We start from the raw sequence: 144179 nt of genomic DNA, 5'->3' as shown, positions 1-144179 counted from the left end.
AGCTGGCCGTCTGGCCAAACTGAGCAACTGGGGGAGAAAGAGCCTTGGTGAGAGAGGTAAAGAAGAACCCAAAGATCACTGTGGCTGAGCTCAGAGATGCAGTCGGGAGATGGAAGAAAATTCTAGAAAGGCAACCATCACTGCACCCCTCCAGCAGTCGAGGATTTATGGCAGAGTGGCCCGACGGAAAAGCCTCTCCTCAGTGCAAGACACATGAAAGCCCACATGGAGTTTGCTAAAAAACATGTAAAGGACTCAAAGATGGTGAGAAATAAGATTATTTGGTCTGATGAGACCAAGATAGAAATTGTTGGCTTTAATTCTAAGTGGCATGTGTGGAGAAAACCAAGCACTGCTCATCACCTGTCCAATACAGTCCCAACAGTGTAGCATGGTGGTGGCAGCATCTTGCTGTGGGAGTGTTTTTCAGCTGCAGGGACAGGACAACTGGTTGCAATCGAAGGAAAGATGAATGTGGCCAAGTACAGGGATATCCTAGATGAAAACCTTCTCCAGAGTACTCAGAACCTCAGACTGGGCCGAAGGTTCACCTTAAAAAAAGACAGTGACCCAAAGCACATCGCTAAAATACCAAAGGAGTGGGTTCAGAAAAACTCTGTGACTGTTTTTGAATGGCCCATCCAGAGCTCTGACTTAAAACCAATTGAGCATCTCTGGAGAGACCTGAAAATGGCTGTACACCAATGTTCACGATCCAACCTGACAGACCTGGAGAGGATCTGCAAGGAGGAATGGCAGAGGATCACCAAATCCAGGTGTGAAGAACTTGTTTAATTCCCGAAAAGACTCTTGGCTGTATTAGCTCAAAAGGGTGCTTCTACTCAATACTGAGCAAAGGGTCTGAATACTGATATTTCAGTTTTTCTTTTTTAATAAATCGCCAAACATTTCAACAATTCCTTTTTTTTTCTGTCAATATGGGGTGCTGTGTTTACAACCCCAATTCCAATGAAGTTAGGACGTTAAACATAAGAAGAGTGCGGGTACGAGACTGGCCTGCCTGCCGTCCAGACCTGTCTCCCATTGAAAATGTGTGGCGCATTATGAAGCGAAAAATACAACAACGGAGACCCCGGACTGTTGAACAGCTGAAGCTGTACATCAAGCAAGAACGGGAAAGAATTCGACCTACAAAGCTACAACAATTAGTGTCCTCAGTTCCCAAACATTTATTGAATGTTGTTAAAAGAAAATGTGATGTAACAAGTGGTAAACAGGACCCTGTCCCAGCTTTTTGGGAACGTATTGCAGCCATAAAATTCTAAGTTCATGATTATTTGCAAAACACAATCAAGTTGATCAGTTTGAACATTAAATATCTTGTCTTTATCGTGTATTCAATTAAATATAGGTTGAACATGATTTGCAAATCTTTGTATTCTATTTTTATTTGTTTAACACAACGTCCCAACTTAATTGGAATTGGGGTTGTACATTAATGTGGAAAAAAAATGAACAAATCATTTTAGCAAATGGCTGCAAGATAAAAAAGAGTGAAAAATTTAAGGGGCTCTGAAAACTTTCTGTACCACTGTATATTTGTGTTTGGCACTAAATAAGCTTGGTACACAGCTCTTAAATTTGCATTTAATGTGTCTACTTTTCACTTTACATTGAAGACACATTATAAAGAAACATTTGTTTTACTTTGTATTTCGGTAATATTTATTTTACCATTTGAGATATTGATTATCCATCCAAAGTCACTGATGGTGTAGTGGTACACTCGCCTGACTTTGGTGCAGGCAGCGTGGGTTCAGTTCCCACTCAGTGACGGCATGAATGGGAGTGCGAATGGTTGTCCGTGTCTATATGTGCCCTGCGACTGACTGGCGACCAGTTCAGGGTGTAGTCCGCCTTTCGCCCGAAGTCAGCTGGGATAGGCTCCAGCGTCCCGCGAGCCTAACCAGGATAAGCGGTGTTGAAAATGGATGAATGGATGGATGGATGGATGGATTATCCATCCATCCTCCTCCGCTTATCCGAGGTAGGGTTGCAGGGGGCAGCAGTTTAAGCAGAGAAGCCAAGACTTCCCTCTCCCCAACCACTTCGTCCAGCTTTTCCAGGGGGATTCCGAGGTGTTCTCAGGCCAGCCGAGAGACGCAGTACTGGGTTGTCCACGGGGCCTCCTCCCGGGTGATGTGCCCAGAACACCTCAACAGGGATAGGTCCGAGAGGAATCCTAACCGGATGCCCGAGCCACCTAATCTGGCTCCTCTAAATGCAGAGGCGGAGTGGCTTGACTTTGAGCCCCCGGATGACCGAGCTTCTCACCCTAATCATCCATCCATCCATTTTCTGAGCCGCTTCTCCTCACTAGGGTCGCTGGCGTGCTGGAGCCTATCCCAGCCATCATCAAGCAGGAGGCGGGGTACACCCTGAACTGGTTGCCAGCCAATCGCAGGGCACATACAAACAAACAACCATTCGCACTCACATTCACACCTTCGGGCAATTTAGGGTCTCCAATTAATGTATGTTTTTGGGATGTGGGAGGAAACCGGAGTGCCCGGAGAAAACCCACGCAGGCACGGGGAGAACATGCAAACGCCACACAGGCGGGGCCGGGGATTGAACCCCAGTCCTCAGAACTGTGAGGCAGCTGCTCTAACCAGTCGTCCACCGTGCCACCTCACCCTAATCAGACAAGATAATTATTAATGGTTAGTAAACAGATGTTACACTACTAAAATCTATATTTGTGGCAGCATTAAAGCTCTTCGGGATATTGAATCGATCCATCCATCCATCCATTTTCTACCGCTTATCCGGGTCGGGTCGCGGGGGCAGTAGCTTTAGCAGGAACGCCAAGACTTCCCTCTCCCCAGCCACTTCATCCAGCTCTTCCGGGGGTATCCCGAGGCGTTCCCAGGCCAGCCGGACGTAGTCTCTCCAGCGTGTCCTGGTTTGTCCCCGGGGTCTCCTCCCGGTGGGACGTGCCCGGAACACCTCACCAGGGAGGCGTCCGGGAGGCATCCGAATCAGATGCCCCAGCCACCAGTATCTGTAACATTTGCACAACCAACATTGTCCCAGATTATCGCACTACTCGTCACTTTAAACCGCATACACTCCTTGAAGTCTCAGCGCCCCTTGCACAATGGTCATTGCACCGGTCTATTGCAATATTAGTCATTCGAACTGCTCTAAGTGCTAGAGGACTCTGCATCTTTTTGCACAATTGATTTTTGTCAATGTCTTTGTCTCCAAAGTGTTCTGTAAATTGACTGTCTGTTGTACTAGAGCGGCTCCAACTACCGGAGACAAATTCCTTGTGTGTTTTGGACATACTTGGCAAATAAAGATGATTCTGATTCTGATCTGGCTCCTCTCGATGTGAAGGACGCTGCAGACGCTGCACCGATCCGGCTGTCGATCTCCCGTTCCATTCTTCCCTCACTCGTGAACAAGACCCCAAGATACTTGAACTCCTCCATTTGGATCTCATCCCCGACCTGAAGAGGGAATGCCACCCTTTTCCGACTGAGGAACATGGTCTCAGATTTGGAGGTGCTGATTCTCATCCCAGCCGCTTCACACTTGGCTGCAAACTGCTCCAGTGAGAGTTGGAGGTTGCGGCTTGATGAAGCCAACAGAACCACATCATCTGTAAAAAGCAGAGATGCAATACTGAGGCCACCAAACCGGCGTCTAGAAATTCTGTCCGTAAAAGTTATGAACAGAATCGGTGACAAAGGGCAGCCTTCGCGGAGTCCAACCCTCACCGGGAACGAGTCCGACTTGCTGCCGGATATGCGGACGAAACTCTGACTCCGGTCGTACAGGGACCGAACAGCCCGTATCAGGGGGTTCGGTACCCCATACTCCCAAAGCATCATCCACATGACTCCCCGAGGGACACGGTCGAACGCCTTCTCAAGTCCACAAAACACATGTAGACTGGTTGGGCGAACTCCCATGCACCCTCAAGGACCCTGCCGAGGGTGTAGAGCTGGTCCACTGTTCCACAGCCAGGGTCTGAATCTGAGATTCAACTTCCCGACGGACCCTCCTCTATAGCACCCCTGAATAGACCTTACCAGGGAGGCTGAGGAGTGTGATCCCCCTGGAGTTGGAACACACCCTACGGTCCCCCTTCTTGAAAAGGGCGACCACCATCCCAGTCTGCCAATCCAGAGGCACTGTCCCCGATGTCCACGCGATGTTGCAGAGACTTGTCAACCAGGACAGCCCCACAACATCCAGAGCCTTTAGGAACTCGGGGCGAATCTCATGTCCGATGACATGACCACAAAGTCGCTCATCGAACTACGACCTAGGGTGTCCTGGTGCCAAGTGCACGTGTGGACACCCTTATGCTTGAACATGGTGTTCGTTATGGACAATCCGTGACGAGCACAGATGTCCAATAACAGAACACTGCTCGGGTTCTGATCAGGGGGGGGGGGGCGTTGCTCCCAATCACGCCCTTCCAGGTCTCACTGTCATTGCCCACGTGAGCATTGAAGTCCCCTAGCAGATCGATGGAGTCCCCAGCGGGAGCGCTCTCCAGCACCCCCTCCAAGGACTCCAAAGAGGGTGGGTACGCTGAACTGCTGTTTGGTGCATAGGCACAAACAACAGTCAGGACCCGTCTCCCCACCCGAAAGCGGAGGGAGGCTACCCTCTCGTACAACGTACAGGCGCCAAGCCGGGGGGCAATAAGTTTACCCACACCTGCTCGGCGCCTCTCACCGTGGACAACTCCAGAGTGGAAGAGAGTCCAACCCCTCTCGAAATGACTGGTACCAGAGCCCAAGCTGTGTGTGGAGGTGAGTCCGACTATATCTAGTCGGAACTTCTCGACCTCACACACCAGCTCGGGCTCCTTCCCTGCCAGAGAAGTGACATTCATCGTCCCTAGAGCCAGCTTCTGTAGCCGGGGATCGCATCGCCAGGCTCCCTGCCTTCGGCCACTGCCCAGCTCGCACTGCACCTGACCCCTCTGGCCCCTCCCACAGGTGGTGAGCCCAGGGGAAGGTGTCACGGACAGCAATGCTGTAAGGGCAGATCCCAAAAAAGAGACTAGGTAAGAGGTCCAAACAATTTTTATTAAATGACAGAGCGTGTGATGGTGAGACATACCAAACCAAAGGGGCTCACAACCAGAGAGAATCAAAAAACAGATAACGCAGGGAGACACGACAAAAGGTCCGTGTGGTATAATCGTATAGAACCTAAATTTGGACAGCGTTCAGAACGGCGGCAAACACGGGGGCAAAAACGAGTGAAAATTCGACGCCCACAAACTGTCACAGTGCCCCTTAAAAAGGCTGATGATTACAATCATGACAGGTGCGTCACCGATGTCAACGCCCACCTTCCCTCACCCAGACACTGCAACACAAAGAAAAACAACTTGAAACACAGTGCCATGACAGTATCCCCCCCTCAAAGCCCCCTGGCGGACCACCCGGCTTCTGCGGGTGGAGATAGTGGAAGGCCCGGAGCAGGGTCGGATCTAAGATCCAAGAGCGGGGAACCCAGGAACGCTCCTCAGGGCAGTAACCCTCCCAGTCGACCAAATACTGCACACCCCTGCCCCTTGGAGAATCTGTCGACGACACTCTGGATGACCGAATTCCCTCCGGACAGCGGTAGGCCCGTGATGAAGTCCAAGGCGACATAGGACCAGGGGCCGGAAGGAATGGGCAGTGGACGAAGAAGATCAGCTGGAGGACGATGGGACATCTTGCTACAGGCACACACCGAGCATGCCGAAACATATTCCTTAACGTCCCTGCGTAGTCCCTGCCACCAGAACCGTTGGGAAATGAGAAAAAATGTCCGACTGACCACAGGATGGCAAGCGACTCCAGAAGTGTGTCCCCACCTCAACACCTCTGGACGTAAAACGACCGGAACAAACAACTTTCCATCAGGAACACCTCCCGGGGCCTGGACGTCCCTCCCCGCCTCCACTACCTTCTTCTCAACCTCCCACCGAAGCGCTCCCACCACCCGGGTCCCAGGTAGAATGGTCTCTACAACAGGCTAAACAGCAGACGGGCCATGCAGCCTAGACAAGGCGTCAGGTTTGCCGTTTTTCAACCCAGGGCGGTAAGTGATGATGAAATCGAAACTGGTAAGGAACAGGGCCCAACGTGCTTGACGGGGGTTGAGTCTCTTAGCAGTCCGGAGGTAAGACAGGTTCTTGTAGTCGATGAAAACTTGAAAAGGTCCCCTAGTACCCTCCAGCCAGTGACTCCACTCCTGCAGCGCCAGGACAACGGCCAGCAGCTCTCTATTTCCCACACCGTAATTGGCCTCTGCTGGGCTCAGGCGCCTAGAGAAGAAGGCGCAGGGGTGCAGCCTCTGGTCAACAGGGGACCTCTGGGACAGGACCGCCCCCACAACTGAATCAGATGCGTCCACCTCGACAACAAAAGGAAGGTCAGGATTAGGATGATTTAACACAGGAGCCTTCACAAACATTGTTTAATGTGATCAAAAGTCACATCTGCCTTAGGGGTACATACAAATGGTATTTTATTGGAAGTAAGTCTAGTCAGAGGTCCCATCTTAAGGCTGTAATCACGTATAAATCGCCTATAAAAATTAGCAAAACCCTAAAACCTCTGCAACTGCTTCCTAGACGTTGGAGTTGGCCAATCAACCACAGCCTGAATCTTGGCTGGATCTGCCCGAAGCTGGCCCTTCTCCATGATGAACCCCAAAAACTGTACCGACTCCGCATGGAACTCACACTTCTCAGAAAAGACGGTTTTCCATCAAGCGCTGCAACACCATGCGGACATGTTGGCGATGTTTACGTAGATCACGGAAAAAGTCCAAGTACACAAAACAGAATACATTTATCATGTCCCGGAGCACATCATTAATAAGACACTGAAACACAGCGGGTGCATTCGTGAGTCCAAAAGGCATGACTAAATACTCAAAATGACCTAATGGAGTGTTGAAGGCAGTCTTCCACTCATCTCCCTCCTTAATCCTCACCAGGTGATAGGCATTGCGCAGATCTAATTTTGTGAACACCTTTGCAGACTGCAAAGGGGCAAACGGCGAGTCCAACAGTGGGAGAGGATACTTATTCTTTATCGTGATGTCGTTGAGACCCCGGAAATCGACACAGGGTCGCAGGTTCCCGTCCTTTTTATCGATCAAGAAAAATCCGGCGCTAACTGGTGACGATGATGGATGAATCAACCCGGCAGCTAGCGAAGTCGAATTATAATTCTTTAATGCCTTTTGCTCTGATTTGGAAATGTGATACAGCCTCGCACATGGTAGTGGAGCCTTAGGAATCAACTCTATGGAACAGTCGTATGGACGATGCGGAGGCAAAGACTGGGCGCGATCCTTACTGAACATGAGTTGCAAATCATGGTACTCAGCCGGTACATTAGCCAAATCGATGTGCTCGTCTTGAACACGGGGGGTAGTAGTCAACATGGTAGACTGCAGACAATGAGAATGACAAAATATGCTCCAATTCACAATCTGTCGTTGATCCCAATTAATATCTGGATTATGAGGTTTTAACCACGTTAATCCCTGCACAACTGGAGCAGATTGACAGGGCATTACAAAAAATTGCCGCGATTCGATGTGGTTACCCGAAAGCTTTAAACACAGTGGAGCCGTAATATGTGTTGTAACCACCAGGAGACGCCCATTCAAATCAAGTACTTTTCTCGGTTTGCTAAGTCTGTACAGTGGACAATTTAGTCTCTATCACATAGGAGTTCACAAAACACTCATCAGCTCCGGAGTCAATTAACGCGGAAACCTTCACACTGCCGCCAAATCCCGATACTTTGCCCGGCAATTGAAGTCTCTTGTTGTTCGATCCAGTTCTCAATTCACTGGGTACCAAGTCTTCATCAAAATACTCACACGATGAGACGTTCTTTCCGGAGGCAGAAGGCGCTGTCACCACCACCTGGCCGCTCTGCTTGGAACGCGTAGCGTCACTTCCCCGTGAAGGTCTCGCCATGCAGGTGGATACCTTGTGTCCTGGTCGGCCGCAGTACAGACACGCCCCCGCTCTCATGCGTCTCCGACGTTCTGTCTCCATCAGTCGCCCCCCGCCGAGTTGCATCGGCTACTCCACGGCCAGGCCCGGCTCCCTCGTCGACGCCGAGGCGGCTGGGGGAACACAGGCGGCTTCTTCCTTGGCAAACAAAGAATGTCCCGGGGAAGCGGACCCAAAAAAATATGCCGTTCAGCCGCCCCCCTCGTGCTGCCGTTCCCTCAGTCGATTGTCCAGTCTAATGGCTCGTCCGAATAACTCCTCCGAATTAGTAGTCTCGTCCCGGGCCGCCAACTCATCTTTGACGGCAGGACAGAATCCCCAACGAAAAAAAAACGATGTCAACGCCCACCCTCGGAGATAGAGGAGAGAGAGAGAGAGAGGAATTTGTTTGTTTTGTTTTAACCTAGTAGCACACACATTTGTTAAGGGCAGTTTATTTGTATTTTTAACTTTTTAAATAAATAATTACCGTTGTTCGTGATGGTGGTACTGTAATCGGATCTTTTTCGAGGTGGTACTTGGTGTCCAAAAGTTTGAGAATCACTGACCACTTGAAGAAATCTATTTCTGTCCGATTTTCCTGTTCTATTGGAATGTCCTTTTCTTCAAATCAAACGATACAATAATCCTTATTTTTTGCAGCGTATCTTTTGCAGTCTCAAGACTTTTGACTCAAATGCTTCAATGCACACATTTTCCCTTAACACAACTTACTCGTTCTCAGAAATGCAGCCATGTCAGATGTTCCTGTTCTTTTTTCTTCAATGAAGTCATATCTTGCTCATTTCATGACTTTTCCACTTTTTGCAAAGTCACTCCACCGCTAAAAGGCACGGCTCTCTGTCTTGTTGCAAAAGTGCATTGGGAGCTGTTCAATGGACTTGATACGTTTCAATAGTTCACCAACCATGTCGAAAGCAAACAAATTGCCATGAGCTGTGCCCTGCAGTTCCCTTGTTGGAGCTCGGGTGGCGCCCCTCTTGCCCTGCCTCTCGTCCCAGTAATCAGCACCACCTCAGCCGCGCACCTCTTGTCAATCAGCCTTCGTCATCACCTGCATTGAAGCCTGCCAGATCCAAGACTCCACTGCCAGAGCATTAACAACGTTCACCCGTGGTACACCAGCTTGCAACTTACATGTAAGCTACCCCGGTCCTCGCAATATTTCTGACCTCCCTCTGTGTTCTTCCTTGTCCTCAGTGCTCCGTCCGTGTTCCCCGCCTTTCCGCCAAGCCATCCACCTGCTCACGCCACCGCGTGCCGCACGCTCCCTGTCTCGACGACCCGCCTGTACGCCTCAAGGATCCCCCTTTGAATCTCTTCTCAATCCACCGTTCGCCACAAACTTCTTCAGCCTCCGCCTGCTTCTGCCTCCAGTTGAAATGAACACCGTCATATCATGACACAAATATACAACCCCAATTCCAATGAAGTTGGGACGTTGTGTTGAACATAAATAAAAACAGTATATAATGATTTGCAAATCATGTTCAACCTATATTTAATTGAATACACTACAAAGACAAGATATTTAATGTTCAAAGTGATAAACTTGATTGTTTTTAGCAAATAATCATTAACTTAATTTTATGGCTGCAACACGTTCAAAAAAGCTGGCACAGGTGGCAAAAAAGACTTGAGAAAGTTGAGGAATGCTCATCAATCCCTGTTTGGAACATCCCACAGGTGAACAGGCTAATTGGGAACAGGTGGGTGCCATGATTGGGTATAAATGGAGCTTCCCTGAATTGTTCAGTCATTCACAAGCAAAGATGGGGCGAGGTTCACCTCTTTGTGAACAAGTCGAACAGTTTAAGAACAATGTTCCTCAACGTACAATTGCAAGGAATTTAGGGATTTCGTCATCTACGGTCCATAATATCATCAAAAGGTTCAGCGAATCTGGAGAAATCACCGTATGTAAGCGGCAACGCCAAAAACCAACATTGAATGCCCGTGACCTTCAATCCCTCAGGCGGCACTGCATCAAAAACCGACATCAATGTGTGAAGGATATCACCACATGGGCTCAGGAACACTTCAGAAAACCAATGTCAGTAAAACAGTTCGGCGCGACATCCGTAAGTGCAACTTAAAACTCTACTATGCAAAGCAAAAGCCATTTCTCAACAACACCCAGAAATGCCGTCGGCTTCTCTAAGCTCATCTAAGATGGACTGATGAAAAGTGGAAAAGTGTTCTGTGGTCCGACGAGTCCACATTTCAAATTGTTTTTGGAAATTGTAGACGTCGTGTCCTCCGGGCCAAAGAGGAAAAGAACCATCCGGACTGTTATAGACGCAAAGTTCAAAAGCCAGCATCTGTGATGGTATGGGGCTGTGTTAGTGCCAATGGCATGGGTAACTTACAGATCTGTGAAGGCACCATTAATGCTGAAAGGTACATACAGGTTTTGGAGAAACATATGCTGCCATCCAAGCAACATCTTTTTCATGGACGTCCCTGCTTATTTCAATAAGACAATGCCAAACCACATTCTGCACATGTTACAACAGTTTGGCTTCCTAGTAAAAGAGTGCGTTACGAGACTGGCCTGCCTGCAGTCCAGACCTGTCTCCCATTGAAATTGTGTGGCGCATTATGAAGCGTAAAATATGACAACGGAGAACCCGGACTGTTGAACAGCTGAAGCTGTACATCAAGCAAGAATGGAAAAGAATTCCACCTACAAAGCTTCAACAATTAGTGTCCTCAGTTTCCAAACATTTATTGAACGTTGTTAAAAGAAAAGGTGATGTACCACAGTGGTAAACATGACCCTGTCCCAGCTGTTTTGGAACATATTGCAGCCATAAAATTCTAAGTTCATGATTATTTGCTAAAAACAATCATGTTTATCAGTTTGAAAATTAAATGTCTTTGTAGTGTATTCAATTAAATATAGGTTGAACATGATTTGCAAATCATTGTATTCTGTTTTTATTTATGTTTAACACAATGTCCCAACTAAGTCACTGATGGTGTAGTGGTACACTCGCCTGACTTTGGTGCGGGCAGCGTGGGTTCAGTTCCCACTCAGTGACGGTGGGAATGTGAGTGTGAATGGTTGTCCGTGTCTATATGTGACCTGCGACTGACTGGGGACCAGTTCAGGGTGTAGTCCGCCTTTCGCCTGAAGTCAGCTGGGATAGGCTCCTGTTGTCACGTTCGTGGTTTGGGCGAAGGCGAGGAACGCAAGGCAAGAACATGGTGGACCCAATTGCAGGGAAGCAGTGAGGCAAGGCAGGAATGCGCGAGTCTCAAAAAAATACTATTTAATCTTTCAAAAAGGGCAAACAAGGATATTGGATAAAGCAAAACTACACAAAGTCCCACAACATATAACAACCAAACCAAAGTAACAAAGAAACACTTGAATATCTAAAACTGGAAATAAACTATGACCTGTGAGTAAGACGTGGAACAGATAGGGACAATGACACCTGACATTGACATACCACAACGACAACTGGCGACTATGACATGGCAAAGACATGTGACAACGACAATGAACCGACAAGAACTGAAAGAAACCAGGGAACTAAATACAAACAGATTGACGAGACAACGAGGAACACCTGGACAAGACACGAATGGCTGGAGAGAGCTGATTGGTCGACACAAGGTAGAGGAGAACAGGTGGACACAACAACCTGATGAGCACACGACAAACATGGAACACAGGAAAACATGGAACAAAACTAAACACAACCCAAACCAAAACACAGACCATGACACCTGTGACACTAACCAGGATAAGCGGTATTGAAAATGGATGGACAATGTCCCAACTTCATTGGAATTTGGGTTGTACACAATCTAGCTCCTTCTGACCTGCTCTGTACTTTTACATCAACGTCCTCAAGGCAAATAATGCATCTGTGGTACTCTTTCTAGGCATGAAACCATACTGTTGCTCGCAAATACTCACTTCTGTCCTGAGACTAACCTCCACTACTCTTTCCCATAACTTCATTGTGTGGCTCATCAACTTTATTCCTCGATAGTTCCCACAGCTCTGCACATCACCCTTGTTCTTAAAAATGGACACCAGCACACTTTTCTTCCATTCCTCAGGTATCTTCTCAGGCGCTAGAATTCTATTGAACAAGCTGGTCAAACACTCCACAGCCACCTCTCCTAGATGCTTCCATACCTCCACAGGAATGTCATCAGGACTAACTGCCTTTCCCTTTTTCATCCTCTGTAATGCCTTTCTAACTTCCCCCTTACTAATCATTGCTACTTCTTGGTCCACCACACTTGCCTCTTCTACTCTCCCTTCTCTCTCATTTTCCTCATTCATCAACTCCTCGGAGTATTCTTTCCATCTATCTAGCACACTACTGGCACCAGTCAGCACATTTACATCTCTATCCTTAATCACCCTAACCTGCTGCGCATCCTTCCCATCTCTATCCCTCTGTCTGGCCAACCTGGTGAGATCATTTTCTCTTTCTTTTGTGTCCAACCTGGCATAAGTTATCATATGACTCTTGTTTGGCCTTTGCAACCTCTACCTTTGCCCTACATTGAATCTCAATGTATTCCTTTTGCCTCTCCTCGGTCCTCTAAGTGTCCCACTTCTTCTTAGCTAATCTCTTTCCTTGTATGATTTCCTGGACTGTGAGGTTCCACCACCAAGTCTCCTCTCCTTTCCTGCCAGAAGATACACCAAGTACTCTCCGGCCTGCCTCTCTGAATACCTTGGTTGCAGTGGTCCAGTCTTCTGGAAGCTCCTCCTGTCCACCGAGAGCCTGTCTCACCTCTTCCCGAAAAGCTGCACAACACTTGTCCTGTCTCATCTTCCACCACATCGTTCTCTGTTCTGCCTTTTTCTTCCTAATTTTACTCCCCACCACCAGAGTCATCTTACACACCACCATCCTATGCTGTCAAGCCACACTCTCCCCTAACACTACCTTACAGAAAGTAAACTCCTTCAGATTACATCATCTGCACAAGATGTAATCCACCTGCGTCCTTCTACCGCCGCTCTTGTTGGTCACCCTATCTTCTACCCTCTTTTGAAAAAAGTGTTCACGACAGCCATTTCCATCCTTTTTACAAAGTCTACCACCATCTGCCCCTCCAAATTCATTTCCTGGATGCTGTACTTACCCATTACTTCTTCATCCCCCCTGTTTCCCTCACCAACATGTCCATTACAATCTGCACCAATCACGACTCTCTCTGTCTGGTATGCTCAGAACTACTTTGTTTCGCTCTGTCCAGAATTTCTCTTTCACCCCGAGGTCACATCCTACCTGTGGGGCATAGCCACTAATCACATTATACATCCATCCATCCATTTTCTGAGCCGCTTCTCACTAGGGTCGCGGGTGTGCTGGAGCCTATCTCAGCTGTCATCGGGCAGGAAGCGGGGTACACCCTGAACTGGTTGCCAGCCAATTGCAGGGCACATAGAAACAAACAACCATATTTTTTTTTTCAATTTCATCTTCCTTTCTTTCTCTTTTTTCTTTTTGTCATACCATAATCATGGCATCATCTTTTGGGTCAATCATCCCCACCGATGCAAGTACATTCATCACTCTACACAGAACTTGTTCTTTTTCAGCGATTTTATAGTTGACTGCGGATTTCTTAAAGACGGCCGTTTTATTTTTTTATTTTATTTTTATTTATTTTTTTTAGAAGTTTTATTTCTACAACTAGTCTGTCTTTTAGAGGGTGTAACTCAGGAAGCAAAGGCTCAATCTTTCTGATTTATCCTTCCTCTTTTTTATCTAATCACTTACTTATTTTCTCTCTTTCTTCTCCCCTACATACCTTAGTCCTGTATAGTTTAACAGTTACTTTGTGAATTGCCACCTTTTCCCCCTTCGTGATCTGAATCTCCCAATACCAATTCATGTTTTTCTACCAATTGACAATGTTTGTCAAAATGTCCTGCCATACATCCATCCATTTTCTGAGCCGCTTCTCCTCACTAAGGTCGCAGACGTGCTGGAGCCTATCCCAGCTATCATCGGGCAGGAGGCGGGGTACACCCTGAACTGGTTGCCAGCCAATTGCAGGGCACATAGAAACAAACAACTAGGGGCAATTTAAAGTTATCAATCAACCTACCACGCATGGTTTTGGGATGTGGAAGGAAACCAGAGTGCCTGGAGAAAACCCACACAGGCACGGGGAGAACATGCAAACTCCAAACAGGCGGGGCCGGGGATTGAACCCTGGTCCTCAGAACTGTGAGGCAGATGCTCTAACCAGTCCTACACCGTGCCGAAAAACTTCCTTCCATCATATAAATATGGGGAGAATTCATAGAAAAGTACGGAGCCCCCCTGGTGCCAAGGTATGAGGAAAAATAAAATTCATTGATAATCTGTTCCCTCAATTTAGTCATCCGTACCCTCAATTTAGTAATCCGTACCCTCAGTTTAGTAATCCGTACCCTCAGTTTAGTAATCCGTTCCCTCAGTTTAGTAATCTGTACCCTCAGTTTAGTAAACTGTACCCACAGTTTAGTAATCCGTACCTTCAGTTTAACAAATGTCTGGGGCTCCGTATACCTTCGTATATCTGTCAAGTGAAGTAAGTTCTATTTGGATGTTATATTCTTACTGGTGTGAATTCTGTGTATAAATTGTCATGTCGTGATATATCCTACGTCCCATTTTTTTCAACTGAAATGCAATATTGCTGTAGTTCGAGGGGGTTGATCATTATATAGCAGTACTAGCAGGACCGGCTACAATTAGCCTGTGTGTTTCCTTTCGCTCGCTGCAATCACGCTATCACGACAACCTTCGTATCCCCGATGTGTTGACGTTAGTGTGGTTTTTTTTCTGGCACATAGCGGCCACCAAAGGGGTCCTAGTTGAGTTCTCGCCGCAGAAGTGGAAATTCGCAGACAGACAAATGCGTCTGTGATGGATCAAGCAATGTAAGTATCTTGTCTGCAGTTATTCACCTTTTTGTTTCATGATAACAATTTTTTGGGGCTATTTACCGCCGTACTGACCTACCAGATTTTCTTTTTCAACTGAAAGACAAAGTTTGAGGGGGTTGATATTGGCAGTGGCCGGCTATAATGAATGCACGTTTATTTATCCGATGTATTTATCCGACTTTTAAGACATTGACTGGAGTCATGCTATCACATAAAGCTCTTCTATACCCTGCATGCTCCGATTTAAGGAGTGTTCAGGAAGAGATTTTGGGCAGCCGTCAAGATATCTTCCTCATTCCTTATCACAGGGGTTCCCAAACATTTAGGAAGGAACCCCCCACTGCCCCCCCCCCCAAAAAAAAATAGCAAACCCGCTAACTGAGGACCCCCCCACACACACACACACACACACACACACACACGTTTGGATAAGTGGTTAAAGCTCAACATAACACTGACATTTTTTCTCTCAGAACTGTCAATATAAATCTATTCTTTTAGCCTATGTAAATAAAGATCCTAAATTATACTCCCATTAATTATTCATTTGATCACATATCCATTCTCCAGTGTCATTGGAAATCTAAACAGAATTCTATTCCCCCCTACAGAACTGATGTGATGTTTGACAAGTACTGGTATCCATTATGGATCAACAAGAGCTCATAGAGCTTTACTTTAATTTGGGACTTAACTATTATGACCACCCAGAGACAGTTGTGGACTTCATCAGGGAGGAGCTACAAGGCTCAGGGGCTTTGCATGGCTACAGGTGGATGCACACAAAATGCAAAGACAGGGGGCTGCATGTACGTAAGGAAGATGTACGCCTGCTCCTATCCGCGATTGACTCAGTGGGCACCGAATTTAGAAGGAGAAGACGACTGCAAAGACGAGCATATTTTGCCAAGGGTCCAAATTTTGTCTGGCATGTTGATTCATATGACAAATTAAAACCATTTGGCATTTGTATCAGTGGAGCCATTGATGGTTTTTCAAGGTGAATTCTGTGGCTGAATGCATACCATACAAGCAGTGATCCAAAAGTCATCGGTGACTACTTTATTGAAACCATTAAGGAATTAGGTGGATGTGCGCGCATCGTGAGATCTGACATGGGGACAGAAAACAGTTCCATCCGAGATATGCAGCGTTTCCTTCGTGGGACCCACAATGATGTTCATGCTGGTGACAAGAGCTTTGTTGTTGGGAGAAGCACATCTAATCAGAGAATCGAGAGTGGGTGGGGCTTTCTCCATCGAGAGTGTGTGGAATTCTGGCTGGACCTCTTCCACAGACAGAAGGATGAAGGACATTTTGATGGCGACCTACTGGACAAGAACCTCATGTTGTTTTGCTTCCTTGGTTTAATACAGGCAAGTAGCAACATTTCACAGGCATTTTGCATGTGTTTACTTCATGTTGGCCATCCTCTGTGCCATATCATGGCAAAGTTACAAATGTGCTCTGATATTTTTCTTCCCAGGATTGGGACTTTGCATTGAAAAAGTTCAATGGCATTGCCCATTTGCAAACATATTAAACCTTTGCCCCGCTCTCCATCAAAATAACATTCAACATTGGTAAGGAGCAATTTCTAGAAGTTTTCTGTGACATTAGAAACAAATTGTATTTACGGTGCAGTCTTACTGGATTTTATTCTTTTGGCATAGTAGGCCTTGGCAGGCACATGCACAAACATTTTTGAGGACAGCTGGTACTCAAGCTAAAAAAGGACACCCATCCGCAAAATTATTCATTCAATTAAGAAAATCGGTATGTACAGTGGGAATGCAGCCCTATGGGGGGCACAAGTCAGTGCAAACTGTAGGCCGGTCCCAAGCCCGGATAAATGCAGAGGGTTGCGTCAGGAAGGGCATCCGGCTTAAAACCTTGCCAAACAAATATGAGCATTCATCCAAAGAATTCCATACCGGATCGGTCATGGCCCGGGTTAACAACGTCCGCCACCGGCGCCGTCAACCTGCAGGGCGCTGTTGGAAATTCAGCTACTGTGGGTCGAAGTCGAAGTCAAAGAAGAAGAAGAAGAGGTGGAAAGCGGGTTCTTCGGCAGAAAGAGAAGAGGAAAACACAGAGCCAAGAACTGAATGTGGGGACTTTGAATGTTGGGACTATGACAGGAAAATCTCGGGAGTTGGTTGACATGATGATTAGGAGAAAGGTTGATATATTGTGTGTCCAGGAGACCAGGTGGAAAGGCAGTAAGGCTAGAAGTTTAGGGGGAGGGTTTAAATTATTTTACCATGGTGTAGATGGGAAGAGAAATGGAGTCGGGGTTATTTTAAAAGAAGAGTTGGCTAAGAATGTCTTGGAGGTGAAAAGAGTATCAGATCGAGTGATGAGGCTGAAATTTGAAATTGAGGGTGTTATGTGTAATGTGATTAGTGGCTATGCCCCACAGGTAGGATGTGACCTAGAGGTGAAAGAGAAATTCTGGAAGGAGCTAGATGATGTAGTTCTGAGCATCCCAGACAGAGAGAGAGTCGTAATTGGTGCAGATTGTAATGGACATGTTGGTGAAGGTAATAAGGGTGATGAAGAAGTGATGGGTAAGTACGGTATCCAGGAAAGGAACTTGGAGGGACAGATGGTGGTAGACTTTGCAACAAGGATGCAAATGGCTGTAGTGAACACTTTTTTCCAGAAGAGGCACGAACATAGGGTGACCTACAAGAGCGGAGGTAGAAGCACACAGGTGGATTACATCTTGTGCAGACGATGTAATCTGAAGGAGGTTACCAACTGTAAGGTAGTGGTAGGGGAGAGTGTGGCTAGACAGCATAGGATGGTGGTGTGTAAGATGACTCTGGTGGTGGGGAGGAAAATTAGGAAGACAAAGGCAGAGAAGAGAACCATGTGGTGGAAGCTGAGACAGGACGAGTGTTGTGCAGCTTTTCGGGAAGAGGTAATACAGGCTCTCGGTGGACGGGAAGAGCTTCCAGAAGACTGGACCACTGCAGCCAAGGTGATCAGAGAAGCAGGCAGGAGAGTACTTGGTGTATCTTCTGGCAGGAAAGGAGAGAAGGAGACTTGGTGGTGGAACCTCACAGTACAGGAAATCATACAAGGAAAACGGTTAGCTAAGAAGAAGTGGGACACTGAGAGGACCGAAAAGAGGCGAAAGGAATACATTGAGATGCGACACAGGGCAAAGGTAGAGGTGGCAAAGGCAAAACAAGAGGCATATGATGACATGTATGGCAGGTTGGACACTAAAGAAGGAGAAAAGGATCTATACAGGCTGGCCAGACAGAGGGAAAGAGATGGGAAGGATGTGCAGCAGGTTAGGGTGATTAAGGATAGAGATGGAAATATGTTGACTGGTGCCAGCAGTGTGCTAGGTAGATGGAAAGAATACTTCGAGGAGTTGATGAATGAGGAAAATGATAGAGAAGGGAGAGTAGAAGAGGCAAGTGTGGTGGACCAGGAAGTGGCAATGATTAGTAAGGGGGAAGTTAGAAAGGCATTAAAGAGAATGAAAAATGGAAAGGCAGTTGGTCCTGATGACATTCCTGTGGAGGTATGGAAGCATCTAGGAGAGGTGGCTGTGGACTTTTTGACCAGCTTGTTCAATAGAATTCTAGTGCGTGAGAAGATGCCTGAGGAATGGAGGAAAAGTGTACTGGTGCCCATTTTTAAGAACAAAGGTGATGTGCAGAGCTGTGGCAACTATAGAGGAATAAAGTTGATGAGCCACACAATGAAGTTATGGGAAAGAGTAGTGGAGGCTAGACTCAGGACAGAAGTGAGAATTTGCGAGCAACAGTATGGTTTCATGCCTAGAAAGAGTACCACAGATGCATTATTTGCCTTGAGGACGTTGATGGAAAAGCACAGAGAAGGTCAGAAGGAGCTACATTGTGTCTTTGTAGATCTAGAGAAAGCCTATGACAGAGTACCCAGAGAGGAACTGTGGTACTGCATGCGGAAGTCTGGAGTGGCAGAGAAGTATGTTAGAATAATACAGGACATGTACGAGGGCAGCAGAACAGCGGTGAGGTGTGCTGTCGGTGTGACAGAAGAATTTAAGGTGGACGTGGGACTGCATCAGGGATCAGCCCTGAGCCCCTTCCTTTTTGCAGTGGTGATGGATAGGCTGACAGATGAGGTTAGACTGGAATCCCCGTGGACCATGATGTTTGCAGATGACATTGTGATCTGCAGTGAAAGCAGGGAGCAGCTGGAGGAACAGTTAGAAAGATGGAGGCATGCACTGGAAAGAAGAGGAATGAAGATTAGCCGAAGTAAAACAGAATATATGTGCATGAATGAGAGGGGTGGTGGGGGAAGAATGAGGCTACAGGGAGAAGAGATGGCAAGGGTAGAGGACTTTAAATACTTGGGGTCAACCGTCCAGAGCAATGGTGAGTGTGGTCAGGAAGTGAAGAAACGGGTCCAAGCAGGTTGGAACGGGTGGAGGAAGGTGTCAGGTGTGTTATGTGACAGAAGAGTCTCTGCTAGGATGAAGGGCAAAGTTTATAAAACAGTGGTGAGGCCAGCCATGATGTATGGATTAGAGACAGTGGCACTGAAGAGAAAACAGGAAGCAGAGCTGGAGGTGGCGGAAATGAAGATGTTGAGGTTCGCTCTCGGAGTGACCAGGTTGGATAAAATTAGAAATGAGCTCATCAGAGGGACAGCCAAGGTTCGATGTTTTGGAGACAAAGTTAGAGAGAGCAGACTTCAATGGTTTGGACACGTCCAGAGGAGAGAGAGTGAGTATATTGGTAGAAGGATGATGAGGATGGAGCTGCCAGGCAAGAGAGCGAGAGGAAGACCAAAGAGAAGGTTGATGGATGTCGTGAGGGAAGACATGATGGCAGTTGGTGTTCGAGAGTAGGATGCAGGAGATAGGCTCTCATGGGAAAGGATGACGCGCTGTGGCGACCCCTAACGGGACAAGCCGAAAGGAAAAGAAGAAGGTATGTACAGTGGGTACGGAAAGTTTTCAGACTCCCTTAAATTTTTCACTCTGTTATATTGCAGCCATTTGTTAAAATAAATGTAGTTTTTTTTCCTCATTAATGTAAACAGAAAAAAACATAATTGTTGAAATTTTTGCTGTTTTATTAAAAAAGAAAAACTGAAATATCACACAGCCATAAGTATTCAGACCCTTTGCTGTGACACTCAGATATTGAACTCGGGTGCTGTCCATTTCTACTGGTCATCCTTAAAATGGTTCTACACCTTCATTGGAGTCCAGCTATTTTTGATTATACTATTGTTATTTTATAATACTATAATATTATATGATTTATTTGTTATTAATTATTATTTATTATTATTATTATTATATTTTTTATCTTTATTATTTATTTATTATTACAATGACCCGAAGCACCCAGCTAAAATACCGAAAGAGTGGCTTCAGAACAACTCCGTGACTGTTTTTGAATGGCCCAGCCAGAGACCTGACTTAAACCCAATTGAGCATCTCTGGAAAGACCTGAAAATGGCTGCCCACCAACGTTCACCATCCAACCTGACAGAACTGGAGAGGATCTGGAAGGAGAAATGGAAGAGAATCCCCAAATCCAGGTGTGAAAAACTTCATTCCCAAAAAGACTCATGGGTGTATTAGCTCAAAAGGGTGCTTCTACTAAATACTGAGTCTGAATACTTATGGCTGTGTGATATTTCAGTTTTTCGTTTTAAAAAGTTAAACAATTCCGTTTTTGTTTTCTGTCAATATGGGGTGCTGTGTGTACATTAATGTGGTACAAAATGAATTTAAATGATTTTAGCAAATGGCTGCAATGTAACAAAGAGTGAAAAATTTAAGGGGGTCTGAAAACTTTCCGTACTCATTGTATGTGGGCAGCACGGTGGACGACTGGTTAGCACATCTGCCTCACAGTTCTGAGAATGGGTGTTCATGTCCCGGCCACGCCTGTGTGGAGTCTGCATGTTCTCCCCGTGCCTGTGTGGGTTTTCTCCGGGTACTCCGGTTTCCTCCCACATCCCAAAAACATGCATGCGAGGGTGATTGAAGACTCTAAATTGCCCGTAGGTGTGAATGGTTGTTTATTTCTATGTGCCTTGTGATTGGCTGGTGACCAGTTCAGGGTGTACCCCGCCTCTCGCCCGAAGATAGCTGGGATAGGCTCCAGCACGCCTACGACCCTTGTGAGTATAAGCGGTACAGAAAAGTGATGGATGGGTATGTATGTATTTAATTTACAGGACATTTTTATTTCTGTTAATACAGTAAAGACAGTCAATAATACAACCATTAAAAAAGAGGTAAGGAGAGTTTACAAAGGATATAAAAAGTCAACACACCCCTGTTCAAATGGCAGATTTTTGAAGAAGAGAGGGGCTGGGGCAAAGTGGGAGCATATGTGGAATTCTCCCAAGGACTCAAATAAATGCCCATCAGATTTCAAAACACTTGATAAAATTGTGCACAGAGAGGGTTATTTATTTATTTTATTATTTGATTGGGGGGGTCTGCAGCAAAAAAGGGCACTTTTTTTGCCCAGGGCAAAAGGGCAGGTGCTTGAGCACCGTCTCGTGGGTATGTGTGCACGCGCCTGTTCCTTGGTGAAAAGTTGAGAAGGATGGAGTTGTCAGTGGAGAACTGTTAAGATGTCAGACATTACTCTACTGGTCTGGATCTGATAGCTATGTAAGTCTCTACTGATTGGAAAGTAAATACATGCTACTTTTTAAAATAGGTTGTTATTACAAAGAGGATTATGTCGAGCCACAAATATGGTCGTGCTCTAACAGTCAATTGTTCGAACAGTCAATTGTTCGAACAGTCATTGTTTCAACTATGATTACGGTATACTTATAAAAATGTACAAGTTTACCTCAATATGGACACGGAAGCTGGTTTGACCTCAGTGAAGTTTTTATGAAAGATGTTGCAACTGCTGTGAGTTTTTTTCCTTCACTCTCACTTTGCCACAAGATATACAGAAGGCATCCATCCACATTAGTAGAGGTGCGATTGTACACTTAAATGAGATGCTACTTTAAAAGGTGTCAATTTTAAGTTTTAATGATATATTGTTCTGTTAACCAATTTGTTGTGACAATTGTTTTTGTAACCCCTGTAGGATGAGTTGGATTCCACCAAGGAAGTATGGAACAGCCATCTGATTCGTCCATCCAAGAACGAGCGGGTGCCTCATGGTCGGCCTCATGCAATGTTCATGGTACCTGAGCTGTATGGCACCCAGGACTTTTTGTGCCAAGTTGGTGAGGAGGACTTTATGAGGTGTGAAGGTGACTGCATCCACCGCAATGATGTTTCTTGTGGTGCTGATGTGTTCACTCTCTGTACACATATAATGGCACAGAACAAACTTCAAGTCCCAGTCGATGGGTATATGGCCATGGACAACTACCTTTACTTGAGAGAGGAGCTCATTTCACTTTTAGCCCTTAGTAGATAAAGGTGTAAAGGGTTTTAAAGTCCTATACAATTTCTAACATGTCATATCATCCAACCAATGTATGTACCTCTTAACTCCAAATGACATGCATGCATCCTCTCTTCTGGATGGTACAACACCTGATTTGCCTCTGTAATCCAGCAACCGGAATGTAAAACCCCTGCCATATTTTGAATCCACCTGATCATTTAAAAAAGCAGGTGGACATCCCAGATCCAGAAAGGAAAAATATAATCGGTCTAACCATTTATTATACCAACTGAATTTAATCACCACAATATCTCAACAGGGCAGATGAGTTCTCAACTGGCATTCTGGGAAATTCTTGAGATGCTCAGATGGATCCAAATTATGGGAGGGTTTTTATTTCCCGAACCTGAATTGTACAGTTCTCTGCCCCACCAAGCCTCTTCCTCATTACTCCACTATTGAGCCGCCACCTCATTTCACCATTTATTAGCCTCCTCTTCATTCAACCTTCGATGGACAAGCTCCTCAATCCTCCGCCAAACAAGTGTTCTTTTCATGCCTCATTTGACCGGCATCCACTGATGGAATTCAGACCCTTTTTTGAATTGTTCAGAAAAAAGGTATCTGGACAGACAGCTGTCTTCAGCTATGACAATTTATTTCAGCTCTTTTGGTTTATGAAATGTTTTGTTGTTGCAGTTAATCTCACAGCATACTTTTCATTGTAAATATTCTATTACATCATTATTACGTGTATTTGCCTTGATATTGCCACCCAAATTGCTGATCTATACACATTTTTGTGATCAAAATATGTAGCTATAAACCTCCATCAGGCATGCAGTGAGTAATTCAGACATGTCACAATCACTAATTGTTAATGAAAGCAACATTTAAGTCTGTTGCTATAAATGTGTGTGGTAATTAAAATAAGTTTAAAGAATAAAACTAACTGTATTCTACTGGTTCAGGTAGATAAACCAGCTTGAGTACAAACTGTATTTTGATCCTGAGGTTATCCTCAGTATACTGTACATTTCTGGGAGGATGGAGCAATGACCAAGTGAAAGGAGGTGGTCAAATTTACGCTAATGCACGTTGGCAAATCAGGCAGTAACAAGGTGATGACCTTAAAGCTGTAGACTGTAGACAATATCTACATAGTCTGTGTGAACTGAGTGAATTTGGCTGTCTCCACACAGAAATTTTTTTCAGATTGGAACATTTGCGGACTTTCTTTTTATACAATCAGTGTACAACAAGGCACCATGGTAGTGCAACAAACAGTATTACGCCGAAACCTGCTTTATGAAAATATGCATAGTACATTGCATAAAAACTTGCAGTAAGAGCAGTAGAGCGGTTTTATAAAGGGAGGAAAAAAAACTACTTAAAAGTTGCATGACAATACCAGTTAAAGTGTGTAACCACACCAAAAGTGCTTCTTTTGTCAAAAACAATGTGCAAATGTAAGCAATGTCAACTCAGTGTAAACAAGTAGTCACTATGGCTGGTATGAATAGAGGTGTTTGACCCAACTTTCAGCGCAAGTGTATATAACAATGTACCACATAAAAGTGCATAATCAGCCAAAAATAATCATCTGATCATACCACAGTACATTATAAAAGACCCAAAAACACATTCTGGACAAGGCAGCTACCAAACTGTCCATCAAATGCAACCATATCTGGGTTTATCAAATGTTTTTAACTATTTAAATTGAAATACAGCTAAAAGAACAGCTGGCTTAACTTGCTATCCTTCAGATAGATAGGGGAACAAAGATGTTGTGTTACAATGAAAACTCAATTATGTCCATCACCCACATCTTTGCATTAAGTATACTATCAAACTCCTCTGCCAACTCAGGGTAGGACCCATAGTTGTTGGGCAACTCCAGAACACAGCCACACGTATGTGACATTGGTCTCCTTGTAAATGGGTTCTCTGGCTCGAAAAATTGCAGATAGATCTTCTGAACCACTAAAAGATCTGCACCTTTGGACAAAAAAAAAAAAAAAAGATATTAGTTCCACACCACATACACCAACCACTCAGCACTCGACAACGCATGTGGCTGTCACTTTCAATTCATGCTCTCTCATTGTTGGTTTTGATAGTTCTGTATCCATCAATTGACTATATGTGCATAAACCCACACTAAAACAAAGTTTTTAAAGGGCCTATAACATGCCATTTTAAGCCTTCCAAAGTCAACTGTTGTCACATATAAACTAATATATTACTTTTGCCACTATAGAGGACTCATTAAATATCAGTTTTCCTGATCAGTTGACACAGTAACCTCACTGGCCAGTAGATGTCGTGTGTCCATCACAACAAGAGTACATCTTGAGGAATCAGACATTTTCAGAAAAAAGTTGACACTTGAAGCATAAATATCTGGATACATACACAAATATAATCACTTGTTCCTCATCATAATACCCACTTTGTCTGAAAATTTAAGACGAATCCATGTTGTACTTTGAGGTGATTTGCATACAGACCAACTGACAAATGCCTGCGAAAACATTATCCTCTTTGGTAATTCAGGTCAACAATATTAAGTATATTTTATGAGTCAAAACTAATTACAGAACTATAATGAATTGAAAAGATTACCTGTACAAAAGCGAAGAAGTTTTTTCAGCTGACGTTCATTGCAACTCCTGATGAATTTTTTCAGATGTTCGAAACTCTGCATTTCCTTCATGTTGAGGCTTTCGTGCTGTAACATGTTGATTACTCTTCTTGGTGTCGGGGTAAGGCCAGCATATACGTCATCCAGTCCTCCCAGTGGTAATTTCATTTCCTTCAGTACACTGGACCAACACTCTGCAATATATGCAGGATCTTGAACAAGTTCTTTATGTGCCACCTCAATTAAAGTTTTCTTCACATTCCCCTTATTGACAACAACTTTAACCTCATGAGTGTCAAGGAAATCTATCCACTCCTCAGATCCAGCGACGGACAGAAAATCATTCATTGCTTGTTCAGCCACTTCCTTTTCTTCAGAGGGAATTGTGTCTAAAAATGCCAAAAGCAGGTCCTTCTCCATCAGTTCAAGGCCGAGACAATACAATATAAAGGGCTTGGCCAATGCTATGGGAATATACTGAATGGTGTTGTATCCCATTACCATGACTTTAGCTATGTTAACCCATTCGTCTTTCATGTCATCGGTATCTTCATTGTGCCTCCATGGGTGCATTTACTGAAGAATGTCTCCCAGTACTCACTTAATGCGTCACGTAACACACCAACCACCATTGTCTTCTCCTTTTTCCATTAAACCATTGGGTTGGACCATTTCGATCTCCACCAGCATCTCATCAACAGATACACTGCCATTTTGAAAGGCCGTATTCAACTCAGTGAAAACATTTCCCCTGTGCAGTTTAAGCTTTGTTACTTTAAGTGGATGAGATTCTTGGGTTGGAGGTGGATTTTCCACTTCTAAGAGCTCCATGGGGACGGTGTCGTCGAGGGGGTCATCAACATCATAAGTGGCATAATCAGCAAAGGTATGTCTGAAGACAGCATCCGTGTCAACAATGATGACTTCTTCATCACCAATTTTGTTCTCTGTTAAGAGTCCACCTACCGCTCCCACAATTTCGCTGTCCAAGGTAAGCACATTGGCTGTTCCCTCCAACGCAGTCAAACTCTCAGAACAGGTGTCATGTGGTTCATGAAGAACATTTCCATGGACATCATTAGTAGAGACCCTTTTGCATGACAAATAAAGTCGTAATGTTTTCACCTTTCGCTTTTCATACTGCTCACCTAAAGTTGTTTGTGGCTCAAGCATTTCTTCGGTGAAGTCTCGCATTGAAAATTCAAAATCACTTTCCCTCCCTAGTTTTTAATTTTCCATCCGGGAAAAATAGTGTTTTGCCTATTTCTATTAATTCTGACGTTGTATTCTTTGGGGCCTTTAAATGTCTTGTCTCCCCCTCTTCTCTGTCTCACCTGCACAAATCTGCCCTGATTCTCTTCAAATTGGCCCATTTGATAATTCTTTTGAGGCATTAGAATTGCCAGAAAGTTTATTCAAACGCTCATCTGTAAGGCCATTGTTGGATCCCCGCTTTTGTTTAATTTTTGAAATCAAAGATTCAGTTGCTTTGGATATGGTTGTGTTGGTTCCTTCAAACAGCCACTTCTCTTCTGCAGTACTGACGAATTGCAATTCGGTCTCCAATTTTGGGAACATATTCTGTCAGCTGCTGATGTGTCATTGCATGGACAGCGTAGCAATCAATCTGAGGAAAAAAGAAGAACGTTGGTAATTCAACAAGAAGATGTAGCAATACCTAAATAGCATGATCATCAATAATTCTGAAACATAATGAGTTAAAAGCCTAGAGAGTAAAACATGTTTGTTACAGCCAGGTAGGTAAATGATTGACAATAACAGAGCTCTTTTTTCTGATCTAACTGCCAGCAGCTACTGTACGAAACAGTTCCCACTGTTCACATTGCAAGATTGCATTGCCTGATAGCACACTGTATATAACCCATACCGAATGTACATTGTAGTTCACATGACTGCCTTGCCACACACTTACATTGATTACAGAGATATTCACAAACGAGGTCATTGGTGCATCCACTCAATTACTACAGTTAGGCTATTTATTTAATGTAAAATAGTTTATGTACTTCTTGATTTACACTGTGTACTAGACTCACCACCTGCCAAAAATAATTTGTGTGCAAACTCACTTCGCCACATAAACCCTGATTACTGAGACTGATATTGCACATTTACAAACTAAAAAAAAAAAAAAAAAATCAACCATATCACACTACACGTATATGAAGCAAAAACATTGCCTTGAATATACATCTCGATGAAATGACAAATGTTTACAAGGGGGTACATACCTTCTCTTCAATAAAGGAGGCAATGACATTATCATCTAACCTTTGCTCTTGAAGGAATTTTCAAAAATTTGAATCCATCCTGTGAAACAAAAATAAGGTTCCTGTCAAGCTCAACAATGTGCAAAATGACTGAATCTGCCCAGTGTTTATATTAGCACGTCTGGAGTTCAATCTCTGCATTCCATATTTGTAGTATAGTTTGCAGTTTAGTCTATCACACATAACATTGGTTTCACAATTCATGTAACTTTGTGTCTTTTCGCTAAATTCAGGAAATGACCACACATTTTTTATGGGTATTGGCATAATCATCATGATCATTATCATCAGACCACTGATGATTGTTCTACCTGCAATTTATGAGAATGAAATGGCTTACACTTAACAACCAGAGGACACTACGCTTCATTGAATAACCATGGCAAACTTTGAAGACACAACAAGATGAAAAGTACTTGAATTTGGCAATCTGATTCTGGTAATTTGTAAAAGGGGCATGTAACGCGGACAACATTCCTCAATCAATCAAATGAATGTTTGAATCTGAATGTGATTCTCTGGGTGTGTATTAGCCATATGTTTTAGCATATACTGGAGCACCGTAGCAGAACCCAGTAGCTCAGTACGGCAGTAAATAGCCCCAACAAATTGTTATCATGAAACAAAAAGGTGAATAACTGCAGACAAGATACTTACATTGCTTGATCCATCACAGACGCATTTGTCTGTGTGCGAATTTCTATTTCTGCGGCGAGAACTCAACTCAACTAGGACCCCTTTGGTGGCTGCTATGTGCCAGAAAAAAACCACACTAATGTCAACACATCGGGGATAAGAAGGTTGTCATGATAGTGTGCTTGCAGCGGGCGAATGCTTAAAAGCACTGAAAGTGAAAGGAAACACGCAGGCTAATTGCAGCCGGTCCTGCTAGTACTGCTATATAATGATCAACCCCGTGGAACTATAGCAATATTGCCTTTCAGTTGAAAAAATGGGACGTAGGATATATCACGACATGACAATTTACACACAGAATTCACACCAGTAAGAATATAACATCCAAATAGAACTTACTTCACTTGACAGATATATGTAGGTATATGGAGCCCCAGACATTTGTGAAACTGAAGGTACAGATTACTAAACTGAGGGTACAGTTTACTAAACTGAGGGTACAGTTTACTAAACTGAGGGAACGGATTACTAAACTGAGGGAACGGATTACAAAACTGAGGGAACAGATTATAAATGAAAATTTTTTCTCATACCTTGGCACCAGGGGGGCTCTGTAGTTTTCTTATCGGTGGTTGACCTAAATTATAATGCAGTCATTCTCTCTCTTTTGATTTACCGTCTCTTTATTAGGAGACAGAATATTCACGTACCTTTTTTTAAACATCCCATTTCTCCTTTTTTCTGACAATAAAAAAAAAATCGATGCACACATATCTATATCTATATATATATATTAGTATCACGTGACACGTCACAATTTTATCACATCAGTGCTTTTAATTGGCTCGAGGATAAGGATACAAAGATATGGATTTTTAAATGATACGTAATTATTGCACATTATTGTGTGGACCCCAAAGCCACGGTTTATGAACCCGAACCACTTCCGAGGAATACATTACAGTGGTGTGAATGGCAGTATTAGTAGGAGTAGATTAGGTAGAGTAAATTCAATCAGAATCATCAGAATCAAAATCAGAATCATCTTTATTTTATTTGTCTCCGGTAGTTGGAATATACTTTGGAGACATAATCACATTAGACCAAAGTACGGAGAGTCACTGAGCAATGAAAGGTTTATGATATTTTTTAAATATAAAATGTTGCTTTTCAGGTAATAATGCGGCTTACGGCCATACTACCCTGAGCACGCCCGTTGTGTGGTAGAGTGGCTGCAGGCGTGGGGGTTTGTCACAGCTGCACTCGTTAGTGGCGCATGAGCAGTACAGGCAGCAGGAGCTCTGTGCTCCTCCGGCTACCTGTTGTGTTTTTTTGATTGTTTTTTTTTTTTTTTTTTGGTTTGTGACCTTTTTCCTCCTCCCAGCTTCCCACTGTGGGGAAGTGTTTTGTCTCATTGTTTTTCTCCCCTTGAGGTTGAATGGTCGGATTGGTTGTTGGTCAGGACAGGCTTAAGGACATGAGGCAGGTGAACAAGATGGATTCGGGGCGAGGAGAAGGTTTGACTGGTTGCAGTGGTGTGGTGAATAAGAATGTCGAGACAAGAAGGTATGAGAAAGATTTAACATTGATTCTTGAAATTGTCAATGGCGATGCCATTACTCCAATGATGTTAATTAGGGGAACGGCTGAAGTATGTGGGAGCATTACAGCATGCAGGGTAATTACAAAGGATAAATATGAAGTGACTGTTAATTCTGTTAATGCGAAGGAGAAACCGCTCGATAGATTTTGTATTGGGAGTGCCAGAATTCATGGCAGGGAAGTTGCCTCTGATGAGCTGGTTATTTCTTTTATGGGGCTGCCAGTTTATATAGAGGATGATGATATCCTGGAGAAATTAGAGGCTTGGGGAGTCTCAGTGGTCTCTGATATGAGGAGGAGAATGTGGCCGGGAACGGACATCGCGGGCAGCACAAGGTTTGGAAAGGTGAAATTCACCACCACTGTACAGTCTATGCCTTACTCGGCTAGGTTTGTCACAGCGGCAGGTCCGGAGTACTTTCGTGTTATTCACGATCGACAGGTTAAAGTTTGTCGAGGGTGTCTCTCTCCCAGCCATGTGTACAGGGACTGTCCCGAGTTTCTGTGTTGGAAGTGTGGGGTCCAGGGGCATTATGCCCGCGAGTGTCAGGTGCCCAATTCGCAAAGGTGTGCTGCATGCAGGCAATATTTTCCTCTCTGTGTTTGTGAAAAGGGGAAATTAGATGGGGGAGATGCCTTGTGCCAGGGCTGCTGATGCCAAGTCCTCCATCCTCCCTGTTTCGTCTGCTGCTGGTCTGGGGAAATCAACTATGACACATTTGCTGGTGGAGGCGCCTGTGACATTGGGGGCTGGAGGTATTGTTCCTCACCCTACTCCTGAACGGGGGCGGGGGGGAGGAAATCCCTATCCCTGATGCCTGGGTGGCAGAGGCTGAACCTGAGATGGGGGTGAGTGCTGGGCCGTCTCCACTCTCTGCCCCTGAACAGGAGGAGGCGACTATTGAATTTAGGCGTACTCCTAGGCCGACGATTAAAAGTCCTAAGCGGAGGAAAGAGCAAATACAGTCTGTGTCTTCTATTCAGAAGGGAGACACCTCACAGAGCAGTGAGGGGAGGCATCAGACTGGGCTCTCAGGAGGGGATGTTTCGATTGAGCGGCTGGCGCGTTTTCCCGTGTCACAGCTATTGCCCCCTCGTATCACCCGTTCGTCTGCCACCCTAGAACTAGTCCTGGACTCAGATGAGGGCATGGAGGTTGATGTGATGGAGCGGAAGAAACGGCAATGTGAAGGCACTGGAAAGGGCGGGCTTAAAAAATGTAAGTAGACTCGACGAGTCCATCTTTTCTTTTTTGCTTATGGTGACTTTTCTTCTGCTGTCAGCAAATGCCTGTGGTCTTCGTAGTGACCATAAAATTCACAACATTACGTGCCACACCAGGTGGGATATTTTGTGCTTGCAAGAAACTTGGTGGGAGGGCGAGCACATTAAGAAAATAGAAAATATGAAGCTTGGTTCGCTTCACGTGGCATTAGGCACATCAAGATCTTGTGGGGTTGCCATTTTGACGAAATGCGGCCCCTTGGGTTATCCCACCCTAGTGCATGCTGACAATCAGGGGAGATTCATTGTGGTAGAATATGATGGACCGTCGAAGTTCCGATTGATAAACATTTACGCTCCCAATGTGGAGTTAGATAGGAGGGACTGTTTCCTGCATGTATTCTCCTTTGTGACTGATAGAACCTTGTTGATTGGTGATTTCAATACATATCTCAGCAAACTGGATGTCAGTGTAAATAATGTTTTTAGAACTGATGTTAGCAGGAATTGTCTTTTAGATCTGATGACCGGTAATAATATGGTAGCAATCTGGAGGACTTTAAATCTAAGTCGGCCAGTTTTCTCCAGGGCGCAGGTTGTCCAAAATGAACTGAAGCAATCACGCATCGATCTCTGTTTAACATCAGCCTCTCTTGTGCAGAATCTGGACAGGCCACTGTACACATGGTCGAGTCAGAGTGACCACGCGTTGCTCTCCGTTGAACTGGTACTTGGGGGAAGTCGGAGGACCGGCGGGCTTTGGGTGCTAAACAACTCCCTTCTGAAGGACGATTGCTACGTTTCCAGGGTGAGCGGGCTCCTTGGCTTGGCTAAGATGGAGCTTGAATGTGTTGACAACGTTATAGACTGGTGGGAGAGTTTTAAAACGAGGGTTAAAAAGATAACTATAAGCTACTGTAAAAAGAAAAACTGGTTAGAGAAATTGGAGGAGAGGGCCGTAAGAAATCGGTTACTGGAAATTACGACAGCTGCCGCGCACCGGCAAGGACCAGTAAACCCTGAGCTGTTCTTGCTGAGGAATAAATTGGAGTCAATGGAAATTAAAAAATGTAGAGGTGCGGTCCTTAGGGCGAGGGCGCAATACGCAGTGGAAGGGGAACGCTCCACTGCTTTTTTCTTTGGACTCGAGAAAGCAAAACAGAGTAAAGCCTATTTTAGTTCTTTAGTGTCGAAAAGTTCAAATAAGGTGCTAACGGATGTAGGGGACATTTTGGAGGAAGTGGAGCGTGTTTACGGAGATTTATTTGCATCACAACGCACCTCAAGTAATAATGCTCTGGAGGCAGTGGGTGCTTTAAATAAGGCTTTGACCCAAGAGGATATGGAATTGTGTGATGCTCCCATCTCTGAAGCAGAAGTTTTTAGCGCTATATTGTCTTTAAATAAAAACAAAAGCGCGGGGAGGGATGGAATAACTGCTGAATTTTACAAAGCGTTTGTAAGCCAACTCACGCCCATATTGCACAGGGTTTTTACAAGTATGCAGACATTCGATCGGGTTGCCCCGACTTTCAGCGAAGGGATTGTCTCACTGATTTTTAAACAGGGGGACCGTACAAATCTTGGGAATTACAGGCCCATTAGTTTGTTGAACAGTGACTACAAGGTCCTCGCGAAAGTTTTAGCGAATAGGCTTAAAGTGGTGATAGGCAATATTATTTCAGAAACACAAACATATGGTATAGCACGCAGTGAAATTGCTGACACAATTTTGACTCTAAAATATTTGATTAAACAGATGAATGACACGCGTGGGATCCATGTATGCATTGATTTTGAGAAAGCATTTGACAGAGTTGAGCACGATTTCTTATGGTTGGTTTTAAAGAAGTTTGGTTTTGGTCAAATCTTCATAGAATGGATTCAGAGGTTATATTTGAGTGCTTTTAGTAGAATCAAAGTTAATGGGTTGCTGACGGGCCCTGTGAGGCTGGGGAAGTCGGTGAGACAGGGATGCCCTTTGTCCTCACTGCTTTACAGCCTTGTGGCGGAACCGCTGGCTGCCCTGCTCAAACAGAATAATGGAATTAGGGGTATTCTGACACCAGCAAACAATGAAGTTAGAATTATTCAATATGCAGATGACACAAATTTGTTAGTCAGGGATGTAGAGAGTCTTAAAATGGCTCTCCATGAACTGAATGTTTACTGCCAGGCCTCTGGCGCAAAGATAAATACAAATAAGACGACTATGGCTGTGTTTGGTACGTTACAGGCTACTCCTAGCACCTGGGGTTTTCGTGAGGCCGGGAACAGCTACAAAGTTCTGGGAGTCTTGTTTGGTAAGCTTGCGGAGGTATGTAATAGGAAAACATGGGAGAACATTTTGAATAAAATAGAAAGTCAACTTAACGTATGGAGGTTGAGAAATCTAACCCTGAAAGGTAAAGTCCTAGTAATAAACGCTTTGTGTATTTCAAAGTTGGTACATGCCCTGACTGTTACTGATTTGCCTGGTGACATTTTGAGTAAGCTAAAGGCAATTTTCAGTCGTTTCATGTGGAAGAGAGAAAAGGGTCTGGTGAGTCATGCTACGCTGATAGGGGATCATGGAGCGGGTGGTTTGGGGTTGATTGACATAGACACAAATCTTTAAGGCTCAAAATCATCAAGAAATGTTTGGACTTGTCCTTCACAGCCCCGTGGAAGGACTTTGTTATACCCACCCTGCGAGGGTTGGGGAATTATGGTGACTTTAACCTATGTCAAATGTTGCCGAGGTCATTGTTCCCCGCCCAAGATCCTTTTGAGAGGGAGGTTCTGGAGGCGTGGTGGTCTCTCAGGCCATGGGTGAGAGCAGAGCCAAAGTCGCTGCAACAATTGCTGAAAATTCCGCTGAGGTTCAACCCCGATCTCATGGGCGGAGAGCCAGGGAGTGGGGAAAGAATGTTCAGCGATACCTTTGAGAGGGCAGGAATAAGTACTATTGGGGATTTATTAGATGGGAGCGGGAACTATGACATTGTCGGGGTTCGGACTCTGTTCCGGTCGCTGGGAGTCCTCTTCCGCAGAGCGGGTGTTTTGCGCTTGGCTGGAAGAATCAGGGAATCCATGCTCCGGAATTGGGGGTCTTTTCTGGAGGGTTCATCCTCTGGAGGGGACCCGGGGGCGGATCGGGATGTAGGTTTTGTGCTGGTTGACGGGACAAGGTTTTTTGGTTTGTCGGAGTGTAGCACAAAACGACTTTACAGGGTTTTGATAGCCGGAGTGTTCCGGAGACCTGCAGTGGAACGCACATGGACACGGACATTCCCTGCACTGACCATTACATCCATCTGGGCCAACATGTTCAATTGGTATACCGCACCAAAGGTCAGTAATACTGACTTCAAATTACGACACAGAATCATATTCCCTTGCACAACACTCAATGCAATTTCTCCTAGCGTTTATGGCAGAGACTGTATGGTGTGTAAAGAGGCACCCGAGGACTACGAACATCTTGAGTTCCGTTCTAGGTTGGAGGATCTCCTCGCAAGGAGGCTGGGCCTGAGGCTTCCCCCCCCCCCCGGTGGCACGTGAGGCTGGTGATCATAATGTCGGGTTTTTCCTTTTTGGTTTCGTCTCATCATCTTTCTCGTCATCAGTATCATTGCAGGCCATCAATAGACCAGCCATCCGGTTACTTCTGGCCATTGCTCGTCACACGGTCATTGTCACGAGGAATATCTACTTGCATGACAAGGGCACCGGCGATCATTGGGCGATCTTCAAGGCTCAAGTTGAATCCCACTTTACTCTCCTACATGCCTTCTCTGCCAGCCGTTTTGTGGACTGTATCGCAAAAAACAATGGCCTTGTGAGAGTTTCACAGACTGGTCACCTCACTTTGTTTTTAAGTTTGATTACATGTACATATTGTAAATAATGAATTTTTTGATAATAAAAAAATAAAATAAAAAAGAACGCCCGATCTTGTCGGATCTCGGAAGCTATGGATCTCTCTTATGACTTACCGTCTCTTTATTAGGAAACAGAATCTTCACGTACCTATTTTAAACATCCCGTTTCTCCTTTTCTATTCACACATATATCTTGTTGGATTTATCTTACCCAACATTATAAAAAATGGACACAAAAGGAATCAAGACACTGGTTTCTTTTTCTCATGAGGAGGGCGTATGGGAGATTGTTCAGATCACAGCCTCTCAACACGCTCTCACAATCACAACACAATCTCTCCCGTCGCTCCTGCATTTATTTGAAAATAGGGAGGTTTCTAAGTTTACAAGACACAACACACTAAGGATAGGGTTTCAAGGTGAAAACATGGGACCAACACCTGCCACGTCCCGGCCACGTCCTTCTCTCTGATGATTCCTGCTGAGTCATCTTCTTGAAGGCGAGACATGTTCCTTTCTCAAAATGGTCCATAATACTAATGCAAGCTAAGCAAATAAATGATAACTTCTACAATATATTTAACATTTCCCTCCTGTTTATCATGTATTTGCACAAATTCTCATATCATTTTACAGTCATCTCATTCCGATTTTTTTAACTGTAGAATCATTTTTATGAAACAAATACATTTACACTCAGAGTAAACTTGTCATACATGAATGTTGTTTAAACATCGTAATCACCTGGATCAGGAAACAAATCAGGTAAAACAACATCATCATCGTCATCGTCATTATTATCAACCTCCAATAAAGGATACATATGCTCCATACGGTTCCATGTGGGTAATTGCTGTGGTGAATAATCTACCGATTAATGCCCGAATGCATGGGGTACAACAACATCCACACAATGTCAGAATGGCTGCAAAAACAGCAATTGATATCAATATTGGTGAAATTAGGGTTTTGTATTTACCAAAAACGTCCATCCAGCTGTCCCACAAGGAGTGTTGATTGAGGGTCCGGAGACCATCGATGGCTCTGGTCAAGCTGCCATCTGAAGCAGGATTGTTTGTTCTCCAAACATACCGCAAACACCTCCCTCTCTTGCGAGGAGCATGTCGACAGCTATGCGGTTTTGGAACGTCCTTGAGCTGCTCGTGCACAGCTTCCAACCCACTCTGAGTCCAATTTCCTAATCTCTGTACATTGAAGTGGTTATAGTTTATCCCATCAACATTTTTATAAATCGTACACCACCAGCATATGAAGTATTCAAATCCTCCTGCATCTTGGTCAGCTAATTTGTTTTGATTAGGAACCCCACGAGGAACACCATGTATGTTTTATGTTGGATAATTTTGCCTCTGCCAGGATAAATCTCTTTTTGGTCAAGTATGTCCAAAACACACAAGGAATTTGTCTCCGGTAGTTGGAGCCGCTCTAGTACAACAGACAGTCAATTTACAGAACACTTTGGAGACATAAAGACATTGACAAAAAACAATTGTGCAAAAAGATGCAGTCCTCTAGCAGCAGTTTAAATGACTAATATCGCAATAGTCCGGTGCAATGACGGTTGTGCAAAGGGCGCTGAGACTTCAAGGAGTGTATGCGGTTTAAAGTGACGAGTAGTGCGATAATCTGGGACAATGGTTGTGCAAATGTTGCAGATGCTCCTCAATCAGTGTGCAAATGGAATAATACAATCTTGTGATAATTATGCCGGAACTATGCGCAACAAAGGCCTGGGACCCATGCAAACAACACAATCTTTTCTCGCTACATTTGCTGCTTGTTCCATCAATAGTAACCAATTGTTATTTTGTCCTGAAACTCCTGTGACAACAAGGAACCAATCATCAGTAGTTATGTTGTTAACCATTAAAATTTGTCCACCTTTCTTTGAAGTTTTCAATGTCATTTTTGGTTTAACACGGTTCCTATAACACAATACTACTTGGAAGTGGGGATCTTTTCCACCAGAATAGGCCCACAAGCTCACTATCAAACACATTGGGTGACTTGATTTGTATTTCAATATTAAACTATGGGCCGTTTTGCTTAGGTTAAACTTCTTTCTATGTTCTTTTGCTGTTCTTTTTGACCAACTGGACCAATCATAACCTGTTTCACCAATGAGGTGTTCCCATCCAAAGCCTATAGTTGCATACCAGTCATATCCAAATCCCCAATTCTGCCCATTCTTTTGAGGATCATTGGTGAGAGCCGCATATGGAATTATAATACAAAATATTAAACCGTTTTGCCGCATTTGGAGGCCATGCGCACAATTTTTATCATCAGCTGTACTCCTTTTGATACGAGTTAATGATTCAAAAATGTTTTATTATTGGGTTCGTCATATTGGTCCAGTTGGTAGGTGATTTTCTATCTAAAAAATTGGTTGCCTTTCTGCTGAGTTCTCACTGACCAGCAAGCGTTTTCAGAATCCACACATCTGCTCCCGCTCCGTTATCAGACTTTTGCTCACCTTCCCTATTTGAGTACTCAGCTGAAATGACTCTTTTACAGTGTTAAATGAACCCACGTGTTTCTTTCTGCTATTTTTTAGGGCTGTAAAGTGTCAATCTATCTGTGCCACCATCCCTCCGGTTGAGACATGTGACACAGCATGGCTCAATATAGCAGCCCATTTGAATAGGTTTTTTTTTTTTTTTTTCCTGTGCTAATGTAAATTTCATTTTGTAGTTTTGCACTTTGTTTTTCCAAATAATTGCGTTTTTGTTGTGGAATACTCATATTGGCTATCAGTATAGATTGTACCATCTTTATTTATCATTAGTTTGCATGCCTCGGTTAATGCTACTAATTCAGCAGCTTGTTCAGCCAATTCCTGTCAATCATCCTGCGTGCCTTCATCAAGTAAGGTGGAAGGCCTAGCGCAGCACTGGACACCAAATGTTGTTTAATGTCACAGAAGGCCTTTTCTGCCTCTGTACTCGATTAAACAAATGATGTCATTTTAAGGTTGTCTTCATACATTAATTTTGACAATGGTGCAACAATTTCTGCATAGTTTGGAATCCATGCTCTACAATAATTTGTCAGACCTAAAAATGATTATTATATGTTTCTTCGTCTGTGGTTTAGGATTTTTTAAGACTATAGCTTTCCTGTCTTCTAATAAAGTCTTTCCTCCTATACTTAAATTATGGCCTAGATATTTGACTTGCCTTTTACATCATTGCAATTTATTTTTGTTAACTTTATGTCCCTCTTCTGTTAGATGATGCAGTAAGGTCAATGAATCCTTGCATGTCTCTCCATCTGTAGATGCCAGAAGAAATGCGTGTTGTCATAACTTGTGAATAATTAGTTGGACTTTCACAGTAACCTTGCGGTAATCTAGTAAATGTATATATATATATATATATATATTTTTTTTTTTTCTCAAATGTGAATGCAAACCAAAATTGACTGTTATTTTCTATTGGTACTGAAAAGACTTATGTCCACTACTGTAAACACAGTAGCGTCTGGTCTTAATGAATTTAACAATGTGTGTGGATCTGGTACGCATGCTGCTCTCTGTATTACTTCAGGTCATCACATTCTTTTTTTTATCTTCTATTTTTGTCATAAGCTGCAAGGCTGCAGACAACAGGGCCTTTCCCACATTTAACGGTGGCTTGTCTTTTATTTTTTATATAATTTGATTCCTGCAACGCGGCTATTTTTTGTGTATTTAACCAACCATTAAAGCCGTGTTCGGTTATCCCTGTCTCTAAATATTAAATGTTATCAGGATCCTGTTTTTTTTTTCTTTTAAATTTAATTTAATGAACCTCCAACCTTTACACTGCAGTGTATTCCTGTTTTTTATTTTACTACTTCCTTTCCCCATTTGAAAGAATTTGGTTCAGTGTAATACTACCTAGGGTAGTCTAGAACACTGTTTTTTTTTTTTTTCAGTAGGACGGTGATTCAAATTTACTTTCTGTGGTAATTCTCACTTCAACTATTTCGAGTGGAGAATTCTTGCCTTTGCATCCACAAAAGTCCACCGTTTACTTTCCCACTGTTTTGGTATGGAATGAAAAACCTAGTGGTTTCCCATTTCCCATTTACACTCTCATTCAAACAGTTTTCATTCACACTGGCTCGTCAGAGGACTCCGCCGTCCAATACGGAATTTAACTACGACGCCACGAAACGTTCCTAGTTTCTTTATTCATTAAACACGGAATTTAAGTATGTACAGGACTCCGGCATCCTCGCGGAATTTGTGGACTCCGCCGTCCCTTACTTGCCAGTGACTAGTATTACACAAGGTTTATTAAACACGGAATTTAAGTACGTACAGGACTCCGCCGTCCTCGCGGAATTTGTGGACTCCGGCGTCCTTTTTCCTAAAAAAAAAATTTTTAATTTAACTCACCAGCCGTCTTCAATCCTGTGGATTGTCGTCAACCTTCAGATCCCAGTTGAGGAGAACGAAGACCAGTCCCGTAAAGGGTCTTACTTGCCGTGGCCACGGTCTCTTAACTGGAAGTCGGCTCCACAACTGGAATCCTCGGGTGTGTTGACATCCGGGTCGAAGGACCAATTTAATGTTGGATTTATCTTACCCAACATTATTACAAATAGACACAAAAGGAATGAAGACGCTGGTTTCTTTTTCTCATGAGGAGGGCGTATGAGAGATTGTTCAGATCACAGCCTCTCAACACGCTCTAACAATCTCCCCCGTCGCTCCTGCATTTATTTGAAAATAGGAGGGTTTTTCCCAGACATAATGTTCTAAACAATAAGACACAACACAAAACATTGGACCAACACCTGTCACGTCCCCGACCACATCCGATCACGTCCTTGGTCCAGGCGCCCTTCCATCGGATGATGCTGAGTCATCTTTTTGAAGGCGAGACATCTAAAATCGTCCATAATACTAATGCAAGCTAAGCAAATAAATGATAACTTCTAGAATATATTTAACACTGTTGTTGACCAATACTGGCCACTCATTTGGTTGAGAAGTATCTGCACCATTTGCACAATGGACACTGTTCCAGATTATCGCACTACGATTCGCTTTATACTGCTTAAATTTCTCGAAGTCTCTTCACGTTTTGTAAAATTGTCACTGTACCAGATTATTGCTCGATCAGTCATTTCAAATTGCTCTAAATTGCTAGAGGACTCTGCATCATTTGCACAATTGTCAAAAAAAAAAAAATAACACAAAATTTGCATTGACATGACCACATTACCGCTAACCTTTCATTGCTCAGTGATTCTCTGTACTTTGGTCTCATGTGATTATGTCTCCAAAGTATTTTCTGTCAAATGGCTATCCGTTATCGCACGAGAGGGGCTCCAAGTACCGGAGACAAATTCCTTGTATGTTTCTGACATACTCGGCAAATATAGATTCTGATTTTTATTCTGCTGATTCTGATTGAATTTATCTAATCTACTCCTTCTAATACTGCCATTCACTCGACTGTAATGTATTCCTCGGAAGTGGTTCGGGTTCATAAACCGTGGCTTTGAGGTCCACACAATAATGTGCAATAATTACGTATCATTTAAAGATCCATACCTTCGTATCCTTAGCCTCGAGCGAATTAAAAGCACGGATGTGATAAAATCGTGACGTATCACGTGATACTAATATATATATCTATATATCTATGTAGATATATATATGTAGATATATGTGTGTATAGATTTTTTTTTTTTTTTTACTGTCGGAAAAGGAGATACGGGATGTTTAAAAAGGTACGTGAAGATTCTGTCTCCTAATAAAGAGATGGTAAGTCATAAGAGAGAGAATGACTGCATTATAATTTAGGTCAACCACCGATAAGAAAACGATTCCACGAGAATCTAAAGTGAAAAATCTTACAGCACCTGGTATTCCCAGGCGGTCTCCCATCCAAGTACTAACCAGGCCCGCCCCTGCTTAGCTTCCGAGATCGGACGTTCTCAGGGTAGTATGGCCGTAAGCCACATGGTTACCTGAAAAAGCAACATTTTATATTTAAAAAATATCAAATTTCGCTTAAAAATATCGAGCGGATCGCGTCATTTTTTATTCTCCAATTGTTGGCTGGTCTATTTTGGAGTTTTTTGTGTGGATGATGCAAACTCATTCTCAACACTACAAATATGTGATCAGATCATAGATTTTGAAAAGTTAACACACGAGAGAATTTGAGAACTTGCACGCTGCCAAAACTCAGACAAGAGCATGCAAAATCCTCTTGGACCCTCCACATCCTGGTCACCAACTCTTCAGAAACAGAGTCATCTTTATTTGCCATGTATGTCCAAAAAACACACAAGGAATTTGGTAGTTGGAGCCACTCTCGTACGACAACAGACAGTCAATTGACAGAGAACACTTTTGAGACATAAAGACGTTGACAAAAAACAGTCACTGAGCAATTTAGGGTTGCTAGCTATCGTAATGCCGGTTCATTTTTTTTGGACAATTGTGCAAAAAGATGCAGAGTCCTCTAGCATTTAGAGCAGTTCGAAAGACTAATATTGCAATACTCCGGTGCAATGACCATTGTGCAAAGGGCGCCGAGACTTCAAGCGAGTAGTGCGATAATCTGGGACAACGTTTATTGTGCAAATGTAGATTCTCTTCAGTGTGCAATTGGAGCAGATGCTACTGGCATGAGTGGCCAGTATTGATCAACAACAGATATGCAAATAGTGCAGCGTGGCGAGACGACTACAGTGAGTGCACGAGTCATATATAATTGTCTTCTTCCAGCTCCTTCCCCCAGGCAAGTGCTATCAAAGAATGCAAACAAAAACTAGCAGACATTCCAACACCTTCGTCCCACTTACCGTTAACTTCTTAAACAGTTCACTTACAATTGCATTGTAACATGCTGCCAATTTGTCTTGAGATTGTTGTCCCATCTCTGTCGGGCCAATTATACATTATTCGTGCATTCACTGTAGTAGTCTCGCCACTCTGCACAATTTGCATATCTGTTTTTGACCAATACTGGCCACTCATGTGGTTGAGAAGTATCTGCACCATTTGCACAATGGACACTGTTCCAGATTATCGCACTACGATTCGCTTTATACTGCTTAAATTTCTCGAAGTCTCTTCACGTTTTGCAAAATTGTCACTGTACCAGATTATTGCTCGATCAGTCATTTCAAATTGCTCTAAATTGCTAGAGGACTCTGCATCATTTGCATAATTGTCAAAAAATAAAAAATAACACAAAATTTGCATTGACATGACCACATTACCGCTAACCTTTCATTGCTCAGTGATTCTCTGTACTTTGGTCTCATGTGATTATGTCTCCAAAGTATTTTCTGTCAAATGGCTATCCGTTATCGCACGAGAGGGGCTCCAAGTACCGGAGACAAATTCCTTGTATGTTTCTGACATACTCGGCAAATATAGATTCTGATTTTTATTCTGCTGATTCTGATTGAATTTATCTAATCTACTCCTTCTAATACTGCCATTCACTCGACTGTAATGTATTCCTCGGAAGTGGTTCGGGTTCATAAACCGTGGCTTTGAGGTCCACACAATAATGTGCAATAATTACGTATCATTTAAAGATCCATACCTTCGTATCCTTAGCCTCGAGCGAATTAAAAGCACTGATGTGATAAAATCGTGACGTATCACATGATACTAATATATATATATATATATATATATATATATATATATATGTAGATATATGTGTGTATAGATTTTTTTTTTTTTTACTGTCGGAAAAGGAGATACGGGATGTGTAAAAAAGGTACGTGAAGATTCTGTCTCCTAATAAAGAGATGGTAAGTCATAAGAGAGAGAATGACTGCATTATAATTTAGGTCAACCACCGATAAGAAAACGATTCCACGAGAATCTAAAGTGAAAAAGCTTACAGCACCTGGTATTCCCAGGCGGTCTCCCATCCAAGTACTAACCAGGCCCGCCCCTGCTTAGCTTCTGAGATCGGACGTTCTCAGGGTAGTATGGCCGTAAGCCACATGGTTACCTGAAAAGTAACATTTTATATTTAAAAAATATCAAATTTCGCTTAAAAATCGAGCGGATCGCGTCATTTTTTATTCTCCAATTGTTGGCTGGTCTATTTTGGAGTTTTTTGTGTGGATGATGCAAACTCATTCTCAACACTACAAATATGTGATCAGATCATAGATTTTGAAAAGTTAACACACGAGAGAATTTGAGAACTTGCACGCTGCCAAAACTCAGACAAGAGCATGCAAAATCCTCTTGGACCCTCCACATCCTGGTCACCAACTCTTCAGAAACAGAGTCATCTTTATTTGCCATGTATGTCCAAAAAACACACAAGGAATTTGGTAGTTGGAGCCACTCTCGTACGACAACAGACAGTCAATTGACAGAGAACACTTTTGAGACATAAAGACGTTGACAAAAAACAGTCACTGAGCAATTTAGGGTTGCTAGCTATCGTAATGCCGGTTCATTTTTTTTGGTCAATTGTGCAAAAAGATGCAAAGTCCTCTAGCATTTAGAGCAGTTCGAAAGACTAATATTGCAATAGTCCGGTGCAATGACCATTGTGCAAAGGGCGCCGAGACTTCAAGCGAGTAGTGCGATAATCTGGGACAACGTTTATTGTGCAAATGTAGATTCTCTTCAGTGTGCAATTGGAGCAGATGCTACTAGCATGAGTGGCCAGTATTGGTCAACAACAGATATGCAAATAGTGCAGCGTGGCGAGACTACTACAATGAGTGCACGAGTCATATATAATTGTCTTCTTCCAGCTCCTTCCCCCAGGCAAGTGCTATCGAACAATGCAAACAAAAACTAGCAGACATTCCAACACTTTCGTCCCGCTTACCGTTAACTTCTTAAACAGTTCACTTACAATTGCATTGTAACATGCTGCCAATTTGTCTTGAGATTGTTGTCCCATCTCTGTCGGGCCAATTATACATTATTCGTGCATTCACTGTAGTAGTCTCGCCACTCTGCACAATTTGCATATCTGTTGTTGACCAATACTGGCCACTCATGTGGTTGAGAAGTATCTGCACCATTTGCACAATGGACACTGTTCCAGATTATCGCACTACGATTCGCTTTATACTGCTTAAATTTCTCGAAGTCTCTTCACGTTTTGCAAAATTGTCACTGTACCAGATTATTGCTCGATCAGTCATTTCAAATTGCTCTAAATTGCTAGAGGACTCTGCATCATTTGCACAATTGTCAAAAAATTAAAAATAACACAAAATTTGCATTGACATGACCACATTACCGCTAACCTTTCATTGCTCAGTGATTCTCTGTACTTTGGTCTCATGTGATTATGTCTCCAAAGTATTTTCTGTCAAATGGCTATCCGTTATCGCACGAGAGGGGCTCCAAGTACCGGAGACAAATTCCTTGTATGTTTCTGACATACTCGGCAAATATAGATTCTGATTTTTTTTCTGCTGATTCTGATTGAATTTATTCGATCTAATCTACTCCTTCTAATACTGCCATTCACTCGACTGTAATGTATTCATCGGAAGTGGTTCGGGTTCATAAACCGTGGCTTTGAGGTCCACACAATAATGTGCAATAATTACGTATCATTTAAAGATCCATACCTTCGTATCCTTAGCCTCGAGCGAATTAAAAGCACTGATGTGATAAAATCGTTACGTATCACGTGATACTAATATATATATATATATATATATATATATATGTAGATATATATATGTAGATATATGTGTGTATAGATTTTTTTTTTTTTTTACTGTCGGAAAAGGAGATACGGGATGTTTAAAAAAGGTACGTGAAGATTCTGTCTCCTAATAAAGAGATGGTAAGTCATAAGAGAGAGAATGACTGCATTATAATTTAGGTCAACCACCGATAAGAAAACGATTCCACGAGAATCTAAAGTGAAAAAGCTTACAGAACCTGGTATTCCCAGGCGGTCTCCCATCCAAGTACTAACCAGGCCCGCCCCTGCTTAGCTTCCGAGATCGGACGAGATCGGGCGTTCTCAGGGTAGTATGGCTGTAAGCCACATGGTTACCTGAAAAGCAACATTTTATATTTAAAAAATATCAGATTTCGCTTAAAAATATCGAGCGGATCGCGTCATTTTTTATTCTCCAATTGTTGGCTGGTCTATTTTGGAGTTTTTTGTGTGGATCATGCAAACTCATTCTCAACACTACAAATATGTGATCAGATCATAGATTTTGAAAAGTTAACACACGAGAGAATTTGAGAACTTGTACGCTGCCAAAACTCAGACAAGAGCATGCAAAATCCTCTTGGACCCTCCACATCCTGGTCACCAACTCTTCAGAAACAGAGTCATCTTTATTTGCCATGTATGTCCAAAAACACACAAGGAATTTGGTAGTTGGAGCCACTCTCGTACGACAACAGACATTCAATTGACAGAGAACACTTTTGAGACATAAAGACGTTGACAAAAACCAGTCAATGAGCAATTTAGGGTTGCTAGCTATCGTAATGCCGGTTCATTTTTTTTGGACAATTGTGCAAAAAGATGCAGAGTCCTCTAGCATTTAGAGCAGTTCGAAAGACTAATATTGCAATAGTCCGGTGCAATGACCATTGTGCAATGGGCGCCGAGACTTCAAGCGAGTAGTGCGATAATCTGGGACAACGTTTATTGTGCAAATGTAGATTCTCTTCAGTGTGCAATTGGAGCAGATGCTACTAGCATGAGTGGCCAGTATTGGTCAACAACAGATATGCAAATAGTGCAGCGTGGCGAGACTACTACAATGAGTGCACGAGTCATATATAATTGTCTTCTTCCAGCTCCTTCCCCCAGGCAAGTGCTATCGAACAATGCAAACAAAAACTAGCAGACATTCCAACACTTTCGTCCCGCTTACCGTTAACTTCTTAAACAGTTCACTTACAATTGCATTGTAACATGCTGCCAATTTGTCTTGAGATTGTTGTCCCATCTCTGTCGGGCCAATTATACATTATTCGTGCATTCACTGTAGTAGTCTCGCCACTCTGCACAATTTGCATATCTGTTGTTGACCAATACTGGCCACTCATGTGGTTGAGAAGTATCTGCACCATTTGCACAATGGACACTGTTCCAGATTATCGCACTACGATTCGCTTTATACTGCTTAAATTTCTCGAAGTCTCTTCACATTTTGCAAAATTGTCACTGTACCAGATTATTGCTCGATCAGTCATTTCAAATTGCTCTAAATTGCTAGAGGACTCTGCATCATTTGCACAATTGTCAAAAAATAAAAAATAACACAAAATTTGCATTGACATGACCACATTACCGCTAACCTTTCATTGCTCAGTGATTCTCTGTACTTTGGTCTCATGTGATTATGTCTCCAAAGTATTTTCTGTCAAATGGCTATCCGTTATCGCACGAGAGGGGCTCCAAGTACCGGAGACAAATTCCTTGTATGTTTCTGACATACTCGGCAAATATAGATTCTGATTTTTATTCTGCTGATTCTGATTGAATTTATCTAATCTACTCCTTCTAATACTGCCATTCACTCGACTGTAATGTATTCCTCGGAAGTGGTTCGGGTTCATAAACCGTGGCTTTGAGGTCCACACAATAATGTGCAATAATTACGTATCATTTAAAGATCCATACCTTCGTATCCTTAGCCTCGAGCGAATTAAAAGCACTGATGTGATAAAATCGTGACGTATCACGTGATACTAATATATATATATATATATATATATATCTATGTAGATATATGTGTGTATAGATTTTTATTTTTTTTTACTGTCGGAAAAGGAGATACGGGATGTTTAAAAAAGGTACGTGAAGATTCTGTCTCCTAATAAAGAGATGGTAAGTCATAAGATAGAGAATGACTGCATTATAATTTAGGTCAACCACCGATAAGAAAACGATTCCACGAGAATCTAAAGTGAAAAAGCTTACAGCACCTGGTATTCCCAGGCGGTCTCCCATCCAAGTACTAACCAGGCCCGCCCCTGCTTAGCTTCCGAGATCGGACTAGATCGGGCGTTCTCAGGGTAGTATGGCCGTAAGCCACATGGTTACCTGAAAAGCAACATTTTATATTTAAAAAATATCAAATTTCGCTTAAAAATATCGAGCAGATCGCGTCATTTTTTATTCTCCAATTGTTGGCTGGTCTATTTTGGAGTTTTTTGTGTGGATGATGCAAACTCATTCTCAACACTACAAATATGTGATCAGATCATAGATTTTGAAAAGTTAACACACGAGAGAATTTGAGAACTTGCACGCTGCCAAAACTCAGACAAGAGCATGCAAAATCCTCTTGGACCCTCCACATCCTGGTCACCAACTCTTCAGAAACAGAGTCATCTTTATTTGCCATGTATGTCCAAAAAACACACAAGGAATTTGGTAGTTGGAGCCACTCTCGTACGACAACAGACAGTCAATTGACAGAGAACACTTTTGAGACATAAAGACGTTGACAAAAAACAGTCACTGAGCAATTTAGGGTTGCTAGCTATCGTAATGCCGGTTCATTTTTTTGGACAATTGTGCAAAAAGATGCAGAGTCCTCTAGCATTTAGAGCAGTTCGAAAGACTAATATTGCAATAGTCCGGTGCAATGACCATTGTGCAAAGGGCGCCGAGACTTCAAGCGAGTAGTGCGATAATCTGGGACTACGTTTATTGTGCAAATGTAGATTCTCTTCAGTGTGCAATTGGAGCAGATGCTACTAGCATGAGTGGCCAGTATTGGTCAACAACAGATATGCAAATAGTGCAGCGTGGCGAGACTACTACAATGAGTGCACGAGTCATATATAATTGTCTTCTTCCAGCTCCTTCCCCCAGGCAAGTGCTATCGAACAATGCAAACAAAAACTAGCAGACATTCCAACACTTTCGTCCCGCTTACCGTTAACTTCTTAAACAGTTCACTTACAATTGCATTGTAACATGCTGCCAATTTGTCTTGAGATTGTTGTCCCATCTCTGTCGGGCCAATTATACATTATTCGTGCATTCACTGTAGTAGTCTCGCCACTCTGCACAATTTGCATATCTGTTGTTGACCAATACTGGCCACTCATGTGGTTGAGAAGTATCTGCACCATTTGCACAATGGACACTGTTCCAGATTATCGCACTACGATTCGCTTTATACTGCTTAAATTTCTCGAAGTCTCTTCACGTTTTGCAAAATTGTCACTGTACCAGATTATTGCTCGATCAGTCATTTCAAATTGCTCTAAATTGCTAGAGGACTCTGCATCATTTGCACAATTGTCAAAAAATAAAAAATAACACAAAATTTGCATTGACATGACCACATTACCGCTAACCTTTCATTGCTCAGTGATTCTCTGTACTTTGGTCTCATGTGATTATGTCTCCAAAGTATTTTCTGTCAAATGGCTATCCGTTATCGCACGAGAGGGGCTCCAAGTACCGGAGACAAATTCCTTGTATGTTTCTGACATACTCGGCAAATATAGATTCTGATTTTTATTCTGCTGATTCTGATTGAATTTATCTAATCTACTCCTTCTAATACTGCCATTCACTCGACTGTAATGTATTCCTCGGTAGTGGTTCGAGTTCATAAACCGTGGCTTTGAGGTCCACACAATAATGTGCAATAATTACGTATCATTTAAAGATCCATACCTTCGTATCCTTAGCCTCGAGCGAATTAAAAGCACTGATGTGATAAAATCGTGACGTATCACGTGATACTAATATATATATATATATATATATATATATATATATATATGTAGATATATGTGTGTATAGATTTTTTTTTTTTTTACTGTCGGAAAAGGAGATACGGGATGTGTAAAAAAGGTACGTGAAGATTCTGTCTCCTAATAAAGAGATGGTAAGTCATAAGAGAGAGAATGACTGCATTATAATTTAGGTCAACCACCGATAAGAAAACGATTCCACGAGAATCTAAAGTGAAAAAGCTTACAGCACCTGGTATTCCCAGGCGGTCTCCCATCCAAGTACTAACCAGGCCCGCCCCTGCTTAGCTTCTGAGATCGAGATCGGCGTTCTCAGGGTAGTATGGCCGTAAGCCACATGGTTACCTGAAAAGCAACATTTTATATTTAAAAAATATCAAATTTCGCTTAAAAATATCGAGCGGATCGCGTCATTTTTTATTCTCCAATTGTTGGCTGGTCTATTTTGGAGTTTTTTGTGTGGATGATGCAAACTCATTCTCAACACTACAAATATGTGATCAGATCATAGATTTTGAAAAGTTAACACACGAGAGAATTTGAGAACTTGCACGCTGCCAAAACTCAGACAAGAGCATGCAAAATCCTCTTGGACCCTCCACATCCTGGTCACCAACTCTTCAGAAACAGAGTCATCTTTATTTGCCATGTATGTCCAAAAAACACACAAGGAATTTGGTAGTTGGAGCCACTCTCGTACGACAACAGACAGTCAATTGACAGAGAACACTTTTGAGACATAAAGACGTTGACAAAAAACAGTCACTGAGCAATTTAGGGTTGCTAGCTATCGTAATGCCGGTTCATTTTTTTTGGACAATTGTGCAAAAAGATGCAGAGTCCTCTAGCATTTAGAGCAGTTCGAAAGACTAATATTGCAATAGTCCGGTGCAATGACCATTGTGCAAAGGGCGCCGAGACTTCAAGCGAGTAGTGCGATAATCTGGGACAACGTTTATTGTGCAAATGTAGATTCTCTTCAGTGTGCAATTGGAGCAGATGCTACTAGCATGAGTGGCCAGTATTGGTCAACAACAGATATGCAAATAGTGCAGCGTGGCGAGACTACTACAATGAGTGCACGAGTCATATATAATTGTCTTCTTCCAGCTCCTTCCCCCAGGCAAGTGCTATCGAACAATGCAAACAAAAACTAGCAGACATTCCAACACTTTCGTCCCGCTTACCGTTAACTTCTTAAACAGTTCACTTACAATTGCATTGTAACATGCTGCCAATTTGTCTTGAGATTGTTGTCCCATCTCTGTCGGGCCAATTATACATTATTCGTGCATTCACTGTAGTAGTCTCGCCACTCTGCACAATTTGCATATCTGTTGTTGACCAATACTGGCCACTCATGTGGTTGAGAAGTATCTGCACCATTTGCACAATGGACACTGTTCCAGATTATCGCACTACGATTCGCTTTATACTGCTTAAATTTCTCGAAGTCTCTTCACGTTTTGCAAAATTGTCACTGTACCAGATTATTGCTCGATCAGTCATTTCAAATTGCTCTAAATTGCTAGAGGACTCTGCATCATTTGCACAATTGTCAAAAAATTAAAAATAACACAAAATTTGCATTGACATGACCACATTACCGCTAACCTTTCATTGCTCAGTGATTCTCTGTACTTTGGTCTCATGTGATTATGTCTCCAAAGTATTTTCTGTCAAATGGCTATCCGTTATCGCACGAGAGGGGCTCCAAGTACCGGAGACAAATTCCTTGTATGTTTCTGACATACTCGGCAAATATAGATTCTGATTTTTATTCTGCTGATTCTGATTGAATTTATCTAATCTACTCCTTCTAATACTGCCATTCACTCGACTGTAATGTATTCCTCGGAAGTGGTTCGGGTTCATAAACCGTGGCTTTGAGGTCCACACAATAATGTGCAATAATTACGTATCATTTAAAGATCCATACCTTCGTATCCTTAGCCTCGAGCGAATTAAAAGCACTGATGTGATAAAATCGTGACGTATCACGTGATACTAATATATATATATATAGATATATATATATGTAGATATATGTGTGTATAGATTATTTTTTATTTTTTACTGTCGGAAAAGGAGATACGGGATTTTTAAAAAAGGTACGTGAAGATTCTGTCTCCTAATAAAGAGATGGTAAGTCATAAGAGAGAGAATGACTGCATTATAATTTAGGTCAACCACCGATAAGAAAACGATTCCACGAGAATCTAAAGTGAAAAAGCTTACAGCACCTGGTATTCCCAGGCGGTCTCCCATCCAAGTACTAACCAGGCCCGCCCCTGCTTAGCTTCCGAGATCGGACGAGATCGGGCGTTCTCAGGGTAGTATGGCCGTAAGCCACATGGTTACCTGAAAAGCAACATTTTATATTTAAAAAATATCAAATTTCGCTTAAAAATATCGAGCGGATCGCGTCATTTTTTATTCTCCAATTGTTGGCTGGTCTATTTTGGAGTTTTTTGTGTGGATGATGCAAACTCATTCTCAACACTACAAATATGTGATCAGATCATAGATTTTGAAAAGTTAACACACGAGAGAATTTGAGAACTTGCACGCTGCCAAAACTCAGACAAGAGCATGCAAAATCCTCTTGGACCCTCCACATCCTGGTCACCAACTCTTCAGAAACAGAGTCATCTTTATTTGCCATGTATGTCCAAAAAACACACAAGGAATTTGGTAGTTGGAGCCACTCTCGTACGACAACAGACAGTCAATTGACAGAGAACACTTTTGAGACATAAAGACGTTGACAAAAAACAGTCACTGAGCAATTTAGGGTTGCTAGCTATCGTAATGCCGGTTCATTTTTTTTGGACAATTGTGCAAAAAGATGCAGAGTCCTCTAGCATTTAGAGCAGTTCGAAAGACTAATATTGCAATAGTCCGGTGCAATGACCATTGTGCAAAGGGCGCCGAGACTTCAAGCGAGTAGTGCGATAATCTGGGACAACGTTTATTGTGCAAATGTAGATTCTCTTCAGTGTGCAATTGGAGCAGATGCTACTAGCATGAGTGGCCAGTATTGGTCAACAACAGATATGCAAATAGTGCAGCGTGGCGAGACTACTACAATGAGTGCACGAGTCATATATAATTGTCTTCTTCCAGCTCCTTCCCCCAGGCAAGTGCTATCGAACAATGCAAACAAAAACTAGCAGACATTCCAACACTTTCGTCCCGCTTACCGTTAACTTCTTAAACAGTTCACTTACAATTGCATTGTAACATGCTGCCAATTTGTCTTGAGATTGTTGTCCCATCTCTGTCGGGCCAATTATACATTATTCGTGCATTCACTGTAGTAGTCTCGCCACTCTGCACAATTTGCATATCTGTTGTTGACCAATACTGGCCACTCATGTGGTTGAGAAGTATCTGCACCATTTGCACAATGGACACTGTTCCAGATTATCGCACTACGATTCGCTTTATACTGCTTAAATTTCTCGAAGTCTCTTCACGTTTTGCAAAATTGTCACTGTACCAGATTATTGCTCGATCAGTCATTTCAAATTGCTCTAAATTGCTAGAGGACTCTGCATCATTTGCACAATTGTCAAAAAATAAAAAATAACACAAAATTTGCATTGACATGACCACATTACCGCTAACCTTTCATTGCTCAGTGATTCTCTGTACTTTGGTCTCATGTGATTATGTCTCCAAAGTATTTTCTGTCAAATGGCTATCCGTTATCGCACGAGAGGGGCTCCAAGTACCGGAGACAAATTCCTTGTATGTTTCTGACATACTCGGCAAATATAGATTCTGATTTTTATTCTGCTGATTCTGATTGAATTTATCGAATCTACTCCTTCTAATACTGCCATTCACTCGACTGTAATGTATTCCTCGGAAGTGGTTCGGGTTCATAAACCGTGGCTTTGAGGTCCACACAATAATGTGCAATAATTACGTATCATTTAAAGATCCATACCTTCGTATCCTTAGCCTCGAGCGAATTAAAAGCACTGATGTGATAAAATCGTGACGTATCACGTGATACTAATATATATATCTATATATATATATATATATATGTAGATATATGTGTGTATAGATTTTTTTTTTTTTTACTGTCGGAAAAGGAGATACGGGATGTTTAAAAAAGGTACGTGAAGATTCTGTCTCCTAATAAAGAGATGGTAAGTCATAAGAGAGAGAATGACTGCATTATAATTTAGGTCAACCACCGATAAGAAAACGATTCCACGAGAATCTAAAGTGAAAAAGCTTACAGCACCTGGTATTCCCAGGCGGTCTCCCATCCAAGTACTAACCAGGCCCGCCCCTGCTTAGCTTCCGAGATCGGACGAGATCGGGCGTTCTCAGGGTAGTATGGCCGTAAGCCACATGGTTACCTGAAAAGCAACATTTTATATTTAAAAAATATCAAATTTCGCTTAAAAATATCGAGCGGATCGCGTCATTTTTTATTCTCCAATTGTTGGCTGGTCTATTTTGGAGTTTTTTGTGTGGATGATGCAAACTCATTCTCAACACTACAAATATGTGATCAGATCATAGATTTTGAAAAGTTAACACACGAGAGAATTTGAGAACTTGCACGCTGCCAAAACTCAGACAAGAGCATGCAAAATCCTCTTGGACCCTCCACATCCTGGTCACCAACTCTTCAGAAACAGAGTCATCTTTATTTGCCATGTATGTCCAAAAAACACACAAGGAATTTGGTAGTTGGAGCCACTCTCGTACGACAACAGACAGTCAATTGACAGAGAACACTTTTGAGACATAAAGACGTTGACAAAAAACAGTCACTGAGCAATTTAGGGTTGCTAGCTATCGTAATGCCGGTTCATTTTTTTTGGACAATTGTGCAAAAAGATGCAGAGTCCTCTAGCATTTAGAGCAGTTCGAAAGACTAATATTGCAATAGTCCGGTGCAATGACCATTGTGCAAAGGGCGCCGAGACTTCAAGCGAGTAGTGCGATAATCTGGGACAACGTTTATTGTGCAAATGTAGATTCTCTTCAGTGTGCAATTGGAGCAGATGCTACTAGCATGAGTGGCCAGTATTGGTCAACAACAGATATGCAAATAGTGCAGCGTGGCGAGACTACTACAATGAGTGCACGAGTCATATATAATTGTCTTCTTCCAGCTCCTTCCCCCAGGCAAGTGCTATCGAACAATGCAAACAAAAACTAGCAGACATTCCAACACTTTCGTCCCGCTTACCGTTAACTTCTTAAACAGTTCACTTACAATTGCATTGTAACATGCTGCCAATTTGTCTTGAGATTGTTGTCCCATCTCTGTCGGGCCAATTATACATTATTCGTGCATTCACTGTAGTAGTCTCGCCACTCTGCACAATTTGCATATCTGTTGTTGACCAATACTGGCCACTCATGTGGTTGAGAAGTATCTGCACCATTTGCACAATGGACACTGTTCCAGATTATCGCACTACGATTCGCTTTATACTGCTTAAATTTCTCGAAGTCTCTTCACGTTTTGCAAAATTGTCACTGTACCAGATTATTGCTCGATCAGTCATTTCAAATTGCTCTAAATTGCTAGAGGACTCTGCATCATTTGCACAATTGTCAAAAAATAAAAAATAACACAAAATTTGCATTGACATGACCACATTACCGCTAACCTTTCATTGCTCAGTGATTCTCTGTACTTTGGTCTCATGTGATTATGTCTCCAAAGTATTTTCTGTCAAATGGCTATCCGTTATCGCACGAGAGGGGCTCCAAGTACCGGAGACAAATTCCTTGTATGTTTCTGACATACTCGGCAAATATAGATTCTGATTTTTATTCTGCTGATTCTGATTGAATTTATCTAATCTACTCCTTCTAATACTGCCATTCACTCGACTGTAATGTATTCCTCGGAAGTGGTTCGGGTTCATAAACCGTGGCTTTGAGGTCCACACAATAATGTGCAATAATTACGTATCATTTAAAGATCCATACCTTCGTATCCTTAGCCTCGAGCGAATTAAAAGCACTGATGTGATAAAATCGTGACGTATCACGTGATACTAATATATATATATATATATATATATATATATATGTAGATATATGTGTGTATAGATTTTTTTTTTTTTTTACTGTCGGAAAAGGAGATACGGGATGTTTAAAAAAGGTACGTGAAGATTCTGTCTCCTAATAAAGAGATGGTAAGTCATAAGAGAGAGAATGACTGCATTATAATTTAGGTCAACCACCGATAAGAAAACGATTCCACGAGAATCTAAAGTGAAAAAGCTTACAGCACCTGGTATTCCCAGGCGGTCTCCCATCCAAGTACTAACCAGGCCCGCCCCTGCTTAGCTTCCGAGATCGGACGAGATCGGGCGTTCTCAGGGTAGTATGGCCGTAAGCCACATGGTTACCTGAAAAGCAACATTTTATATTTAAAAAATATCAAATTTCGCTTAAAAATATCGAGCGGATCGCGTCATTTTTTATTCTCCAATTGTTGGCTGGTCTATTTTGGAGTTTTTTGTGTGGATGATGCAAACTCATTCTCAACACTACAAATATGTGATCAGATCATAGATTTTGAAAAGTTAACACACGAGAGAATTTGAGAACTTGCACGCTGCCAAAACTCAGACAAGAGCATGCAAAATCCTCTTGGACCCTCCACATCCTGGTCACCAACTCTTCAGAAACAGAGTCATCTTTATTTGCCATGTATGTCCAAAAAACACACAAGGAATTTGGTAGTTGGAGCCACTCTCGTACGACAACAGACAGTCAATTGACAGAGAACACTTTTGAGACATAAAGACGTTGACAAAAAACAGTCACTGAGCAATTTAGGGTTGCTAGCTATCGTAATGCCGGTTCATTTTTTTTGGACAATTGTGCAAAAAGATGCAGAGTCCTCTAGCATTTAGAGCAGTTCGAAAGACTAATATTGCAATAGTCCGGTGCAATGACCATTGTGCAAAGGGCGCCGAGACTTCAAGCGAGTAGTGCGATAATCTGGGACAACGTTTATTGTGCAAATGTAGATTCTCTTCAGTGTGCAATTGGAGCAGATGCTACTAGCATGAGTGGCCAGTATTGGTCAACAACAGATATGCAAATAGTGCAGCGTGGCGAGACTACTACAATGAGTGCACGAGTCATATATAATTGTCTTCTTCCAGCTCCTTCCCCCAGGCAAGTGCTATCGAACAATGCAAACAAAAACTAGCAGACATTCCAACACTTTCGTCCCGCTTACCGTTAACTTCTTAAACAGTTCACTTACAATTGCATTGTAACATGCTGCCAATTTGTCTTGAGATTGTTGTCCCATCTCTGTCGGGCCAATTATACATTATTCGTGCATTCACTGTAGTAGTCTCGCCACTCTGCACAATTTGCATATCTGTTGTTGACCAATACTGGCCACTCATGTGGTTGAGAAGTATCTGCACCATTTGCACAATGGACACTGTTCCAGATTATCGCACTACGATTCGCTTTATACTGCTTAAATTTCTCGAAGTCTCTTCACGTTTTGCAAAATTGTCACTGTACCAGATTATTGCTCGATCAGTCATTTCAAATTGCTCTAAATTGCTAGAGGACTCTGCATCATTTGCACAATTGTCAAAAAATAAAAAATAACACAAAATTTGCATTGACATGACCACATTACCGCTAACCTTTCATTGCTCAGTGATTCTCTGTACTTTGGTCTCATGTGATTATGTCTCCAAAGTATTTTCTGTCAAATGGCTATCCGTTATCGCACGAGAGGGGCTCCAAGTACCGGAGACAAATTCCTTGTATGTTTCTGACATACTCGGCAAATATAGATTCTGATTTTTATTCTGCTGATTCTGATTGAATTTATCTAATCTACTCCTTCTAATACTGCCATTCACTCGACTGTAATGTATTCCTCGGAAGTGGTTCGGGTTCATAAACCGTGGCTTTGAGGTCCACACAATAATGTGCAATAATTACGTATCATTTAAAGATCCATACCTTCGTATCCTTAGCCTCGAGCGAATTAAAAGCACTGATGTGATAAAATCGTGACGTATCACGTGATACTAATATATATATATATATATATATATATATATATATGTAGATATATGTGTGTATAGATTTTTTTTTTTTTTACTGTCGGAAAAGGAGATACGGGATGTTTAAAAAAGGTACGTGAAGATTCTGTCTCCTAATAAAGAGATGGTAAGTCATAAGAGAGAGAATGACTGCATTATAATTTAGGTCAACCACCGATAAGAAAACGATTCCACGAGAATCTAAAGTGAAAAAGCTTACAGCACCTGGTATTCCCAGGCGGTCTCCCATCCAAGTACTAACCAGGCCCGCCCCTGCTTAGCTTCCGAGATCTGACGAGATCGGGCGTTCTCAGGGTAGTATGGCCGTAAGCCACATGGTTACCTGAAAAGCAACATTTTATATTTAAAAAATATCAAATTTCGCTTAAAAATATCGAGCGGATCGCGTCATTTTTTATTCTCCAATTGTTGGCTGGTCTATTTTGGAGTTTTTTGTGTGGATGATGCAAACTCATTCTCAACACTACAAATATGTGATCAGATCATAGATTTTGAAAAGTTAACACACGAGAGAATTTGAGAACTTGCACGCTGCCAAAACTCAGACAAGAGCATGCAAAATCCTCTTGGACCCTCCACATCCTGGTCACCAACTCTTCAGAAACAGAGTCATCTTTATTTGCCATGTATGTCCAAAAAACACACAAGGAATTTGGTAGTTGGAGCCACTCTCGTACGACAACAGACAGTCAATTGACAGAGAACACTTTTGAGACATAAAGACGTTGACAAAAAACAGTCACTGAGCAATTTAGGGTTGCTAGCTATCGTAATGCCGGTTCATTTTTTTTGGACAATTGTGCAAAAAGATGCAGAGTCCTCTAGCATTTAGAGCAGTTCGAAAGACTAATATTGCAATAGTCCGGTGCAATGACCATTGTGCAAAGGGCGCCGAGACTTCAAGCGAGTAGTGCGATAATCTGGGACAACGTTTATTGTGCAAATGTAGATTCTCTTCAGTGTGCAATTGGAGCAGATGCTACTAGCATGAGTGGCCAGTATTGGTCAACAACAGATATGCAAATAGTGCAGCGTGGCGAGACTACTACAATGAGTGCACGAGTCATATATAATTGTCTTCTTCCAGCTCCTTCCCCCAGGCAAGTGCTATCGAACAATGCAAACAAAAACTAGCAGACATTCCAACACTTTCGTCCCGCTTACCGTTAACTTCTTAAACAGTTCACTTACAATTGCATTGTAACATGCTGCCAATTTGTCTTGAGATTGTTGTCCCATCTCTGTCGGGCCAATTATACATTATTCGTGCATTCACTGTAGTAGTCTCGCCACTCTGCACAATTTGCATATCTGTTGTTGACCAATACTGGCCACTCATGTGGTTGAGAAGTATCTGCACCATTTGCACAATGGACACTGTTCCAGATTATCGCACTACGATTCGCTTTATACTGCTTAAATTTCTCGAAGTCTCTTCACGTTTTGCAAAATTGTCACTGTACCAGATTATTGCTCGATCAGTCATTTCAAATTGCTCTAAATTGCTAGAGGACTCTGCATCATTTGCACAATTGTCAAAAAATAAAAAATAACACAAAATTTGCATTGACATGACCACATTACCGCTAACCTTTCATTGCTCAGTGATTCTCTGTACTTTGGTCTCATGTGATTATGTCTCCAAAGTATTTTCTGTCAAATGGCTATCCGTTATCGCACGAGAGGGGCTCCAAGTACCGGAGACAAATTCCTTGTATGTTTCTGACATACTCGGCAAATATAGATTCTGATTTTTATTCTGCTGATTCTGATTGAATTTATCTAATCTACTCCTTCTAATACTGCCATTCACTCGACTGTAATGTATTCCTCGGAAGTGGTTCGGGTTCATAAACCGTGGCTTTGAGGTCCACACAATAATGTGCAATAATTACGTATCATTTAAAGATCCATACCTTCGTATCCTTAGCCTCGAGCGAATTAAAAGCACTGATGTGATAAAATCGTGACGTATCACGTGATACTAATATATATATATATATATATATATATATATATATGTAGATATATGTGTGTATAGATTTTTTTTTTTTTTTACTGTCGGAAAAGGAGATACGGGATGTTTAAAAAAGGTACGTGAAGATTCTGTCTCCTAATAAAGAGATGGTAAGTCATAAGAGAGAGAATGACTGCATTATAATTTAGGTCAACCACCGATAAGAAAACGATTCCACGAGAATCTAAAGTGAAAAAGCTTACAGCACCTGGTATTCCCAGGCGGTCTCCCATCCAAGTACTAACCAGGCCCGCCCCTGCTTAGCTTCCGAGATCGGACGAGATCGGGCGTTCTCAGGGTAGTATGGCCGTAAGCCACATGGTTACCTGAAAAGCAACATTTTATATTTAAAAAATATCAAATTTCGCTTAAAAATATCGAGCGGATCGCGTCATTTTTTATTCTCCAATTGTTGGCTGGTCTATTTTGGAGTTTTTTGTGTGGATGATGCAAACTCATTCTCAACACTACAAATATGTGATCAGATCATAGATTTTGAAAAGTTAACACACGAGAGAATTTGAGAACTTGCACGCTGCCAAAACTCAGACAAGAGCATGCAAAATCCTCTTGGACCCTCCACATCCTGGTCACCAACTCTTCAGAAACAGAGTCATCTTTATTTGCCATGTATGTCCAAAAAACACACAAGGAATTTGGTAGTTGGAGCCACTCTCGTACGACAACAGACAGTCAATTGACAGAGAACACTTTTGAGACATAAAGACGTTGACAAAAAACAGTCACTGAGCAATTTAGGGTTGCTAGCTATCGTAATGCCGGTTCATTTTTTTTGGACAATTGTGCAAAAAGATGCAGAGTCCTCTAGCATTTAGAGCAGTTCGAAAGACTAATATTGCAATAGTCCGGTGCAATGACCATTGTGCAAAGGGCGCCGAGACTTCAAGCGAGTAGTGCGATAATCTGGGACAACGTTTATTGTGCAAATGTAGATTCTCTTCAGTGTGCAATTGGAGCAGATGCTACTAGCATGAGTGGCCAGTATTGGTCAACAACAGATATGCAAATAGTGCAGCGTGGCGAGACTACTACAATGAGTGCACGAGTCATATATAATTGTCTTCTTCCAGCTCCTTCCCCCAGGCAAGTGCTATCGAACAATGCAAACAAAAACTAGCAGACATTCCAACACTTTCGTCCCGCTTACCGTTAACTTCTTAAACAGTTCACTTACAATTGCATTGTAACATGCTGCCAATTTGTCTTGAGATTGTTGTCCCATCTCTGTCGGGCCAATTATACATTATTCGTGCATTCACTGTAGTAGTCTCGCCACTCTGCACAATTTGCATATCTGTTGTTGACCAATACTGGCCACTCATGTGGTTGAGAAGTATCTGCACCATTTGCACAATGGACACTGTTCCAGATTATCGCACTACGATTCGCTTTATACTGCTTAAATTTCTCGAAGTCTCTTCACGTTTTGCAAAATTGTCACTGTACCAGATTATTGCTCGATCAGTCATTTCAAATTGCTCTAAATTGCTAGAGGACTCTGCATCATTTGCACAATTGTCAAAAAATAAAAAATAACACAAAATTTGCATTGACATGACCACATTACCGCTAACCTTTCATTGCTCAGTGATTCTCTGTACTTTGGTCTCATGTGATTATGTCTCCAAAGTATTTTCTGTCAAATGGCTATCCGTTATCGCACGAGAGGGGCTCCAAGTACCGGAGACAAATTCCTTGTATGTTTCTGACATACTCGGCAAATATAGATTCTGATTTTTATTCTGCTGATTCTGATTGAATTTATCTAATCTACTCCTTCTAATACTGCCATTCACTCGACTGTAATGTATTCCTCGGAAGTGGTTCGGGTTCATAAACCGTGGCTTTGAGGTCCACACAATAATGTGCAATAATTACGTATCATTTAAAGATCCATACCTTCGTATCCTTAGCCTCGAGCGAATTAAAAGCACTGATGTGATAAAATCGTGACGTATCACGTGATACTAATATATATATATATATATATATATATATATATGTAGATATATGTGTGTATAGATTTTTTTTTTTTTTTACTGTCGGAAAAGGAGATACGGGATGTTTAAAAAAGGTACGTGAAGATTCTGTCTCCTAATAAAGAGATGGTAAGTCATAAGAGAGAGAATGACTGCATTATAATTTAGGTCAACCACCGATAAGAAAACGATTCCACGAGAATCTAAAGTGAAAAAGCTTACAGCACCTGGTATTCCCAGGCGGTCTCCCATCCAAGTACTAACCAGGCCCGCCCCTGCTTAGCTTCCGAGATCAGACGAGATCGGGCGTTCTCAGGGTAGTATGGCCGTAAGCCACATGGTTACCTGAAAAGCAACATTTTATATTTAAAAAATATCAAATTTCGCTTAAAAATATCGAGCGGATCGCGTCATTTTTTATTCTCCAATTGTTGGCTGGTCTATTTTGGAGTTTTTTGTGTGGATGATGCAAACTCATTCTCAACACTACAAATATGTGATCAGATCATAGATTTTGAAAAGTTAACACACGAGAGAATTTGAGAACTTGCACGCTGCCAAAACTCAGACAAGAGCATGCAAAATCCTCTTGGACCCTCCACATCCTGGTCACCAACTCTTCAGAAACAGAGTCATCTTTATTTGCCATGTATGTCCAAAAAACACACAAGGAATTTGGTAGTTGGAGCCACTCTCGTACGACAACAGACAGTCAATTGACAGAGAACACTTTTGAGACATAAAGACGTTGACAAAAAACAGTCACTGAGCAATTTAGGGTTGCTAGCTATCGTAATGCCGGTTCATTTTTTTTGGACAATTGTGCAAAAAGATGCAGAGTCCTCTAGCATTTAGAGCAGTTCGAAAGACTAATATTGCAATAGTCCGGTGCAATGACCATTGTGCAAAGGGCGCCGAGACTTCAAGCGAGTAGTGCGATAATCTGGGACAACGTTTATTGTGCAAATGTAGATTCTCTTCAGTGTGCAATTGGAGCAGATGCTACTAGCATGAGTGGCCAGTATTGGTCAACAACAGATATGCAAATAGTGCAGCGTGGCGAGACTACTACAATGAGTGCACGAGTCATATATAATTGTCTTCTTCCAGCTCCTTCCCCCAGGCAAGTGCTATCGAACAATGCAAACAAAAACTAGCAGACATTCCAACACTTTCGTCCCGCTTACCGTTAACTTCTTAAACAGTTCACTTACAATTGCATTGTAACATGCTGCCAATTTGTCTTGAGATTGTTGTCCCATCTCTGTCGGGCCAATTATACATTATTCGTGCATTCACTGTAGTAGTCTCGCCACTCTGCACAATTTGCATATCTGTTGTTGACCAATACTGGCCACTCATGTGGTTGAGAAGTATCTGCACCATTTGCACAATGGACACTGTTCCAGATTATCGCACTACGATTCGCTTTATACTGCTTAAATTTCTCGAAGTCTCTTCACGTTTTGCAAAATTGTCACTGTACCAGATTATTGCTCGATCAGTCATTTCAAATTGCTCTAAATTGCTAGAGGACTCTGCATCATTTGCACAATTGTCAAAAAATAAAAAATAACACAAAATTTGCATTGACATGACCACATTACCGCTAACCTTTCATTGCTCAGTGATTCTCTGTACTTTGGTCTCATGTGATTATGTCTCCAAAGTATTTTCTGTCAAATGGCTATCCGTTATCGCACGAGAGGGGCTCCAAGTACCGGAGACAAATTCCTTGTATGTTTCTGACATACTCGGCAAATATAGATTCTGATTTTTATTCTGCTGATTCTGATTGAATTTATCTAATCTACTCCTTCTAATACTGCCATTCACTCGACTGTAATGTATTCCTCGGAAGTGGTTCGGGTTCATAAACCGTGGCTTTGAGGTCCACACAATAATGTGCAATAATTACGTATCATTTAAAGATCCATACCTTCGTATCCTTAGCCTCGAGCGAATTAAAAGCACTGATGTGATAAAATCGTGACGTATCACGTGATACTAATATATATATATATATATATATATATCTATGTAGATATATGTGTGTATAGATTTTTTTTTTTTTTACTGTCGGAAAAGGAGATACGGGATGTTTAAAAAAGGTACGTGAAGATTCTGTCTCCTAATAAAGAGATGGTAAGTCATAAGAGAGAGAATGACTGCATTATAATTTAGGTCAACCACCGATAAGAAAACGATTCCACGAGAATCTAAAGTGAAAAAGCTTACAGCACCTGGTATTCCCAGGCGGTCTCCCATCCAAGTACTAACCAGGCCCGCCCCTGCTTAGCTTCCGAGATCGGACGAGATCGGGCGTTCTCAGGGTAGTATGGCCGTAAGCCACATGGTTACCTGAAAAGCAACATTTTATATTTAAAAAATATCAAATTTCGCTTAAAAATATCGAGCGGATCGCGTCATTTTTTATTCTCCAATTGTTGGCTGGTCTATTTTGGAGTTTTTTGTGTGGATGATGCAAACTCATTCTCAACACTACAAATATGTGATCAGATCATAGATTTTGAAAAGTTAACACACGAGAGAATTTGAGAACTTGCACGCTGCCAAAACTCAGACAAGAGCATGCAAAATCCTCTTGGACCCTCCACATCCTGGTCACCAACTCTTCAGAAACAGAGTCATCTTTATTTGCCATGTATGTCCAAAAAACACACAAGGAATTTGGTAGTTGGAGCCACTCTCGTACGACAACAGACAGTCAATTGACAGAGAACACTTTTGAGACATAAAGACGTTGACAAAAAACAGTCACTGAGCAATTTAGGGTTGCTAGCTATCGTAATGCCGGTTCATTTTTTTTGGACAATTGTGCAAAAAGATGCAGAGTCCTCTAGCATTTAGAGCAGTTCGAAAGACTAATATTGCAATAGTCCGGTGCAATGACCATTGTGCAAAGGGCGCCGAGACTTCAAGCGAGTAGTGCGATAATCTGGGACAACGTTTATTGTGCAAATGTAGATTCTCTTCAGTGTGCAATTGGAGCAGATGCTACTAGCATGAGTGGCCAGTATTGGTCAACAACAGATATGCAAATAGTGCAGCGTGGCGAGACTACTACAATGAGTGCACGAGTCATATATAATTGTCTTCTTCCAGCTCCTTCCCCCAGGCAAGTGCTATCGAACAATGCAAACAAAAACTAGCAGACATTCCAACACTTTCGTCCCGCTTACCGTTAACTTCTTAAACAGTTCACTTACAATTGCATTGTAACATGCTGCCAATTTGTCTTGAGATTGTTGTCCCATCTCTGTCGGGCCAATTATACATTATTCGTGCATTCACTGTAGTAGTCTCGCCACTCTGCACAATTTGCATATCTGTTGTTGACCAATACTGGCCACTCATGTGGTTGAGAAGTATCTGCACCATTTGCACAATGGACACTGTTCCAGATTATCGCACTACGATTCGCTTTATACTGCTTAAATTTCTCGAAGTCTCTTCACGTTTTGCAAAATTGTCACTGTACCAGATTATTGCTCGATCAGTCATTTCAAATTGCTCTAAATTGCTAGAGGACTCTGCATCATTTGCACAATTGTCAAAAAATAAAAAATAACACAAAATTTGCATTGACATGACCACATTACCGCTAACCTTTCATTGCTCAGTGATTCTCTGTACTTTGGTCTCATGTGATTATGTCTCCAAAGTATTTTCTGTCAAATGGCTATCCGTTATCGCACGAGAGGGGCTCCAAGTACCGGAGACAAATTCCTTGTATGTTTCTGACATACTCGGCAAATATAGATTCTGATTTTTATTCTGCTGATTCTGATTGAATTTATCTAATCTACTCCTTCTAATACTGCCATTCACTCGACTGTAATGTATTCCTCGGAAGTGGTTCGGGTTCATAAACCGTGGCTTTGAGGTCCACACAATAATGTGCAATAATTACGTATCATTTAAAGATCCATACCTTCGTATCCTTAGCCTCGAGCGAATTAAAAGCACTGATGTGATAAAATCGTGACGTATCACGTGATACTAATATATATATATATATATATATATATATATATATATGTAGATATATGTGTGTATAGATTTTTTTTTTTTTTTACTGTCGGAAAAGGAGATACGGGATGTTTAAAAAAGGTACGTGAAGATTCTGTCTCCTAATAAAGAGATGGTAAGTCATAAGAGAGAGAATGACTGCATTATAATTTAGGTCAACCACCGATAAGAAAACGATTCCACGAGAATCTAAAGTGAAAAAGCTTACAGCACCTGGTATTCCCAGGCGGTCTCCCATCCAAGTACTAACCAGGCCCGCCCCTGCTTAGCTTCCGAGATCAGACGAGATCGGGCGTTCTCAGGGTAGTATGGCCGTAAGCCACATGGTTACCTGAAAAGCAACATTTTATATTTAAAAAATATCAAATTTCGCTTAAAAATATCGAGCGGATCGCGTCATTTTTTATTCTCCAATTGTTGGCTGGTCTATTTTGGAGTTTTTTGTGTGGATGATGCAAACTCATTCTCAACACTACAAATATGTGATCAGATCATAGATTTTGAAAAGTTAACACACGAGAGAATTTGAGAACTTGCACGCTGCCAAAACTCAGACAAGAGCATGCAAAATCCTCTTGGACCCTCCACATCCTGGTCACCAACTCTTCAGAAACAGAGTCATCTTTATTTGCCATGTATGTCCAAAAAACACACAAGGAATTTGGTAGTTGGAGCCACTCTCGTACGACAACAGACAGTCAATTGACAGAGAACACTTTTGAGACATAAAGACGTTGACAAAAAACAGTCACTGAGCAATTTAGGGTTGCTAGCTATCGTAATGCCGGTTCATTTTTTTTGGACAATTGTGCAAAAAGATGCAGAGTCCTCTAGCATTTAGAGCAGTTCGAAAGACTAATATTGCAATAGTCCGGTGCAATGACCATTGTGCAAAGGGCGCCGAGACTTCAAGCGAGTAGTGCGATAATCTGGGACAACGTTTATTGTGCAAATGTAGATTCTCTTCAGTGTGCAATTGGAGCAGATGCTACTAGCATGAGTGGCCAGTATTGGTCAACAACAGATATGCAAATAGTGCAGCGTGGCGAGACTACTACAATGAGTGCACGAGTCATATATAATTGTCTTCTTCCAGCTCCTTCCCCCAGGCAAGTGCTATCGAACAATGCAAACAAAAACTAGCAGACATTCCAACACTTTCGTCCCGCTTACCGTTAACTTCTTAAACAGTTCACTTACAATTGCATTGTAACATGCTGCCAATTTGTCTTGAGATTGTTGTCCCATCTCTGTCGGGCCAATTATACATTATTCGTGCATTCACTGTAGTAGTCTCGCCACTCTGCACAATTTGCATATCTGTTGTTGACCAATACTGGCCACTCATGTGGTTGAGAAGTATCTGCACCATTTGCACAATGGACACTGTTCCAGATTATCGCACTACGATTCGCTTTATACTGCTTAAATTTCTCGAAGTCTCTTCACGTTTTGCAAAATTGTCACTGTACCAGATTATTGCTCGATCAGTCATTTCAAATTGCTCTAAATTGCTAGAGGACTCTGCATCATTTGCACAATTGTCAAAAAATAAAAAATAACACAAAATTTGCATTGACATGACCACATTACCGCTAACCTTTCATTGCTCAGTGATTCTCTGTACTTTGGTCTCATGTGATTATGTCTCCAAAGTATTTTCTGTCAAATGGCTATCCGTTATCGCACGAGAGGGGCTCCAAGTACCGGAGACAAATTCCTTGTATGTTTCTGACATACTCGGCAAATATAGATTCTGATTTTTATTCTGCTGATTCTGATTGAATTTATCTAATCTACTCCTTCTAATACTGCCATTCACTCGACTGTAATGTATTCCTCGGAAGTGGTTCGGGTTCATAAACCGTGGCTTTGAGGTCCACACAATAATGTGCAATAATTACGTATCATTTAAAGATCCATACCTTCGTATCCTTAGCCTCGAGCGAATTAAAAGCACTGATGTGATAAAATCGTGACGTATCACGTGATACTAATATATATATATATATATATAGATATATATATGTAGATATATGTGTGTATAGATTTTTTTTTTTTTTTACTGTCGGAAAAGGAGATACGGGATGTTTAAAAAAGGTACGTGAAGATTCTGTCTCCTAATAAAGAGATGGTAAGTCATAAGAGAGAGAATGACTGCATTATAATTTAGGTCAACCACCGATAAGAAAACGATTCCACGAGAATCTAAAGTGAAAAAGCTTACAGCACCTGGTATTCCCAGGCGGTCTCCCATCCAAGTACTAACCAGGCCCGCCCCTGCTTAGCTTCCGAGATCGGACGAGATCGGGCGTTCTCAGGGTAGTATGGCCGTAAGCCACATGGTTACCTGAAAAGCAACATTTTATATTTAAAAAATATCAAATTTCGCTTAAAAATATCGAGCGGATCGCGTCATTTTTTATTCTCCAATTGTTGGCTGGTCTATTTTGGAGTTTTTTGTGTGGATGATGCAAACTCATTCTCAACACTACAAATATGTGATCAGATCATAGATTTTGAAAAGTTAACACACGAGAGAATTTGAGAACTTGCACGCTGCCAAAACTCAGACAAGAGCATGCAAAATCCTCTTGGACCCTCCACATCCTGGTCACCAACTCTTCAGAAACAGAGTCATCTTTATTTGCCATGTATGTCCAAAAAACACACAAGGAATTTGGTAGTTGGAGCCACTCTCGTACGACAACAGACAGTCAATTGACAGAGAACACTTTTGAGACATAAAGACGTTGACAAAAAACAGTCACTGAGCAATTTAGGGTTGCTAGCTATCGTAATGCCGGTTCATTTTTTTTGGACAATTGTGCAAAAAGATGCAGAGTCCTCTAGCATTTAGAGCAGTTCGAAAGACTAATATTGCAATAGTCCGGTGCAATGACCATTGTGCAAAGGGCGCCGAGACTTCAAGCGAGTAGTGCGATAATCTGGGACAACGTTTATTGTGCAAATGTAGATTCTCTTCAGTGTGCAATTGGAGCAGATGCTACTAGCATGAGTGGCCAGTATTGGTCAACAACAGATATGCAAATAGTGCAGCGTGGCGAGACTACTACAATGAGTGCACGAGTCATATATAATTGTCTTCTTCCAGCTCCTTCCCCCAGGCAAGTGCTATCGAACAATGCAAACAAAAACTAGCAGACATTCCAACACTTTCGTCCCGCTTACCGTTAACTTCTTAAACAGTTCACTTACAATTGCATTGTAACATGCTGCCAATTTGTCTTGAGATTGTTGTCCCATCTCTGTCGGGCCAATTATACATTATTCGTGCATTCACTGTAGTAGTCTCGCCACTCTGCACAATTTGCATATCTGTTGTTGACCAATACTGGCCACTCATGTGGTTGAGAAGTATCTGCACCATTTGCACAATGGACACTGTTCCAGATTATCGCACTACGATTCGCTTTATACTGCTTAAATTTCTCGAAGTCTCTTCACGTTTTGCAAAATTGTCACTGTACCAGATTATTGCTCGATCAGTCATTTCAAATTGCTCTAAATTGCTAGAGGACTCTGCATCATTTGCACAATTGTCAAAAAATAAAAAATAACACAAAATTTGCATTGACATGACCACATTACCGCTAACCTTTCATTGCTCAGTGATTCTCTGTACTTTGGTCTCATGTGATTATGTCTCCAAAGTATTTTCTGTCAAATGGCTATCCGTTATCGCACGAGAGGGGCTCCAAGTACCGGAGACAAATTCCTTGTATGTTTCTGACATACTCGGCAAATATAGATTCTGATTTTTATTCTGCTGATTCTGATTGAATTTATCTAATCTACTCCTTCTAATACTGCCATTCACTCGACTGTAATGTATTCCTCGGAAGTGGTTCGGGTTCATAAACCGTGGCTTTGAGGTCCACACAATAATGTGCAATAATTACGTATCATTTAAAGATCCATACCTTCGTATCCTTAGCCTCGAGCGAATTAAAAGCACTGATGTGATAAAATCGTGACGTATCACGTGATACTAATATATATATATATATATATATATATATATATATGTAGATATATGTGTGTATAGATTTTTTTTTTTTTTTACTGTCGGAAAAGGAGATACGGGATGTTTAAAAAAGGTACGTGAAGATTCTGTCTCCTAATAAAGAGATGGTAAGTCATAAGAGAGAGAATGACTGCATTATAATTTAGGTCAACCACCGATAAGAAAACGATTCCACGAGAATCTAAAGTGAAAAAGCTTACAGCACCTGGTATTCCCAGGCGGTCTCCCATCCAAGTACTAACCAGGCCCGCCCCTGCTTAGCTTCCGAGATCAGACGAGATCGGGCGTTCTCAGGGTAGTATGGCCGTAAGCCACATGGTTACCTGAAAAGCAACATTTTATATTTAAAAAATATCAAATTTCGCTTAAAAATATCGAGCGGATCGCGTCATTTTTTATTCTCCAATTGTTGGCTGGTCTATTTTGGAGTTTTTTGTGTGGATGATGCAAACTCATTCTCAACACTACAAATATGTGATCAGATCATAGATTTTGAAAAGTTAACACACGAGAGAATTTGAGAACTTGCACGCTGCCAAAACTCAGACAAGAGCATGCAAAATCCTCTTGGACCCTCCACATCCTGGTCACCAACTCTTCAGAAACAGAGTCATCTTTATTTGCCATGTATGTCCAAAAAACACACAAGGAATTTGGTAGTTGGAGCCACTCTCGTACGACAACAGACAGTCAATTGACAGAGAACACTTTTGAGACATAAAGACGTTGACAAAAAACAGTCACTGAGCAATTTAGGGTTGCTAGCTATCGTAATGCCGGTTCATTTTTTTTGGACAATTGTGCAAAAAGATGCAGAGTCCTCTAGCATTTAGAGCAGTTCGAAAGACTAATATTGCAATAGTCCGGTGCAATGACCATTGTGCAAAGGGCGCCGAGACTTCAAGCGAGTAGTGCGATAATCTGGGACAACGTTTATTGTGCAAATGTAGATTCTCTTCAGTGTGCAATTGGAGCAGATGCTACTAGCATGAGTGGCCAGTATTGGTCAACAACAGATATGCAAATAGTGCAGCGTGGCGAGACTACTACAATGAGTGCACGAGTCATATATAATTGTCTTCTTCCAGCTCCTTCCCCCAGGCAAGTGCTATCGAACAATGCAAACAAAAACTAGCAGACATTCCAACACTTTCGTCCCGCTTACCGTTAACTTCTTAAACAGTTCACTTACAATTGCATTGTAACATGCTGCCAATTTGTCTTGAGATTGTTGTCCCATCTCTGTCGGGCCAATTATACATTATTCGTGCATTCACTGTAGTAGTCTCGCCACTCTGCACAATTTGCATATCTGTTGTTGACCAATACTGGCCACTCATGTGGTTGAGAAGTATCTGCACCATTTGCACAATGGACACTGTTCCAGATTATCGCACTACGATTCGCTTTATACTGCTTAAATTTCTCGAAGTCTCTTCACGTTTTGCAAAATTGTCACTGTACCAGATTATTGCTCGATCAGTCATTTCAAATTGCTCTAAATTGCTAGAGGACTCTGCATCATTTGCACAATTGTCAAAAAATAAAAAATAACACAAAATTTGCATTGACATGACCACATTACCGCTAACCTTTCATTGCTCAGTGATTCTCTGTACTTTGGTCTCATGTGATTATGTCTCCAAAGTATTTTCTGTCAAATGGCTATCCGTTATCGCACGAGAGGGGCTCCAAGTACCGGAGACAAATTCCTTGTATGTTTCTGACATACTCGGCAAATATAGATTCTGATTTTTATTCTGCTGATTCTGATTGAATTTATCTAATCTACTCCTTCTAATACTGCCATTCACTCGACTGTAATGTATTCCTCGGAAGTGGTTCGGGTTCATAAACCGTGGCTTTGAGGTCCACACAATAATGTGCAATAATTACGTATCATTTAAAGATCCATACCTTCGTATCCTTAGCCTCGAGCGAATTAAAAGCACTGATGTGATAAAATCGTGACGTATCACGTGATACTAATATATATATATATATATATATATATATATATATGTAGATATATGTGTGTATAGATTTTTTTTTTTTTTTACTGTCGGAAAAGGAGATACGGGATGTTTAAAAAAGGTACGTGAAGATTCTGTCTCCTAATAAAGAGATGGTAAGTCATAAGAGAGAGAATGACTGCATTATAATTTAGGTCAACCACCGATAAGAAAACGATTCCACGAGAATCTAAAGTGAAAAAGCTTACAGCACCTGGTATTCCCAGGCGGTCTCCCATCCAAGTACTAACCAGGCCCGCCCCTGCTTAGCTTCCGAGATCGGACGAGATCGGGCGTTCTCAGGGTAGTATGGCCGTAAGCCACATGGTTACCTGAAAAGCAACATTTTATATTTAAAAAATATCAAATTTCGCTTAAAAATATCGAGCGGATCGCGTCATTTTTTATTCTCCAATTGTTGGCTGGTCTATTTTGGAGTTTTTTGTGTGGATGATGCAAACTCATTCTCAACACTACAAATATGTGATCAGATCATAGATTTTGAAAAGTTAACACACGAGAGAATTTGAGAACTTGCACGCTGCCAAAACTCAGACAAGAGCATGCAAAATCCTCTTGGACCCTCCACATCCTGGTCACCAACTCTTCAGAAACAGAGTCATCTTTATTTGCCATGTATGTCCAAAAAACACACAAGGAATTTGGTAGTTGGAGCCACTCTCGTACGACAACAGACAGTCAATTGACAGAGAACACTTTTGAGACATAAAGACGTTGACAAAAAACAGTCACTGAGCAATTTAGGGTTGCTAGCTATCGTAATGCCGGTTCATTTTTTTTGGACAATTGTGCAAAAAGATGCAGAGTCCTCTAGCATTTAGAGCAGTTCGAAAGACTAATATTGCAATAGTCCGGTGCAATGACCATTGTGCAAAGGGCGCCGAGACTTCAAGCGAGTAGTGCGATAATCTGGGACAACGTTTATTGTGCAAATGTAGATTCTCTTCAGTGTGCAATTGGAGCAGATGCTACTAGCATGAGTGGCCAGTATTGGTCAACAACAGATATGCAAATAGTGCAGCGTGGCGAGACTACTACAATGAGTGCACGAGTCATATATAATTGTCTTCTTCCAGCTCCTTCCCCCAGGCAAGTGCTATCGAACAATGCAAACAAAAACTAGCAGACATTCCAACACTTTCGTCCCGCTTACCGTTAACTTCTTAAACAGTTCACTTACAATTGCATTGTAACATGCTGCCAATTTGTCTTGAGATTGTTGTCCCATCTCTGTCGGGCCAATTATACATTATTCGTGCATTCACTGTAGTAGTCTCGCCACTCTGCACAATTTGCATATCTGTTGTTGACCAATACTGGCCACTCATGTGGTTGAGAAGTATCTGCACCATTTGCACAATGGACACTGTTCCAGATTATCGCACTACGATTCGCTTTATACTGCTTAAATTTCTCGAAGTCTCTTCACGTTTTGCAAAATTGTCACTGTACCAGATTATTGCTCGATCAGTCATTTCAAATTGCTCTAAATTGCTAGAGGACTCTGCATCATTTGCACAATTGTCAAAAAATAAAAAATAACACAAAATTTGCATTGACATGACCACATTACCGCTAACCTTTCATTGCTCAGTGATTCTCTGTACTTTGGTCTCATGTGATTATGTCTCCAAAGTATTTTCTGTCAAATGGCTATCCGTTATCGCACGAGAGGGGCTCCAAGTACCGGAGACAAATTCCTTGTATGTTTCTGACATACTCGGCAAATATAGATTCTGATTTTTATTCTGCTGATTCTGATTGAATTTATCTAATCTACTCCTTCTAATACTGCCATTCACTCGACTGTAATGTATTCCTCGGAAGTGGTTCGGGTTCATAAACCGTGGCTTTGAGGTCCACACAATAATGTGCAATAATTACGTATCATTTAAAGATCCATACCTTCGTATCCTTAGCCTCGAGCGAATTAAAAGCACTGATGTGATAAAATCGTGACGTATCACGTGATACTAATATATATATATATATATATATATATATATATATGTAGATATATGTGTGTATAGATTTTTTTTTTTTTTACTGTCGGAAAAGGAGATACGGGATGTTTAAAAAAGGTACGTGAAGATTCTGTCTCCTAATAAAGAGATGGTAAGTCATAAGAGAGAGAATGACTGCATTATAATTTAGGTCAACCACCGATAAGAAAACGATTCCACGAGAATCTAAAGTGAAAAAGCTTACAGCACCTGGTATTCCCAGGCGGTCTCCCATCCAAGTACTAACCAGGCCCGCCCCTGCTTAGCTTCCGAGATCGACGAGATCGGGCGTTCTCAGGGTAGTATGGCCGTAAGCCACATGGTTACCTGAAAAGCAACATTTTATATTTAAAAAATATCAAATTTCGCTTAAAAATATCGAGCGGATCGCGTCATTTTTTATTCTCCAATTGTTGGCTGGTCTATTTTGGAGTTTTTTGTGTGGATGATGCAAACTCATTCTCAACACTACAAATATGTGATCAGATCATAGATTTTGAAAAGTTAACACACGAGAGAATTTGAGAACTTGCACGCTGCCAAAACTCAGACAAGAGCATGCAAAATCCTCTTGGACCCTCCACATCCTGGTCACCAACTCTTCAGAAACAGAGTCATCTTTATTTGCCATGTATGTCCAAAAAACACACAAGGAATTTGGTAGTTGGAGCCACTCTCGTACGACAACAGACAGTCAATTGACAGAGAACACTTTTGAGACATAAAGACGTTGACAAAAAACAGTCACTGAGCAATTTAGGGTTGCTAGCTATCGTAATGCCGGTTCATTTTTTTTGGACAATTGTGCAAAAAGATGCAGAGTCCTCTAGCATTTAGAGCAGTTCGAAAGACTAATATTGCAATAGTCCGGTGCAATGACCATTGTGCAAAGGGCGCCGAGACTTCAAGCGAGTAGTGCGATAATCTGGGACAACGTTTATTGTGCAAATGTAGATTCTCTTCAGTGTGCAATTGGAGCAGATGCTACTAGCATGAGTGGCCAGTATTGGTCAACAACAGATATGCAAATAGTGCAGCGTGGCGAGACTACTACAATGAGTGCACGAGTCATATATAATTGTCTTCTTCCAGCTCCTTCCCCCAGGCAAGTGCTATCGAACAATGCAAACAAAAACTAGCAGACATTCCAACACTTTCGTCCCGCTTACCGTTAACTTCTTAAACAGTTCACTTACAATTGCATTGTAACATGCTGCCAATTTGTCTTGAGATTGTTGTCCCATCTCTGTCGGGCCAATTATACATTATTCGTGCATTCACTGTAGTAGTCTCGCCACTCTGCACAATTTGCATATCTGTTGTTGACCAATACTGGCCACTCATGTGGTTGAGAAGTATCTGCACCATTTGCACAATGGACACTGTTCCAGATTATCGCACTACGATTCGCTTTATACTGCTTAAATTTCTCGAAGTCTCTTCACGTTTTGCAAAATTGTCACTGTACCAGATTATTGCTCGATCAGTCATTTCAAATTGCTCTAAATTGCTAGAGGACTCTGCATCATTTGCACAATTGTCAAAAAATAAAAAATAACACAAAATTTGCATTGACATGACCACATTACCGCTAACCTTTCATTGCTCAGTGATTCTCTGTACTTTGGTCTCATGTGATTATGTCTCCAAAGTATTTTCTGTCAAATGGCTATCCGTTATCGCACGAGAGGGGCTCCAAGTACCGGAGACAAATTCCTTGTATGTTTCTGACATACTCGGCAAATATAGATTCTGATTTTTATTCTGCTGATTCTGATTGAATTTATCTAATCTACTCCTTCTAATACTGCCATTCACTCGACTGTAATGTATTCCTCGGAAGTGGTTCGGGTTCATAAACCGTGGCTTTGAGGTCCACACAATAATGTGCAATAATTACGTATCATTTAAAGATCCATACCTTCGTATCCTTAGCCTCGAGCGAATTAAAAGCACTGATGTGATAAAATCGTGACGTATCACGTGATACTAATATATATATATATATATATATATATATATGTAGATATATGTGTGTATAGATTTTTTTTTTTTTTTACTGTCGGAAAAGGAGATACGGGATGTTTAAAAAAGGTACGTGAAGATTCTGTCTCCTAATAAAGAGATGGTAAGTCATAAGAGAGAGAATGACTGCATTATAATTTAGGTCAACCACCGATAAGAAAACGATTCCACGAGAATCTAAAGTGAAAAAGCTTACAGCACCTGGTATTCCCAGGCGGTCTCCCATCCAAGTACTAACCAGGCCCGCCCCTGCTTAGCTTCCGAGATCGGACGAGATCGGGCGTTCTCAGGGTAGTATGGCCGTAAGCCACATGGTTACCTGAAAAGCAACATTTTATATTTAAAAAATATCAAATTTCGCTTAAAAATATCGAGCGGATCGCGTCATTTTTTATTCTCCAATTGTTGGCTGGTCTATTTTGGAGTTTTTTGTGTGGATGATGCAAACTCATTCTCAACACTACAAATATGTGATCAGATCATAGATTTTGAAAAGTTAACACACGAGAGAATTTGAGAACTTGCACGCTGCCAAAACTCAGACAAGAGCATGCAAAATCCTCTTGGACCCTCCACATCCTGGTCACCAACTCTTCAGAAACAGAGTCATCTTTATTTGCCATGTATGTCCAAAAAACACACAAGGAATTTGGTAGTTGGAGCCACTCTCGTACGACAACAGACAGTCAATTGACAGAGAACACTTTTGAGACATAAAGACGTTGACAAAAAACAGTCACTGAGCAATTTAGGGTTGCTAGCTATCGTAATGCCGGTTCATTTTTTTTGGACAATTGTGCAAAAAGATGCAGAGTCCTCTAGCATTTAGAGCAGTTCGAAAGACTAATATTGCAATAGTCCGGTGCAATGACCATTGTGCAAAGGGCGCCGAGACTTCAAGCGAGTAGTGCGATAATCTGGGACAACGTTTATTGTGCAAATGTAGATTCTCTTCAGTGTGCAATTGGAGCAGATGCTACTAGCATGAGTGGCCAGTATTGGTCAACAACAGATATGCAAATAGTGCAGCGTGGCGAGACTACTACAATGAGTGCACGAGTCATATATAATTGTCTTCTTCCAGCTCCTTCCCCCAGGCAAGTGCTATCGAACAATGCAAACAAAAACTAGCAGACATTCCAACACCTTCGTCCCGCTTACCGTTAACTTCTTAAACAGTTCACTTACAATTGCATTGTAACATGCTGCCAATTTGTCTTGAGATTGTTGTCCCATCTCTGTCGGGCCAATTATACATTATTCGTGCATTCACTGTAGTAGTCTCGCCACTCTGCACAATTTGCATATCTGTTTGTTGGATTTATCTTACCCAACATTATTACAAATAGACACAAAAGGAATGAAGACGCTGGTTTCTTTTTCTCATGAGGAGGGCGTATGGGAGATTGTTCAGATCACAGCCTCTCAACACGCTCTAACAATCTCCCCCGTCGCTCCTGCATTTATTTGAAAATAGGAGGGTTTTTCCCAGACATAATGTTCTAAACAATATGACACAACACAAAACATTGGACCAACACCTGTCACGTCCCCGACCACATCCGATCACGTCCTTGGTCCAGGCGCCCTTCCATCGGATGATGCTGAGTCATCTTTTTGAAGGCGAGACATCTAAAATCGTCCATAATACTAATGCAAGCTAAGCAAATAAATGATAACTTCTAGAATATATTTCACATTTCCCTACTGTTTATCATGTATTTGCACAAATTCTCATATCATCTTACAGTCACTTCATTTCGATTTTTAACTGTAGAATCATTTTTATGAAACAAATACATTTACACTCAGAGTAAACTTGTCATACATGAATGTTGTAGTTTAAACATCGTAATCACCTGGATCAGGAAACAAATCATGTAAAACAACATCATCATCATCATCGTCATTATTATCAACCTCCAATAAAGGATAAATCTGCTCCATACGGTTCCATGTGGGTTATGGCTGTGGTGATTAATTTACTGATTAATGCCCGAATGCATGGGATACAACAACATCGACAAAATGTCAGAATGGCTGCAAAAACAGCAATTGATATCAATATTGGTGAAATTAGGGTTTTATATTTACCAAAAACGTCCATTCAGCTGTTTCACAAGGAGTGTTGATTGAGGGTCCGTAGACCATCGATGGCTCTGGTCAAGCTGCCATCTGAAGCAGTATTGTTTGTTCTCCAAACATACCGCAAAAAACACCTCCCTCTCTTGCGAGGAGCATGTCGACAGCTATGCGGTCTTTGGAACGTCCTTGAGCTGCTCGTGCACAGCTTCCAACCCAATCTGAGTCCAATTTCCTAATCTCTGTACATTGAAGTGGATATAGTTTATCCCATCAACATTTTTATTAATCGTACACCAACAGCATATGAAGTATTCAAATCCTCCTGCAACTTGGTCAGCTAATTTGTATTGATTAGGAACCCCACGAGGAACACCATGTATGTTTTATGTTGGATAATTTTGCCTCTGCCAGGATAAATCTCTTTTTGGTCAAGTATGTCCAAAACACACAAGGAATTTGTCTCCGGTAGTTGGAGCCGCTCTAGTACAACAGACAGTCAATTTACAGAACACTTTGGAGACATAAAGACATTGACAAAAAACAATTGTGCAAAAAGATGCAGTCCTCTAGTAGCAGTTTGAATGACTAATATCGCAATAGTCCGGTGCAATGACCATTGTGCAAAGGGCGCTGAGACTTCAAGGAGTGTATGCGGTTTAAAGTGACGAGTAGTGCGATAATCTGGGACAATGGTTGTGCAAATGTTGCAGATGCTCCTCAATCAGTGTGCAAATGGAATAATACAATCTTGTGATAATTATGCCGGAACTATGCGCAACAAAGGCCTGGGACCCATGCAAACAACACAATCTTTTCTCGCTACATTTGCTGCTTGTTCCATCAATAGTAACCAATTGTTATTTTGTCCTGAAACTCCTGTGACAACAAGGAACCAATCATCAGTAGTTATGTTGTTAACCATTAAAATTTGTCCACCTTTCTTTGAAGTTTTCAATGGCATTTTTGGTTTAACACGGTTCCTATAACACAATACTACTTGGAAGTGGGGATCTTTTCCACCAGAATAGGCCCACAAGCTCACTATCAAACACATTGGGTGACTTGATTTGTATTTCAATATTAAACTATGGGCCGTTTTGCTTAGGTTAAACTTCTTTCTATGTTCTTTTGCTGTTCTTTTTGACCAACTGGACCAATCATAACCTGTTTCACCAATAAGGTGTTCCCATTCAAAACCTATAGTTGCATACCAGTCATATCTAAATCCCCAATTCTGCCCATTCTCTTGAGCATCATTGGTGAGAGCCGCATATGGAATTATGATTAAAGCAGCTTGATTTTGGGGGGCACAAAATATTAAACCTTTTTGCCGCGTTTGGAGGCCATGCCCACAATTTTGATCATCAGCTGTACTCCTTTTGACACGAGTTAATGATTCAAATTTTTTTATTATTGGGTTTGTCATATTGGTCCAGTTGGTAGGTGATTTTCTATCAAAAAAATGGGTTTTATCATTGAGGGTGGGACGTCCCATGTACCACAAAAACAAAACCAACACCATAGTAGCCAAAGTTGCTACGTAACAACTTATCGAATCTCATAACCAACGTGGGTGTGCCTTTCTGCTGAGTTCTCACTAAAAGGGTTGGTGTCTTTTTTCTTCACTGACCAGCAAGCGTTTTCAGAATCTACACATCTGCTCCCGCTCCGTTATCAGACTTTTGCTCACCTTCCCTATTTGAGTACTCAGCTGAAATGACTCTTTTACAGTGTGTTAAATGAACCCACGTGTTTCTTTCTGCTATTTTTTAGGGCTGTAAAGTGTCAATCTATCTGTGCCACCATCCCTCCGGTTGAGACATGTGACACAGCATGTCTCAATATAGCAGCCCATTTGAATAGGTTTATTTTATTTATTTATTTTTTTTCCTGTGCTAATGTAAATTTCATTTTGTAGTTTTGCACTTTGTTTTTCCCAATAATTGCGGTCTTGTTGTGGAATACTCATATTGGCTATCAGTATAGATTGTACCATCTTTATTTATCATTAGTTTGCATGCCTCGATTAATGCTACTAATTCAGCAGCTTGTTCAGCCAATTCCTGTCAATCATGCTGCGTGCCTTCATCAAGTAAGGGTATTAGTGTGGCTGGATTTAAGGTTGTGCATCGCTCAACAGTCAAATGTGGTTGTGACAGCAAGATGGCAATGCAAGATAAATGTCTTGTAGGTGATAAAAACGCCATATTGGTTTGCAATAGGAGAGCAGACACTGTATGTGGGACCTTTAGGGTGAACTGCTCTCTAGTTGAAAAATAAGCTATTGATCTTAGCTTATCACCGTATTGTTGTGTAAGTACGGAGGTCATGCAATAGCTTTTACAATCTACCATTTGAATGAATGTTTTATCATTAAATTTGGAAGGCCTAGCGCAGCACTGGACACAAAATGTTGTTTAATGTCACAGAAGGCCTTTTCTGCCTCTGTACTCCATTAAACAGGTGATGTAATTTTAAGGTTGTTTTCATACATTAATTTTGACAATGGTGCAACAATTTCTGCATAGTTTGGAATCCATGCTCTACAATAATTTGTCAGACCGAAAAATGATTATTATATATTTCTTCGTCTGTGGTTTAGGATTTTTTAAGACTATAGCTCTCCTGTCTTCTAGTTAGTCTTTCCTCCTATCCTTAAATTATGGCCTAGATATTTAACTTGTCTTTTACATCATTGCAATTTATTTTTGTTAACTTTATGTCCCTCTTCTGTTAGATGATGCAGTAAGGTCAATGAATCTTTGCATGTCTCTCCATCTGTAGATGCCAGAAGACATGCGTGTTGTAATAACTTGTGAATAAATAGTTGGACTTTCACAGTAACCTTGCAGTAATCTAGTAAATGTATATATATATATATTTTTTTTTTTTCTCAAATGTGAATGCAAACCAAAATTGACTGTTATTTTCTATTGGTACTGAAAAGAATGCATTACTGCATTAATGCATTAATGTCCACTACTGCAAACACAGTAGCGTCTGGTCTTAATGAATTTAACAATGTGCGTGGGTTTGGTACGCATGCTCTGTATTACTGCAGCTCATCACATTCTTTTTTATCTTCTATTTTTGTGATAAGCTGCAAGGCTGCAGACAACAGGGCCTTTCCCACATTTAACGGTGGCTTGTCTTTTATTTTTTATATAATTTGATTCCTGCAACGCGGCTATTTTTTGTGTATTTAACCAACCATTAAAGCCGTGTTCGGTTATCCCTGTCTCTAAATATTAAATGTTATCAGGATCCTGTTTTTTTTTTTCTTTTAAATTTAATTTAATGAACCTCCAACCTTTACACTGCAGTGTATTCCTGTTTTTTATTTTACTACTTCCTTTCCCCATTTGAAAGAATTTGGTTCAGTGTAATACTACCTAGGGTAGTCTAGAACACTGTTTTTTTTTTTTTCAGTAGGACGGTGATTCAAATTTACTTTCTGTGGTAATTCTCACTTCAACTATTTCGAGTGGAGAATTCTTGCCTTTGCATCCACAAAAGTCCACCGTTTACTTTCCCACTGTTTTGGTATGGAATGAAAAACCTAGTGGTTTCCCATTTCCCATTTACACTCTCATTCAAACAGTTTTCATTCACACTGGCTCGTCAGAGGACTCCGCCGTCCTATACGGAATTTAACTACGTCTGTCAACAGCTCATTAGAGGACTCCGCCGTCCTATACGGAATTTAACTACGACGCCACGAAATGTTCCTAGTTTCTTTATTCATTAAACACGGAATTTAAGTACGTACAGGACTCCGGCATCCTCGCGGAATTTGTGGACTCCGCCGTCCCTTACTTGCCAGTGACTAGTATTACACAAGGTTTATTAAACACGGAATTTAAGTACGTACAGGACTCCGCCGTCCTCGCGGAATTGTTGGACTCCGGCGTCCTTTTTCCTAAAAAAAAATTTTAAATTTAACTCACCAGTCGTCTTCAATCCTGTGGATTGTCGTCAACCTTCAGATCCCAGTTGAGGAGAACGAAGACCAGTCCCGTAAAGGGTCTTACTTGCCGTGGCCACGGTCTCTTAACTGGAAGTCGGCTCCACAACTGGAATCCTCGGGTGTGTTGACATCCGGGTCGAAGGACCAATTTAATGTTGGATTTATCTTACCCAACATTATTACAAATAGACACAAAAGGAATGAAGACGCTGGTTTCTTTTTCTCATGAGGAGGGCGTATGAGAGATTGTTCAGATCACAGCCTCTCAACACGCTCTAACAATCTCCCCCGTCGCTCCTGCATTTATTTGAAAATAGGAGGGTTTGTCCCAGACATAATGTTCTAAACAATAAGACACAACACAAAACATTGGACCAACACCTGTCACGTCCCCGACCACATCCGATCACGTCCTTGGTCCAGGCGCCCTTCCATCGGATGATGCTGAGTCATCTTTTTGAAGGCGAGACATCTAAAATCGTCCATAATACTAATGCAAGCTAAGCAAATAAATGATAACTTCTAGAATATATTTAACACTGTTGTTGACCAATACTGGCCACTCATGTGGTTGAGAAGTATCTGCACCATTTGCACAATGGACACTGTTCCAGATTATCGCACTACGATTCGCTTTATACTGCTTAAATTTCTCGAAGTCTCTTCACGTTTTGCAAAATTGTCACTGTACCAGATTATTGCTCGATCAGTCATTTCAAATTGCTCTAAATTGCTAGAGGACTCTGCATCATTTGCACAATTGTAAAAAAAATAAAAAATAACACAAAATTTGCATTGACATGACCACATTACCGCTAACCTTTCATTGCTCAGTGATTCTCTGTACTTTGGTCTCATGTGATTATGTCTCCAAAGTATTTTCTGTCAAATGGCTATTGGTACCGGAGACAAATTCCTTGTATGTTTCTGACATACTCGGCAAATATAGATTGATTTTTATTCTGCTGATTCTGAATTTATCTAATCTACTCCTTCTAATACTGCCATTCACTCGACTGTAATGTATTCCTCGGAAGTGGTTCGGGTTCATAAACCGTGGCTTTGAGGTCCACACAATAATGTGCAATAATTACGTATCATTTAAAGATCCATACCTTCGTATCCTTAGCCTCGAGCGAATTAAAAGCACTGATGTGATAAAATCGTGACGTATCACGTGATACAAATATATATATATATATCTATATCTATATAGATATATATATGTAGATATATGTGTGTATAGATTTGTATTTTTTTTTACTGTCGGAAAAGGAGATACGGGATGTTTAAAAAAGGTACGTGAAGATTCTGTCTCCTAATAAATAGATGGTAAGTCATAAGAGAGAGAATGACTGCATTATAATTTAGGTCAACCACCGATAAGAAAACGATTCCACGAGAATCTAAAGTGAAAAAGCTTACAGCACCTGGTATTCCCAGGCGGTCTCCCATCCAAGTACTAACCAGGCCCACCCCTGCTTAGCTTCTGAGATCAGGCGTTCTCAGGGTAGTATGGCCGTAAGCCACATGGTTACCTGAAAAGCAACATTTTATATTTAAAAAATATCAAATTTCGCTTAAAAATATCGAGCGGATCGCATCATTTTTTATTCTCCAATTGTTGGCTGGTCTATTTTGGAGTTTTTTGTGTGGATGATGCAAACTCATTCTCAACACTACAAATATGTGATCAGATCATAGATTTTGAAAAGTTAACACACGTGTCATGAACATGGTTAGGGCGACGGCGAGGAACGCAAGGCAAGAACATGGTGGACCCAATTGCAGGGAAGCAGGGAGGCAAGGCAGGAGTGCGGGAATCTCAAAATAATAATATTTAATCACAATGATAAAACAACAGGCAACTATGACAAAAACAACTGGCGACTATGACAAAAACAACAGGCGACTATGACAAAAACAACAGGCGACTATGACATGGCAAGACATGTGACAACGACAATGAACCGACGAGAACTGAAAGAAACCAGGGAACTAAATACAAACAAATTGACGAGACAACGAGGAACACCTGGACAAGACGAGTGGCTAGAGAGAGCTGATTGGTCAACACAAAGTAGACGAGAACAGGTGGACACAACAACCTAATGAGCACACGACAAACATGGAACACAGGAAAACATGGAACAAAACTAAACAACCCAAACCAAAACACAGACCATGACAGTACCCCCCCCTCTAAAGGAACGGATCCCAGACGTTCCCCAAACAACAACCAAAAAGTCACCAACCCAGGGTGGGCGGAAGGGGGCCTGGAGGAGGGTACAGAGTCCACCCCTCAGGTCAGTCTGGTGGCTGTCCAGGCCACCCGAGGTGAGGTGCTTGGCTGAGCGGGTCAGGAGGTCGTCCAGGACGCCAAGCACCAGGGTCTTTACAGGGCCATTCAGGCGGACGGCCACGGTGCCGAACCCAATGGTAATGCAGGGGCCAGGCAATAGGGTTGGGTGGCGGCCGCTGGACGAGTGCCGCCGGAGCGTGGTCGGGTGGCGGCCGCTGGACGAGCGCCGCCAGAGCGTGGTCGGGTGGCGGCCGCTGGACGAGCGCCGTTGGAGCAGGGTCAGGTGGCGGCCGCTGGACGAGCGCCGCCGGAGTAGGGTCAGGTGGCGGCCGCTGGACGAGCGCCGCCGGAGCAAGGACGGGTGGTGGCCGCTGGACGAGCGCTGTTGGAGCAGGGTCAGGTGGCGGCCGCTGGACGAGCGCCGCCGGAGTAGGGTCAGGTGGCGGCCGCTGGACGAGCGCCACCGGAGCAAGGACGGGTGGTGGCCGCTGGACGAGCGCCGCCGGAGTAGGGTCAGGTGGCGGCCGCTGGACGAGCGCCGCTGGAGCAGGGTCAGGTGGCGGCCGCTGGACGAGCGCCGCCGGAGCAAGGACGGGTGGCGGCCGCTGGACGAGCGCCACCATAGCAGGGTCAGGTGGCGGCCGCTGGACGAGCGGCGCCGGAACATGGTCGGATGGCGGCCGCTGGACGAGTGCCGCCGGAGCAAGGACGGGTGGCGGCCGCTGGACGAGCGCCGCCGGAGCAAGGACGGGTGGCGGCCGCTGGACAAGCGCCGTTGGAGCAGGGTCAGGTGGCAGCCGCTGGACGAGCGCCGCCGGAGTAGGGTCAGGTGGCGGCCGCTGGACGAGCGCCGCCGGAGTAGGGTCAGGTGGCGGCCGCTGGACGAGCGCCGCCGGAGCAAGGACGGGTGGCGGCCACTGGACGAGCGCCGCCGGAGCAAGGATGAGTGGCGGCCGCTGGACGAGCGCCGTTGGAGCAGGGTCAGGTGGCGGCCGCTGGACGAGCGCCGCCGGAGTAGGGTCAGGTGGCGGCCGCTGGACGAGCGCCGCCGGAGCAAGGACGGGTGGCGGCCGCTGGACGAGCGCCGCCGGAGTAGGGTCAGGTGGCGGCCGCTGGACGAGCGCCGCTGGAGCAGGGTCAGGTGGCGGCCGCTGGACGAGCGCCGCCGGAGCAAGGACGGGTGGCGGCCGCTGGACGAGCGCCGCCGGAGTAGGGTCAGGTGGCGGCCGCTGGACGAGCGCCGCTGGAGCAGGGTCAGGTGGCGGCCGCTGGACGAGCGCCGCCGGAGCAAGGACGGGTGGCGGCCGCTGGACGAGCGCCGCCGGAGCAAGGATGGGTGGCGGCCGCTGGACGAGCGCCGCCGGTGCGGGAGCCTGGCGCAGCTGCCGAGGAGCCGGAACGGGAGCCTGGCGCAGCTGCCGATTAGCCGGAACGGGAGCTGCAGTCGCTTCCTCAGCCTGCCGCCATTGAGGTATGGGAGTAGAGGGTACGGGAGTGGAAGAGTGCACAAGGTCTCGGGAAGGTGAACTAGGAAAAATGGCTGGTACTGAACATGGCTTGGGGGCAGGTTTGACTAGACGTGACTTAATAGGATCCGTGGAACAACGTGTGGGAACAGGTGAAAAATCAAGTGATTTGTGAACAGGGGGGAAAAAACGAGGGGGCAAAATTTGACCTTTACTTGGGCGCCTCCGTTGGCCACCACGCGGCGGTCCCGGGTAGATGGCCAAACGGGTGCCCAAGAAAAGGTCCGAGGGAAAGGATTTGGACTCACTGGGGTTGGAAACGTGGAAACGTGACAAAAACTGACGAGGACGGGATAAACTAGGGAAGGAACCAGAAAAATCTAAATCTGTGTCAGAGTCAGAATCCGACAGGAGGTTAACTAAATCAGGGCCATCTTCACAATCAGAAAAATCTGAATCTAAAGAAACATGTGGATGTACAATAGTAGGGCATGGTGAATAACTAGGACAAGTGGGGGGACCCGAGGAAAAGGACAGAAAAGACTGAACGATAGGGCTTACTGGAGGAGGGTAGGTATGGATGGCAGGCTGAGGACGGTGGGAGCCAGTTTGGTGGCGTCCAGGGTGACGCCATGTTCTTCCCGCTGGGTCCTGTTCTGGTCGGTTCATTCTGTCATGAACATGGTTAGGGCGACGGCGAGGAACGCAAGGCAAGAACATGGTGGACCCAATTGCAGGGAAGCAGGGAGGCAAGGCAGGAGTGCGGGAATCTCAAAATAATAATATTTAATCACAATGATAAAACAACAGGCAACTATGACAAAAACAACTGGCGACTATGACAAAAACAACAGGCGACTATGACAAAAACAACAGGCGACTATGACATGGCAAGACATGTGACAACGACAATGAACCGACGAGAACTGAAAGAAACCAGGGAACTAAATACAAACAAATTGACGAGACAACGAGGAACACCTGGACAAGACGAGTGGCTAGAGAGAGCTGATTGGTCAACACAAAGTAGACGAGAACAGGTGGACACAACAACCTAATGAGCACACGACAAACATGGAACACAGGAAAACATGGAACAAAACTAAACAACCCAAACCAAAACACAGACCATGACAACACGAGAGAATTTGAGAACTTGCACGCTGCCAAAACTCAGACAAGAGCATGCAAAATCCTCTTGGACCCTCCACATCCTGGTCACCAACTCTTCAGAAACAGAGTCATCTTTATTTGCCATGTATGTCCAAAAAACACACAAGGAATTTGGTAGTTGGAGCCACTCTCGTACGACAACAGACAGTCAATTGACAGAGAACACTTTTGAGACATAAAGACGTTGACAAAAAACAGTCACTGAGCAATTTAGGGTTGCTAGCTATCGTAATGCCGGTTCATTTTTTTTGGACAATTGTGCAAAAAGATGCAGAGTCCTCTAGCATTTAGAGCAGTTCGAAAGACTAATATTGCAATAGTCCGGTGCAATGACCATTGTGCAAAGGGCACCGAGACTTCAAGCGAGTAGTGCGATAATCTGGGACAATGTTTATTGTGCAAATGTTGCAGATTCTCTTCAATCAGTGTGCAATTGGAGCAGATGCTACTGGCATGAGTGGCCAGTATTGGTCAACAACAGATATGCAAATAGTGCAGCGTGGCGAGACTACTACAGTGAGTGCACGAGTCATATATAATTGTCTTCTTCCAGCTCCTTCCCCCAGGCAAGTGCTATCGAACAATGCAAACAAAAACTAGCAGACATTCCAACACCTTCGTCCCGCTTACCGTTAACTTCTTAAACAGTTCACTTACAATTGCATTGTAACATGCTGCCAATTTGTCTTGAGATTGTTGTCCCATCTCTGTCGGGCCAATTATACATTATTCGTGCATTCACTGTAGTAGTCTCGCCACTCTGCACAATTTGCATATCTGTTGTTGACCAATACTGGCCACTCATGTGGTTGAGAAGTATCTGCACCATTTGCACAATGGACACTGTTCCAGATTATCGCACTACGATTCGCTTTATACTGCTTAAATTTCTCGAAGTCTCTTCACGTTTTGCACAATTGTCACTGTACCAGATTATTGCTCGATCAGTCACTTCAAATTGCTCTAAATTGCTAGAGGACTCTGCATCATTTGCACAATTGTTAAAAAATAAAAAATAACACAAAATTTGCATTGACATGACCACATTACCGCTAACCTTTCATTGCTAAGTGATTCTCTGTACTTTGGTCTCATGTGATTATGTCTCCAAAGTATTTTCTGTCAAATGGCTATCCGTTGTCGCACGAGAGGGGCTCCAAGTACCGGAGACAAATTCCTTGTATGTTTCTGACATACTCGGCAAATATAGATTCTGATTTTTATTCTGCTGATTCTGATTGAATTTACTCGATCTAATCTACTCCTTCTAATACTGCCATTCACTCGACTGTAATGTATTCCTCGGAAGTGGTTCGGGTTCATAAACCGTGGCTTTGAGGTCCACACAATGATGTGCAATAATTACGTATCATTTAAAGATCCATACCTTCGTATCCTTAGCCTCGAGCTAATTAAAAGCACTCATGTGATAAAATTGTGACGTATCACGTGATGCTAATATATATATATATATATATATATATATATATATTGTTGAAGGATGGTATCTCTCCGCCAGTCCTTCGCGTGTTCGTTGAATATCGGATGATGAGAATGTTGGAGTCCGAATCAGAGACTGGAAATGAACTTCTTTAAGATCTTTTTTGCAGAATATTCTGGGTACAAATGTTCTACAGGCAAAGGCTGCAGCTGCACAAAATGTGCTCAAATGTGCGCTTTCTCAGCGTTCAGTGCGAGATTATATACAGTGTTCAGGGCGGTGTTTAAAGCTTGAGCAGGGTGGATCCAAGGTCACAGCATTATCTCTTCTTGGGACAAAACATCCTGTTTTGCGGCTGACATGTAGTTTTCACACTTACGTGATTATCAGAACATTTTAATACTGAGGTTAGGTTATACAACATAACAGTGTACAAATAAGTCTATGTATGATCATGACATCAGTATATCACGTGCGAGGGCCTTCAATCCCCCTTTCGGACTCGAAAGAGTCCGACACCAGGATATGTTAAACAGCATGTAAGAGAATGTACCATTACAAAAATATGCCCGCGGGGTCATCGAGCATCTCAGGGGATACCCCCGAGGACAGGAGTGGCATCATCTGGGCGGGGTTGTTAACATCTCTTTTTTCGATAGCTGCTGTAATGAGTCGCTGGCTAAGAGAGCGCAAGCAAGGAATGCAACAACATCCACATATTGTGAGAAAAGCAGCAAACACAGCAATAGAAATAAAAATAGAAGATACCAGAGCCTTATAACGTCCAAAAACACTCATCCAATTGTCCCAAATAGAAGTATCTACCCCGGAATGTTGCTTCATCTTTTTGTTCAATGTTCTGAGCCCTTCAATTGCAGAGGTTAGGCTGCCATCAGAAGCTGTGTTATTAGGAATAAAAGTGCAACATTGTTCGCCAAACATGGAGCATACGCCTCCTTTTTCTGCCAGGAGCATATCTAAAGCAATACGATTCTGGAAAGCCATCAGAGAGGTGGCGGCTAGTTGACCATGTACCGCTTCAAATCCGCTTTGTGTCCAATTACCTAGGCGTTGCACATTGTAATGTACGTAATTAACTCTATCTGTGTTTTTATTTATAGTACACCACCAACAGATTGTGGATTCAAATCCTGCGGCAACCTGATCTGCGAGTTTATATTCATCGGGGACCCCTCATGGTACGCCAATCGCATCAATGTATGTGGGGTCCCCCTTATCTTGCCATGTGCTAGTAGATCGTTTGGCTTTTTGTAAGTGGGACAAGTGTTGTGGTCCTAAGTTTTGAATAGTTTGCATCAACACATGAACCGTGGTTGGAAAGACCTTTACTGGCAGCAGGAGAGAAATCAGTGCACAGTAACCGGCTTGGTTCAAAGGGAGTTTGTCGAATATCCGGTCATCACCGCACCACCACCAGATGTCGCCCCTGGATTGTGGCCGAAATGATGATCCCACAAAGATAAGTGACTGACATTGTTGTGCGTGGTTTAACCTTCCCAATCGGCCATTGTTTCCTGTAATGTTAATACAGGTGAAGTTGCCTTTTGCAACTTGGTTTAAAAACAGAGGTTTATCTTTTTGCCATCTTACCAATGGGTGTATTTTGTCCCATTTGGAACAGTTTCGTGAGGGTAGCGTTTTATTCATCAATTCCATAACACATTGTGTGTCAATATTGGCAGGGACCACCCTGAGTAAAGGACGAGGTCCCATGCAAACCACGCAATTTTTTTAGTAGTCTTTGCCGCTTCCTCAGTTAATAATAGCCAATTGTTGCTGTTTCCTGATACGCCTGTGGTAACTCGAAACAAACCATCCACGCTATTTAAGGGTACACTGATGGCCGTCAACTTGATAGTTTGTGTATAATTATTTAATATTGGCTGATCAAGTTGTCCCATAGTAGTGTTTTCACATATGACAACGGGAAAATGAGGGTCTGGTCCTGATGACCAGGCCCAGAGTAAAAAACCCCAGCATGAAACATTAAAAATGGTTGCACTTGGTGGACGCAATATACCATCGGGGAGAGCAAAGGTCAGTTTAAGTAGATCCCCTTTTTTGGTAAGGGTGATTTTGTCTTTGAAAAAGACAGCTTCTTTGGTCTTTCCCGATGGCCAATAGTTACCTTGTTTAGTGGTTATTAAAGAATCCCAGCTTAAATCTAGCACGTTTCCTGTCATATACCACCAATAACCTCTCCAGCCCTCCCCTGTTATCTGAACGGTGTTTCTGAACCCTTTTAGAGATGTAATTGGTATTTCAACGGCAGTAGGTGCTTGGTGGCACTGTTAAAGTTATCGAATGGTTGTACGTCCATTCTAAAATCCAGGGAACAGACTGGGACATAGGTACAGTTGAGTGACCTGAATTGAGTTTTCGCTTACCTCTCTGTATTGTTGTTAGGTTTGAGCGCGCACCAAGACGCATCCAAAAATACCAAACAGGCAAGAGAGTTAATACAATAAAAAGGGTTGTGATGTAACAACAAATTGAAACATTGTCCCATTTGCGGGCCATTGTTGGGTGGTGTTTTTTCAGGATCGTCGCTAGAGAGCGCTGTCAGCTTCTTCAGGACCTGGGGTTAGACTACCCGGTCCTAGGTTGAGTCACCGGGATTATTCTGCCCGTGTACCGTGATCTCAACCTTTGATGAGTGATGTCGTCAGTGGGATGGGAACTGGTCTGGCGTTGACGTGCAGTCAGTACTTGCGGCAATGATGATCTGTCAGGGCGGGGTCTTTGCTGGTCGTGTAGAGGTGAGGTGGTACCACGTCTCCCCCTTTCCTTGTAGGCGGACAGCGGACGATGTTCTCTCCGTCACTTTATGAGGACCTGTCCACCTGGGTTCAGACCACTTTCTTTTGGTTACTTTCAACCATACAAATTCACTTTCATGCATTACCAAAGGAGCGTCGGGTTGTTTTGCAGTTAGTTGCGAAAAAGCAAGCGTTAGTTGTTTGAGCTCCGGAGGGCCAGACACATCTGTTGTCTCCAGTGGAGCTGTTGGAGCCGGAAACGGTCTGTTAGTATGACATTCAAATGGAGTCCAGCCTTTGGCTGAATTGAGTGACATTCGTACATTCATCAAAGCCAAAGGAAGGGCTTGTAGCCAATTGAGATTTGAAGTAGCTAAAGCTTTGGCCAATTTTTCCTTAATGTTCCGATTCATTCTTTCTACTTGTCCTTGGGACTGTGGGTGATATACTGAACCAAATGTGTGTTTCAGTCCCAGGGCTCTTTCTACTTCCTGCAAATGTTTATTTTTAAAATGGGTCCCATTATCAGACCTAATTTTACTTGGGAACCCATGAGATGGAATATAATGGTTAATCAAATGTTTAACCACTATGTTTGCCGTTTCTGTTTTGCAGGGATAGGCTTCAGGCCAACCGGAGAAGGAATCCACTATTACTAGTAGATACCTGTAACCGGACACACTTTTAATCATGTCTGTAAAATCCATCGAAACCACCTGCCCAGGTGCCGTCACGTCCGGATCGTGAGTTCCCTGGGGTGGTTTCGTGGTAGGCATGCTGTTATATCTGCTACAGACACTGCAATCCTGGAGTTCATTTTTAACAATTGCTCTCATGAAAGGATGCCACCAGGTGTGGAGTCGTCTCAGTGTTTCTTCCACGCCTACATGGCATGCTCCATGAGCTTCGCTTATCAACAGTTTTAATTGCTTCTGAGGTGGTATACATTTTCCTCCTTTTCTCCAAATACCTTTCTCATCTCTCTCACCCCCTTTTGATTTCCACATACTCCTTTCTTCGGGACTCCCTTGTTCCTGCCATATTTTAACTGTTTCTTCTGTTACTTCCTGTCTGTCTTTCAATTCTGCTTCACTTACAACTAGTTGTGAGGTGGGAAGATAACCAGCCGCTGCCTTCGCCGCTTTATCCGCTGCGTCATTTCCTGCTGATACAAAATCATCCTTTTTAGTGTGTCCTTTACATTTTAAGACTGCCACTGCTTTGGGCATCATTAATGCTTCTTTCAATTTTAATATTTCTTGATAATGTTTTATGGGGACTCCCGTTGCAGTCATGAAGTCATTTCTTTGCCATTCGGCCATGGCTGTATGTACTACTACATGAGCATATGCCGAGTCAGTGTAAATGTTGGTCGTTTTGTCTTGGGCCAGCTGGAGAGCAGCTGTTACTGCCGTTATCTCTGCTCTTTGGGCAGATTGTTGCCCTTTGAGTTTTTCCGCCTTTATAGTTACAAATCCTGTATCAGTTAGTTTTGTTACAGCAAACCCTGACTGGAGCCCTTGTTCTCCTTTAAAACAGCATCCGTCCGTGAATAGTATCAAGTCAGGATTTTGCAAGGGCATGTCATATAGATCTTCCCTAAGTGTGTTATCTGTTATGATTCGTTGGGTACAGCAATGAGGCTGTCCTTCAAAAAGCCCTTCAGCCATGTTAATGCCCTCGTGTGTAAAAAGTATATGTGGCTGTGTGAGTATTACCTCAATTTTCCTTTGTCTTCCTCCTGTCATGGTGAAAACATGGCTTGTCATGTACTGTACTGTACTGTGAGAAGTGCGTACTGTCAATGGATGATGTAAGACAATGTGTGAGGTTTTTTCAATGAGTCGAGCTAACGCAGAGGCAAACGCCGCGCATACTGGATGTCGCTTTTCGTATTTTTCAAGTGGCGTAGAGGCATATAGACAAATTCGTCTTTCTCCTGATTCCCCCTTCTGATAAAGAGCAGCAGATACACTGCTGGTCTTTTCAGAAACATCCAGGAAAAACATTCTGTTGTAATCAGGAATAGCCAATGCGGCAGCTGAGGACAAGTGCTGTTTGAGGTGTACAAAAGAGTTTTCCGCTTCAGTGGTCCAAGTGAGGATATGTGACAAATTTCGCATTCCTTCAATGTTAACCATTTGGCGAAGAGGATGTGTAAGTTCTGCAAAGTCCGGGACATGATGGCGTGAGTAGTTGCACAGTCCTAAGAAGGCGAGCATTTGTTTGACATTGACAGGTTTCGGGTGGTGTAAGATGTCATCTTTGTGTGAGGGAGACATCCCTGTGCCTTTGCATTAAAAAATAAGGCGTCCCAAAAAGGAAACTTGTGGCCTTGCAATTTGTAGTTTGCTTTTGGAGCACTTAAGTCCTACTGACGCTAGATGAGACAAGAGTCGCTGGGTGGCTCGAAGACATAAGGACTCGGAAGAGGCGGCCAACAATATGTCATCTACATATTGTATTAAGAGCACACCTTCCGGAAGTTGAAGTGGTGATAAAAGTTGTCTGAGATGATCATTTAACAGTCCTGGTGACAGAACAAAGACTTGTGGAAGTCGGTTGTAAGAATAGCATTCATTATTCCAAGTAAATGCAAAACATTGCTTAATAGATGGGTCAAGAGGAATGCAGAAAAATGCATTAGCCAGATCAATGCAAGTAAAATGGGTGTGGGACGGAGAGAGCTGAGACAGGGCTGAGTGCGGATTGGGTACTGGAAGTGTTGGTGTCAAGACCGCTGCATTTATTGCCCTAAGGTCATGTACCATTCGGAATTTTCCAGTATTTTTCTTTTCAACTGGTAGAATGGGTGTATTATACTCTGACTCACGTATTTTGCACAATACTCCTGCTTTTAGCAAGCCTTCAATGGTTTCTGTAATGCCAATTCGACCTGCTTCCTTCATTGGATACTGTGGTATCCAAATAGGATCAGGCTTCATTTTGAATTTCACCGGCTGTACTTGACACAATCCCACGTCTGTTGGGTCTGTAGACCACAAATGTAGAGGCAAAGATTGCACCATAGGATTGGCGAATTCACTGTCAGTTGTTTCTCGTCCATGATGTCTGTCCAACAAGCAATGCTCCAGGGTTGATATTGGTGTATACGGTGCAGACTGTATCCAGTATGCATCGAGAGACCGAGAATATAGCAATGTGTTGTGAAAAGTTGGCTGCCAATCAATAGCCTGTGTGCAGCTTAGGACGAACGGACCCAAATCCTTTGCAGTATGCTGTGGTGATACCATCAAGGACACATGAGGATGACTCATCTGATGGATGAGTCATCATATACCATTTTTGTTGTTCAGGCGTTAGTGAAATTGAAAAAGCCACACCTGGTTTTCCCACGAACAGGTCACCCATTTGTAGTTCCCAGATGTTGCCTTCTACATTTTGGAAAGCCTCGCTGTACACCTCATCTCCCGTCCTGTCATAGTACAGAGTGCAATGCATACAATCAGAAACCATATCATAGGGTCTGAGGTGACGAACCCATGGCGACCATTGAGTCCAAAAGGTCTCTGCTTCCGTCCATCCGGGTGAGTCAGTGTCCATTTTCGCCCAGTAGATGTCGGCGGTGGCACACGTCATACTTGGTAGTCGGCGCTCTGAGTCCTGCATGTAGATGTTTGATGTGTCGTCACCGGAACAACAGTAGGTGTGTCCATCAGGAAACTGTAATATCAGTCCATCCGGGCTGCACAGTATTGTTGGAGCTGTTTTGATGAGAAGATCCCTTCCCAACAGGTTGACAGGGCAATTGGGCGCATACACAAACGAGTGTAAAAGAGTTTGTGTAAAACACTGAGTATGTACGGGTGTAGTCATGTGCAGGATGGTTTCTTCACCCCGGAATCCAACAAGTGAAATGCCTTTTGCAGTAAGGGAACTTTCAGGTGGTAATGTCATAACGGTTGAATGTCTGGCTCCCGTATCGACCATAAAAGGTAAAATAGTTCCTCCTACCGTCAGTCCAATTATTGGTTCCTGCAGACCATGGCATGTGGATTCGGGGCCCCATCATTGCGGATACTGGCCCCCAGACGGTGGCCGGTGCTGTTGGTTCGGCACTTGATGGTAAGACTGCTGCTGCTGCGGCGGATATTGGGGAGCAATATCCTGCTGCTGTTGCTGTCCGTATCCTCTTCCTCTTTGCTGGCCATAACCACGCCTGTTGAATCCTCTAGGCGGGCCCCTTGTTCCTCTGCCTCTGCCCTCCAGGGGACGCGCTCGGCAGTCTATTGCCCAGTGTCCGTTACGACCACAGTTGAAGCAATGATTTCTGCCAGCAAACGGAGCACCTCGACCCATGAATGGGCCTGTTTGATACATCATGCACTCAGAAACAACATTAGGTAGCGAGGCCCCAACGGAAGCCACAGGTATGATTTTAATATTCTCTTCTTGTTTTTTGAGACTTTGTAGTTGCATTATAGCTAATTGCGATTCAGTGGTTCTGTGTTTCTCATGCTTTGACTCTTTTTCTTTTGCATGTCTCCTCAGGTGATGTTTCAGATGTGACAACCAGCGAGCATGATCCGCTCCGGGAAGGTCCGGATTCGTCTCCATGGCTTGTACCACAGACTTGGGAACGCCCTTCAGCACTGCTCCTCTAAATACTTGAGAATACAGAGCAGAGTCAGTTGGCAAATGGCCTGTTTTTGAAGAATATTCGACAAGAGCGCGGTCAATATATGCCGCTGCTTCCTCATCTGTTCTAGGAGCAAATACTAAGTCGGAGATGACTAGATCAGGAATGGGAAACAATGCGTTTAGTGCAGTGAACAATGTTAAGTAATACTCTCTTGTAAGTGCCTCATTGTCCATTATACTCATCAGACCAGAATTCTTCATCAGTGTTTCCAGTTGGGAGAGAGGACACGCATGTGTCAGTAATGCGCGCATGTCTCCAGCCGTCAAAATTTGTCTTGTGACAGCCCTTTGTACCGATCTCAGCCAGTTCTCTCCTCCATTCTGCATTGCAGGAAGTTTCTGCATCAAAACACTGAGATCAGAAGGAGAAAAAGGTTTATAAAACATGGCAGTGGCTCCAGTAGCCGGATCAACCTTGGCCAGCATTGGAGCTTGAACAACAGTTTGAGAGCGTGTCATGGGTCGAAGTGGAGTGGATTCAGCAAAAGGGGGCGCACTTCTATTTTCTTGTGTCTGTTGTAACAGGGAGTCCTGGTGTGCTCCTGACAAATTCTGCACTTGGCACTTTAAGTCAGCCACCTGATTTTGCAAATGTGCGATGTGATAAGTGTTTGCTACCGCATGGGGAAGTCCCTTCTGAGCTTCTTCTGCTGCTATCTCCTGTTCCCTTTGTCTGAATATTACATCTCGTTCCGCGTTATCACGTTGTATCTGTTCTGTTATTTCAGCGTTGACAGTTCTCTCAAAACGGGAGGCACGCGCTAAAAGGTGCTCTCTTACCTTTTGTGGCACTTCAGGGTGTCTATTTAAATCTACCGTAAACGCTCCTATTTGGTTTAACTTTGTATATGGTTCTCCGCACATGTTAGACACTTTTTCCAGTTTTTCCTCGAACATTTTAACTGAGGCTGTTACGCCTGCGGCCAAATTTTCTGCTGCGTGCTGAATCAGGGGTTCACGTTGTTTCGATCCCACCGAGTCAGTACTGCCATTCCAATCCACATCTAGAGTTCCTCTATTTACAGATAAGATAGGGGCTTATATGTTTTGCAGCGTCTGTCTCGCATCTGCATATGGTGACTCAGTGAATGGGTTCACTGGCCCTTGTGTATCATTCATTTCCAATTTGTTACAATACGGCGGCGGAGCGGACAACGGCTGAGTCACACCCACCCCACTGTTTTTCGCTTCCTTTCTTGACTGTTTTAATGGACATCCCATTGCCAGCATTCTAGCTCTTGCCATTACTTTTTCTGTCTTTTTGTGATTTTCTCTTACCTTCCTGCCTCTAGTGGACAATTTACTCGTCTTCTCTATTTCCTTTTCTAACTTGTCTTTTCTATTTGAACACACTCTCTCGACTTCCTTCATCAGTGAAATTAAACAAGCAGCAGTTGATAATGCAGGAAACCAGCCATCTTCACAACATTCATCCATCCATTTATAAAGTTCTTCTTTCTTTCCCTGTCTATCTTTCTCAGACAATCCTCCCACACATACATCACATGCATTCTTTACTTGCTCTCATAACAGTATTTTTTGACCATGGTCTGGAATGACACGCAAGTCGAACCATTCCGATTCTCGATTGAATTCCCCTTCCATTTTTTCAGCTGTTTTTTCTTCTTAAGTACTTATTTTTTGTGGATCCACAATATACCTTTATTTCTCATATTTCAAAGACACTTGCTTAATAGCCAAACAAAAGCGTCCGAGCCTTAATTTCGCAAAAGTGGTCGAAACTCTTTTCTTAAACAAAAGTACTTGACATTAAATCCAAACAAAAGTACTCGAACCTCAATTTATCAAAACCACTCGATACTTCTTCTTCAAAGACACTTGCTTAATAGCCAGACAAAAGCGTCCGAGCCTTAATTTCGCAAAAGTGGTCGAAACTCTTTTCAAAACCACTCGATACTTATTCTTCAAAGACACTTGCTTAATAGCCAAACAAAAGCGTCCGAGCCTTAATTTCGCAGACACTTGCTTAATAGCCAAACAAAAGCGTCCGAGCCTTAATTTCGCAAAAGTGGTCGAAACTCTTTTCAAAACCACTCGATACTTATTCTTCAAAGACACTTGCTTAATAGCCAAACAAAAGCGTCCGAGCCTTAATTTCGCAAAGACACTTGCTTAATAGCCAAACAAAAGCGTCCGAGCCTTAATTTCGCAAAAGTGGTCGAAACTCTTTTCAAAACCACTCGATACTTATTCTTCAAAGACACTTGCTTAATAGCCAAACAAAAGCGTCCGAGCCTTAATTTCGCAAAAGTGGTCGAAACTCTTTTCTTAAACAAAAGTACTTGACATTAAATCCAAACAAAAGTACTCGAACCTCAATTTATCAAAACCACTCGATACTTCTTCTTCAAAGAGACTTATCTCCTTGTTACTTGTTTCACCGGTATTTTGTACAGAATTTCCTATATAAGGATTTACGGACTTTAGGATTTCACTGTAACATGAAACAAGTCAACCTTATATACCAAATTATGTTATTTAAAGTTCATCCAGTCAAACAATCAATTTAGATTCCAATAGAACATAAATTCTTGCCTTGTATCAGTCGACAGACAGAAGATCAATTGGGAGGATAAATGTCCTCTTACCTTTATTCGTGTGGGCCCGATGTTCTGTCTGTCGCCCAACACCTCAGCCCGAAATCACGTCGGGGTCACCAATTGTTGAAGGATGGTATCTCTCCGCCAGTCCTTCGCGTGTTCGTTGAATTTCGGATGATGAGAATGTTGGAGTCCGAATCAGAGACTGGAAATGAACTTCTTTAAGATCTTTATTGCAGAATATTCTGGGTACAAATGTTCTACAGGCAAAGGCTGCAGCTGCACAAAATGTGCTCAAATGTGCGCTTTCTCAGCGTTCAGTGCGAGATTATATACAGTGTTCAGGGCGGTGTTTAAAGCTTGAGCAGGGTTGATCCAAGGTCACAGCATTATCTCTTCTTGGGACAAAACATCCTGTTTTGCGGCTGACATGTAGTTTTCACACTTACGTGATTATCAGAACATTTTAATACTGAGGTTAGGTTATACAACATAACAGTGTACAAATAAGTCTATGTATGATCATGACATCAGTATATCACGTGCGAGGGCCTTCAATATATATATATATATATATATATATGTAGATATATGTGTGTATAGATTTTTATTTTATTTTTTACTGTCGGAAAAGGAGAAACGGGATGTTTAAAAAATGTACGTGAAGATTCTGTCTCCTAATAAAGAGACGGTAAGTCATAAGAGAGAGAAGGACTGCATTATAATTTAGGTCAACCACCGATAAGAAAACGATTCCATGAGAATCTAAAGTGAAAAAGCTTACAGCACCTGGTATTCCCAGGCGGTCTCCAATCCAAGTACTAACCAGGCCCGCCCCTGCTTAGCTTCCGAGATCGGACGAGATCGGGCATTCTCAGGGTAGTATGGCCGTAAGCCACATGCTTACCTGAAAAGCAACATTTTATATTTAAAAAATATCAAATTTTGCTTAAAAATATCTCGAGCGGATCGCGTCATTTTTTATTCTCCAATTGTTGGCTGGTCTATTTTGGAGTTTTTTGTGTGGATGATGCAAACTCATTCTCAACACTACAAATATGTGATCAGATCATAGATTTTGAAAAGTTAACACACGAGAGAATTTGAGAACTTGCACGCTGCCAAAACTCAGACAAGAGCATGCAAAATCCTCTTGGACCCTCCACATCCTGGTCACCAACTCTTCAGAAACAGAGTCATCTTTATTTGCCATGTATGTCCAAAAAACACACAAGGAATTTGTCGTAGTTGGAGCCACTCTCGTACGACAACAGACAGTCAATTGACAGAGAACACTTTTGAGACATAAAGACGTTGACAAAAAACAATCACTGAGCAATTAAGGGTTGCTAGTTATCTGGTAATGCCGGTTCATTTTTTTTTGACAATTGTGCAAAAAGATGCAGAGTCCTCTAGCATTTAGAGCAGTTCGAAAGACTAATATTGCAATAGTCCGGTGCAATGACCATTGTGCAAAGGGCGCCGAGACTTCAAGCGAGTAGTGCGATAATCTGGGACAATGTTTATTGTGCAAATGTTGCAGATTCTCTTCAATCAGTGTGCAATTGGAGCAGATGCTACTGGCATGAGTGGCCAGTATTGGTCAACAACAGATATGCAAATAGTGCAGCGTGGCGAGACTACTACAGTGAGTGCACGAGTCATATATAATTGTCTTCTTCCAGCTCCTTCCCCCAGGCAAGTGCTATCGAACAATGCAAACAAAAACTAGCAGACATTCCAACACCTTCGTCCCGCTTACCGTTAACTTCTTAAACAGTTCACTTACAATTGCATTGTAACATGCTGCCAATTTGTCTTGAGATTGTTGTCCCATCTCTGTCGGGCCAATTATACATTATTCGTGCATTCACTGTAGTAGTCTCGCCACTCTGCACAATTTGCATATCTGTTGTTGACCAATACTGGCCACTCATGTGGTTGAGAAGTATCTGCACCATTTGCACAATGGACACTGTTCCAGATTATCGCACTACGATTCGCTTTATACTGCTTAAATTTCTCAAAGTCTCTTCACGTTTTGCACAATTGTCACTGTACCAGATTATTGCTCGATCAGTCATTTCAAATTGCTCTAAATTGCTAGAGGACTCTGCATCATTTGCACAATTGTCAAAAAATAAAAAATAACACAAAATTTGCATTGACATGACCACATTACCGCTAACCTTTCATTGCTCAGTGATTCTCTGTACTTTGGTCTCATGTGATTATGTCTCCAAAGTATTTTCTGTCAAATGGCTATCCGTTGTCGCACGAGAGGGGCTCCAAGTACTGGAGACAAATTCCTTGTATGTTTCTGACATACTCGGCAAATATAGATTCTGATTTTTATTCTGCTGATTCTGATTGAATTTATCTAATCTACTCCTTCTAATACTGCCATTCACTCGACTGTAATGTATTCCTCGGAAGTGGTTCGGGTTCATAAACCGTGGCTTTGAGGTCCACACAATAATGTGCAATAATTACGTATCATTTAAAGATCCATACCTTCGTATCCTTAGCCTCGAGCGAATTAAAAGCACTGATGTGATAAAATCGTGACGTATCACGTGATACTAATATATATATATATATATATATATATATATGTAGATATATGTGTGTATAGATTTTTATTTTTTTTTACTGTCGGAAAAGGAGATACGGGATGTTTAAAAAAGGTACGTGAAGATTCTGTCTCCTAATAAAGAGATGGTAAGTCATAAGAGAGAGAATGACTGCATTATAATTTAGGTCAACCACCGATAAGAAAACGATTCCACGAGAATCTAAAGTGAAAAAGCTTACAGCACCTGGTATTCCCAGGCGGTCTCCCATCCAAGTACTAACCAGGCCCACCCCTGCTTAGCTTCTGAGATCAGGCGTTCTCAGGGTAGTATGGCCGTAAGCCACATGGTTACCTGAAAAAGCAACATTTTATATTTAAAAAATATCAAATTTCGCTTAAAAATATCGAGCGGATCGCGTCATTTTTTATTCTCCAATTGTTGGCTGGTCTATTTTGGAGTTTTTTGTGTGGATGATGCAAACTCATTCTCAACACTACAAATATGTGATCAGATCATAGATTTTGAAAAGTTAACACACGAGAGAATTTGAGAACTTGCACGCTGCCAAAACTCAGACAAGAGCATGCAAAATCCTCTTGGACCCTCCACATCCTGGTCACCAACTCTTCAGAAACAGAGTCATCTTTATTTGCCATGTATGTCCAAAAAACACACAAGGAATTTGGTAGTTGGAGCCACTCTCGTACGACAACAGACAGTCAATTGACAGAGAACACTTTTGAGACATAAAGACGTTGACAAAAAACAGTCACTGAGCAATTTAGGGTTGCTAGCTATCGTAATGCCGGTTCATTTTTTTTGGACAATTGTGCAAAAAGATGCAGAGTCCTCTAGCATTTAGAGCAGTTCGAAAGACTAATATTGCAATAGTCCGGTGCAATGACCATTGTGCAAAGGGCGCCGAGACTTCAAGCGAGTAGTGCGATAATCTGGGACAACGTTTATTGTGCAAATGTAGATTCTCTTCAGTGTGCAATTGGAGCAGATGCTACTAGCATGAGTGGCCAGTATTGGTCAACAACAGATATGCAAATAGTGCAGCGTGGCGAGACTACTACAATGAGTGCACGAGTCATATATAATTGTCTTCTTCCAGCTCCTTCCCCCAGGCAAGTGCTATCGAACAATGCAAACAAAAACTAGCAGACATTCCAACACTTTCGTCCCGCTTACCGTTAACTTCTTAAACAGTTCACTTACAATTGCATTGTAACATGCTGCCAATTTGTCTTGAGATTGTTGTCCCATCTCTGTCGGGCCAATTATACATTATTCGTGCATTCACTGTAGTAGTCTCGCCACTCTGCACAATTTGCATATCTGTTGTTGACCAATACTGGCCACTCATGTGGTTGAGAAGTATCTGCACCATTTGCACAATGGACACTGTTCCAGATTATCGCACTACGATTCGCTTTATACTGCTTAAATTTCTCGAAGTCTCTTCACGTTTTGCAAAATTGTCACTGTACCAGATTATTGCTCGATCAGTCATTTCAAATTGCTCTAAATTGCTAGAGGACTCTGCATCATTTGCACAATTGTCAAAAAATAAAAAATAACACAAAATTTGCATTGACATGACCACATTACCGCTAACCTTTCATTGCTCAGTGATTCTCTGTACTTTGGTCTCATGTGATTATGTCTCCAAAGTATTTTCTGTCAAATGGCTATCCGTTATCGCACGAGAGGGGCTCCAAGTACCGGAGACAAATTCCTTGTATGTTTCTGACATACTCGGCAAATATAGATTCTGATTTTTATTCTGCTGATTCTGATTGAATTTATCTAATCTACTCCTTCTAATACTGCCATTCACTCGACTGTAATGTATTCCTCGGAAGTGGTTCGGGTTCATAAACCGTGGCTTTGAGGTCCACACAATAATGTGCAATAATTACGTATCATTTAAAGATCCATACCTTCGTATCCTTAGCCTCGAGCGAATTAAAAGCACTGATGTGATAAAATCGTGACGTATCACGTGATACTAATATATATATATATATATATATATATATATATGTAGATATATGTGTGTATAGATTTTTATTTTTTTTTACTGTCGGAAAAGGAGATACGGGATGTTTAAAAAAGGTACGTGAAGATTCTGTCTCCTAATAAAGAGATGGTAAGTCATAAGAGAGAGAATGACTGCATTATAATTTAGGTCAACCACCGATAAGAAAACGATTCCACGAGAATCTAAAGTGAAAAAGCTTACAGCACCTGGTATTCCCAGGCGGTCTCCCATCCAAGTACTAACCAGGCCCGCCCCTGCTTAGCTTCCGAGATCGGACGAGATCGGGCGTTCTCAGGGTAGTATGGCCGTAAGCCACATGGTTACCTGAAAAGCAACATTTTATATTTAAAAAATATCAAATTTCGCTTAAAAATATCGAGCGGATCGCGTCATTTTTTATTCTCCAATTGTTGGCTGGTCTATTTTGGAGTTTTTTGTGTGGATGATGCAAACTCATTCTCAACACTACAAATATGTGATCAGATCATAGATTTTGAAAAGTTAACACACGAGAGAATTTGAGAACTTGCACGCTGCCAAAACTCAGACAAGAGCATGCAAAATCCTCTTGGACCCTCCACATCCTGGTCACCAACTCTTCAGAAACAGAGTCATCTTTATTTGCCATGTATGTCCAAAAAACACACAAGGAATTTGGTAGTTGGAGCCACTCTCGTACGACAACAGACAGTCAATTGACAGAGAACACTTTTGAGACATAAAGACGTTGACAAAAAACAGTCACTGAGCAATTTAGGGTTGCTAGCTATCGTAATGCCGGTTCATTTTTTTTGGACAATTGTGCAAAAAGATGCAGAGTCCTCTAGCATTTAGAGCAGTTCGAAAGACTAATATTGCAATAGTCCGGTGCAATGACCATTGTGCAAAGGGCGCCGAGACTTCAAGCGAGTAGTGCGATAATCTGGGACAACGTTTATTGTGCAAATGTAGATTCTCTTCAGTGTGCAATTGGAGCAGATGCTACTAGCATGAGTGGCCAGTATTGGTCAACAACAGATATGCAAATAGTGCAGCGTGGCGAGACTACTACAATGAGTGCACGAGTCATATATAATTGTCTTCTTCCAGCTCCTTCCCCCAGGCAAGTGCTATCGAACAATGCAAACAAAAACTAGCAGACATTCCAACACTTTCGTCCCGCTTACCGTTAACTTCTTAAACAGTTCACTTACAATTGCATTGTAACATGCTGCCAATTTGTCTTGAGATTGTTGTCCCATCTCTGTCGGGCCAATTATACATTATTCGTGCATTCACTGTAGTAGTCTCGCCACTCTGCACAATTTGCATATCTGTTGTTGACCAATACTGGCCACTCATGTGGTTGAGAAGTATCTGCACCATTTGCACAATGGACACTGTTCCAGATTATCGCACTACGATTCGCTTTATACTGCTTAAATTTCTCGAAGTCTCTTCACGTTTTGCAAAATTGTCACTGTACCAGATTATTGCTCGATCAGTCATTTCAAATTGCTCTAAATTGCTAGAGGACTCTGCATCATTTGCACAATTGTCAAAAAATAAAAAATAACACAAAATTTGCATTGACATGACCACATTACCGCTAACCTTTCATTGCTCAGTGATTCTCTGTACTTTGGTCTCATGTGATTATGTCTCCAAAGTATTTTCTGTCAAATGGCTATCCGTTATCGCACGAGAGGGGCTCCAAGTACCGGAGACAAATTCCTTGTATGTTTCTGACATACTCGGCAAATATAGATTCTGATTTTTATTCTGCTGATTCTGATTGAATTTATCTAATCTACTCCTTCTAATACTGCCATTCACTCGACTGTAATGTATTCCTCGGAAGTGGTTCGGGTTCATAAACCGTGGCTTTGAGGTCCACACAATAATGTGCAATAATTACGTATCATTTAAAGATCCATACCTTCGTATCCTTAGCCTCGAGCGAATTAAAAGCACTGATGTGATAAAATCGTGACGTATCACGTGATACTAATATATATATATATATATATATATATATATATATGTAGATATATGTGTGTATAGATTTTTTTTTTTTTTACTGTCGGAAAAGGAGATACGGGATGTTTAAAAAAGGTACGTGAAGATTCTGTCTCCTAATAAAGAGATGGTAAGTCATAAGAGAGAGAATGACTGCATTATAATTTAGGTCAACCACCGATAAGAAAACGATTCCACGAGAATCTAAAGTGAAAAAGCTTACAGCACCTGGTATTCCCAGGCGGTCTCCCATCCAAGTACTAACCAGGCCCGCCCCTGCTTAGCTTCCGAGATCGGACGAGATCGGGCGTTCTCAGGGTAGTATGGCCGTAAGCCACATGGTTACCTGAAAAGCAACATTTTATATTTAAAAAATATCAAATTTCGCTTAAAAATATCGAGCGGATCGCGTCATTTTTTATTCTCCAATTGTTGGCTGGTCTATTTTGGAGTTTTTTGTGTGGATGATGCAAACTCATTCTCAACACTACAAATATGTGATCAGATCATAGATTTTGAAAAGTTAACACACGAGAGAATTTGAGAACTTGCACGCTGCCAAAACTCAGACAAGAGCATGCAAAATCCTCTTGGACCCTCCACATCCTGGTCACCAACTCTTCAGAAACAGAGTCATCTTTATTTGCCATGTATGTCCAAAAAACACACAAGGAATTTGGTAGTTGGAGCCACTCTCGTACGACAACAGACAGTCAATTGACAGAGAACACTTTTGAGACATAAAGACGTTGACAAAAAACAGTCACTGAGCAATTTAGGGTTGCTAGCTATCGTAATGCCGGTTCATTTTTTTTGGACAATTGTGCAAAAAGATGCAGAGTCCTCTAGCATTTAGAGCAGTTCGAAAGACTAATATTGCAATAGTCCGGTGCAATGACCATTGTGCAAAGGGCGCCGAGACTTCAAGCGAGTAGTGCGATAATCTGGGACAACGTTTATTGTGCAAATGTAGATTCTCTTCAGTGTGCAATTGGAGCAGATGCTACTAGCATGAGTGGCCAGTATTGGTCAACAACAGATATGCAAATAGTGCAGCGTGGCGAGACTACTACAATGAGTGCACGAGTCATATATAATTGTCTTCTTCCAGCTCCTTCCCCCAGGCAAGTGCTATCGAACAATGCAAACAAAAACTAGCAGACATTCCAACACTTTCGTCCCGCTTACCGTTAACTTCTTAAACAGTTCACTTACAATTGCATTGTAACATGCTGCCAATTTGTCTTGAGATTGTTGTCCCATCTCTGTCGGGCCAATTATACATTATTCGTGCATTCACTGTAGTAGTCTCGCCACTCTGCACAATTTGCATATCTGTTGTTGACCAATACTGGCCACTCATGTGGTTGAGAAGTATCTGCACCATTTGCACAATGGACACTGTTCCAGATTATCGCACTACGATTCGCTTTATACTGCTTAAATTTCTCGAAGTCTCTTCACGTTTTGCAAAATTGTCACTGTACCAGATTATTGCTCGATCAGTCATTTCAAATTGCTCTAAATTGCTAGAGGACTCTGCATCATTTGCACAATTGTCAAAAAATAAAAAATAACACAAAATTTGCATTGACATGACCACATTACCGCTAACCTTTCATTGCTCAGTGATTCTCTGTACTTTGGTCTCATGTGATTATGTCTCCAAAGTATTTTCTGTCAAATGGCTATCCGTTATCGCACGAGAGGGGCTCCAAGTACCGGAGACAAATTCCTTGTATGTTTCTGACATACTCGGCAAATATAGATTCTGATTTTTATTCTGCTGATTCTGATTGAATTTATCTAATCTACTCCTTCTAATACTGCCATTCACTCGACTGTAATGTATTCCTCGGAAGTGGTTCGGGTTCATAAACCGTGGCTTTGAGGTCCACACAATAATGTGCAATAATTACGTATCATTTAAAGATCCATACCTTCGTATCCTTAGCCTCGAGCGAATTAAAAGCACTGATGTGATAAAATCGTGACGTATCACGTGATACTAATATATATATATATATATATATATATATATGTAGATATATGTGTGTATAGATTTTTTTTTTTTTTTACTGTCGGAAAAGGAGATACGGGATGTTTAAAAAAGGTACGTGAAGATTCTGTCTCCTAATAAAGAGATGGTAAGTCATAAGAGAGAGAATGACTGCATTATAATTTAGGTCAACCACCGATAAGAAAACGATTCCACGAGAATCTAAAGTGAAAAAGCTTACAGCACCTGGTATTCCCAGGCGGTCTCCCATCCAAGTACTAACCAGGCCCGCCCCTGCTTAGCTTCCGAGATCGACGAGATCGGGCGTTCTCAGGGTAGTATGGCCGTAAGCCACATGGTTACCTGAAAAGCAACATTTTATATTTAAAAAATATCAAATTTCGCTTAAAAATATCGAGCGGATCGCGTCATTTTTTATTCTCCAATTGTTGGCTGGTCTATTTTGGAGTTTTTTGTGTGGATGATGCAAACTCATTCTCAACACTACAAATATGTGATCAGATCATAGATTTTGAAAAGTTAACACACGAGAGAATTTGAGAACTTGCACGCTGCCAAAACTCAGACAAGAGCATGCAAAATCCTCTTGGACCCTCCACATCCTGGTCACCAACTCTTCAGAAACAGAGTCATCTTTATTTGCCATGTATGTCCAAAAAACACACAAGGAATTTGGTAGTTGGAGCCACTCTCGTACGACAACAGACAGTCAATTGACAGAGAACACTTTTGAGACATAAAGACGTTGACAAAAAACAGTCACTGAGCAATTTAGGGTTGCTAGCTATCGTAATGCCGGTTCATTTTTTTTGGACAATTGTGCAAAAAGATGCAGAGTCCTCTAGCATTTAGAGCAGTTCGAAAGACTAATATTGCAATAGTCCGCTGCAATGACCATTGTGCAAAGGGCGCCGGGACTTCAAGCAAATAGTGCGATAATCTGGGACAATTTTTATTGTTCAAATGTTGCAGATTCTCTTCAATCAGTGTGCAATTGGAGCAGATGCTACTGGCATGAGTGGCCAGTATTGGTCAACAACAGATATGCAAATAGTGCAGCGTGGCGAGACTACTACAATGAGTGCACGAGTCATATATAATTGTCTTCTTCCAGCTCCTTCCCCCAGGCAAGTGCTATCGAACAATGCAAACAAAAACTAGCAGACATTCCAACACCTTCGTCCCGCTTACCGTTAACTTCTTAAACAGTTCACTTACAATTGCATTGTAACATGCTGCCAATTTGTCTTGACATTGTTGTCCCATCTCTGTCGGGCCAATTATACATTATTCGTGCATTCACTGTAGTAGTCTCGCCACTCTGCACAATTTGCATATCTGTTTGTTGGATTTATCTTACCCAACATTATTACAAATAGACACAAAAGGAATGAAGACGCTGGTTTCTTTTTCTCATGAGGAGGGCGTATGGGAGATTGTTCAGATCACAGCCTCTCAACACGCTCTAACAATCTCCCCCGTCGCTCCTGCATTTATTTGAAAATAGGAGGGTTTTTCCCAGACATAATGTTCTAAACAATATGACACAACACAAAACATTGGACCAACACCTGTCACGTCCCCGACCACATCCGATCACGTCCTTGGTCCAGGCGCCCTTCCATCGGATGATGCTGAGTCATCTTTTTGAAGGCGAGACATCTAAAATCGTCCATAATACTAATGCAAGCTAAGCAAATAAATGATAACTTCTAGAATATATTTCACATTTCCCTCCTGTTTATCATGTATTTGCACAAATTCTCATATCATCTTACAGTCACTTCATTTCGATTTTTAACTGTAGAATCATTTTTCTGAAACAAATACATTTACACTCAGAGTAAACTTGTCATACATGAATGTTGTAGTTTAAACATCGTAATCACCTGGATCAGGAAACAAATCATGTAAAACAACATCATCATCATCGTCATTATTATCAACCTCCAATAAAGGATAAATCTGCTCCATACGGTTCCATGTGGGTTATGGCTGTGGTGATTAATTTACTGATTAATGCCCGAATGCATGGGATACAACAACATCCACAAAATGTCAGAATGGCTGCAAAAACAGCAATTGATATCAATATTGGTGAAATTAGGGTTTTATATTTACCAAAAACGTCCATTCAGCTGTTTCACAAGGAGTGTTGATTGAGGGTCCGTAGACCATCGATGGCTCTGGTCAAGCTGCCATCTGAAGCAGTATTGTTTGTTCTCCAAACATACCGCAAACACCTCCCTCTCTTGCGAGGAGCATGTCGACAGCTATGCGGTCTTTGGAACGTCCTTGAGCTGCTCGTGCACAGCTTCCAACCCAATCTGAGTCCAATTTCCTAATCTCTGTACATTGAAGTGGATATAGTTTATCCCATCAACATTTTTATTAATCGTACACCAACAGCATATGAAGTATTCAAATCCTCCTGCAACTTGGTCAGCTAATTTGTATTGATTAGGAACCCCACGAGGAACACCATGTATGTTTTATGTTGGATAATTTTGCCTCTGCCAGGATAAATCTCTTTTTGGTCAAGTATGTCCAAAACACACAAGGAATTTGTCTCCGGTAGTTGGAGCCGCTCTAGTACAACAGACAGTCAATTTACAGAACACTTTGGAGACATAAAGACATTGACAAAAAACAATTGTGCAAAAAGATGCAGTCCTCTAGTAGCAGTTTGAATGACTAATATCGCAATAGTCCGGTGCAATGACCATTGTGCAAAGGGCGCTGAGACTTCAAGGAGTGTATGCGGTTTAAAGTGACGAGTAGTGCGATAATCTGGGACAATGGTTGTGCAAATGTTGCAGATGCTCCTCAATCAGTGTGCAAATGGAATAATACAATCTTGTGATAATTATGCCGGAACTATGCGCAACAAAGGCCTGGGACCCATGCAAACAACACAATCTTTTCTCGCTACATTTGCTGCTTGTTCCATCAATAGTAACCAATTGTTATTTTGTCCTGAAACTCCTGTGACAACAAGGAACCAATCATCAGTAGTTATGTTGTTAACCATTAAAATTTGTCCACCTTTCTTTGAAGTTTTCAATGGCATTTTTGGTTTAACACGGTTCCTATAACACAATACTACTTGGAAGTGGGGATCTTTTCCACCAGAATAGGCCCACAAGCTCACTATCAAACACATTGGGTGACTTGATTTGTATTTCAATATTAAACTATGGGCCGTTTTGCTTAGGTTAAACTTCTTTCTATGTTCTTTTGCTGTTTGTTTTTTGACCAACTGGACCAATCATAACCTGTTTCACCAATAAGGTGTTCCCATTCAAAACCTATAGTTGCATACCAGTCATATCTAAATCCCCAATTCTGCCCATTCTCTTGAGCATCATTGGTGAGAGCCGCATATGGAATTATGATTAAAGCAGCTTGATTTTGGGGGGCACAAAATATTAAACCTTTTTGCCGCGTTTGGAGGCCATGCCCACAATTTTGATCATCAGCTGTACTCCTTTTGACACGAGTTAATGATTCAAATTTTTTTATTATTGGGTTTGTCATATTGGTCCAGTTGGTAGGTGATTTTCTATCAAAAAAATGGGTTTTATCATTGAGGGTGGGACGTCCCATGTACCACAAAAACAAAACCAACACCATAGTAGCCAAAGTTGCTACGTAACAACTTATCGAATCTCATAACCAACGTGGGTGTGCCTTTCTGCTGAGTTCTCACTAAAAGGGTTGGTGTCTTTTTTCTTCACTGACCAGCAAGCGTTTTCAGAATCTACACATCTGCTCCCGCTCCGTTATCAGACTTTTGCTCACCTTCCCTATTTGAGTACTCAGCTGAAATGACTCTTTTACAGTGTGTTAAATGAACCCACGTGTTTTTTTCTGCTATTTTTTAGGGCTGTAAAGTGTCAATCTATCTGTGCCACCATCCCTCCGGTTGAGACATGTGACACAGCATGTCTCAATATAGCAGCCCATTTGAATAGGTTTATTTTATTTATTTTATTTTTTTCCTGTGCTAATGTAAATTTCATTTTGTAGTTTTGCACTTTGTTTTTCCCAATAATTGCGGTCTTGTTGTGGAATACTCATATTGGCTATCAGTATAGATTGTACCATCTTTATTTATCATTAGTTTGCATGCCTCGATTAATGCTACTAATTCAGCAGCTTGTTCAGCCAATTCCTGTCAATCATGCTGCGTGCCTTCATCAAGTAAGGGTATTAGTGTGGCTGGATTTAAGGTTGTGCATCGCTCAACAGTCAAATGTGGTTGTGACAGCAAGATGGCAATGCAAGATAAATGTCTTGTAGGTGATAAAAACGCCATATTGGTTTGCAATAGGAGAGCAGACACTGTATGTGGGACCTTTAGGGTGAACTGCTCTCTAGTTGAAAAATAAGCTATTGGTCTTAGCTTATCACCGTATTGTTGTGTAAGTACGGAGGTCATGCAATAGCTTTTACAATCTACCATTTGAATGAATGTTTTATCATTAAATTTGGAAGGCCTAGCGCAGCACTGGACACAAAATGTTGTTTAATGTCACAGAAGGCCTTTTCTGCCTCTGTACTCCATTAAACAGGTGATGTAATTTTAAGGTTGTTTTCATACATTAATTTTGACAATGGTGCAACAATTTCTGCATAGTTTGGAATCCATGCTTTACAATAATTTGTCAGACCTAAAAATGATTATTATATATTTCTTCGTCTGTGGTTTAGGATTTTTTAAGACTATAGCTCTCCTGTCTTCTAATTAGTCTTTCCTCCTATCCTTAAATTATGGCCTAGATATTTAACTTGTCTTTTACATCATTGCAATTTATTTTTGTTAACTTTATGTCCCTCTTCTGTTAGATGATGCAGTAAGGTCAATGAATCTTTGCATGTCTCTCCATCTGTAGATGCCAGAAGACATGCGTGTTGTGATAACTTGTGAATAAATAGTTGGACTTTCACAGTAACCTTGCAGTAATCTAGTAATTTTTTTTTTTTCTCAAATGTGAATGCAAACCAAAATTGACTGTTATTTTCTATTGGTACTGAAAAGAATGCATTACTGCATTAATGCATTAATGTCCACTACTGTAAACACAGTAGCGTCTGGTCTTAATGAATTTAACAATGTGCGTGGGTTTGGTACGCATGCTCTGTATTACTGCAGCTCATCACATTCTTTTTTATCTTCTATTTTTGTGATAAGCTGCAAGGCTGCAGACAACAGGGCCTTTCCCACATTTAACGGTGGCTTGTCTTTTATTTTTTATATAATTTGATTCCTGCAACGCGGCTATTTTTTTGTGTATTTAACCAACCATTAAAGCCGTGTTCGGTTATCCCTGTCTCTAAATATTAAATGTTATCAGGATCCTGTTTTTTTTTTCTTTTAAATTTAATTTAATGAACCTCCAACCTTTACACTGCAGTGTATTCCTGTTTTTTATTTTACTACTTCCTTTCCCCATTTGAAAGAATTTGGTTCAGTGTAATACTACCTAGGGTAGTCTAGAACACTGTTTTGTTTTTTTTCAGTAGGACGGTGATTCAAATTTACTTTCTGTGGTAATTCTCACTTCAACTATTTCGAGTGGAGAATTCTTGCCTTTGCATCCACAAAAGTCCACCGTTTACTTTCCCACTGTTTTGGTATGGAATGAAAAACCTAGTGGTTTCCCATTTCCCATTTACACTCTCATTCAAACAGTTTTCATTCACACTGGCTCGTCAGAGGACTCCGCCGTCCTATACGGAATTTAACTACGACGCCACGAAACGTTCCTAGTTTCTTTATTCATTAAACACGGAATTTAAGTACGTACAGGACTCCGGCATCCTCGCGGAATTTGTGGACTCCGCCGTCCCTTACTTGCCAGTGACTAGTATTACACAAGGTTTATTAAACACGGAATTTAAGTACGTACAGGACTCCGCCGTCCTCGCGGAATTTGTGGACTCCGGCGTCCTTTTTCCTAAAATAAAATTTTAAAATTTAACTCACCAGTCGTCTTCAATCCTGTGGATTGTCGTCAACCTTCAGATCCCAGTTGAGGAGAACGAAGACCAGTCCCGTAAAGGGTCTTACTTGCCGTGGCCACGGTCTCTTAACTGGAAGTCGGCTCCACAACTGGAATCCTCGGGTGTGTTGACATCCGGGTCGAAGGACCAATTTAATGTTGGATTTATCTTACCCAACATTATTACAAATAGACACAAAAGGAATGAAGACGCTGGTTTCTTTTTCTCATGAGGAGGGCGTATGAGAGATTGTTCAGATCACAGCCTCTCAACACGCTCTAACAATCTCCCCCGTCGCTCCTGCATTTATTTGAAAATAGGAGGGTTTGTCCCAGACATAATGTTCTAAACAATAAGACACAACACAAAACATTGGACCAACACCTGTCACGTCCCCGACCACATCCGATCACGTCCTTGGTCCAGGCGCCCTTCCATCGGATCATGCTGAGTCATCCTTTTGAAGGCGAGACATCTAAAATCGTCCATAATACTAATGCAAGCTAAGCAAATAAATGATAACTTCTAGAATATATTTAACACTGCTGTTGACCAATACTGGCCACTCATGTGGTTGAGAAGTATCTGCACCATTTGCACAATGGACACTGTTCCAGATTATCGCACTACGATTCGCTTTATACTGCTTAAATTTCTCGAAGTCTCTTCACGTTTTGCAAAATTGTCACTGTACCAGATTATTGCTCGATCAGTCACTTCAAATTGCTCTAAATTGCTAGAGGACTCTGCATCATTTGCACAATTGTCAAAAAATAAAAAATAACACAAAATTTGCATTGACATGACCACATTACCGCTAACCTTTCATTGCTAAGTGATTCTCTGTAATTTGGTCTCATGTGATTATGTCTCCAAAGTATTTTCTGTCAAATGGCTATCCGTTGTCGCACGAGAGGGGCTCCAAGTACCAGAGACAAATTCCTTGTATGTTTCTGACATACTCGCCAAATATAGATTCTGATTTTTATTCTGCTGATTCTGATTGAATTTACTCGATCTAATCTACTCCTTCTAATACTGCCATTCACTCGACTATAATGTATTCCTCGGAAGTGGTTCGGGTTCATAAACCGTGGCTTTGAGGTCCACACAATAATGTGCAATAATTACGTATCATTTAAAGATCCATACCTTCGTATCCTTAACCTCGAGCTAATTAAAAGCACTGATGTGATAAAATCGTGACGTATCACGTGATACTAATATATATATATATATATATAGATATATATATGTAGATATATGTGTGTATAGATTTTCTTTTTTTTTTACTGTCGGAAAAGGAGATACGGGATTTTTAAAAAAGGTACGTGAAGATTCTGTCTTCTAATAAAGAGATGGTAAGTCATAAGAGAGAGAATGACTGCATTATAATTTAGGTCAACCACCGATAAGAAAACGATTCCACGAGAATCTAAAGTGAAAAAGCTTACAGCACCTGGTATTCCCAGGCGGTCTCCCATCCATGTACTAACCAGGCCCACCCCTGCTTAGCTTCCGAGATCAGACGAGATCAGGCGCTCTCAGGGTAGTAAGGCCGTAAGCCACAGGGCTACTTGAAAAGCAACATTTTATATTTAAAAAATATCAAATTTCGCTTAAAAATATCGAGCGGATCGCGTCATTTTTTATTCTCCAATTGTTGGCTGGTCTATTTTGGAGTTTTTTGTGTGGATGATGAAAACTCATTCTCAACACTACAAATATGTGATCAGATCATAGATTTTGAAAAGTTAACACACGAGAGAATTTGAGAACTTGCACGCTGCCAAAACTCAGACAAGAGCATGCAAAATCCTCTTGGACCCTCCACATCCTGGTCACCAACTCTTCAGAAACAGAGTCATCTTTATTTGCCATGTATGTCCAAAAAACACACAAGGAATTTGGTAGTTGGAGCCACTCTCGTACGACAACAGACAGTCAATTGACAGAGAACACTTTTGAGACATAAAGACGTTGACAAAAAACAGTCACTGAGCAATTTAGGGTTGCTAGCTATCGTAATGCCGGTTCATTTTTTTTTGACAATTGTGCAAAAAGATGCAGAGTCCTCTAGCATTTAGAGCAGTTCGAAAGACTAATATTGCAATAGTCCGGTGCAATGACCATTGTGCAAAGGTCACCGAGACTTCAAGCGAGTAGTGCGATAATCTGGGACAATGTTTATTGTTCAAATGTTGCAGATTCTCTTCAATCAGTGTGCAATTGGAGCAGATGCTACTGGCATGAGTGGCCAGTATTGATCAACAACAGATATGCAAATAGTGCAGCGTGGCGAGACTACTACAGTGAGTGCACGAGTCATATATAATTGTCTTCTTCCAGCTCCTTCCCCCAGGCAAGTGCTATCGAACAATGCAAACAAAAACTAGCAGACATTCCAACACCTTTCGTCCCGCTTACCGTTAACTTCTTAAACAGTTCACTTACAATTGCATTGTAACATGCTGCCAATTTGTCTTGAGATTGTTGTCCCATCTCTGTCGGGCCAATTATACATTATTCGTGCATTCACTGTAGTAGTCTCGCCACTCTGCACAATTTGCATATCTGTTGTTGACCAATACTGGCCACTCATGTGGTTGAGAAGTATCTGCACCATTTGCACAATGGACACTGTTCCAGATTATCGCACTACGATTCGCTTTATACTGCTTAAATTTCTCGAAGTCTCTTCACGTTTTGCACAATTGTCACTGTACCAGATTATTGCTCGATCAGTCACTTCAAATTGCTCTAAATTGCTAGAGGACTCTGCATCATTTGCACAATTGTCAAAAAATAAAAAATAACACAAAATTTGCATTGACATGACCACATTACCGCTAACCTTTCATTGCTCAGTGATTCTCTGTACTTTGGTCTCATGTGATTATTTCTCCAAAGTATTTTCTGTCAAATGGCTATCCGTTGTCGCACGAGAGGGGCTCCAAGTACCGGAGACAAATTCCTTGTATGTTTCTGACATACTCGGCAAATATAGATTCTGATTTTTATTCTGCTGATTCTGATTGAATTTACTCGATCTAATCTACTCCTTCTAATACTGCCATTCACTCGACTGTAATGTATTCCTCGGAAGTGGTTCGGGTTCATAAACCGTGGCTTTGAGGTCCACACAATGATGTGCAATAATTACGTATCATTTAAAGATCCATACCTTCGTATCCTTAGCCTCGAGCTAATTAAAAGCACTCATGTGATAAAATTGTGACGTATCACGTGATGCTAATATATATATATATATATATATATATATATTGTTGAAGGATGGTATCTCTCCGCCAGTCCTTCGCGTGTTCGTTGAATATCGGATGATGAGAATGTTGGAGTCCGAATCAGAGACTGGAAATGAACTTCTTTAAGATCTTTTTTGCAGAATATTCTGGGTACAAATGTTCTACAGGCAAAGGCTGCAGCTGCACAAAATGTGCTCAAATGTGCGCTTTCTCAGCGTTCAGTGCGAGATTATATACAGTGTTCAGGGCGGTGTTTAAAGCTTGAGCAGGGTGGATCCAAGGTCACAGCATTATCTCTTCTTGGGACAAAACGTCCTGTTTTGCGGCTGACATGTAGTTTTCACACTTACGTGATTAGAACATTTTAATACTGAGGTTAGGTTATACAACATAACAGTGTACAAATTAAGTCTATGTATGATCATGACATCAGTATATCACGTGCGAGGGCCTTCAATCCCCCTTTCGGACTCGAAAGAGTCCGACACCAGGATATGTTAAACAGCATGTAAGAGAATGTACCATTACAAAAATATGCCCGCGGGGTCATCGAGCATCTCAGGGGATACCCCCGAGGACAGGAGTGGCATCATCTGGGCGGGGTTGTTAACATCTCTTTTTTCGATAGCTGCTGTAATGAGTCGCTGGCTAAGAGAGCGCAAGCAAGGAATGCAACAACATCCACATATTGTGAGAAAAGCAGCAAACACAGCAATAGAAATAAAAATAGAAGATACCAGAGCCTTATAACGTCCAAAAACACTCATCCAATTGTCCCAAATAGAAGTATCTACCCCGGAATGTTGCTTCATCTTTTTGTTCAATGTTCTGAGCCCTTCAATTGCAGAGGTTAGGCTGCCATCAGAAGCTGTGTTATTAGGAATAAAAGTGCAACATTGTTCGCCAAACATGGAGCATACGCCTCCTTTTTCTGCCAGAGCATATCTAAAGCAATACGATTCTGGAAAGCCATCAGAGAGGTGGCGGCTAGTTGACCATGTACCGCTTCAAATCCGCTTTGTGTCCAATTACCTAGGCGTTGCACATTGTAATGTACGTAATTAACTCTATCTGTGTTTTTATTTATAGTACACCACCAACAGATTGTGGATTCAAATCCTGCGGCAACCTGATCTGCGAGTTTATATTCATCGGGGACCCCTCATGGTACGCCAATCGCATCAATGTATGTGGGGTCCCCCTTATCTTGCCATGTGCTAGTAGATCGTTTGGCTTTTTGTAAGTGGGACAAGTGTTGTGGTCCTAAGTTTTGAATAGTTTGCATCAACACATGAACCGTGGTTGGAAAGACCTTTACTGGCAGCAGGAGAGAAATCAGTGCACAGTAACCGGCTTGGTTCAAAGGGAGTTTGTCGAATATCCGGTCATCACCGCACCACCACCAGATGTCGCCCCTGGATTGTGGCCGAAATGATGATCCCACAAAGATAAGTGACTGACATTGTTGTGCGTGGTTTAACCTTCCCAATCGGCCATTGTTTCCTGTAATGTTAATACAGGTGAAGTTGCCTTTTGCAACTTGGTTTAAAAACAGAGGTTTATCTTTTTGCCATCTTACCAATGGGTGTATTTTGTCCCATTTGGAACAGTTTCGTGAGGGTAGCGTTTTATTCATCAATTCCATAACACATTGTGTGTCAATATTGGCAGGGACCACCCTGAGTAAAGGACGAGGTCCCATGCAAACCACGCAATTTTTTTAGTAGTCTTTGCCGCTTCCTCAGTTAATAATAGCCAATTGTTGCTGTTTCCTGATACGCCTGTGGTAACTCGAAACAAACCATCCACGCTATTTAAGGGTACACTGATGGCCGTCAACTTGATAGTTTGTGTATAATTATTTAATATTGGCTGATCAAGTTGTCCCATAGTAGTGTTTTCACATATGACAACGGGAAAATGAGGGTCTGGTCCTGATGACCAGGCCCAGAGTAAAAAACCCCAGCATGAAACATTAAAAATGGTTGCACTTGGTGGACGCAATATACCATCGGGGAGAGCAAAGGTCAGTTTAAGTAGATCCCCTTTTTTGGTAAGGGTGATTTTGTCTTTGAAAAAGACAGCTTCTTTGGTCTTTCCCGATGGCCAATAGTTACCTTGTTTAGTGGTTATTAAAGAATCCCAGCTTAAATCTAGCACGTTTCCTGTCATATACCACCAATAACCTCTCCAGCCCTCCCCTGTTATCTGAACGGTGTTTCTGAACCCTTTTAGAGATGTAATTGGTATTTCAACGGCAGTAGGTGCTTGGTGGCACTGTTAAAGTTATCGAATGGTTGTACGTCCATTCTAAAATCCAGGGAACAGACTGGGACATAGGTACAGTTGAGTGACCTGAATTGAGTTTTCGCTTACCTCTCTGTATTGTTGTTAGGTTTGAGCGCGCACCAAGACGCATCCAAAAATACCAAACAGGCAAGAGAGTTAATACAATAAAAAGGGTTGTGATGTAACAACAAATTGAAACATTGTCCCATTTGCGGGCCATTGTTGGGTGGTGTTTTTTCAGGATCGTCGCTAGAGAGCGCTGTCAGCTTCTTCAGGACCTGGGGTTAGACTACCCGGTCCTAGGTTGAGTCACCGGGATTATTCTGCCCGTGTACCGTGATCTCAACCTTTGATGAGTGATGTCGTCAGTGGGATGGGAACTGGTCTGGCGTTGACGTGCAGTCAGTACTTGCGGCAATGATGATCTGTCAGGGCGGGGTCTTTGCTGGTCGTGTAGAGGTGAGGTGGTACCACGTCTCCCCCTTTCCTTGTAGGCGGACAGCGGACGATGTTCTCTCCGTCACTTTATGAGGACCTGTCCACCTGGGTTCAGACCACTTTCTTTTGGTTACTTTCAACCATACAAATTCACTTTCATGCATTACCAAAGGAGCGTCGGGTTGTTTTGCAGTTAGTTGCGAAAAAGCAAGCGTTAGTTGTTTGAGCTCCGGAGGGCCAGACACATCTGTTGTCTCCAGTGGAGCTGTTGGAGCCGGAAACGGTCTGTTAGTATGACATTCAAATGGAGTCCAGCCTTTGGCTGAATTGAGTGACATTCGTACATTCATCAAAGCCAAAGGAAGGGCTTGTAGCCAATTGAGATTTGAAGTAGCTAAAGCTTTGGCCAATTTTTCCTTAATGTTCCGATTCATTCTTTCTACTTGTCCTTGGGACTGTGGGTGATATACTGAACCAAATGTGTGTTTCAGTCCCAGGGCTCTTTCTACTTCCTGCAAATGTTTATTTTTAAAATGGGTCCCATTATCAGACCTAATTTTACTTGGGAACCCATGAGATGGAATATAATGGTTAATCAAATGTTTAACCACTATGTTTGCCGTTTCTGTTTTGCAGGGATAGGCTTCAGGCCAACCGGAGAAGGAATCCACTATTACTAGTAGATACCTGTAACCGGACACACTTTTAATCATGTCTGTAAAATCCATCGAAACCACCTGCCCAGGTGCCGTCACGTCCGGATCGTGAGTTCCCTGGGGTGGTTTCGTGGTAGGCATGCTGTTATATCTGCTACAGACACTGCAATCCTGGAGTTCATTTTTAACAATTGCTCTCATGAAAGGATGCCACCAGGTGTGGAGTCGTCTCAGTGTTTCTTCCACGCCTACATGGCATGCTCCATGAGCTTCGCTTATCAACAGTTTTAATTGCTTCTGAGGTGGTATACATTTTCCTCCTTTTCTCCAAATACCTTTCTCATCTCTCTCACCCCCTTTTGATTTCCACATACTCCTTTCTTCGGGACTCCCTTGTTCCTGCCATATTTTAACTGTTTCTTCTGTTACTTCCTGTCTGTCTTTCAATTCTGCTTCACTTACAACTAGTTGTGAGGTGGGAAGATAACCAGCCGCTGCCTTCGCCGCTTTATCCGCTGCGTCATTTCCTGCTGATACAAAATCATCCTTTTTAGTGTGTCCTTTACATTTTAAGACTGCCACTGCTTTGGGCATCATTAATGCTTCTTTCAATTTTAATATTTCTTGATAATGTTTTATGGGGACTCCCGTTGCAGTCATGAAGTCATTTCTTTGCCATTCGGCCATGGCTGTATGTACTACTACATGAGCATATGCCGAGTCAGTGTAAATGTTGGTCGTTTTGTCTTGGGCCAGCTGGAGAGCAGCTGTTACTGCCGTTATCTCTGCTCTTTGGGCAGATTGTTGCCCTTTGAGTTTTTCCGCCTTTATAGTTACAAATCCTGTATCAGTTAGTTTTGTTACAGCAAACCCTGACTGGAGCCCTTGTTCTCCTTTAAAACAGCATCCGTCCGTGAATAGTATCAAGTCAGGATTTTGCAAGGGCATGTCATATAGATCTTCCCTAAGTGTGTTATCTGTTATGATTCGTTGGGTACAGCAATGAGGCTGTCCTTCAAAAAGCCCTTCAGCCATGTTAATGCCCTCGTGTGTAAAAAGTATATGTGGCTGTGTGAGTATTACCTCAATTTTCCTTTGTCTTCCTCCTGTCATGGTGAAAACATGGCTTGTCATGTACTGTACTGTACTGTGAGAAGTGCGTACTGTCAATGGATGATGTAAGACAATGTGTGAGGTTTTTTCAATGAGTCGAGCTAACGCAGAGGCAAACGCCGCGCATACTGGATGTCGCTTTTCGTATTTTTCAAGTGGCGTAGAGGCATATAGACAAATTCGTCTTTCTCCTGATTCCCCCTTCTGATAAAGAGCAGCAGATACACTGCTGGTCTTTTCAGAAACATCCAGGAAAAACATTCTGTTGTAATCAGGAATAGCCAATGCGGCAGCTGAGGACAAGTGCTGTTTGAGGTGTACAAAAGAGTTTTCCGCTTCAGTGGTCCAAGTGAGGATATGTGACAAATTTCGCATTCCTTCAATGTTAACCATTTGGCGAAGAGGATGTGTAAGTTCTGCAAAGTCTGGGACATGATGGCGTGAGTAGTTGCACAGTCCTAAGAAGGCGAGCATTTGTTTGACATTGACAGGTTTCGGGTGGTGTAAGATGTCATCTTTGTGTGAGGGAGACATCCCTGTGCCTTTGCATGAAATAAGGCGTCCCAAAAAGAAAACTTGTAGCCTTGCAATTTGTAGTTTGCTTTTGGAGCACTTAAGTCCTACTGACGCTAGATGAGACAAGAGTCGCTGGGTGGCTCGAAGACATAAGGACTCGGAAGAGGCAGCCAACAATATGTCATCTACATATTGTATTAAGAGCACACCTTCCGGAAGTTGAAGTGGTGATAAAAGTTGTCTGAGATGATCATTGAACAGTCCTGGTGACAGAACAAAGACTTGTGGAAGTCAGTTGTAAGAATAGCATTCATTATTCCAAGTAAATGCAAAACATTGCTTAATAGATGGGTCAAGAGGAATGCAGAAAAATGCATTAGCCAGATCAATGCAAGTAAAATGGGTGTGGGACGGAGAGAGCTGAGACAGGGCTGAGTGCGGATTGGGTACTGGGAGTGTTGGTGTCAAGACTGCTGCATTTATTGCCCTAAGGTCATGTACCATTCGGAATTTTCCAGTATTTTTCTTTTCAACTGGTAGAATGGGTGTATTATACTCTGACTCACGTATTTTGCACAATACTCCTGCTTTTAGCAAGCCTTCAATGGTTTCTGTAATGCCAATTCGACCTGCTTCCTTCATTGGATACTGTGGTATCCAAATAGGATCAGGCTTCATTTTGAATTTCACCGGCTGTACTTGACACAATCCCACGTCTGTTGGGTCTGTAGACCACAAATGTAGAGGCAAAGATTGTACCATAGGATTGGCGAATTCACTGTCAGTTGTTTCTCGTCCATGATGTCTGTCCAACAAGCAATGCTCCAGGGTTGATATTGGTGTATACGGTGCAGACTGTATCCAGTATGCATCGAGAGACCGAGAATATAGCAATGTGTTGTGAAAAGTTGGCTGCCAATCAATAGCCTGTGTGCAGCTTAGGACGAACGGACCCAAATCCTTTGCAGTATGCTGTGGTGATACCATCAAGGACACATGAGGATGACATGGTGGAACAGTGGGATCTGATGGATGAGTCATCATATACCATTTTTGTTGTTCAGGCGTTAGTGAAATTGAAAAAGCCACACCTGGTTTTCCCACGAACAGGTCACCCATTTGTAGTTCCCAGATGTTGCCTTCTACATTTTGGAAAGCCTCGCTGTACACCTCATCTCCCGTCCTGTCATAGTACAGAGTGCAATGCATACAATCAGAAACCATATCATAGGGTCTGAGGTGACGAACCCATGGCGACCATTGAGTCCAAAAGGTCTCTGCTTCCGTCCATCCGGGTGAGTCAGTGTCCATTTTCGCCCAGTAGATGTCGGCGGTGGCACACGTCATACTTGGTAGTCGGCGCTCTGAGTCCTGCATGTAGATGTTTGATGTGTCGTCACCGGAACAACAGTAGGTGTGTCCATCAGGAAACTGTAATATCAGTCCATCCGGGCTGCACAGTATTGTTGGAGCTGTTTTGATGAGAAGATCCCTTCCCAACAGGTTGACAGGGCAATTGGGCGCATACACAAACGAGTGTAAAAGAGTTTGTGTAAAACACTGAGTATGTACGGGTGTAGTCATGTGCAGGATGGTTTCTTCACCCCGGAATCCAACAAGTGAAATGCCTTTTGCGGTAAGGGAACTTTCAGGTGTTAATGTCATAACGGTTGAATGTCTGGCTCCCGTATCGACCATAAAAGGTAAAATAGTTCCTCCTACCGTCAGTCCAATTATTGGTTCCTGCAGACCATGGCATGTGGATTCGGGGCCCCATCATTGCGGATACTGGCCCCCAGACGGTGGCCGGTGCTGTTGGTTCGGCACTTGATGGTAAGACTGCTGCTGCTGCGGCGGATATTGGGGAGCAATATCCTGCTGCTGTTGCTGTCCGTATCCTCTTCCTCTTTGCTGGCCATAACCACGCCTGTTGAATCCTCTAGGCGGGCCCCTTGTTCCTCTGCCTCTGCCCTCCAGGGGACGCGCTCGGCAGTCTATTGCCCAGTGTCCGTTACGACCACAGTTGAAGCAATGATTTCTGCCAGCAAACGGAGCACCTCGAGCCATGAATGGGCCTGTTTGATACATCATGCACTCAGAAACAACATTAGGTAGCGAGGCCCCAACGGAAGCCACAGGTATGATTTTAATATTCTCTTCTTGTTTTTTGAGACTTTGTAGTTGCATTATAGCTAATTGCGATTCGGTGGTTCTGTGTTTCTCATGCTTTGACTCTTTTTCTTTTGCATGTCTCCTCAGGTGATGTTTCAGATGTGACAACCAGCGAGCATGATCCGCTCCGGGAAGGTCCGGATTCGTCTCCATGGCTTGTACCACAGACTTGGGAACGCCCTTCAGCACTGCTCCTCTAAATACTTGAGAATACAGAGCAGAGTCAGTTGGCAAATGGCCTGTTTTTGAAGAATATTCGACAAGAGCGCGGTCAATATATGCCGCTGCTTCCTCATCTGTTCTAGGAGCAAATACTAAGTCGGAGATGAATAGATCAGGAATGGGAAACAATGCGTTTAGTGCAGTGAACAATGTTAAGTAATACTCTCTTGTAAGTGCCTCATTGTCCATTATACTCATCAGACCAGAATTCTTCATCAGTGTTTCCAGTTGGGAGAGAGGACACGCATGTGTCAATAATGCGCGCATGTCTCCAGCCGTCAAAATTTGTCTTGTGACAGCCCTTTGTACCGATCTCAGCCAGTTCTCTCCTCCATTCTGCATTGCAGGAAGTTTCTGCATCAAAACACTTAGATCAGAAGGAGAAAAAGGTTTATAAAACATGGCAGTGGCTCCAGTAGCCGGATCAACCTTGGCCAGCATTGGAGCTTGAACAAAAGTTTGAGAGCGTGTCATGGGTCGAAGTGGAGTGGATTCAGCAAAAGGGGGCGCACTTCTATTTTCTTGTGTCTGTTGTAACAGGGAGTCCTGGTGTGCTCCTGACAAATTCTGCACTTGGCACTTTAAGTCAGCCACCTGATTTTGCAAATGTGCGATGTGATAAGTGTTTGCTACCGCATGGGGAAGTCCCTTCTGAGCTTCTTCTGCTGCTATCTCCTGTTCCCTTTGTCTGAATATTACATCTCGTTCCGCGTTATCACGTTGTATCTGTTCTGTTATTTCAGCGTTGACAGTTCTCTCAAAACGGGAGGCACGCGCTAAAAGGTGCTCTCTTACCTTTTGTGGCACTTCAGGGTGTCTATTTAAATCTACCGTAAACGCTCCTATTTGGTTTAACTTTGTATATGGTTCTCCGCACATGTTAGACACTTTTTCCAGTTTTTCCTCGAACATTTTAACTGAGGCTGTTACGCCTGCGGCCAAATTTTCTGCTGCGTGCTGAATCAGGGGTTCATGTTGTTTCGATCCCACCGAGTCAGTACTGCCATTCCAATCCACATCTAGAGTTCCTCTATTTACAGATAAGATAGGGGCTTATATGTTTTGCAGCGTCTGTCTCGCATCTGCATATGGTGACTCGGTGAATGGGTTCACTGGCCCTTGTGTATCATTCATTTCCAATTTGTTACAATACGGCGGCGGAGCGGACAACGGCTGAGTCACACCCACCCCACTGTTTTTCGCTTCCTTTCTTGACTGTTTTAATGCACATCCCATTGCCAGCATTCTAGCTCTTGCCATTACTTTTTCTGTCTTTTTGTGATTTTCTCTTACCTTCCTGCCTCTAGTGGACAATTTACTCGTCTTCTCTATTTCCTTTTCTAACTTGTCTTTTCTATTTGAACACACTCTCTCGAGTTCCTTCATCAGTGAAATTAAACAAGCAGCAGTTGATAATGCAGGAAACCAGCCATCTTCACAACATTCATCCATCCATTTATAAAGTTCTTCTTTCTTTCCCTGTCTATCTTTCTCAGACAATCCTCCCACACATACATCACATGCATTCTTTACTTGCTCTCTTAACAGTATTTTTTGACCATGGTCTGGAATGACACGCAAGTCGAACCATTCCGATTCTCGATTGAATTCCCCTTCCATTTTTTCAGCTGTTTTTTCTTCTTAAGTACTTATTTTTTGTGGATCCACAATATACCTTTATTTCTCATATTTCAAAGACACTTGCTTAATAGCCAGACAAAAGCGTCCGAGCCTTAATTTCGCAAAAGTGGTCGAAACTCTTTTCAAAACCACTCGATACTTATTCTTCAAAGACACTTGCTTAATAGCCAAACAAAAGCGTCCGAGCCTTAATTTCGCAGACACTTGCTTAATAGCCAAACAAAAGCGTCCGAGCCTTAATTTCGCAAAAGTGGTCGAAACTCTTTTCAAAACCACTCGATACTTATTCTTCAAAGACACTTGCTTAATAGCCAAACAAAAGCGTCCGAGCCTTAATTTCGCAAAAGTGGTCGAAACTCTTTTCTTAAACAAAAGTACTTGACATTAAATCCAAACAAAAGTACTCGAACCTCAATTTATCAAAACCACTCGATACTTCTTCTTCAAAGAGACTTATCTCCTTGTTACTTGTTTCACCAGTATTTTGTACAGAATTTCCTATATAAGGATTTACGGACTTTAGGATTTCACTGTAACATGAAACAAGTCAACCTTATATACCAAATTATGTTATTTAAAGTTCATCCAGTCAAACAATCAATTTAGATTCCAATAGAACATAAATTCTTGCCTTGTATCAGTCGACAGACAGAAGATCAATTGGGAGGATAAATGTCCTCTTACCTTTATTCGTGTGGGCCCGATGTTCTGTCTGTCGCCCAACACCTCAGCCCGAAATCACGTCGGGGTCACCAATTGTTGAAGGATGGTATCTCTCCGCCAGTCCTTCGCGTGTTCGTTGAATTTCGGATGATGAGAATGTTGGAGTCCGAATCAGAGACTGGAAATGAACTTCTTTAAGATCTTTATTGCAGAATATTCTGGGTACAAATGTTCTACAGGCAAAGGCTGCAGCTGCACAAAATGTGCTCAAATGTGCGCTTTCTCAGCGTTCAGTGCGAGATTATACACAGTGTTCAGGGCGGTGTTTAAAGCTTGAGCAGGGTGGATCCAAGGTCACAGCATTATCTCTTCTTGGGACAAAACATCCTGTTTTGCGGCTGACGTAGTTTTCACACTTACGTGATTATCAGAACATTTTAATACTGAGGTTAGGTTATACAACATAACAGTGTACAAATAAGTCTATGTATGATCATGACATCAGTATATCACGTGCGAGGGCCTTCAATATATATATATATATATATATGTAGATATATGTGTGTATAGATTTTTATTTTATTTTTTACTGTCGGAAAAGGAGAAACGGGATGTTTAAAAAAGGTACGTGAAGATTCTGTCTCCTAATAAAGAGACGGTAAGTCATAAGAGAGAGAAGGACTGCATTATAATTTAGGTCAACCACCGATAAGAAAACGATTCCATGAGAATCTAAAGTGAAAAAGCTTACAGCACCTGGTATTCCCAGGCGGTCTCCCATCCAAGTACTAACCAGGCCCGCCCCTGCTTAGCTTCCAAGATCGGACGAGATCGGACGAGATCGGGCATTCTCAGGGTAGTATGGCCGTAAGCCACATGCTTACCTGAAAAGCAACATTTTATATTTAAAAAATCAAATTTCGCTTGAAAATATCTCGAGCGGATCGCGTCATTTTTTATTCTCCAATAGTTGGCTGGTCTATTTTGGAGTTTTTTGTGTGGATGATGCAAACTCATTCTCAACACTACAAATGTGTGATCAGATCATAGATTTTGAAAAGTTAACACACGAGAGAATTTGAGAACTTGCACGCTGCCAAAACTCAGACAAGAGCATGCAAAATCCTCTTGGACCCTCCACATCCTGGTCACCAACACTTCAGAAACAGAGTCATCTTTATTTGCCATGTATGTCCAAAAAACACACAAGGAATTTGTCGTAGTTTGAGCCACTCTCGTACGACAACAGACAGTCAATTCACAGAGAACACTTTTGAGACATAAAGACGTTGACAAAAAACAGTCACTGAGCAATTAAGGGTTGCTAGTTATCTGGTAATGCCGGTTCAGTTTTTTTTGACAATTGTGCAAAAAGATGCAGAGTCCTCTAGCATTTAGAGCAGTTCGAAAGACTAATATTGCAATAGTCCGGTGCAATGACCATTGTGCAAAGGGTGCCGAGACTTCAAGCGAGTAGTGCGATAATCTGGGACAATGTTTATTGTGCAAATGTTGCAGATTCTCTTCAATCAGTGTGCAATTGGAGCAGATGCTACTGGCATGAGTGGCCAGTATTGGTGTTGGATTTATCTTACCCAACATTATAAAAAATAGACACAAAAGGAATGAAGACGCTGGTTTCTTTTTCTCATGAGGAGGGCGTATGGGAGATTGTTCAGATCACAGCCTCTCAACACGCTCTAAACAATCCCCCCCCTCGCTCCTGCTTTTATTTGAAATAGGAGGGATTTACAAATCATAATGTTCTAAGCAATAAGACACAACACAAAATATTTGATAATAAGAGGGTTTTTCCCAGACATAGTATTCTAAACAATAAGACACAACACATAATATTGAACCAACACCTGTCACGACCCGACCACATCCGATCACGTCCTTGGTCCAGGCGCCCTTCCATCGGATGATGCTGAGTCTTCTTTTTGAAGGCGAGACATCTAAAATTGTCCATTATACTAATGCAAGCTAAGCAAATAAATGATAACTTCTACAATTTATCTAACATTTCCCTCCTGTTTATCATGTATTTGCACAAATTCTCATATCATCTTACAGTCACTTCATTTCGATTTTTAACTGTAGAATCATTTTTATGAAACAAATACATTTACACTCAGAGTAACTTGTCATATATGAATGATGTAGTTTAAACATTGTAATCATCTGTACCAGGTAACAAATCAGGTAAAGCAAAATCATCATTATCATCATAATCATCATTATCATCATACAGTATACATCAGCTCCATACGATTTCTCCATCGGGGTTATGGCTGTGGTGATTAATTTACTGATTAATGCCAGAATGCATGGGATACAACAACATCCACATAATGTCAGAATGGCTGCAAAAACAGCAATTGATATCAATATTGGTGTAATTAGGGTTTTATATTTACCAAAAACGTCCATTCGAGCTGTCCCACAAGGAGTGTTGATTGAGGGTCCGCAGACCATCGATGGCTCTGGTCAAGCTGCCATCTGAAGCAGTATTGTTTGTTCTCCAAACATACCGCAAACACCTCCCTCTCTTGCGAGGAGCATGTCGACAGCTATGCGGTCTTTGGAACGTCCTTGAGCTGCTCGTGCACAGCTTCCAACCCACTCTGAGTCCAATTTCCTAATCTCTGTACATTGAAGTGGATGTAGTTTATCCCATCAACATTTTTATTAATCGTACACCACCAGCATATGAAAGACTCAAATCCTCCTGCAACCTGGTCACCCAATTTGTATTGATTAGGAACCCCCACGAGGAACACCTGGCGTTGATGTATGTTGGATTATTTTGCCCCTGCCATGACAAATCTCTTTTTTGTATATGTTTTTAGATTGGACAAAAACATTGGTGCCCTTTCCATTAAATCTTGAACAGGCATAGGGTATACTGACACATGCAATATCTAAGTGATAATAGCGCATAATCTAGATATATCTTTAGGTAATCTATCAAACAGTCTATCATCTCCGCACCACCACCAGATGTCGCTCCGTGCCACTGGCACAAAATTTGGTTTGACTTTTAAGATTACTTTAACTGTGTGTCGTTCAGTGGTCCTAATTTTTTTTTCCTTTATTAATCATGTTTATACAAGTGAAATTATTTGGTGCTACTAAAGTAGAAAACATCGGTTTGTGTTTATCTGCTTCTTTTACGGGAAATATAGGATCCCATGATTTACAAGGAACCAATCATCAGTAGTTATGTTGTTAAAATTAAATTAAAATTTGTCCACCTTTCTTTGAAGTTTTCAATGGCATTTTTGGTTTAACACTGTTCCTATAACACAGTACACAATATACAATACACAACATAACACAAGCCGTTTTGCTTATGTTAAACTCCTTTCTATGTTATTTTGCTGTTTTTTTATTTTTTATTTATTTTTTGACCAACTGGACCAATCATAACTTGTTTCACCAATGAGGTGTTCCCATCCAAAGCCTATAGTTGCATACCAGTCATATCCAAATCCCCAATTCTGCCCATTCTCTTGAGCATCATTGGTGAAAGCCGCATATGGAATTATGATTAAAGCAGCTTGATTTTGGGGGGCACAAAATATTAAACCTTTTTGCCGCGTTTGGAGGCCATGCGCACAATTTTGATCATCAGCTGTACTCCTTTTGACACGAGTTAATGATTCAAATTTTTTTTATTATTGGGTTTGTCATATTGGTCCAGTTGGTAGGTGATTTTCTATCTAAAAATGGGTTTTATCATTTAGGGTGGGACGTCCCATGTACCACAAAAACAAAACCAACACCATAGTAGCCGAAATTACTACGTATCCACTTATCAAATGTCGTAACCAATGTGGGTGTGCCATTCTGCTGAGTTCTCACTAAACGGGTTGGTGTCTTTTTTCTTCACTGACCAGCAAGCGTTTTCAGAATCTACACATCTGCTCCCGCTCCGTTATCAGACTTTAGCTCACCTTCCTTATTTGAGTACTCAGCTGAAATGACTCTTTTACAGTGTGTTAAATGAACCCACGTATTTCTTTCTGCTATTTTTTAGGGCTGTAAAGTGTCAATCTATCTGTGCCACCATCCCTCCGGTTGAGACGTGACACAGCATGTCTCAATATAGCAGCCCATTTGAATAGTTTTTTTTTTTTTTTTTTTTTTTTTTTTCCTGTGCTAATGTAAATTTCATTTTGTAGTTTTGCACTTTGTTTTTCCCAATAATTGCGTTCTTGTTGTGGAATACTCATATTGGCTATCAGTATAGATTGTACCATCTTTATTTATCATTAGTTTGCATGCCTCGATTAATGCTACTAATTCAGCAGCTTGTTCAGCCAATTCCTGTCAATCATGCTGCGTGCCTTCATCATTTGGTATTAGTGTGGCTGGATTTAAGGTTGTGCATCGCTCAACAGTCAAATGTGGTTCTGATAGCAAGATGGCAATGCAAGATAAATGTCTTGCAGGTGATTTGCAATAGGAGAGCAGACACTGTATGTGGGACCTTTAGGGTGAACTGCTCTCTAGTTGAAAAATAAGCTATTGGTCTTAGCTTATCACCGTATTGTTGTGTAAGTACGGAGGTCATGCAATAGCTTTTACAATCTACCATTTGAATGAATGTTTTATCATTAAATTTGGAAGGCCTAGCGCAGCACTGGAGACCAAATGTTGTTTAATGTCACAGAAGGCCTTTTCTGCCTCTGTACTCCATTAAACAGGTGATGTAATTTTAAGGTTGTTTTCATGTATTAATTTTGACAATGTTGCAACAATTTCTGCATAGTTTGGAATCCATGTTCTACAATAATTTGTCAGACCTAAAAATGATTATTATATGTTTCTTCGTCTGTGGTTTAGGATTTTTTAAGACTATAGCTCTCCTGTCTTCTAATATAGTCTTTCCTCCTATACTTAAATTATGGCCTAGATATTTAACTTGTCTTTTACATCATTGCAATTTATTTTTTGTTAACTTTATGTCCCTCTTCTGTTAGATGATGCAGTAAAGTCAATGAATCCTTGCATGTCTCTCCATCTGTAGATGCCAGAAGACATGCGTGTTGTCATAACTTGTGAATAATTAGTTAGACTTTCACAGTAACCTTGCGGTAATCTAGTAAAAGTATATATATATATTTTTGTTTTCTCAAATGTGAATGCAAACCAAAATTGACTGTTATTTTCTATTGGTACTGTAAAGAATGCATTACTTATGTCTACTACTGTAAACACAGTAGCGTCTGGTCTTAATGAATTTAACAATGTGCGTGGGATTGGTACGCATGCTGCTCTCTGTATTACTGCAGCTCATCACATTCTTTTTTATCTTCTATTTTTGTGATAAGCTCCAAGGCTGCAGACAACAGCCTTTCCCACGTTTAACTGTGGTTTGTCTGGGATATCGATTGTGTAATAGAATGTACTTTCTCTGTTTTCCAGTGTTACATCAAGGTCCTCTCTTTTTAATTTATGTTTAATTCATATTTGAGTACAAGTCCTAGTTGGAATAAGCCGTCTCTTCCCAACAAATTCACAGGGCACTCCGGGACTTCGAAAATGGGCATTCTACAAGGTTATTTCAGGTTTTTCAGTGTCCAAACTCAGAATGTCCTGTAAATTGAAATCCACCTCCTCATTCTCTGTAATGTTTACACAAGAGGATTTGTTGAGTTGGGAAGCAGGCTGGCCTAGTCATGCAGTAGTTTGTCCGTATTCTCTTTTCTTTTTCTTTTTTTCTTTTTTAGGGCATTCACGTGCAATGTGGCCTTTGTTTCCACAGCACCAACAGATGGTATTATCATAATAATTTCGATTTCTACCATATCTTACTCTCCCACGGTCTCTGCCGTGTCCTCTAAAATTATCTCTCTCTCTGCCTTGATAGTATATTTCTGCTTCTTCGTCGAGGAAGACATCTATCTTCTCTTTTTGTTTTTTGTCTAACACTCTTTCTGCGTGGAGGGCATGATTAACATATTCCTCCAGAGGGCCAGTTGCTAGGTTTATCCAATGTTTATCTACCCATCTGTTAATGTGTTCTTTCGAAATCACATGTAAAGCATTTTTTAACTGTTGTTGATAAGGTGTGATGCCGGCTACGGCCTTTTTCACATCCTCATTAGTCCAGTTTAACCAGAAGAGTAAGTCGTCAAATCCATCTTTTTGTATTTGTGATATATCATTTTTGTGTCGACACTTTATTTCGTTTTGAAGTTGAACTATTTTTTGCGAATTTAGCTGGCCAGCGAAACCGTATTTGGTTATCCACGTGTTTAAATCTTCTATTTTGAAATGGTTTTGAAGTTGAACATATTTCCAATCTTTACACGTTAGGTCTATTTTTTGATCCTGTTTACTGTTATTTATTCCCATTTTTGTGAATTTGGAAGTCAGTTCATTTGCACCTAGAGTGACCTAAATACTGACTTTATTCAAAAATGACAGGGTGACAATAAATGTCTGAGTTTTGGTAATTCTCAAGCTTCTACCCTAATTGGGGCGGAGAATTCTTGCCTTTGCTTCCAAACTCAGTTGTCACTTACAATCCCGTCTTATACATTCATACTTTTACACATACACACGATATTAATAACGTTTTTATAAACACACGAAAACACGGAAACACAGAAACACAGAAATACGGAATTTAAGTACGTACAGGACCCCGCCGTCCCCACGGATTTTATCGGATACCGTTGTCCATCTTGACCACTTGCCAGTGACTAGTATTACACAAGGTTTGTTCTGCCGCAGACTTCTTCGTCGCGCAATTCACTCACTCTTTAATCCTTTTTTCCCCAAAAAAATTTTTTAAAATTTAACTCACCACTCGTCTTCAATCCTGTGGATTGTCGTCAACCTTCAGATCCCAGTTGAGGAGGACGAAGACCAGTCCCGTAAAAGGGTCTTACTTGCCGTGGCCACGGTCTCTTAACTGGAAGTCGGCTCCACAACTGGAATCCTCGGGTGTGTTGACATCCGGCTCGAAGGACCAATTTAATGTTGGATTTATCTTACCCAACATTATAAAAAATAGACACAAAAGGAATGAAGACGCTGGTTTCTTTTTCTCATGAGGAGGGCGTATGGGAGATTGTTCAGATCACAGTCTCTCAACACGCTCTAAACAATCCCCCCCCTCGCTCCTGCTTTTATTTGAAATAGGAGGGATTTACAAATCATAATGTTCTAAGCAATAAGACACAACACAAAATATTTGATAATAAGAGGGTTTTTCCCAGACATAGTATTCTAAACAATAAGACACAACACATAATATTGAACCAACACCTGTCACGACCCGACCACATCCGATCACGTCCTTGGTCCAGGCGCCCTTCCATCGGATGATGCTGAGTCTTCTTTTTGAAGGCGAGACATCTAAAATTGTCCATTATACTAATGCAAGCTAAGCAAATAAATGATAACTTCTACAATTTATCTAACAATTGGTCAACAACAGATATGCAAATAGTGCAGCGTGGCGAGACTACTACAGTGAGTGCACGAGTCATATATAATTGTCTTCTTCCAGCTCCTTCCCCCAGGCAAGTGCTATCGAACAATGCAAACAAAAACTAGCAGACATTCCAACACCTTCGTCCCGCTTACCGTTAACTTCTTAAACAGTTCACTTACGATTGCATTGTAACATGCTGCCAATTTGTCTTGAGATTGTTGTCCCATCTCTGTCGGGCCAATTATACATTATTCGTGCATTCACTGTAGTAGTCTCGCCACTCTGCACAATTTGCATATCTGTTGTTGACCAATACTGGCCACTCATGTGGTTGAGAAGTATCTGCACCATTTGCACAATGGACACTGTTCCAGATTATCGCACTACGATTCGCTTTATACTGCTTCAATTTCTCGAAGTCTCTGCACGTTTTGCACAATTGTCACTGTACCAGATTATTGCTCGATCAGTCATTTTTTCGTGTCAAAAAATAACACAAAATATGCATCGACATGACCACATGACCGGTAACCTATCATTGCTCATTGACTCTCCGTACTTTGGTCTAATGTGATTATGTCTTCAAAGTATTTTCTGTCAAATGGCTATCCGTTGTCGCACGAGAGGGGCTCCAAGTACCGGAGACAAATTCCTTGTATGTTTCTGACATATTCGGCAAATATAGAGGATTCTGATTTTGATTCTGCTGATTCTGATTGAATTTACTCTATCTAATCTCCTCCTACTAATACTGCCATTCACTCGACTGTAATGTATTCCTCGGAAGTGGTTCGGGTTCATAAACCGTGGCTTTGAGGTCCACACAATAATGTGCAATAATTACGTATCATTTTGTTAAATATATTATAGAAGTTATCATTTATTTGCTGAGCTTGCATTAGTATTATGGACGATTTTAGATGTCTCGCCTTCAAAAAGAAGACTCAGCATCATCCGATGGAAGGGCGCCTGGACCAAGGACGTGATCGGATGTGGTCGGGTCGTGACAGGTGTTGGTCCAATGTTTTGTGTTGCCCCCGTGATCCTTGAACCACTTCTCATACACAACTTTGCTGGTGTTGAATGTTCCCAATGTGTCGATTTCCATAACTGTCTTGAAGGCGAAGGAAAATGCCATAGCAAGGACGTGATCGGATGTGGTCGGGTCGTGATAGGTGTTGGTCCAATGTTTTGTGTTGTGTCTTATTGCTTAGAACACTATGCCTGGGAAAAACCCTTCTATTTTCAAATATTTTGTGTTGTGTCTTATTGCTTAGAACATTATGACTTGTAAATCCCTCCTATTTCAAATAAATGCAGGACCGACGGGGGAGATTGTTTAGAGCGTGTTGAGAGGCTGTGATCTGAACAATCTCCCATACGCCCTCCTCATGAGAAAGAGAAACCAGTGTCTTCATTCCTTTTGTGTCTATTTTTTATAATGTTGGGTAAATTGGTCCTTCGAGCCGGATGTCAACACACCCGAAGATTCCAGTTGTGGAGCCGACATCCAGTTAAGAGACCGTGGCCACGGCAATTGAGACCCTTTCCGGGACTGGTCTTCGTTCTTCTCACTGGGATCTGAAGGTTGACGACAATCCACAGGATTGAAGACGACTTTGGTGAGTTAAATTTTACAAAATGTTTTAGGAAAAAGGATTAAAAGAGTGAGTGAATTGTGCACAAAGAAGTCTGCGGCAGAATAAACCTTGTGTAATACTAGTCACTGGCAAGTGGTAAGAAGGACGGCGGAGTCCGACAAATTCCGCGAGGACGGCGGAGTCCTGTACGTACTTAAATTCCGTGTTTCTGTGTTTCCGTGTTTCCGTGTTTTTGTGTGTTTATAAAAACTTTACTAATATCGTGTGACTGTGTAAAAGTATGAATGTATAAGACTGGATTGTAAGTGACAACTGGGTTTGGAAGCAGAGGCAAGAATTCTCCGCCCCAACTGGGGTAGAAGCTTGAGAATGACCAAATCTCAGACATTTATTGTCACCCTGTCATTTTTGAATAAAGTCAGTATTTAGGTCACTCTAGGTGCAAATGAACTGACTTCCAAATTCACAAAAATGGGAATAAATAACAGTAAACCGGATCCAAAAATAGGCCTCATGTGTAAAGATTGGAAATATGTTCAACTCCAAAACCCTTCCAAAATAGAACATTTAAACACGTGGATAACCAAATACGGTTTCGCTGGCCAGCTAAATTCGCAAAAAATAGTTCAACTTCAAAACGAAATAAAGTGTCGACACAAAAATGATATATCACAAATACAAAAAGATGGATTTGACGACTTACTCTTCTGGTTAAACATGGCGTCTAAAAGAGAAAAAGGAAGGGAGAAAAAGAAACACTTAACAAATGAACAAAAAGAGCAGGAAGGTAGGCATAAAAATATGTTGTTTCAAAGACAGGAAGATGACGAGACAGGACCAATCATAAGAATTAGCGAGAAAAAGATGATTGAAGAAAGTTGTAAAAAAAATGAGGAAACAAAAGCATCACCACCCTTGTACCCGGTTTTGCCACCTCATGAACTTCCTCCAACTCAAGAGTCACAAACACAACGAATTTTACGATCAGGAGGGGTACAAATGAATTGGTCTAAAACTATGGGAGAAACATTTTCTCCCATTCCCAAAATAACAAATATAACCTCAGACGAGGGAGACATGGATTTATATCCGATGATTGAGGTGGCAAATCCAAATGTACAAGAAGACCACAAAGAAACTCTTTTGGTCTATAGGACCTGGACTAATGAGGATGTGAAAAAGGACGTAGCCGGCATCACACCCTACAAAGTAGACATTGTCCAGTTTGTTGAGGAAATGGAAAATCTTAGACAATCTTATCATTTAAATGGAACAGAAACTCAACAAATTTGGATGACTGCAATGGGGCCTGATTGGCATCTTTGCCGAGGAGATTGGGACCCAAAACACCATGGTGTTATAATGCCACATAATGACAGAGAATTACAACATAGAGTTAGGGGTTTGATAGAGAGAACCACAGCCAGGTTCCGCAAAAGGGCAAATTACACGGAAATTAATAGGGTGAAACAAAAGGATGACTGCTTGTTTTAAAGCAAACAGCGGCTTGAATGAGGATGCCAATCCTCAGGGCCCTTATCAACAACAGTTAAAAAATGCTTTACATGCGAATTCGAAAGAACACATTAAAAGATGGGTAGATAAACATTGGATAAACCTAGCAACTGGCCCTCTGGAGGAATATGTTAATCATGCCCTCCACGCAGAAAGAGTGTTAGACAAAAAGAAAAAAAAGAAGATAGATGTCTTCCTCGACGAAGGAGCAGAAATATACTATCAAGGCAGAGAGAGAGATAATTTTAGAGGACGCGGCAGAGGCCGTGGGAGAGTAAGATATGGTAGAAATTGAAATTATTATGATAATACCATCTGTTGGTGCTGTGGAAACAAAGGCCACATTGCACGTGACTACCCTAATAAAAATAAAAGAGAATACGGACAAACTACCGCATGACTAAGGCAGCCTGCTTCCCAACTCAACAAATCCTCTTGTGTAAACATTACAGAGAATGAGGAGGTGGATTTTACTTTATCAGTAAATGGGAAAGAAATGAAATTTCTTTGCGATACAGGAGCATGTAGGACTGCATGTCGGGAAAAGATTCCAGGTTCCAAACTATTGGGACATAAGGCAATAGTTAGATCTGCAAATGGACAAATTACTTTTGCCATGGAACTTGAGCCTGTGTGGATTAGAGACCCACAGGGGAGAACTTGTATAATGCCCATTTTCAAAGTCCCGGAGTGCCCTGTGAATTTGTTGGGAAGAGATGGCTTATTCCAACTAGGACTTGTACTCATTCCATCATCAAATGGAAATATTGTAGTGAAACGAAAACATGAATTAAAGAGAGAAGACCTCTATTTAACTCTGGAAAGCAAAGAACGTACATTCTATTACACAATCGATATCCCAGACAAACCACCGTTAAACATGGGAAAGGCCCTGTTGTCTGCAGCCTTGCAGCTTATCACAGAAGTAGAAGATAAAAAAAAATGTGATGAGCTGCATATAACTCTGTGGTACAAAAACACACAAGGGCCAGACCTAGGTTATGAAAACAAGTTACGACATGCGACATCACCTATTCAATGGAATACAGAGGCAGAAAAGGCCTTCTGTGACATTAAACAACATTTGGTGTCCAGCACTGCGCTGGCCCTTCCAAATTATGATAAACCATTCATTCAAATGGTAGATTGTAAAAACTATTACATGACCTCCGTACTTACACAACAATGCGGTGATAAACTAAGACCAATAGCTTATTTTTCGACTAAATTAGACAACGTGACGTGTGCATTACCGCATTGTGTCAGAGCAGTTGTGGCAGCTTCAATGGCAGTAGAGAGCAGTTCCACAATTGTGTTATTTCATCCATTAACTCTTAAAGTCTCACATACAGTGTCTGCTCTCCTATTGCAAACCATTATGGCATTTTTATCACCTGCAAGACATTTATCTTGCATGGCCATCTTGCTGTCACAACCACATTTGACTGTTGAGCGATGCACAACCTTAAATCCAGCCACACTAATACCCTTACCTGATGAAGGCACACAGCATGATTGTCAGGAATTGGCTGAACAAACTGCTAAATGTAGATGTGATTTGAAAGATCAACCATTAAGTGATGGACAAGTTCTATATGTAGATGGTTCTTCGAAAAAAGATGAACTAGGTAAGATAAAAACAGGATACGCGGTGGTAACTGATACTATTGTGCTAAAAGCTGAGTCACTACCGTCACATTACTCTGCCCAAGCTGCTGAATTAGTAGCATTAACCGAAGCATGCAAACTAATGATAAATAAAGATGTTACAATCTATACTGATAGCCAATATGCGTATTCCACAGTTCATGTGTTTGCGCAATATTGGGATAACAGAGGAATGATTACGTCAACAGGGAAGCCAGTAACACATGCTGAATTACTTAAACAATTATTACAGGCAGTGCAACATCCGCGGAAAGTGGCAATTTGTAAATGTGTTGCACATACATCTGGCACTGACAAGGTTTCTAAAGGAAACGCATTTGCTGACAAAGCCGCGAGAGAAGCAGCCTATAAACCATTTTTAGGTTTAAAAAAACAAATTGAACAACAAACATTAGATGACCAAACACTAAAAGATATGCAACAACAAAGTCCACAACAAGAACGCGATAATTGGGAAAAACAAGGTGCAAAACTACAAAATGAAATTTACATTAGCACAGAAGGGAAACAAATACTTCCAAAAAACCTATTTAAATGGGCTGCTATATTGAGCCATGGTGTATCGCATGTCTCAACTGGAGGGATGGTGGCACAGATAAATCGACACTTTACAACCTATGGTTTCAATTTATATTCAAAGAATTATTGTAGAGCATGCATGATCTGTGCACGACATAATCCGCAAGGGCAATTGCGACCTACTAGAGGTAAATTCCCAGTGCCTACATACCCTTTCCAACGCATTCACATGGATTACATAGAATTAAGTCAAAGTGAAGGAAAGAAGTACTGTTTGGTAATCATAGATGCATTTTCTAAATGGATCGAATTATTCCCAACAAAATCACCTGATGCTCTGACGGTGGCAAAAGCACTATGTAAAGACATCATTCCAAGATATGGCATACCTGAAACCATTTACAGCGATAATGGGACTCATTTTGTAAACCAAATAATCAATAAAATAGGAACCATGTTCCACATCAATTTAAAAAACCATTGTGCTTACCACCCTCAGAGTGCAGGTCTAGTGGAAAGAATGAATGGGACAACCAAAAATAGACTGAAAAAATGTATGGAAGAGACAGAAAGGTCATGGACACAGTGTCTTGACCTCGTTAAAATGTACATCAACATTACAAGCACCACAGGTTTAACACCTTACGAAACATTGTTTGGAAGACCTTATAGACTTCCGTTGTTTAAACAAAAATGGGAACTTGATGACGAAACAAACTTAGCTGATTACATGAGAAAGTTGTTAGAGAAACAAAATGATTTAAAAGAATCTGCGAAAAGTAAACATGTTTCCCAGCAGGAAACCAAGTTGGTTGGACCGGGAGACTGGGTCCTAATTTGAAGCATCAAAAAGAAGCACTGGCATTCACCAAAGTGGGAAGGACCGTATCAAGTGTTATTGACAACACCAACAACCCTAAAAATAGCAGAAAGAAATACGTGGGTTCATTTAACACACTGTAAAAGAGTCATTTCAGCTGAGTACTCAAATAGGGAAGGTGAGCAAAAGTCTGATAACGGAGCGGGAGCAGATGTGTAGATTCTGAAAACGCTTGCTGCTCAGTGAAGAAAAAAGACACCAACCCGTTTAGTGAGAACTCAGCAGAATGGCACACCCACGTTGGTTACGAGATTCGATAAGTGGTTACGTAGCAACTTTGGCTACTATGGTGTTGGTTTTGTTTTTGTGGTACATGGGAAGTCCCACCCTAAATGATACAACCCATTGTTTTGGTAGAAAATCTCCTACCAACTGGACCAATATGACAAACCCAATAATAAAAAAAATGTAATCATTAACTCGTATCAAAGGGAGTACAGCTGATGATCAAAATTGTGGGCATGGCCTCCAAACGCGGCAAAACGGTTTAATATTTTGTGCCCCCCAAAATCAAGATGCTTTAATCATAATCCCATATGCGGCTCTCACCAATGATGCTCAAGAGAATGGGCAGAGTTGGGGATTTGGATATGACTGGTATGCAACTATAGGCTTTGGATGGGAACACCTCATTGGTGAAACAGGTTATGATTGGTCCAGTTGGTCAAAAAGAACAGCAAAAGAACATAGAAAGAAATTTAACCTAAGCAAAACGGCCCATAGTTTAATATTGAAATACGAATCAAGTCACCCAATGTGTTTGATGGTGAGCTTGTGGGCATATGCTGGCGGAAAAGATCCCCACTTCCAAGTAGCATTGTGTTATGGGAACCATGTTAAACCAAAAATGCCATTAAAAACTTCAAATAAAGGTGGATACATTTTAATGGTGAACAACATAACTACTGATGATTGGTTCCTTGTTGTCACAGGAGTTTCAGGACAAAATAATAATTGGTTACTATTGGTGGAACAAGCAGCAAATGTAGAGAGAAAAGATTGTGTAGTTTGCATGGGTCCCAGGCCTTTGTTGCGCATAGTTCCGGCACAATTATCACAAGATTGTATTATTCCATTAATGAACGCTACTGTACCAACTAAGAGGTGTAAATCATGGGATCCTATATATCCCGTAACAGAAGCAGATAAACACAAACGATGTTTTCTACTTTAGTAGCACAAAATAATTTCACTTGTATAAACATGATTAGTAAAGGGAAAAAATTAGGACCACTGAACGACACACAGTGTAAAGTAACCTTAAAAGTAGGACCAAATTTTATGCCAGTATCACGGAGCGACATCTGGTGGTGGTGCGGAGATGATAGACTGTTTGATAGATTACCTAAAGATATATCTGGATTGTGCGCTATTATCACTTTGATATTGCATGTGTCAGTATACGCTTTGCCTGTTCAAGATTTAATGGAAAGGGCACCAATGTTTTTGTCCAATCTACAACATAGACAAAAAAGAGATTTGTCCTGGCAGGGGCAAAATAATCCAACATACATCGACGCCATAGGTGTTCCTCGTGGGGTGCCAAATCAATACAAATTGGCTGACCAAGTTGCAGGAGGATTTGAGTCTTTCATATGCTGGTGGTGTACGATTAATAAAAATGTTGATAGGATAAACTATATCCACTTCAATGTACAGAGATTGGGAAATTGGACTCAGAGTGGGTTGGAAGCTGTGCATGAGCAGTTCAAGGCTACCTCTTTAATGACGTTCCAGAACCGCATAGCTGTCGACATGCTCCTCGCAAGAGAGGGAGGTGTTTGCGGTATGTTTGGAGAACAATGTACATACATTCCAAACAATACTGCTTCGGATGGCAGCTTGACCAGAGCCATCGATGGTCTACGGACCCTCAATCACAAGATGAAGAACCACTCTGGGGTGGACACCTCCTTGTGGGACAGCTGGATGGAAGTTTTTGGTAAATATTAAACCCTTATTTCATCAATATTGATATCAATTGCTGTTTTTGCAGCCATTCTCATCGATTCATTGTGTGGATGTTGTTGTATCCCATGCATTCGGGCATTAATCAGTAAATTAATCACCACAGCCATAACCCCCATGGAGAACCATATGGAGCTGATGTATCCATTACTGTATGATGATAATGATAATGATGATAATGATGATTTTGTTTTAACTGATTTGTTTCCTGATACAGATGATTACGATGTTTAAACTACAACATTCATATATGACAAGCTTACTCTGAGTGTAAATGTATTTGTTTCATGAAAATGATTCTACAGTTAAAAATCGAAATGAAGTGACTGTAAGATGATATGAGGATTTGTGCAAATACATGATAAACAGGAGGGAAATGTTAAATATATTATAGAAGTTATCATTTATTTGCTTAGCTTGCATTAGTATTATAGACGATTTTAGATGTCTCGCCTTCAAAAAGAAGACTCAGCATCATCCGATGGAAGGGCGCCTGGACCAAGGACGTGATCGGATGTGACAGGTGTTGGTCCAATGTTTTGTGTTGCCTCTGTGATCCTTGAACCACTTCTCATACACAACTTTGCTGGTGTTGAACGTTCCCATGGTGTCGATCTCCATAACTGTCTCGAAGGCGTTGAAGGAAAGTGCCATGGCAAGGACCTGATCGGATCGGATGTGGTCGGGTCGTGACAGGTGTTGGTCCAATGTTTTGTGTTGTGTCTTATTGCTTAGAACACTATGCCCTCCTATTTTCAAATATTTTGTGTTGTGTCTTATTGCTTAGAACATTATGACTTGTAAATCCCTCCTATTTCAAATAAATGCAGGAGCGACGGGGGAGATTGTTTAGAGCGTGTTGAGAGGCTGTGATCTGAACAATCTCCCATACGCCCTCCTCATGAGAAAGAGAAACTTGCGTCTTCATTCCTTTTGTGTCTATTTTTTATAATGTTGGGTAAGATAAATCTAACACATTTAAAGATCCATACCTTCGTATCCTTAGCCTCGAGCTAATTAAAAGCACTGATGTGATAAAATTGTGACGTATCACGTGATACTAATATATATATATATATATATATATATCGATAGATATATGTGTGTATAGATTTGTTCTTTTTTTTTACTGTCGGAAAAGGAGAAACGGGATGTTTAAAAAAGGTACGTGAAGATTCTGTCTCCTAATAAAGAGACGGTAAGTCATATGAGAGAGAATGACTGCATTATAATTTAGGTCAACCACCGATAAGAAAACGATTCCACGAGAATCTAAAGTGAAAAAGCTTACAGCACCTGGTATTCCCAGGCGGTCTCCCATCCAAGTACTAAACAGGCTTAGCTTCCGAGATCAGGCGTTCGCAGGGTAGTATGTCCGTAAGCCACATGGTTACATGAAAAAGCAACATTTTATATTTAAAAAATATCATATTTCACTTAAAACGAGCAGATAGCATCATCTTTATTCTCCAATTGTTGGCTGGTCTATTTTGGATTTTTTTGTGTGGATGATGCGAACTCATTCTCAACACTACAAATGTGTGATCAGATCATAGATTTTGAAAAGTTAACACACTAGAGAATTTGAGAACTTGCACGCTGCCAAAACTCAGACAAGAGCATGCAAAATCCTCTTGGACCCTCCACATCCTGGTCACCAGCTCTTCAGAAACAGAATCATCTTTATTTGCCATGTATTTATTGACAACAGACAGTCAATTGACAGAGAACACTTTTGAGACATAAAGACGTTGACAAAAAACAGTCATTGAGCAATTAAGGGTTGCTAGTTATCTGGTCATGCCAGTTCATTTTTTTTTGACAATTGTGCAAAAAGATGCAGAGTCCTCTAGCATTTACAGCATTTCGAAAGACTAATATTGCAATAGTCCGGTGCAATGACCATTGTGCAAAGGGCGCTGAGACTTCAAGCGAGTAGTGCGATAATCTGGGACAATGTTTATTGTGCAAATGTTGCAGATTCTCTTCAACCAGTGTGCAATTGGAGAAGATGCTACTGGCATGAGTGGCCAGTATTGGTCAACAACAGATATGCAAATAGTGCAGCGTGGCGAGACTACTACAGTGAGTGCACGAGTCATATATAATTGTCTTCTTCCAGCTCCTTCCCCCAGGCAAGTGCTATCGAACAATGCAAACTAAAACTTGCAGACATTCCAACACCTTCGTCCCGCTTATCGTTAACTTCTTAAACAGTTCACTTACAATTGCATTGTAACATGCTGCCAATTTGTCTTGAGATTGTTGTCCCATCTCTGTCGGGCCAATTATACATTATTCGTACATTCACTGTAGTAGTCTCGCCACTCTGCACAATTTGCATATCTGTTGTTGACCAATACTGGCCACTCATGTGCTTGAGAAGTACCTGCACCATTTGCACAATTGACACTGTTCCAGATTATCGCACTACGATTCGCTTTATACTGCTTATATTTCTCGAAGTCTCTTCACGTTTTGCACAATTGTCACTGTACCAGATTATTGCTCGATCAGTCATTTCAAATTGCTCTAAATTGCTAGAGGACTCTGCATCATTTGCACAATTGTCAAAAAATAAAAAATAACACAAAATTTGCATTGACATGACCACATTACCGCTAACCTTTCATTGCTCAGTGATTCTCTGTACTTTGGTCCACACAATAATGTGCAATAATTACGTATCATTTAAAGATCCATACCTTTGTATCCTTAGCCTCGAGCTAATTAAAAGCACTGATGTGATAAAATCGTGACGTATCACGTGATACTAATATATATATATATATATATCTATATAGATATATATATGTAGATATATGTGTGTATAGATTTTTTTTTTTTTTTACTGTCGGAAAAGGAGATACGTCAAGATTCTGTCTCCTAATAAAGAGATGGTAAGTCATAAGAGAGAGAATGACTGCATTATAATGTAGGTCAACCACCGATAAGAAAACGATTCCACGATAATCTAAAGTGAAAAAGCTTACAGCACCAGGCAGTGTCCCTTCCAAGTACTAACCAGGCCCGCCCCTACTTAGCTTCCGAGATCGGACGAGATCAGGCGTTCTCAGGGTAGTATGACCGTAAGCTGCATGGTTACCTGAAAAGCAACATTTTATATTTAAAAAATATAATATTTTGCTTAAAAATATCTCGAGCGGATCGCGTCATCTTTATTCTTCAATTGTTGGCTGGTCTATTTTGGATTTTTTTCTGTGGATGATGCAAACTCATTCTCAACACTACAAATGTGTGATCAGATCATAGATTTTGAAAAGTTAACACACTAGAGAATTTGAGAACTTGCACGCTGCCAAAACTCAGACAAGCGCATGCAAAATCCTCTTGGACCCTCCACATCGACATGACCACATTACCGGTAGCCTTTCATTGCTCAGTGACTCTCCGTACTTTGGTCTAATGTGATTATGTCTCCAAAGTATTTTCTGTCAAATGGCTATCCGTTGTTGCACGAGATGGTCTCCAAGTCCCGGAGACAAATTCCTTTTATGTTTCTGACATACTCGGCAAATATAGAGGATTCTGATTTTGATTCTGCTGATTCTGATTGAATTTACTCTATCGAATCTACTCCTACTAATACTGCCTTTCACTCGACTGTAATGTATTCCTCGGAAGTGGTTCGGGTTCATAAACCGTGGCTTTGAGGTCCACACAATAATGTGCAATAATTACGTATCATTTAAAGATCCATAGCTTCGTATCCTTAGGCTCGAGCTAATTAAAAGCACTGATGTGATAAAATTGTGAAGTATCACGTGATACTAATATATATATATATAGATAGATATATAGATATATATATGGAGATATATGTGTATATAGATTTTTTATTTTTTTTTACTGTCGGAAAAGGAGAAACGGGATGTTTAAAATAGGTACGTGAAGATT

At 41.7% G+C, this 144179-nt stretch overlaps 2 protein-coding genes, 20 non-coding genes and 6 pseudogenes across 26 annotated transcripts; all 28 read right to left on the bottom strand.

Annotated features, from left to right (window-relative positions):
- Positions 1-40467: 40467 nt before the first annotated feature.
- LOC133473593 (5S ribosomal RNA) lies at positions 40468-40576 on the bottom strand (annotated as a pseudogene).
- A 1906-nt stretch (positions 40577-42482) lies between these two features.
- On the bottom strand, positions 42483-42591 carry LOC133473595 (5S ribosomal RNA; annotated as a pseudogene).
- A 1915-nt stretch (positions 42592-44506) lies between these two features.
- On the bottom strand, positions 44507-44625 carry LOC133473581 (5S ribosomal RNA). The gene has a single exon (XR_009787164.1). It is a non-coding gene; the product is annotated as a 5S ribosomal RNA (ribosomal RNA).
- Positions 44626-46522: 1897 nt separating this feature from the next.
- LOC133473579 (5S ribosomal RNA) lies at positions 46523-46641 on the bottom strand. The gene has a single exon (XR_009787162.1). It is a non-coding gene; the product is annotated as a 5S ribosomal RNA (ribosomal RNA).
- Positions 46642-48545: 1904 nt separating this feature from the next.
- LOC133473590 (5S ribosomal RNA) lies at positions 48546-48659 on the bottom strand (annotated as a pseudogene).
- A 1897-nt stretch (positions 48660-50556) lies between these two features.
- On the bottom strand, positions 50557-50675 carry LOC133473574 (5S ribosomal RNA). The gene has a single exon (XR_009787157.1). It is a non-coding gene; the product is annotated as a 5S ribosomal RNA (ribosomal RNA).
- Positions 50676-52574: 1899 nt separating this feature from the next.
- On the bottom strand, positions 52575-52693 carry LOC133473573 (5S ribosomal RNA). Its single transcript, XR_009787156.1, has one exon. It is a non-coding gene; the product is annotated as a 5S ribosomal RNA (ribosomal RNA).
- Positions 52694-54593: 1900 nt separating this feature from the next.
- Positions 54594-54712, bottom strand: LOC133473572 (5S ribosomal RNA). Its single transcript, XR_009787155.1, has one exon. It is a non-coding gene; the product is annotated as a 5S ribosomal RNA (ribosomal RNA).
- Positions 54713-56613: 1901 nt separating this feature from the next.
- LOC133473575 (5S ribosomal RNA) lies at positions 56614-56732 on the bottom strand. The gene has a single exon (XR_009787158.1). It is a non-coding gene; the product is annotated as a 5S ribosomal RNA (ribosomal RNA).
- Positions 56733-58634: 1902 nt separating this feature from the next.
- LOC133473571 (5S ribosomal RNA) lies at positions 58635-58753 on the bottom strand. Its single transcript, XR_009787154.1, has one exon. It is a non-coding gene; the product is annotated as a 5S ribosomal RNA (ribosomal RNA).
- Positions 58754-60653: 1900 nt separating this feature from the next.
- Positions 60654-60772, bottom strand: LOC133473578 (5S ribosomal RNA). The gene has a single exon (XR_009787161.1). It is a non-coding gene; the product is annotated as a 5S ribosomal RNA (ribosomal RNA).
- A 1897-nt stretch (positions 60773-62669) lies between these two features.
- On the bottom strand, positions 62670-62788 carry LOC133473570 (5S ribosomal RNA). Its single transcript, XR_009787153.1, has one exon. It is a non-coding gene; the product is annotated as a 5S ribosomal RNA (ribosomal RNA).
- A 1904-nt stretch (positions 62789-64692) lies between these two features.
- Positions 64693-64811, bottom strand: LOC133473577 (5S ribosomal RNA). The gene has a single exon (XR_009787160.1). It is a non-coding gene; the product is annotated as a 5S ribosomal RNA (ribosomal RNA).
- A 1900-nt stretch (positions 64812-66711) lies between these two features.
- On the bottom strand, positions 66712-66830 carry LOC133473599 (5S ribosomal RNA). The gene has a single exon (XR_009787172.1). It is a non-coding gene; the product is annotated as a 5S ribosomal RNA (ribosomal RNA).
- A 1902-nt stretch (positions 66831-68732) lies between these two features.
- Positions 68733-68851, bottom strand: LOC133473576 (5S ribosomal RNA). The gene has a single exon (XR_009787159.1). It is a non-coding gene; the product is annotated as a 5S ribosomal RNA (ribosomal RNA).
- Positions 68852-70753: 1902 nt separating this feature from the next.
- LOC133473598 (5S ribosomal RNA) lies at positions 70754-70872 on the bottom strand. Its single transcript, XR_009787171.1, has one exon. It is a non-coding gene; the product is annotated as a 5S ribosomal RNA (ribosomal RNA).
- Positions 70873-72773: 1901 nt separating this feature from the next.
- Positions 72774-72891, bottom strand: LOC133473583 (5S ribosomal RNA). The gene has a single exon (XR_009787166.1). It is a non-coding gene; the product is annotated as a 5S ribosomal RNA (ribosomal RNA).
- A 1898-nt stretch (positions 72892-74789) lies between these two features.
- LOC133473591 (5S ribosomal RNA) lies at positions 74790-74908 on the bottom strand. Its single transcript, XR_009787170.1, has one exon. It is a non-coding gene; the product is annotated as a 5S ribosomal RNA (ribosomal RNA).
- Positions 74909-82070: 7162 nt separating this feature from the next.
- On the bottom strand, positions 82071-82179 carry LOC133473589 (5S ribosomal RNA; annotated as a pseudogene).
- Positions 82180-88363: 6184 nt separating this feature from the next.
- LOC133473566 (uncharacterized) lies at positions 88364-96314 on the bottom strand. 3 transcript variants are annotated; one of them, XM_061765210.1, is made up of 3 exons: positions 93159-96314; positions 90912-90976; positions 88364-90058 (listed from the first exon to the last, which is right to left on the bottom strand). In XM_061765210.1, exon 1 carries the CDS (start codon positions 95371-95373, stop codon positions 93844-93846), a length of 1530 nt encoding a protein of 509 aa, XP_061621194.1. In that variant the 5' UTR covers positions 95374-96314; the 3' UTR covers positions 88364-90058; positions 90912-90976; positions 93159-93843. The 3 variants fall into 3 exon arrangements, with proteins under 3 accessions (XP_061621194.1, XP_061621192.1, XP_061621195.1); XM_061765208.1 differs by having other exon boundaries at positions 88364-90976; XM_061765211.1 differs by lacking the exon at positions 90912-90976 and having other exon boundaries at positions 88364-89898.
- Positions 96315-97814: 1500 nt separating this feature from the next.
- Positions 97815-97933, bottom strand: LOC133473584 (5S ribosomal RNA). Its single transcript, XR_009787167.1, has one exon. It is a non-coding gene; the product is annotated as a 5S ribosomal RNA (ribosomal RNA).
- A 1911-nt stretch (positions 97934-99844) lies between these two features.
- On the bottom strand, positions 99845-99953 carry LOC133473588 (5S ribosomal RNA; annotated as a pseudogene).
- A 1901-nt stretch (positions 99954-101854) lies between these two features.
- On the bottom strand, positions 101855-101973 carry LOC133473580 (5S ribosomal RNA). The gene has a single exon (XR_009787163.1). It is a non-coding gene; the product is annotated as a 5S ribosomal RNA (ribosomal RNA).
- Positions 101974-103874: 1901 nt separating this feature from the next.
- LOC133473569 (5S ribosomal RNA) lies at positions 103875-103993 on the bottom strand. The gene has a single exon (XR_009787152.1). It is a non-coding gene; the product is annotated as a 5S ribosomal RNA (ribosomal RNA).
- A 1898-nt stretch (positions 103994-105891) lies between these two features.
- LOC133473582 (5S ribosomal RNA) lies at positions 105892-106009 on the bottom strand. Its single transcript, XR_009787165.1, has one exon. It is a non-coding gene; the product is annotated as a 5S ribosomal RNA (ribosomal RNA).
- Positions 106010-113131: 7122 nt separating this feature from the next.
- On the bottom strand, positions 113132-113250 carry LOC133473585 (5S ribosomal RNA). The gene has a single exon (XR_009787168.1). It is a non-coding gene; the product is annotated as a 5S ribosomal RNA (ribosomal RNA).
- A 2994-nt stretch (positions 113251-116244) lies between these two features.
- On the bottom strand, positions 116245-123432 carry LOC133473567 (uncharacterized). 3 transcript variants are annotated; one of them, XM_061765213.1, is made up of 3 exons: positions 121051-123432; positions 118793-118857; positions 116245-117939 (listed from the first exon to the last, which is right to left on the bottom strand). In XM_061765213.1, exon 1 carries the CDS (start codon positions 123263-123265, stop codon positions 121736-121738), a length of 1530 nt encoding a protein of 509 aa, XP_061621197.1. In that variant the 5' UTR covers positions 123266-123432; the 3' UTR covers positions 116245-117939; positions 118793-118857; positions 121051-121735. The 3 variants fall into 3 exon arrangements, with proteins under 3 accessions (XP_061621197.1, XP_061621196.1, XP_061621198.1); XM_061765212.1 differs by having other exon boundaries at positions 116245-118857; XM_061765214.1 differs by lacking the exon at positions 118793-118857 and having other exon boundaries at positions 116245-117779.
- Positions 123433-125401: 1969 nt separating this feature from the next.
- Positions 125402-125530, bottom strand: LOC133473587 (5S ribosomal RNA; annotated as a pseudogene).
- Between the last annotated feature and the right edge of the window lie 18649 nt (positions 125531-144179).

The sequence above is a fragment of the Phyllopteryx taeniolatus genome, unplaced genomic scaffold (assembly GCF_024500385.1).
Source record: "Phyllopteryx taeniolatus isolate TA_2022b unplaced genomic scaffold, UOR_Ptae_1.2 contig_29, whole genome shotgun sequence".
Lineage (NCBI taxonomy): Eukaryota > Metazoa > Chordata > Actinopteri > Syngnathiformes > Syngnathidae > Phyllopteryx > Phyllopteryx taeniolatus.
Note: the sequence above shows the minus strand (reverse complement) of the source record. Positions and strands in the feature narration are given on the sequence as shown.

Bases quoted from the DNA above. Each gene is read 5' to 3' on its own strand.
- LOC133473566 (XM_061765208.1), bottom strand. From the start codon at position 95,373: ATGTTCGAGGAAAAACTGGAAAAAGTGTCTAACATGTGCGGAGAACCA.
- LOC133473567 (XM_061765212.1), bottom strand. From the start codon at position 123,265: ATGTTCGAGGAAAAACTGGAAAAAGTGTCTAACATGTGCGGAGAACCA.